Source organism: Leopardus geoffroyi, chromosome B1 (genome assembly GCF_018350155.1).
Source record: "Leopardus geoffroyi isolate Oge1 chromosome B1, O.geoffroyi_Oge1_pat1.0, whole genome shotgun sequence".
Taxonomy (NCBI): Eukaryota; Metazoa; Chordata; class Mammalia; order Carnivora; family Felidae; genus Leopardus; species Leopardus geoffroyi.
In genome coordinates, this window is record NC_059327.1 from 111,061,283 (window position 1) to 111,171,626 (window position 110,344).

Sequence of the window (110,344 nt, forward strand, 5' to 3'; positions counted from 1 at the left end):
ATAAACTGCTTTCATATTGAGGAAATGGAAAGGGAGTAACAGACTAAGTCATAGGGAAGTAGGAGGAGTGAATAAACATAAAAAATTTGAGAACAGTGATTTATGAAATAGCAGATACATCAAAATGGTAGCTATTTGAAAATACCAATTAATTGGCTTTCAGAAAAATACAATGGAAAAAAAGAAGAGAGAATCATTTCAGAATGGGAAAAGTGGTATAAACACCATTATGATTAAGATTTTAGAAGTATAAGAGACTATCATGTACAAATCCATCTAAAAAATGTGAATATTTGGGGTGCCTGGGTGGCTCAGTCGAGTAAACATCCGACTTCAGCTCAGGTCATGATCTCACAGTTCATGAGTTTGAGCCCCACACAGGGCTCTGTGCTGATCGCTTAGAGCCTGGAGCCCGCTTCAGATTCTGCCACTGTCTCTCTGCCCCTCCCCTGTTTATGCTCACTCATGCTCTCTCTCTCGAATACAAAATAAAAATTTTTTAAAAATGTGAATATTTGTTTATAGCGTATATTTTCTAGGACAATTTTGATACACCATTAAAAGTGAAGAAAAAGTGAAGACACTTCTGGGTGGCTTTGTCAGTTAAGTATCTGACTTCGGCTCAGGTCATGATCTCAGGTCTCAGTTCAAGCCTCATATTGGGCTCTGTGCTGACAGTTTGGAGCCTGGAGCCCACTTTGAATTCTGTGTCTCCCTCTCTCTGCCCCTCCCCAACTCGCGTGCGTGCACTCTCTCTCTCTCTCAAAAATAAACATCAATTTTTTTTTTTAAGTGAAGAAAAATCTAAGATATAATTAATACTAAGAATGGGTAAAAAAAATATCTATTATTTAAGAAAAGTGCCAGTTTCAGATGATGTCATAGTCAATTGTGATTAATTCTTTTAGAAATATGTATATTATTTCTAGGAAATTTATATTATTACAGAGGGTAGAAAAATATGAAAGACATTCTCAGTTCATTTTATAAGACTGACATAACACTATAACTAATACCTGACCAAGACAATGAAGAAAAAATAACTAGAGTAGACATAGTTTTTTCCCACCGATATCTCCAAAATATAAATTGACAAGTATAAAATTAATAAGAAGTGGATTCAGGCTATTAGTGGAAAGAAAATTTTACTGAGGTAATAGACAAACAGCAAGGAACCAAATAATATTTTAATGGTATGATTCTCTCCAAAATCATCTACACCTTTAATAAACTTAATTAAAAAATACCAACAGGATAAATTTAGACCTGGTAAATATTTAACAACCACTTCTCTGGGAGGGAAAAAAAAAGTACTGGTTTGTAGCATTTGCCAACTTCTGTGGTGTAAATATTCCTACCATGGGTGATTTCAAGCTATCACTGTGGGATCACCAAAAATAGCGCTGGGAAGAGATGCGCAGTATCACACCATTATGTAATGTGTCCATGATGCAAATGTAGTAGACATAGGAAATCTCAACACCATAGATAGTCAAATGCTACAAAATGAGTAAGAAATAAGATCTGTGTTTGTCTTTAAGTAACTTATTAGCTTTAAGTTATATATTTAATTTTTAGTGATGGTTGTGTTTGACAAATGGCTCACAAAATTCCTGAAAATTTAATAATTGGTTCTCATAAGGCCCAGTAGGACACAACTCCAGGAGACTACTGAGAGAGTCATGAAGAGTTTCTAATAGAAGAGGGAAAAAAATCTAGAAAAAAGTAGAGCTTGAAGAAGATTACCAGGATGGCAGAGAGTTTTTGCTTCTTTTCAAGTTTTATAAATTCCATTCCAAATATTTTAAATGATCCCAATCCTATCTTAGCTGTCATTATTTCACTAGCAATACAGCTGGCATAAGGAAACACAGGTGGCTGCTTTTTCCTCATAAAATTATATTCACTATTGTCAAGAAGGCAGAAAATAACAGAAGTTGGCAAGGATGTGGAGTTTGTATACTGTGTTAGTGGAAATATAAAATGTATAGCCACTTTGGAAAAACAGTGACAGTTCCTTAGAAAGTTAATCAGCTATTTACCATAAAAACCCCAAAATTCCACTCCTAGGTATTTATCCAAAAGACATGAAAACACATGTCCACCCAAAGACTTGCCCACAAATTCACAGCAGCATCATTCATAATAGCCCCAAAGTAGAAACAACCCAATGTCCATCAGCTGGTGAATGGATAAAGAAAATGTAATATCTATTAAATGAAATATTTGGCAATAACAAGGAACTTGCTACAACATGGATGAATCTCAAAAAGATGCTAGGTGAAAGAAGCCAGACACAAAAGACCAAGTATTTTGTGATTTAATTTCTTAGAAATTTTAAGCAAAGGCAAATCCAAAGAGATAGAAAGTAGATTTAATAGGGTGGGAATGAGGGTTGGGATGAGAAGAATAGTTAAATGTAAATGAGCATAAGGGACAGTATTTGGGTGATTAAAATGTGCTAACACTGGATTCTGATATTTGCACAACTTGGTAAATTTATTTTTAAAAATTCAATTGTACACTTAAAATTAGTATGTTTTATTAGTATATAAATTATATCTCAATAAAGATGTAATAAATTTAGCTAAATTTCATTCATTTATTTTTGGTTATCCCTATTTACAAAGGATACTCACTCAGGGAGAATAAGTAACTTGCTTGCAGTTAAAGCTTTTTATTTTTTTACACATTCAAATTTATACCTCTAAATGTAGTTTCTGTCTGCCTGTCCTTCCCTGACTCAATATTGAAAGACATCTATCTGAATCTCATCTTACTCTCTGTGTCAGTGAATCTACTTTAATTAATCTACTTTCATCTACTCTAATTCCTTTACTATCCTTACTGTATGTGGCTGTTCATTTGATTATTTTTCTGCTGGGGAAACTATACCTAAAAGGAACACGTGAAAGCCTAGACTTTTGATTCATTCACCTATTTATTCAGTCTTTCATTTAGATAGTAAGCAAATATTTATTGAGCACCTACTATGTGTCAGACACTATTCTAGGCATTAGGGATACAGCAGTAAACAAAATAAGCCTTAATAGTTTTGAAAGACAGACTCAAGTCAAGGGTCTAGATTTGTTGGTTGGTTGTTTTTGTTTTTATTTATTTTTCCAAAATGCAAAGGCACATGAAAAATTCATAGCAAAGGACTATAAACAATAAACATTTTCCTCACCCATTCAGGTTAGATAAAAATCCTAAAAGCTCATGCGATGAATCAAAGATGTTGGACTTACCCTCTGTGAAAACCTTGCACTTATCTTCCTCTGAAGAAGTCCAAGAAAACCCGAAATTGTTAGAGAAGAACCTTTGTTACTGGAATCTGCTGGGACTTAATTAGTTCATGCTTCCCCTTATCCAGATGAAATAGCATAATAAGATTGAAATTACATTAAGTCATTGAAAAATACAAAAATTATATTTTTACCTCTTGATTATGTGGGTTTAATATATTATATCCATTATGCAGGTCTCCCAAAGTTGAAATTCTGAGACTCATCTCATACTGATATTAGTCCCTGTCCTGCCTCAAATAGAAACCCAATGAGTTCATTTGTTTCTATTCAAGATGGCACCAGTTTCCACTCCTGTTAAAAGCATTCAAGGGGCGCCTGGGTGGCGCAGTCGGTTAAGCGTCCGACTTCAGCCAGGTCACGATCTCGCAGTCCGTGAGTTGGAGCCCCGCGTTGGGCTCTGGGCTGATGGCTCAGAGCCTGGAGCCTGTTTCGGATTCTGTGTCTCCCTCTCTCTCTGCCCCTCCCCCGTTCATGCTCTGTCTCTCTCTGTCCCAAAAATAAATAAACGTTGAAAAAAAAAAATTAAAAAAAAAAAAAAAAGCATTCAATATGCCAGGAGACCAGGACCCCAAACATCCCAATCACCACAAAGGTATTAGTATCCACCTTTTGAAGAATGAAAAGAAACTTAACCATCTGGCTTATCTTTTCCTTTCAGACAAGACTACATCTCAGTGATTAGAGTGACAACAATAAACCACCAAAAGCAAATGGCCTTTTTTTTTCTGATTCTTTTTTTTTTTTAATTTTTTTTCAACGTTTATTTATTTTTTTGGGGACAGAGAGAGACAGAGCATGAATGGGGGAGGGGCAGAGAGAGAGGGAGACACAGAATCGGAAACAGGCTCCAGGCTCTGAGCCATCAGCCCAGAGCCTGACGCGGGGCTCGAACTCATGGACCGTGAGATCGTGACCTGGCTGAAGTCGAACGCTTAACCGACTGCGCCACCCAGGCGCCCCTTTTTTTCTGATTCTTACTATCACTACTATGAAGCCTTCCCCATCTCCTCCTGGAATGTTACAGGACTGGCAAAAAGAAATGCAAAGATCTTCATCCAGTCTGCTTCCCTGGTTCTATCAGGAACTGTATACAAGCAACAAAGATTTATAAAACAAATTATCCCAAGAATTTTTTTCATCCAACTTATAGCAGAGTAATCAGATTCAAAGGGAGCCTGTAGCACAAGGATCTGGGTAACTTAGAAAAGCCTCAGAATTATCTGGTTTAAAATAAAAGAAATATTCACCCTTATCCTGACTTTCCACTCTGAGATATATATTTCCTGCTAATATTCTAAAATTTCTATATATCCACAACCAAACTGATCACTTTCTTTTTTTTCTTTTAATTTTTTTTTAACGTTTATTTATTTTTGAGACAGAGGGAGACAGAGCATGAACAGGGGAGGGTCGGAGAGAGAGGGAAACACAGAATCCGAAACAGGTTCCAGGCTCTGAGCTGTCAGCACAGAGCCCGATGCGGGGCTCGAACTCATGGACCATGAGATCATGACCTGAGCTGAAGTCTGACGCTTAACCGACTGAGCCACCCAGGCGCCCCTAAACTGATCACTTTCTAAAACTTTATATATTCAAAGCTTATGCTACCTGAATAACTGTTTAAATACTTACTAGTTTTAACAATGGTCTTAACAAGGGGAAACAGTGTTTCCCCTTGGGACTGTGGCATGCAGCTAAAGCAGCGCTTAGAGGGAAATTCGTTCCATATCCTATTGTGGTGTTGGTTATTACACAGATCTATACATGTGTTAAAATTATAAAATAAAGACCAAACAAATGGTCAGTTTTACTGTGTATCAAGTTAAAGAAATAAAATAAATAAAAATAAAGCCAATATATGCTGTTTACCCAGAAAAGGAAAGAAGGAAGGAAGGTAGGAAGGAGGGAAGGAAGGAAGGAAGGAAGGAAGGAAGGAAGGAAGGAAGGAAGGAAGGAAGGAAATAAAAAAGAAAGAAAAGAAAAAGAAGAAGAAAAAAAAGAATCAAGGGGCTTCAATGTCTTACTTCTTACAACTTTAGGGCTGAGGTAATCTAAATATCAGGAGAGTCAGACCAGATCATACCCAGAGAAGAGAGCTTATATATCAAAAGAGTTGTATGACTTTTTTCTAATTTATATAGCAGAAGCCAGGGGAATATGTGTGAAAATGAATTCTAAAATGCTAGACTAAGGAGGAAAAAAGGAACATAACTCCTTTGGGTCAAAATTATTAACATGACTACAATTACCAGAGATTCTGGGTTCTTTGTGCTAGTTCCAGTATGTGGGATTGGTTATTACAATTAGGTCAGAAAGCAGCAAATACATAAGACACCTTGGTAAGACACTTATCTGATTGAAGATAAGAGATGAATTCTATGAAGTTCAGAGATCTATTAATTCACTGGTTTTTCTGGGAGTCTAGAGATCTGTGATATATAAAGGTATCCCCTCCAAGTTAAAGACAATTTGCTTCACCTTGTATCCAGTTCCATAGAGAAAGAGGCATACACATATGGTGGGCTTTTAGTATGAGAGAAGCAAAATAATGTTACGTTGGTGTTGTTCCTTCTTACTTATTGAATAAACCATAAGGCTCTATATTTAAGGAAGCCCCAAAGCAAAAGAATATTCTTCAGCCAGTTCAGTTTAAAGAATAAGCCACGCTTGCTACTTAGATCTTGTGATCCAGGAAATCTAATGTGCACAAAGTGTCTGCAACAAACCATTGAGCCTCTGAAACTCCCTAATAAGAGAATCATAGTATAGCCCCATAACTGAGAGCAAAGCCCTACGTCTTTGACAAAGAGCTGTTGAGAAACAGCTCTTGATTTTTGCTGTTGGGTCCTAACAGAGACTGAATATCTGGCCATAGGAAATGAACTCTTTGTTAGACCCGAGCTGCCTTCCAAATTAAGCGCTATTTGATTGACCTGTTCTCAAATTTGGATGTACAAAGCAGCTCTCCATCCTCAACTTGAAGTTGCATATACAAGATCAGACTTGAGCAAGTTCTAAAGGCACAAGGAAGTTTCATGAGAAAATGGCTCCAACTCTCATGGCACTTAATCCTGCTCAAATGCCACCACTCCTATACCCACTCATATAGCCTCATGGGATTTCCTGTAGGCAGGGAAGAAGAGATTCAAGACTGATTCAATAATCATTGCGCATGTAATATACTGGCACCAGCCATAAATAAGTTGATCCCAGAGCTCTTCTCACTGTTGGCCATGAGGGACAAGTAGGAAGATAAATCTTCAAACTAAGAACTTGGGTAAGTTAATCGAATTGCACAATTGACCTAGAAATAAAGATTCTTATAGTGAAGATTTATACATAGAACCTAAAGGTTTGGCTTGATGAGAAGTTAAAAGGAACAATATTGGATTATAAGAAGGTTTAGGGTAGAGGTGCACTCATGGGGGTCTTAAAATAGGTTGATGGTATGAGAATGCTTGTGCCTCATGTTAAAGTTCATCAGTGGGCTCTCTCTGCAGAGAAGACCCTCCAGAATCAGGTGGGCAAGAAGACCAGGACTGCACATGTCAGCTGTCTTCTTTCCCCAGCATCACCAGGATTACTCAGTAGGTTCAGGAACAGAGTGGGCATAGTGACAGAGGCAGAGGTTATTCATGAGTTCAACCTCACAAGGCAGATCTGGCTACTGCCACTATTGAATGCCTAAGCAGCAGCAGAGACTTCTGCATTCAGTTCAATACGTGAGCCATGTAGATGGCATGACCAGCCTCCTATTGACTGATTATATTGAACCCTTTTCATTATGGACTTGGTAGCAATTTTTCTCAATAAAATGGATATTTGTTCTGGATAGAGATTTGACTTCCCTGCTATGTTTCTATTAGCAATATATTCTGTGGACTTCCTGAAGGCTTAATTCACCAACAGTAATCCACATAACATTGCTTCTGGTCAGGATGTTATAGGTAATTTCCCACAGGACTCACTGGTCTTACCATAACCCAGGAGCAGCTGGCTTTTTATAGCAAAGCAATAGTCTATTGAAGACTCAGTTACAGAGCCAGCTGGAGGATATCTTATGAGGTAGGGGTACTGGTCTAGAGAAAATGGTATATGTTCCAAATCAATAACCAATATATGGTGTTGTTTCACCCAAGGACAGATTACAGGGGCTCAGAAACTATAGGGAAGAAGAGTCTTCCTCCTGTTTACTGAAAGTGTAGTAAGGAACTTACAAATGTAGTCTCGTAACTAGTTGCAAACATGGGGACTGTGGTCAATATTTGTATTTCCTTGCTTGAGCGGCAGGTGTGTATGTTCATATATTAACCCATTCCCCCTCTCTGTCATCTATTATTTTACATAGGGTATGTTGGTGGTGGTTACCTTTAAGTTTAGTCAATGAATAAGATGTATGTAGCTGATGAAAAACTTATTAAATGTCTTCTTCCTCTTATTTAAGTGCCCGTGCAGTAAACTCTTTCTAGAATTAAGTTCCAAGAATAACTCTCCATTTCCAGATGAATTTACAAACCCCACTTTACTGGCTGATGAGAATGTATGATCTAGCATGTTTCCCTTTTGAACTGGTTGTCAGGAAGCTCAGGGCTTCCTATAAGCTCCATTGTAATGATTCTCTCACCTCAGGTTTCCAGGCCATTGCTTTCTTCCTTTCTTCTAAATGGCTTCTGCTTTAACTTTTCCTACCCTGTTTTATGTACACTTTAATAGTGCATGCCACTTTGATTCCTTTTTACATGTACCTAAGTAAATATATAAGTAAATAAATAAACCCTGCCTTTAACAAAGCAGTTCATGACTTCCTTTAACAGCAGCTCGGGCACACAATGGCTTACTCAGTCAACCAGCATTTATTGAGTGTTCACCATGTGTAGACATGACAGTCCTATACTCTCCATCACTAGGCATGGTCCTCATGTCTTTGGCCATCCCTATTATTTCATGTCAGAGTCCCATTGTCAACTCTATGAGTAAAAATTTGGGGTAATGTGTAGCTCCTCTTATTTGAACTGTCTTTCAGAGTCCGTTTCTGATTGTTCCTCATTCCTACCTTCTAGTGTATGGCTTTTACCAGTGGGTATCTTTAAATCTAAATCTACAATTTCTGAACATTCTGATAACTTCTCTACCTACCATATCTTAGAGTAACTGCAACTTTTTAGAAGCTTTTGGAAGACACCTGAAAACCAGAACTGCCCCATCCTGAAAGTTAGGGACTTTCTTCATTTTGAAATGAATGAAGACATGAAGTCAGTGGAATTGGTTAAGGGCAATGCTGTAACCTGGACACAAAAATTGTAATCTCTGAAGAGATGTTCTCTACAGGAAATGGTGAACTAGCACATTAATTTATAAGTCAACCTCTCAAGAATTTGGTTAGTAAAAATAAATGTATTTGGCTGGACACAATCTACTGCTGTTCTCTCTTTTTCTATACTTTTGGAATGAAATTTGTCTAGTATAGGCACAATTCCTTATAGGTGGTTAGCTTATCTTCCTCTTTTTGTTTTTCCTAAATTGATACTTCCTCCTTGCTGCCTTCTCTTGTTATTCCAAAGCACATATATTATTGTTTAATCCACTCAACATTTTCATAAGTAACTACCATGTGCCAGACACAATCTGTTTAAGGATAAACAGATAAATATAGTATAGTTTCTGGACTCCATAAGTACATGGTTGTGGGGAGGCCAATGTTTAGGCAATAATTACAGCCTTGTGATAACTGACAGGGCAGAGGCACCACAAAAGTTTAAGAGATGTTCCTTTACCTGATCCACAAGCTGAGAGGCGCTTTGGGGACAGTGACCCTTTTATAATGCAGCAAAAGGTCATCCATCTATCATGTTGGGTGAATTACTAGGCTTTTTCACAACTGAAAGAACCAACAAAACATCTAAGCCACTGCATGAGCAGACACAGTTTTGGAAAGTCACACGAATTTTACTACAAATTCACATATTATATGTAGTTGTGATCTGGTAAAACTAGTAAATATGCTAAAAATAGTACCTCATGGTAAAATTTTAAGGAAGAAAATGTTTCTCAAGCAGGGCATATAGATCATATAAAGTACCACAGAGCTCCCTTAGGAGTCCTGAATGCCCAGTGTGGAACTCTAGAAATCTCCATCAGCCAGTGAGATGATGTCAATAAAGGATGATAATTGGTCCCTAAAGGATTGCCTTGGGAAGTGTACAGAACAAATACTCAACAGGAGCAATGAGCGAGCAAGGGAGGATATAATTATTTATACAGATCAAAAGATGGGGATACTTTGGACATGTAAGATGGGTTCAGATAATTAAATAGTGTTACATATGGATATTCTGAGAGGGTAACATTTCTGTACGCCTCAAGAGACTTGTAAGAAATCTATTTATATTCCCTACTTGATACTGTTCTCCTGTATCAGTGACTAGCAGCCCATATGAATTCTGAACCAAAACATTTCTTTCAGAAACTAATGCAGGCTTGTCCCTCAACAGCACATATGACTGAGGGTAGACTCACTTCGACAGGCAGATGGACGGCCCCTTTAGAGGAAGACATCCAGTGTGTCAGCAAAGTATTGTCTTGGGTTGGTATAGTGTACAGCCTTTATCAATGTAGCAATCTAACTTAGTCCTTCCTTTAACGAAACAAAAACCATTGCTTTCTTCTCTAGGTAGTCATTGCTTAGTATTCACCCTATCCAAGTTCGCCATCTAGAGGTCATACAGTTTGCAAGTGCATAAGGTCAGAAGACTGCATGTGAGAATTCACACGTGCCTCCTATTTAGGGAATTTCTCCTTCTCCTTCTTCTAAGGAAGTTTATACTTCTGTTGAGTGATACCACAATTCATGGCGGTTTGCTGTATAGCTACCATCTTGCTAGATATTTACTGGTCTCTTCTTTTACATTTCTCGATCACATAGGGATTTATATTGTAAAAGTAACAGTGAAGAAGAGCTGTTAAATATATGTTTTACTACAATATTTCTTCAGTTAAAAAAAAAGTTTTCAATCTCCCTTTTGGTCAACCTAAAAGTAACACATTCTTCATTATTGCTTAAATTACTAAGCACTAACAATCCTAATCATCCCTACCATTTACTGAGCACTTAGCATGGTACCACTGGCCAGGAAACTTAAGACATCTAAGGTTATGAGTTTAAGCAGCTTAGCCCAAGACACAGAGCTAATCAGTAAGTTGGTGAATTGGTTTTGGAGATCTGTCTTACTGCCTGTGTTCTTGCCAAACCTGCCATATTGCCTCCAGGTATTTTGTTTTTCTGTTTTTCAAACCTAGAATGTTTACCTCTGGCTTTTTCAACCACCTCCCTCCTTCTATAGTGGAGTTTATATGTGCCCTGTCTCCCTGCTACCTTAGTGAGCAGGAAAGACTAACCTTTCTCCTCCACATGCTGCGTGATAATCAAGAATACAACCAGAAACTGCACAGAAGATTCCTGCATCACCAAGTTTAGTTCAACTGCATTTCAGAAGTTGAGGTGAAGCCATGACTTACTCCCCCTCGTCCTGGAGCTTAGGTTGGCAAGTGTCTCTTGATCTATCCTGTGGACCCTAAATAAAGTCACGTTCAGTCAACAATGCATAAGACCTGGCCCTCTCTACAAAAGGATCCTCAAGTTGGAGTTTCTGGAGTTTTTCTTCAGAGGTTGCTTTTTTTTTTTTTTTTAAGTGTATTTATTTATTTTTTTAGTAGTCTCTACACCCACTGTGGGACTCGAACCCACAACTCCAAGATCAGAAGCCATGTGCTCCTCTAACTGAGCCAGCCAGGTGTCCTGAGATGTTGCTTTAATTTTTTATTTTGTTAATGTTTATTTATTTGTGAGAGAGAGTGAGTGAGGGAGTGGGGGGGTAGCAGAGAGAGAGGGAGAGAAAGAAAATCCCAAGCAGGTTCCCTGCTATCACCCCAGGAACTGCGAGACTATGAACTGAGCTGGAGTCGATGCTTAACCGATTGAGACACCCAGGTGCCCCAAGAGGTAACTTTTTAAGAAGACCATCAAACTTTATTTTTGGAGGTAATTCCTTTATTTTCAGTTGAATTTGTGTTTCTACTCTGTTCCCTGTCCCAACAATGTGAGGTTCACATCAAGCAAAGTGGAGGCATGCCTACTTCTGGAATTCAGTGATTTCTGCACAAGTCATCAAGATTTCTGGCTTGCGTGAGGAACTGTACCTCCCTGGGGACACAGAGACGTTAAGTTCTAATGATTGGAACCCTTATATTAAGAGATTCTTAGGTTTAATGTAGCTGTAAGGAACATAATACACCCAAACTAGCTTTAGCATAAAGGGAGATTTATTGGATGGACACAAGGATCTCTCCTGGACATAGGACAGGAAATGCAGATAGTCCTCATGAGGGATTAGAGTCAGGAACCGAAAGCTGTTGGAAGCAAATGTAATCTCTCTCTCTCTCTCCCTTTAAGAGTCTGTTTTATTTATTCCACCAAGACTTACTGATAGCCTACTATGTATCAGGTACCATGCTAGATGGTAAGAGTACAGAGGTAAACAGAACATACAAGGTCTGCTTTATTCTTCTCTGTAGACCATCCTTATCTGATCCATTTATCATGGCTTTGCATGACCTCCTGATTCAAATCCTCAGCAGAAACTAATTCAGTCTCAGCATCCTTAGTTCAAAGACAAAGTCTTAGCACGACAAATGGCTTGTTACCTCTGGCATCAGCTATCTACCCCTGGTCCTTTCAGGCACAGCAACAATGACGCTGATGGCTGGGGGAAGGGGACCTGTTGCGTGGGACAATCTCAGCAATCAGGGAAGAATAGAGCAAATGGTATGAAAATGGGATGTTGGTAAAGAGGATAAGACCAATGAAGGAAATGATGATCATCTCTATTGTAAAGATTTTCCAAGACAAAAGGATGATGAAGCTTTCTATAAACTTGAGGAAAGAAAAGGAAAGAGCCTCAGGAAAGCTGAGAACTTGCCTTGGGGTAGGGAAGGGTTCCAACTATATGACATATCTGGGGATACCAGTTTGAGTCTGAGTGAAGCACAGGTTACTCAAAAGCCCTCTAACCCTGCTTCCTTAGAGGAACCTGGGTAACATTCCTTGGGAGAGGAGAGAGGAACTCTAGATCTTAAAAACAAAACCTTCCTGTAGTAGCGATTTAAAAATTCAAAGTATATAAGGTTGCTAGAAACACTGTGAATCCTGGAGGCAATCAATCTCCAATTGTGAGAGCAGCAGATGGAGAACAGCGACACTGCAACAGTAGTTTGAAAAGACTGGAAAGCATACAGGAAAAAAAGGAAAGTAGAGAGGCTAAACATTGAGATATGCAATCACAAAATTTTGTGACTGTAGCCTGAGTATTTTAGTCACTTGGACTAATGTGGTCTTGAGAAACAAGAGTTAAAATCATCAGTGTAAAAGTAAACTTCCCTCACAAATCTGCACTTCCAACCTACAGGTCTCAAGTACCTCATTGTTACACTCTGACAAGATATTTCAGGTTAATTCCTTTCCTTGAAGAGAATCTTGACCCACTAGATCGCCTTTTTGTTTTATTGATGGTTTTCTAAGGCAACCTAGTGAATGGGAAAAGATAGCTGGAAATAATATATTTGATAAGGGGCTAATATTCAAAATATATAAAGAACTTATACAACTGAACACCAAAACAAACAATGAACAATTTGATTAAAAAATGGGCAGAGATCCTAAATAGACATTTTCCAAAGAAGACCTCCAGATGGTCAACAGACACATGAAAAGATACTCAACGTCACTAATCATCAGGGAAATGCAAATCAAAACCACAATGAGATATCACCTCCTACCAGTCAGAATAGATAGTATTAAAAAGACAAGAAATAACAAGTATTGGTGAGGATGTGGAGTAAAGGGAACCCTCATGCACTGTTGGTGGGATTGTAAATTGGTGCAGTGTGGAGGTTTTTCAAAAAAATTAATAATAGAAACACCATGCAATCCAATAATTCACTACTGGATATTTACCCAAAGAAAATGAAACTACTAATTCATAAAGATATATGCACCCCCATGTTTATTGGCAGCAATATTTACAATAGTCAAGATACAGAAGCAATCCAAGTGTCCAACAATAGATAAATGGATAAAGAAGTTGTGGTATGGAGCATATGATGGAATATCACTGAACTATAAAAAAAAAAGGGATCTTGCCATGTGCAACAACATAGATGAACCTAGAAGGTATTAGGCTAAGTGAAATAAGTCTGATAAAAAAAGAAAAATACCCTATGATTTCACTTATATGTGGAATCTAAAACATAACAAAACAAAACAAAATAAATGAAAAAACAAACAAAAAAACAAACTCTTAAATACAGAGAAAAAAACTGGTGGTGGCCAGAGGGGCAGTAGGGTGGGGGGTTGGGTGAAATACATAAAAGGGATGAAGAAGTACAAACTTCTAGTTACAAAATAAACAAGTCATGGAGATGAAAAGTACAGAGTAGGGAATATAATCAGTAATGTTGTAATAACTTTGTATGGTGACAGATGGTGACTACACTTATTGTGGTGATCATTGAGTAATGTATAGAATTGTAGAATCACTATATTGTACACCTGAAACTAATACAGTGTTTTATGTTAATCATACTTTAATTTTAAAGCAAGAGAGAATCTTTTAGAGGGTAAGGTATTTCATTTGTTTGCAACTTTTGAAGCAAGTATTTAATTCTGATCAAATTCATTAGCATAATATATGTTGATTTGTAGTTCAAGTCACCATTTTAAGGAAGTAAAACTCATGTGTGGTAGAAGTTCCCAAATGAGCATAATGTCTAAACTTTCAATGAAATTTAGTGGGTGACAAAACACTGCAGATGGAAAGAACTATAGTTACTGTGATACTAATTCAGCAAGCTACGGGCATTGCCTTAGGTTGTTTGGACTTAATCAGTGATTATGTTGTATATGAGTCCTTCTCACTTTCCATGAGGTAAAGTTTTTGGAAATTTTATTTGTTATAAGGCTAAGTGGTCTACAAAGTCTTAGTTCTCATAACCCTTTTGACTTTTTCTTCTGAAAAAGATCTGAAATCTGGAACTGTTCCCACAGGGACTCACTCTATTTACCTTTTTAAATTCCTCAGTGGTTCCCCTTCTTCTCATTAATTAATTAATTTGATTCAACAAGTATTTATTGAGTCTCTCTGTTGCACCAGGATAATCATCAATCATTACTCTCACAGAATGTTTTTGGGAAAGGCAATCCACCATGGGCTGTGGGCATGCATCTCTGCAAGCTCTTGCTGAGCGTGTCAAGAATGTCAACCCAATTTCCCTTGCTTGGCCTATTTATCAGGTTTGTATTTGCAGCAACCTTGAGAAATGAGGTCATAGGACAATTTTGTTATAAAAGCAGTGGCTTCCTCAAGATCAATGTTCCTTGACTGCAACACAAAGCCACCTGCATCCACCTTGACTGGTCAGTATCACTCCTTTGGGACTTAGAGGACATAAGAAACAGATGTCTACATGATGCTCATGCTTGCTGTGCTCTTGAACAATAAAGCCCCCTGTCTTTGACCCAAGAGGCTCATCTCATGTCTTTTGCCAGCATCCATGAAACAGTAGCAGGCCAACTTACTAACTTTATTTTTATTATTTAAATGTTTATTTAGTTTTGAGAGACAGAGACAGAGCATCAGCAGGGGAGAGGCAGAGAGAGGGGGACACAGAATCTGAAGCAGGCTCCGGGCTCTAAGCTGTCAGCGCAGAGCGCAACGCGAGGCTCGAACTCGAGAACTGTGAGATCATGACATGAGCACAAGTTGGATGTTCAACTGACTGAGCCACCCAGTCGTTCCCAACTTAGTAACTTTAAGGAAAGTAAAATAAAATCCCAGTCCCTGAAATTTAAATCTTAATTTCCAAGAATTAAATTACCCCTAAAAAAAGGCCCTTACCGAGTGAAATTTTATGTAATCCTCTAAAAATCTGCCTCAACTGAAATAGGAAAAATGTCAACTATATTTGATGTAAATTTGATTTTTTAGATCCTATGTTCTCCTAGATTTGTAGCCTGCATATTATAAATTCCATTTTCTTCTCAATTCTTAAAAATTAAGGTTTGTGGGGTGCCTGGGTGGCTCAAGAGGTTAAGCATTGACTCTTGGTTTGGGCTCAGGTCATGATCTCGGTTTGTGAGTTCAAGCCCTGCATCAAGCTCTGTGCTGACAGTGAGAGTCTGTTTACGATTCTCTCTCCCCCTTTCTCTGTCCTTCCCCCATTCATTTTCTCTGTCCCTCTCTCAAAATAAATAAATAAACTTTTAAAAAATGAGGGTACTTTTCTTCCAACAATGCAAATTAACCATAATTTCTAGGTTTTCTGCTATGTGTCAGGTTCTGCAGGGGATCTAAAGACGAATAAGACATAGTCCCAGCATTTTTAGGCCTCAGGGTTTAATAGAGATGACAAACACAAATCTGTATCTCAAACACAAGACTGAGGGGGATCAGATATAGTTGAATTCCAAGCAAAGAATGGGTGAAGAGTGGGGAAGGGGAGATTTAGTTAAATAATTGCTTGTTAAGAAGGACAAATATAAGCTAAACACTGAAGGATGGGTAGGACTCCAACAACTGGAGAAAATGGAGAGGCAGGGACTGGGGAACAAGGAAAGTGGTACAAAGAGATGCATTTCAGACAGATGGGGTGGGATGGAGACACAGCAAGAGCAAATGCAGATCATGATTAGAATTAGCAGGAAATCCAGGGTGTGTGGAACACTGAGAGATGATGAGTTCAGACCAGTTCTGTTTGAAGTGCCCATGGAATCTGGTAGATAAATGAAGCTCTCTACAAAAGGTGGGAAATGTGAGTCGGATTCAGGAGAGATATTAGGGCTGGAGAGGAATTTGGGGATCATCCACATCGGGGGCAATAATAGAAGCCACTGTATTAGATTAAAGGAGGCAAAGGTAAAATATGAAGAAGACCGGACTTCTACAAAATGCCTCTACTCGGGAGCCAAACAGTAAAATTATGGCCTCCAGTGAAACAGCCAGAACTGTGAGAACCAAGAACAGCAGAGACATGATACTGAGCAACAAGTTCCACAGGAAACCCCAGAGTAACTGCTGGGAAGAGGCAACTAGATTAGGTGATTGTAAAGTTCTGGTTGATCTTGTAAATAGACATCATAATCAGAAGAGGGCAGATCAGAAGTAGATGCATGAGTGCTAATCAAGGAAGTGAAAGGGATAAATATAGACTACTATTTTGAGAAGCACTGCTGTTAAGGGAAGGAGAAAGATGGATTGCAGTCTCAGGGGAAATGAATATTTCATAAAAATCATTAGATTTGAACACGTGTGTAGGCTAAGGAGCTATTAGAAGGCAAAGGAAAAATAAAGAAAGCAAAGAAAAAAAATGAAAGAGAAAGAATATGAATGAGAAAAATCACAAAAGAGGTTTAAGAAGTCAGAAGCAGTAGGCTTAATCCAAGGTAGACTACCATTTCTCTGAGGCATAAGGGAAGGAGAAAAAAATGGCTAATGACCGACAGAAAATCTGAGAGTTCACCATAGATAACCCAGTATCCTAAGTCAAACAGATGGAAATCTGGGAGGTAGGGTGGCAGCAGTGAGTTCAGCTTGAAAAGGGGGGATCCTGGATTGAAACAGGGGCTGTAGAGAATTGGAAAGACAATTAAGTAAGGATAAATAAAAGATTCAGTGGGGCCCAGCTACAGTTCATCAATAATGGATGCCATCAGTCAGCTGAGGGGCTACCCCACCTCTACTCTAGACAGCTGAGTCAATCCACATCTGGAAAGTGTATACAGCAGAGGGCAAAGGAACATATCAAAAGTCTAAAGTGCCTGTGAACCAAGGGGTCCAGACTCAGAGAGGCTAGAGGACCTAGAAGTGGGCTCATAGCCTGGGCAAACTGAGAATCTGGGATGTTGGAGATGCTGAGACGAATGAACAAAAAAGAGGAGGTAGGGGATTATATTTACACAAGTGTTTTTCAGGTTTGGGACCTGGGGTTTTGAGTGGATCAAGTGAGGACAGATTCTCAGTTGAAGCCGCAGCCAGTCTGATGACTGACATGGTTGTTTAATCAAGTTCAGGCAGTCAGAGAAGTCTTGGGGTATTTTACTACACTTCAAATTGGTGGTGTTTTATTGTTGTATATCAACTACCCAAATACTCTTGTGCATTGTTATTTTTACTATTATGTAGATTTTCCTTTATCCATTTTATTTATTGTTAAAAGAAATACATAATGTAAATAGGTATTAAGTACTTCAAATAAGTTGTTCTTAAGTCCTATTTTCAGTTTTATCTAATTTCCAATTTGGGGAATGAACCTAAACTAATTTACTTGTAGCCCTGTGGTAGACTGCTTTCCATTCTTTTCTCAATTGTAACTATGAATTAATTTTAGTGGTTTTGTTAATGTCTATCTTCCCCACTATAATATATGCTCCAATAGGACAGGGTATGCATCTGTTCTGTTCTTCTCTATAGCCGGGAATGTTTAGCACATAGGATAATTCCTAGCATATATGATGTACTCAAAAAATATTTGTTTTCATGAATTGTTTATAAAAGGAGATATCTACTGAATCTGGACATCCTCTCTCAGTTGCTTAATCCTACACTTTGCTTACCATATATTTGATAAATTGGAAGTATTTCTTTTTATTTCAGGAATATCAGTAATATTCAAAGAAAATAGGATTCCTTTTGTTGTCTCTATAAGCTATTAAATTCTCTGCCTACGCTCTTTAACAAGAAACAATATGTTTATTCTTAATTCATCCTCTAACTGTTTTCCTTTCAGACTGATGTAAAATGTTGAGACTACTTAGTGTTACTTTTTGCATTATAAGGACATCACCAGATGTTCTGAAAATTCTGTGACAATGTTTATGTCATAGTCTCTGGCTCAGAAAATGAGTCAGTTAATGAGTTGTCAGTCCCAACAAATGTTTGTGTCATTTACATGATGATCTTAACTGCCTTTCTGCAATTTTAAGGGTCTGTTCACGCTTTCTAGTGCCTCACTGCCGCCCTCTTCTGGTTACATATAACAGCACAGGCATAAAAGATACCACTTCTTAAACTAGATGTGTATCTTTACTTAATGAAAACAAATGTGGCTCTACAGAACAAAAAAGAGCCAAATAAATTACAAGACTTAGAAATGACCTAATAAAATGGAAAACTTTTATGAAACATTAAAATAGTGATGCATATTATTTATCTACCAATAACCTTTTTTGAGCCCCATTTCAGAAAAAAAATACATTACTCTTTTTGAATTTTATTATAGAAAAACATCACTAGTCCATTGTCTCAAAACCTATGATGCTCCAATATAACAGCAATAAAAATTTCACTTGTACTATCTATGTAGAAAGAGTTTGCTAACAGAATTAATAGTGTACATAGTATTGTAGGCCATGTGCAAACTGGGAGAAAAAAAATCTATTCAACTATTAAGGGTATTTTAGCATGGCTAAATATATGAAATAAACACTGATAATTCAAAGAGAATTCATTACCTACTTATGAAGTGCTGAATGAGTCCTTCACTTGCAAATAATGCAGTGGTTCTGAACATATACATGACCTGAAGCCTTTGTTTACACTGTTCTCTTGACTCCTACCTTATTCACACTACACATCCTATATTGGATGAATTCTGTCACCTTCTCCTTGCAAATATGGTCTCTGCTCTCACAATCTCTTCTGTTATTGTCTTTCCCAGGTCCCCTCCATCTCTAGTTGGGACCATTAGCCTCCAAACTGGTTTTCCTGCCACCTGTCTCTTTCCATATCCCCATAACTCTATACTTCACACATTGCCAGGTAGCCTCTTAAAAGCAGAATTAACCTTGTTACTCCCCTCCTTAAAAATGTCTGCTGGGGGCCATCTGGGTGGCTCAGTCGGTTGAGCATCTGACTCTTGCTTTCAGCTGGAGTCATGATCCCAGGGTCCTGGGATTGAATCCCGCATCAGGCTCTGTGCCGAGTATGGAGCCTGCTTGAGATTTTCTCTCTGTGTTCCTCCCCTGCTTATGCTCTTTCTCTCTCTAAAACAAACAAAAAAAAAAATTAAAAAAAAATGTCTTCTGTCTTGCTGTTGCCTATAGGATGAAGTCGTCCAAGCACCTGAACTTGGAATCCAGTGTGTGGTACCCAGCATACCTGCAATGCAGCACAGCTTCTGTCACTGTGCACTTGCCCTTAGTACCCTGTAATAGTGTCCCCCGGCACTCGGTTTTCTCCTCTGTGGCAGAGCTTGGCACAAGGCCCTATCATATATCAGTTACTTAACTGTCTCCCAAGAGACTGACTCCTGAGAGTGGGCAGAGCCTCACTCATTCTCTTTCAAATCTCCAGTGCACAGCTGGTACCAGCCGTGTGACTAGCACACAATAGAAGCTCAGTGCGGATTTGTGAAATAGAAGCTCAGTGTGGGTTTGTGAACGGATGAATGATAGAACGCTGCTCTTTCCATTTTTATCTAATGAAATTCTCACTTTCCAAGTTTTAAATTATAGTGCCATTTCTCTAAAGCCTTTTTTTTACTCTTTTCTGGCAGAATTCATAGCTATACGAGTTTTTGTTCACATTACACTTAGCTATATGTACTCCTGTCTCTTGTGCTATGTCATTAGTGCCAAAAGGCAACTTGGGAGAGTGAAAAGGGCATGAGCTTTGGAAGCAGACAACCCTGAACTGTATCCCAGCCCTGCTATCCACTCTCCGTGTCACCTTAGACACGTTTCTGAAATGAATGTTTTTTCCCCTCATCTGTAAATGGGTCTGACACCACTTCTCCATACGACGAATACAAACACTAAAAAACAAAGTGAAAACTCATGACACATACTACACTTTCACTAAATTTTAGTATTTGTTCCCTTTCCCTGAGGGTGAAGATCATATCTAATTTATATCTAGGTTCCCAGTGTATTATAAACTATAGAGACTCAGTAATGTTTGCTGAGGAAATAAATGAACTCCAGAGTTGTAGTTGGTCAAAAATAATATAAGAATTACAATCTTGAATCATATGTTTCTCATTTTTATGATTATAATATCTAAAGTATATTCTAGTCACATAGTTTGAGGCATAAATATTTTCTAGTCTTTCAGTTATACTTCCATTTGTTCGTTTTCCTTTATGTAGTCATTGTGAAATATGTTTATGAAGTGTTTAAATAAAAAGACCTAATGTTTATTTTTAACAAGATAAATATAATGCTAAGGAGGAAAAAACAGAATATACCAGTGTTCACAGTGTGACAGCTACTATGTTTTTAAAAAGATGAAGATGAATGATGTTTTTTCCAGAAATAGAAAAAAAATCCATCCTAAAATTCATTTATAATCTCAAAAAACCCAAATAGCCAAAGCAATCTTGAAAAAGAAGAACAAAGTTGGAGGTCTTGTACTTTCTGATTCTAAAACTTGCTACAAAGCTACTCTAATCAAAACAGTGTGATACTGGCATAAAGACAGACATACAAACCAATGAAATAGAATAGAGAGCCCAGAAATAACCCTTCACATCAAGTGATTTTTGATAAGGGTGCCATGACCATTCGATGGGGAAAGGACAATCTTTTCAATAAATGGTGTTGGGAAAACTGGATGTCCATGTGCAAAAGAATAAAGTTGGACTTTTACCTTATACCAAAGCCAAAAACTAACTTAAAAGTGTAAAGCCTAAAATAAAATAAAATAAAGCCTAAAACTATAAATCTTAGAAGATAACAGGAGAAAATCTTTATGATACTGAATTTTGCAGTGATTTCTTGGGTATGATATCAAAAGCACAGATAACAAACAAAAAACCCCAAATAAATTGGACTACATAAAATTTAAAAACTTCTGCTCATCAAAGGTCATATTAAACAGAGTGCAAAAGGAAGCCCTGGAATGGGAAAAATATTTGCAAATCATACAGCTGATAAGGAATTAATATCCAGAATATGTAAAGCACTCCTACAACTCAAGGGTAAAAATACAAATGACCTAATTTAAAAAAATAGCAAAGGACTTGAATGGACACTTCTCCAAAGAAGATATACAAATGGTCAATAAGCACATGAAAAGATGCTCAGCATCACTAATAATTAGGGAATGCAAACAAAAATCACAATGAGATACCACTTCACACCCATTAAGATGGCTACTAAGAAAAAAAAAAGGAAAAAAGAATAGAGTACTGGCCAGGATGTGGATAAATTATAATCTTAGCACACTGTTAGTGGGAATATAAAATGGTACAGCTGTTATGGAAGAAGATATTATGGTATTTCCTCAGAAATTAAAAATAGAATTATCATATGATGCAGCAATTCCACTTCTGAATACATATCCAAAATAATGGTAAGCATGGACTTGAGTTATTTGTATACCATGTTCAACGTTTATTTATTTTTGGGACAGAGAGAGACAGAGTATGAACGGGGGAGGGGCAGAGAGAGAGGGAGACACAGAATCGGAAACAGGCTCCAGGCTCTGAGCCATCAGCCCAGAGCCCAACGCGGGGCTCGAACTCACGGACCGCGAGATCGTGACCTGGCTGAAGTCGGACGCTTAACCGACTGCGCCACCCAGGCGCCCCTGTATACCATGTTCAAAACAGCACTATTTACAGTAGCCAAAAGGTAGAAGCAACTTATGTGCCCATCAACAGACAGATAAACAAATGTGGTATACACATACATTTCCTTAAAAAAGGAAATTTTGACAAATGCTATAACACAGGTAAATTTTGAGGACATTATATAACATGAAATAAGCATCACAAAAAGACAAAATTGCATGATTCTACTTACTGCCTGAGGTGCCTCGAGTAGTCAAATGCATACAGACAGAAAGTAGAATGGTGGTTGCCAAGGGGCTGGGTGGGGTGGGGGGAGTGGAGTGGGGTGTGAGAAGCTATTGTTTGATGGTGAAAACAGAGTTTCAGTTTTGCAAGATGAAAAGCATTCTGTGGATAGATGGGAGTGATGGTAGCCCAAGAATGTGAATGTAAATTAATACCACTATACTCTACACTTAAAATGATTATGATGGCACATTTTATGTGTATTTTACCACAATTATTAAGAATGACTACAAAAATAGCAGGAAATACACCAAAATATTTAGCATCTTTGGCTCTCAGTAATACTCTTTGACTATTTTCCCCTTCTTTTTATGATTTCTACAATGACTATGTATAGTTCTATAATTAGGAGAAAATAATTAATTCAAACTTCATGTGAAAACTTACCCAAAATTGGTGTTCGTAGATTTTGATCCAGTTCTAATTTAGAACTTTCTAGGTTAAAAAAATATTAAACACAGAGGACTTTATTATAATAAGAGAATGGATAGAATAAGGAATGATCTATATTTATTTCCTGCATTATGTCATAGGCATTGTTGCATGATTTCTACTTGAAACATCCCAGGTAAGAGAACAGAGGAAACTCACCGTCCTGAGTCCCAAATGAGAGTAGAGAAGTTACAATTGGTCATCACCATCCATCATGTTAGAAACACATGGAGGGGCACCTGGGTGCCTCAGTCGGTTAAGTGTCTGACTTCAGCTTAGGTCATGATCTCATGGTTCATGAGTTCGAGCCTCGCGACGGGCTCTCTGCTCTCAACGCAGAGCCTGCTTCAGATCCTCTGTTCCCTTCTCTCTCTCTGCCCTTTCTCCACTTTCACTCTCTGTTTCTCTCTCAAAGATAAATAAACCTTAACAATAAATGAATAGGGGCACCTGGGTGGCTCAGTTGGTTGAGCAACCGACCTCGGTTCAAGTCATGATCTCAAAGTTCATGAATTCAAGCCCCACATCAGCCTGGCTGCTGTCAGCCCAGAGCCCGCTTTGGTCCTCTATCCCTTCTCCCACTAGCACCCTCTCAAAAATAAATAAACATTAAAAAATAAAAAGTAAAATAAAATAAATAAACATTAAAAAAAGAAACACATAAAGGAAAAATGTCAATCACAGAAGACCAGATCCTGTCCAAGGTGGTTAACAGGGGACAAACATCTCTCTCCATCCTCTTAAACAGAGGTAGGGGTTTCAAATCTCTCTTTAGACTTTTTAGAAACTTTACTCTCAGAGGTCTAAATTATCAGGGTTGGTACTCTCTGACAGTTTCATTATGAGAAAATAAAGAGACTTTGCTGAAAAAACCTTTCTGAATGATCTCTTGTCTCAGTGACTTTAAAAGAAGTCTATTTATTACTTTTGGGGATTGCCAGAGGGAGGAAGTCCTCCTGGTTATTTATGTAAATATTTTGCTGAAAGAATTTACAATAATAGTTACTATTTTTTCATACACTAGAAATAGCAATACATGACATTTCATAGTGCTTTACATTTTCTTCCTTTTTTTAACATTTATTTATTTTTGAGAGACAGAGACAGAGCATGAGCGGGGTAGGGAGGGGCAAAGAGAGAGGGAGACACAGAATCTGAAGCAGGTTCCAGGCTCTGAGCTGTCAGCACAGAGCCCGATGCGGGGTTTGAACTCACGAACTGTGAGATCATGACCTGAGCCAAAGTCAGATACTTAACCAAATGAGCCACCCAGGTGCCCCCATAGTGCTTTACATTTTCAACCACCTTGAAAAATCTTTCAGGGGGCAGCTTATGCCCTTAAGTCCCTGAACCACTGGCTCTAAATGAGCAGCCTCCTGGCCACTTTTAGACCTTGCTTTTGCCTTCCTTGTTTAATCTGCATATGCCTTCCCCAATCTCGGAATCTTACATCATGACCCACTGCCTGTCACTGTTAATGTCAACAGCCTGCTCCTAGGGCATTTTAGCTCCCACATCATTGTTACTCCAATGACCCCCATTCTTGGAGATTTCAATAATTATTTAGCGATCAGGGACTCTTGGTTTCTTGAATCCTTTCTTCCAAAGATCTTGCCCTTCACCCAACCTCGGGCATTCACTTTTAAGGCAACTCTTTCATACTTTCAAATTGGATCTCACTTTCTATCCACTACCATCCATCTTGTCCCCTTTTATTCTCCCAAATCCAACAATCCCAAAATCTCACTGGGACCTAGAATCCATTGATCCTACCACCCCCCTTGAGGCCCTTTCTCCTCCCTCTACCCAATTTAATTTCCATGGTCAATCATGATCATCACCACATGCATACACCTTTGACTCCCTTGTTTTTAACATGTGCATGTCAAAATCACAACTCTAGTTAAACCCAAACTTTACACAGCTGAATGATGCTGGGGGAAAAAATATCCCTGCCCCCTGATTCCACTTTAAATTTCTGCCTCTGAAACTCAGTGATGCCATTAATGCTGCCAGGCAATCGCATTGTGATTCTCAGGTCCATCCACCTTTCACTCTGTCAGGGGCCGATTTCACACTTTGTCTCCTTTCCTCCTCTACCCTCATTCTCAGCAATCAGAAGAGGACTTTCACCTCTAACAGTGGCTGCAACCCATATTCTGCCCTCCCATTTGCTTTCAGAGATGAGTCACCCATTCTCTTATCTGGAAGCAATTACTCCATTCAAACAATAATTGCACCCTTCTCCTTACTCAAACTCAGTGCTGAATTTTTTTCTTCTCTGAGTTTTTGCTCTCCATTGGTTGATTCCTATCCATTTACAAACATGCCATTATTTCTCCCATCTTAGAAGAAAAATCTCTTGACTTCACTTTCATCAATAGCTATTGCCCTTTGCAGCACAATTCCTTGAAAGAATTGCTCCTACTTAAGCTTTCAATCTGTCTCTTCTCATTTTCTCTTAAATGCACTTCAATCAGACTCCTGCTCCATCACACCACTGAAACTGCCATTGTCAAAGTCACTGGTGAACTCCACCTTGCTACATCCAAAGACCAATTCTCATTCCTCTTCTTTTTAACCTACTAAAATATGTGATAGATAGCATGTGACACACACCTTCCCTTCTCCATTGCCTTCCAGGTTACCACATGCTCTTGGTTTTCCTCCTACCTCACTGATCTCTCCTTCTCAGCCTTTTTGGCTGGTTCATCCTCCTCTCCTAGACCCCTTAATGTTGAAATGTGCAAAGCCTCAGTCTCTGGCCTTCTTCCTTTCTCCATCTAAATCCACTCCTTGGCTTGGGGCGCCTGGGTGGCTTAGGAGGTTAAACGTCCGACTCTTAGTTTTGGCTCAGGTCATGATCTCACAGCTGTGAGAGTGTGGAACCTGCTTAAGATTCTCTCTCTCCCTCTCTCTGGGTCCCATCCCTTCTTGCATGTTCTCTCTCTCTCAACAATCAATCAATCCACTCCTTGGTGATCTCATTCAGTTCATAGTTTTAAATATCATGTATTGGCTGACAATCACCAACTTTGTATCTCCAGTCCAAACTTCTGCCTTGAAATTTTCCGATGGATATTTTCAACTGTTCATTGGGTATCTGACTTGTATATCCAGTCAGCGTCATATTCTCAACATGTCCACTTTGAACTCCAAATCTGCCTCAGCTAATGACTCAGCTAATGACCTGTCCAGGAAAGTGAAATGAAAGGCCAGCTCTTAGATGAGCTGTGCATTCAGAAGAGGCTGAATGGGAGCAGATAGGGGTATTTGAAGGGAAAACTTGCCCAGAGGAAACCCCCTGGTTCCCTCGTGTCACTTAGACTTTCACTTTGTGCATATGCAGTTGTGGTCTAAAAAGCTTTTCCTTGACAACTGTGATTTGGGGAATAACTGTGTTGAGATATTGTGAGACTTCTAAGATCTATGTTGCATAATAAGTAGTGCTTTTCTTTTCTTTCACTATAACTTTTTCAAACACGGTGGTTTCTGGCTTATGAGTGAGAGGTATTACTAGCCTACTGGGTGTTTTCCAGTATGTTCTATCAAGAAGTATTTAAGTCATGCAAAACTTTTAAAAAAATTTTTTTAACATTTATTTATTAAAAAATTTTTTAATGTTTTTATTTATTTTTGAAAGAGCAAGAGAGAGAAACAGAGCAGAGTGGAGGAGGGGTAGAGAGAGGGGGAGGCATGGAATCTGAAGCAGGTTCCAGCCTCTGAACTGTCAGCGCAGAGCTCAACATGGGGCTTGAACTCATGAACTGTGAGTTCATGACCTGAGCTGAAGTCGGATGCGTAACCAACTGAGCCACCCATATGTGCCCATAACATTTATTTATTTTTGAGAGAGAGAGACAGAGTATGAGCAGGCGGGTGGCAGAGAGAGAGAGGGAGACACAGAATACTAAGCAGCTCTAGGCTCTGAGCCGCTTAGAGCTCAGCACAGAGCCCAGTGCGGGGCTTGTACCCACGAACCACGAAATCATGACCTGTGATGAAGTCGGACGCTTAACTGACTGAGCCACCCAGGCGCCCTGAGTCATGAAAATCTTGAAGATTGTATCATAGTGATTTCTGATGTATTTTTAAATAATTTAAATTTTTGAAACATTTTATTTTATAATGAGAGCAAAATGGTGATTTTATGTAAAATTTTGGAGAAAAAATACAGCAAAAAAGAAAATAAGAACTACCTATGGTCCCACTAAGAAATAAGCACTATAAACCTTTTGATATCATTGTTTCTGTGTACAGTTATAATGTTTATATATATATGTATGTACATATATATATTTCTATATGCACATATATACTTATAATGAAGCTTTTGAAAGTGTAAGTTTCAAAATTTAACTAAGTATTCTTGGACTATAATTGAGCAGTCTGATTTTTGTCTCTCAACTGAGGTGCCTAGGTGTAGTCAGCAGTAGTTTAACAAAACACTGTGACACTATATATATATTTTAGTGGCACTTCCTTTCCCTCATGACTTATGGTTAACTTAGGGATGCTTTCTGCATTTATTGTCTTCTGTTTTTCTTTCAGCCTTGCTTTGGAACTAGACATTCTCACCACTCTGCCTGCCCCTCCACATCCCAGCTAACACAAATGACAAATCCCAGTAGCCAACCCTCATCAGTGAGTGTTAATCTTTATCAAAACTTCTCCTAGGATGGGGCACCTGGGTGGCTCAGTCAGTTGAGTGTCAAGCTCTTGATTTTGGTTCAAGTCATGATCTCATAGTTCACGGGATCAAGCCCCGCATTAGACTCTGCACTGACAGTGAGGAACCTGCTTGGGATCCTCTGTCTCTCTCCACCTCCCCCCTAAAAAAAGATAAACTTAAAAAAAATAAAGTCTTTTCCAACTCTATAATCCTGTAATACTATTCTACCTTCTCAAAATTCGGCAGCAAATAACTGAAGATAGTGCCCACCTGATGTGCTACCATAGGATCTACATAGACTCCACAGGACTTAAAAACAGCTAGCATTTGTTTTTTTCAAATATTGTTTTAAGGGCCCTAATGTACTAACACATTTGATTCTCATAAAAACTGTAAGAGATAATTAACATAATTATCTTTATGTTAGGGTGGAGAAAATTGAGGCCCATAGTGACTAGGTAACTTGCTCATGGTCACACAGCAAAGGGACAAAGCTGACTCTAACAGGGGCAGTCGATTGACCAGATCAAAAGCATCCTGTACCATAGGATAGCACTTAGACTTGATAAAAGCCTAGAAGAATTTTTTTTTCTTTTTGAATAGACAGTAAAATCTTTTTTTAAAAATAACCTAATAGCACAAAAGCAAAAACTTGGCCATGCTATGGACAAGCTGCTTTAAAATGTGAACCGGTTCTCTCTCTCTCTCTCTCCCTCTCTCTGCCCTTTCTCTGCTCTCTCTCAAAATAAATAAATAAATAAACATTTTTTTTCTTAAAGGGGGTGCCTGGGTGGCTCAGTTGGTTAAGTGTCTGACTCTTGCTTTCGTCACAGGTCATGATCTGAAGGTTCATGGGTTGGAGACCTGTGTCAGGCTCTGTGCTGACAGCGTAGAACCTGCTTGGGGTTCTCTCTCTTTCCCTCTCTTTCTGCCCCTTCTTTGCTCTGTCTCTCATAATAAACATTTAAAAATATGAGCCTTTTAATACAGAATATATGGTATTCCTTCTGGGAATCTTTAAATATATTTAAATGGAGCAAAGATTCAAGATTTTTAAAAAACAATGCCAAGTCAGAAGGAGCATTTGCCAGGGTCCAAGACCTCTCAAATGTCACAACCTTCTACAGTCTCTAGTTGAGAAGATATCATTATATATGTGTGAAAAAGTAGATGTAATTATTCAAATGTTGAATTGATGGATTTTTTTTTTATTAAATTCTGGGGAAAAATTATGCCCTTTGTGAGCTAGGGAGCTTTAAGTAGTGGTAAATCTCACTTAAACAAAAGAAATAGGGCAGAAAAGTAGGGACTCATGAAATTTTATTTATTTAGGAAATCCATATTAGATACATACAATGTCTCATGCATTGGGTTAGGTACTGGGAATTCAGAGATAGAAGATACAGTCTTAGTTTTCAAAAGTGGTTATTGCAAAAAAGTTCTGGGAAAGAAGAATACTCTGGGTTCTAGGAAATGTCTAGTCCAACAGGACAACGTGGCCACCTGCTTTGGTAGAGAGCAGTAAAGTCAGTCAAATCTTCCCAGAGGAATATGCTTGAGGTGTACCTTTCAGAAAGTAAGCCACCAAAGAAAGGAATGGTCTTTCAGGCAGAGCAAGCAGTAGTTGGGATAAAGAATGGAGGAGCATATTGGCAATGAATGGGTACCAAGGTATCACTGGAACTTAGATTCATCTAGGGTGTTGATTGGTAAGGGCTGAAAGATGGGGCTGGAGAATGATGCAGATCACGGATCATTAGGGCTATTAAAATACATGCTAGGAAAATGGGAAGTCTCTGAACAACATGACCCAAAATAACTGTTAAAATGTTGCCGGCAGGCAGACTAGAGGCTGAGGAGATGAGGATATGGTGTGAGATGTTGAGGGCTTGAACCAAAAATAGACATACAGCTAGTTTCCAAAGATATTTAAGAAATGGAATCAATGTTACTTCAAAACTGATTAGATGCTGTTGATAAATAAGGGGTCTAGGAGAGCCCCAAGTGTTTCGCTTGAGCAAGTCCATGGCTTTTAGTGCCAGATATCAGTATAAAAAATACTGATGGAGGTGAGAAATGATGAGTCCAGGGTTGAAAATTTTAGATGTGAGATGCCTGTGGAATGCAGAATAAAGATATTTAGTAGCAGATTTACATTTGGATGTAAGAGTCCAGAACTCTGGAAGAGGAACCTTCGGTATATGAGTGTAAACCGATATAAACGTAGCAATGGGCATCACCCAATGTGAAAATACAGCAGGAGCGAAAGGAGGCAGAGAGCAGAGAACGGGAATATAAAAGGGGAGTGCAGCCAGAGAACTAGAAGAGTCAGAAATGCATGGTGATATGGAAACCAAAAAAGAAAATTTGGAGAAGTCAATAGTGTCAAAATTGCAAAGAAATGCAGAGAGAAAGATGAAGTCTAGAAAGCATCTTTTGGATTTGAATAAAGTAATAAGAGGTCATTTTATTAAGTGGAAATATAGTCAAAGAATATGCCCCCAAGAAATCCGCTAGGAGAGCTACAAAGATGAAGTGCTTTGCCTCATCTACATTACGAGGTTGGAGCCTGCAGCCCAGAATTAACGGGATAAGGGTGTTTCTGTCTGCTTCTCAGCTGCCTGGCAAGCTGTGCCTTAAGAAGCTCTTCCTAGTCCCTGGTGTCTGCCTACCAGTCTCTCTTGCCCACTGGAGAGGAGGGGAGGTACAGGGTAGGAGGGAATCGGGGCTCAAAAGGCTTCAAATATTTCTTATTAAATAACCTGCAACATTAGGAAATGAGCATCAGACCTGACCGATTAATATCTCACAATAGATGCTATTCACTTACATGTTACTATCTCTCACAATAACTTGGGCATGATTTAGGGAAGCAAATTTCTGGGTAGGAATATAGTTATCTTGGAGAATGATACCTGCAGCATCCAGACTTTAATCAGAGATTAAGTTATTGTGAAGAAGTCGTCAAGCAAAAGGACATGTGATGAGGATCTAAGCACTTTTCTTACAGAAAAGAAAAACAATTATGAATGGATGAGGCTTTTGTTGAAAATTGTGCATATTTTTTAGTGCTTATAATGCACTAATGGGGAATGCATCACAGTAACTATATATTCTAGGGTTAAGATTCTAAGCAAAGCTTCCTGAGCAAGCTGATGACACAATATATTTTGAGGTACAACAGGAGTATATGCAATAATATGGAAAAAATAGATGTAATTACAGTATGTACAGATATAAATTTATGAATCCAGGTTATAGGAATCCAAAAGAATGAGAAACAAATCAAGAAACTAACAGCATACATATCATGTGAAGTTCCCATTCCTCTTTCCTGCCTTTTTTCCTCTCTTCAAAATAAAAGTTGACTTCAGTAAAAGCCATGGCTGACATTGAAGGCAACCAATGTAAGAAAAATCAACTAGTAGTAACTATTTCAACTGGTATTTCCCCCTCTGTTCTTTGATTCTGTCATGCCCGTTCACTCTAGCACTGAGACTCAATCCTCCCTTTTTTCAAATAGCAAGTTATTTGTATGTCAAACAAAGAAAAGGTAAGATTTATCTCCCAAAGACTGAACAATTATATTTACTATACAGCAGCGTAGTTTATTTAACATATTTAACATATTGATTTGACAGAGTTTTGTCAAAAAGCCCCATGCATTGGGCTCTGTGCTGACAGCATGGAGCCTGCTTGTGATTCTGTCTTCCTCTCCCTCTCTCTGCCTCTCTCCCTGCTCTCTCTCTCTGTCTCTCTCTGAAATAAATAAACTTAAAAAAAAGTAATATAAATATGTTATATAATAATATAAAAAGCCAATCTAAAAATATATTATATATACAAAAGTAGAGAAAGGAAAAGGAATAATTAATCTACCACTGTAAGACAATAACCACTTTCAGAATATTTGTGAATTTATATCTATATCATTTTATGTACGTGTTACATAATTGTAAGTATGATTGTTAATCAGCCTTGAATCCATTTTTCACTCAGCATTTTCTGTGCTGGTACTATTCTTCATCTTGTTTTACAGATATACGGTAGTCCCCCCCGCCCACCATCCTTGTGGGATACATTCCAAGACTATGAATGCCTGAAACCATATTGAACCCCATATATATCACCTTTTTTCCCATGCATACATACATACATAAAGTTTAATTTATAAATTAGGCACAGGAAGAGATTAACAACAATAATAAAATAAAACAGTTATAATAATATACTGTATAAAAACATATGTGAATGTGGTCTCTCTCTCTGAAAATATCTTATTGTAGAAGCATATTGTGAAGGTATTTCAGGTTCAGTTTCCAGACCGCTGCAATAGAGCAAATATTGCAATAAAGCGAGTCAAATGAACTTTTTAGTTTCCCAGTGCATATAGAAGTTATGTTTATACTATACTTTAGTCTACTAAGTGTGCAATAGCATTATGCCTAAAAACATGTACACACCAAAATGAAAAAAATACTTTATTGCTAGAAAATGCTAACCATCATCTGAGCTTTCGGTAAATTAGTGATTTGTAATCACTAATCACAGATCACCATGACAATATCACAATAATGACAAGGTTTGAAACTTTCAAGAGAATTACCAAAACATGACACACCAAAATGAAAAAAAAAACTTTATTGCTAGAAAATGCTAACCATCATCTGAGCTTTCGGTAAGTTGTAATCACTAATCACAGATCACCATGACAATATCACAATAATGACAAGGTTTGAAACTTTCAAGAGAATTACCAAAACATGACAGAGAAAATTGTGAACAAATGCTGTTGGAAAAACAGCGCTGACAGACTTGCTTGAACCAGGGTTGCCACAAACCTTCAGTTTGTAAAAAACTCAGTATCTGAAAAGCGCAATAAACCAAAGCATAATAAAATGAGATATGCCTATATACTACTCACTGTTCTTCTTGTGATGATGTGAGACAATAAAACGTCTATGTGATGAGATGAAGTGAGGTGAATGACTCAGGCGTGTGAGGAAGCGTCATAAAGAAGATCATCTGCTTCTGGCAGTGGTTGACTGTAAGTAACTAAAACTGTGGAAAGCAAAACCATGGATAAGGGAGGGACTGTTATACCATAATTTGTTTAATCTTTCCCCTTTTTTAGAATGCTTGTAATTCCTTGTATCATAAATACCTTTATGATAAACATCTTGTGTGGATTTTCTCCATATTTAGAATTACATCCTCCCTAGAATGGATTCCCTGAAAGAAACGAACAATATGACCATTTTTAATGGCCATTGACACACTACATGATATAGTGATGGTCCTTGACCTAGATGATGTTTATGTCCCCTCCCCCTCTCTCACCCTTTAGTGCACAGCACCCCTCCCTGCCCTTCTAAGATATCAGTGTCTTGGTGAAACAGGCACAACAGAAGTATAATGCTGACTCTGGGATGATTCATCCTCTCTATGATTCTGATTTCAAAAAATATGGGCTAATTTCTGCATCCCTTCAATGTTATGACAATTCATGAAGACTGTAGGTCTGATAAACGTTTGATAAGGCATTTTTTATCCAATATTTTGTACATCTATAATTAAATTTTGACAGATTGTATTACTAATTGAGCAGTGTAACCAAGGACCAGTGAGGCTCACATTTCTGCAGCGGTTCAGAAAATATTCACTTAGCAAACACATTAGTTCAATATTTCCAAAACTTTAGCCATTTACATGCCACCTTCACAATTGTTACCTTGTTTACTCATTTCCTTAAAATCAGTAGTGAACAGTTTACTTTCATTTTACTTAACATCTTTCTGAGCAATAATATCTATGAAGTCATAAATTTTATGAGCTAGTTATATTTTTAATTCACATTAAAATAAGCATCTAACTCAAATTTTCAAAGACACATGCTACCTAAAATCAGTAGTTTGTATATCATACTTTGAGAAAATTGTATTAACATATAACTGATGTTAAAGCTATGATCATCTCTTTCCTTTCTTTAGACATAGAAGAATAATAGCCCCAGACAATATTCTTATTTTTAAATTTGTCTATCTCACAGAACTCTATAAACAGAGCAAATCACAACATCCTGCAAAAAGATGTCACTGTCAATAACAAGAAACAAAGACTTCTCCATATAGAGAGGCAACAAATAAAAATAACAAAAATATAGAATGAATTTACACCAAAGGTTTGAATGCACATTCCTATTAAAGTTCTTCAAACCATAGATGCTTAACATTTCAGGAAAACAGGGGAGGCTGGGTGGTTCAGTCTGTTAAGCGGCCTACTTCGGCTCAGGTCACCATCTCGCGGTTCATGAGTTCGAGTCTTGCATCAGGCTCTGTGCTGTCAGTTCAGAGCCTACTTTAGATCGTCTGTCCCCCTCTCTGTACCTCCCCCATGTGTGCACACATATGCTCTCTCACTCTCTCTCTCTCAAAAATAAGTAAACATTAAAAAAATTCAGGAAAGCATTTCCAAAGAGCATTTTATGCTAAAAAGCCATCATCATCTGAAATAGATTAAGGGACAGTAACAGTAGTATGTGTATTGTGTTCAGGGAAAGGGGTTACTGAAATTCTTTTGCAATGGGAGGAACCATGGAGTTTCAGAAATATTTTGAAATGAATACATTTATTCTTAAGGAAAATTCTGGGTTCTAAACTCAAACTTAGATCACATAGGACCTAAGGGGAGACTGTTACAGCTTAGTATGTCAAGTGTGCTCATTACAAGTATTATTTTATGTGAGATTTTATAACATTCATCATGATTTACATATGGCTTTTAAAAATATATATATAAATATATGTAAACTTTAAAAATACACATAGATATTATATATACACATATATGTATATATATTTTATATTATATATGTGTATAAATTTGTGTATATATAAAAAATGTGTATATATAAATATATAAATATAATGTATATATATGCATATATACATTATATATTATATAATATATTACATAATATATAATATAATATTAATATAATATATAATATTATATAATATGTATATATTATATAATATATATATGTATATATGTGTATATATTTTAAAGTTTAAAGTAATTATTGGCTCCTTATTTGACAGGAATCTGTTCACAGCCCCTTCCCTTGCCAAGTTTACAGACAAAACTCACTAGTATTTATACCTGGCACTCTTTGTTTTTCCAGATCATGGTACCTTGCATTCTCAGCAAATAGACCCCAACTACAAAACATATTCTTCTCTAGCCTGACCACAACTCACATCCCAGGTGAGCCCTGGACAGAGAAACCTGTCACCTCCTGCTCTAACATGCCAACAATACATTCTGTCCTGCTTGATGTTCTACTCTTTGTGCAAGTCTTTGCCACCTGCATCACAGGTCACCTTAACATCACTCATGCCCATGGAGGATACTATAAAATTCTGGTGTCTTGTTGGAAAAGAACTTGGAGAATTGATTCAGCTCAGATTCAAAAGATATTTATTTATTTTTTTTTTTTATTAAAAAAAATTTTTTTTTTCAACGTTTATTTATTTTTGGGACAGAGAGAGACAGAGCATGAACGGGGAAGGGGCAGAGAGAGAGGGAGACACAGAATCAGAAACAGGCTCCAGGCTCTGAGCCATCAGCCCAGAGCCTGACGCGGGGCTCGAACTCACGGACCGCGAGATCGTGACCTGGCTGAAGTCGGACGCTTAACCGACTGCGCCACCCAGGCGCCCCACAAAAGATATTTAAAGTGGAGAGTAAATTATTGCCAGCATAATTTTAAGTATTTTATTTCTTTTGAGGTTGTAGGTTGACAGAGTTCAGAAGGAGGAGGTGGAAAAAGAGAAGTAAATTATTTTAGTCAGTTGGTATAAAGGCTTGACTTAGCATTTGTTCAGGTCTGGTATGTCTCTTAGGTGGTAAGTTAATCTATACACACCCCTATCCAAAACTGTGCTCAATGTACAGACTTGTAATCTGCTGACTTGTAATCTGCCGACGCACCATCTAGACAGGGGCGCATGGCTCTGTGGTGCGATCACACTAATGCACCATGTCGTTCAATTGTATTTGAGGTCACGGAGGAAAGAGGAAAAACAAAAGAATGTGGAGACTATGCTGAAGCATCATGTATAGGCTTGAACAGCAACAGTGATTATGTGTAAGGAATTTAAAATGTTCTTAACAAGGAGGTATCAGCCAACCAAAAGCAGATATTGTTTCTCATAAGAGTACTAGCTACACTTACTAAAAAGAAAAGAAAAGGCAGAAGGAGATAGCAAATATTAGAGATGTCAGTATCTTGTGACATAAATACCCTCCTTTCTGACCCTGCCTCTGTACTCTCACCCACCTGGAAGTCCCAAACTATTCTTTTTTTTTTTTTTTTTTTTTTTTTTATGTTTATTTATTTATTTGAGAGAGAGAGAGAGAGCACACCGGCACATGAGTGTGAAAGTGGGGGAAGGGAAGAGACAGAGGAAGATAGAATCCCAAACAGGCTCCACACCGTCAGCACAGAGCCCAGTTTGCAGCCTGAACCCACAAACCTGTGAGATCATAACCTGAGCCCAAGTCAGATGCTTAACCACCTGAGCCACACAGGTGCCCCAGTCCCAAACTATTCTAAAGGTCGTAATTTGTGGCTTTCCAAAGTAGTTTATAGCCCTAATTTCAAACAATAAAATTTGTTGATGAAAGGACTCTTTTGAATAAAATACGAAGGAATTTAATTTTTTAAAAATTATTTTTTAATATTTATTTATTTTTGAGAGAGAGAGAGAGAGAGAGAGAGAATGGGGTAGGGTCAGAGAGAGAGACAGAGGATCCAAAGCGGGGCTTAAACCCATGGACCATAAGATCATGACCTGAGCCAGGGCGCCTGGGTGGCTCAGTCGGTTAAGCGGCCAACTTCAGCTCAGGTCACGATCTCGCGGTCTCTGAGTTCGAGCCCCGGGTCGGGCTCTGGGCTGATGGCTCAGAGCCTGGAGCCTGCTTCCGATTCTGTGTCTCCCTCTCTCTCTGCCCCTCCCCTGTTCATGTTCTGTCTCTCTCTGTCTCAAAAATAAATAAAACGTTAAAAAAAAAAAATTAAAAAAAAAAAAAAAAAAGATCATGACCTGAGCGAAGATCAAGAGTTGACCGCTTAACCGACTGATTCACTCAAGTGCCCCAGAATTTAATTTTTCTAGATGCTTTCTGTCTACATAATGCTTCACCACACCCGGAATTCCTGTCAGTTGTTCCCATATTAAAAGAGTAATTCTCCACTCTTATCTATTTTCCTGGCAAAATCACTGAGGCCATCCTACAAGTGATGGTTTCTGTTATGATTAATGTACTCCAGGCAAAAGTCCTAGGGTAAATTTTTCACATAAGTAATCCCATTTCTTTAATGGTTTAATCAAACATGTCCATTCAGTGACAAACCCAGATGTTCAGTAGCAAGCTGCCTGACATATGGACTTTGTTATTAAAACCTGCTAAAACAAAACAAAACAAAACAAAACAAAAAAAACAGGTTCCTTTTCTCCTTTCCCTTGTAATCTAAATTTACTGTTCCCTCCCCTTCCCAACCCTTATCCCCTTTGTGTAGCACTTTTAGAATTGCAAATATTCTTAGAGCTCTCAAGTTATTTAAATGCAGACAATACCAGGAAGTAGAAACAAGGTCAGAGTCTAAAATAATACCTCCTTATATATTATGCCATCTTTTGTACCCACATCTACTGTGTTTTGTCATTTAAAAGCTTATACTCACCTTTGTCTCGAAGATAAACACTTTTAAGGCCAGCAAATCTCTGAAAAAGGTTAATTTTAGCACAATTTCCCTGAAATACACTGTTTATCATAAAGAGCCTTGGTTTCAGGAAGTAGAAATTTGAAGGAAAACAAAGTCTGTCACTGCCTCAGAATCTGATTGTGTAATTCACCTCTGGGACTTTCAGCAGTTTTGCACCAGAAGCCACACCCCTTTAGGAATTGCTTTGGTGAAAGGTATTCTGGGAATTGTATTACTACAGGGAAGTTACTTCTTTTAAACAACGTGCAAGGAAACCTCTTATGTGGACCAAGTCAAAATAGAGAGTCAGTCCTCTGAGAGCCAAGGAAAGAGAATGTCAGTAAGAAACAACATGACGTTGTTTTTCATCTATTGTAAACAGACAAACTCATGTTAGGGCTCCGATTTCAAGGCGGGAGTAGTCAACAGTACTAAACGATGCAGAGAAATGATGAAAGATAAGGTTAGAAAAGTGTCCACTGACTTGGCAAATAGGTCAAAGATAGCTTTAAAATTTTTTGAAATTGATTTTAAAAATTAACGAAGAAACACAAATGAAATGTAAAAATAAAATATTAAAGGAGAGGGAAGGTTTCTGGGTTTTCTTTTTTACTAAAAATTACACCAGTGAGGAGTACTAGATGACACAGTTTAGATTCAACAAGGGCAAGATGAAGTTACCTGGTTTGGAGGTTATGTGACCAGTAGAAATAATGCACCCCGCCCCCCCAAAACTGGCCCTTCTTTTCCTGCTTACATAGTCTATAGCTCTCATATTGGGTTATTAGGATCAGGATTACTGGGGACTTTCATAATCCACAGGGATCCTCTAACAAAAAAACCTATATTATTGTTCTATTGTTGCATAAAAAATTACCACAAATTTAGCAGTTTAAAAGAACACCCATTAAATTATCTGTTCTATAGACCAAATGTAAAATATTTGTAAATGAAGATGCATTTTAAATGTATATAAATGGTGGGGTGCCTGGGCTTAGTTGATTGAGTGTCTGACTCTTGATTTTGGCTCAGATCACAATCCCAGGGTCATGGGATGGAGCCCTGTGTCAGGCTCTTTGTGGAGCCTGCTTAAGATTCTCTCTCTCTCTCTCTCTGTCTCTCTCTCTGTCTCTCTCCCTCTGCCCCTCTCCTGGGCTCACATACTCACTCTCTTTCTTGAAATGAAATGAAATGAAATGAAATGAAATGAAATGAAATGAAATGAAATGAACAAATGTCTAGGGGCACCTGGGTCAGTTAAGTGCCTGACTTCAGCTCAGGTTATGATCTCACAGTCTGTGGGTTTAAGCCCCATGTTGGGCTCTGTGCTGACAGCTCAGAGCCTGGAGTCTGCTTTGGATTCTGTGTCTCCTTCTCTCTCTGCCCCTCCCCTGCTTGTAGTCTGTCTCTCTCTCTCTCTCAAAAATAAATAAACATTAAAAAAAAACAATAAACATTAAAAACTGTCTATAAATCGTATCATACTTAGAACATGGATGTTATATAAGACTTAAGAATTGAGTGGGAAAAATAATAAAGGCTCTATGATATACAGAAACAAAAAACCCAGCACCCATTTATTATTTCTATGTTTCTGTCATAGAAGACAGACTTCTGTCAGTCAGAAGTCTGGGCACATTATCATTGAGAATGCTGCAGATCTAATCTGAAGCTTGGGGTCTCCTTCAAGGCTCAGATTGTTGGTAGAATTCTAGTTGTAGGACTGAGGTCCCATTTTCTTGCTAGCTGTTGGCTGGGGACCACTCTGACCTCCTAGATACCACCTGTAGTTCCTTGCCATGTGGTCTCCATAGGCAGCTCCTGGCTTGGATATTTGCTTCCAGGCCAACAGGGGTATGTGTCTCTGTGCTCCTTAAAAGTGATCCATCCCTTTTAAGGATTCATGTGATTAGGTCCAGCCCAGCTAGATAATTTTCCTTTGGATTAACTTGAAGACAACTGATTAGAAACCTAGTCATAGGGGTGACAGCCCATCATATTCATAGGTTCTGCCCACACTCAAGGGGAGGGGGTTATATAAATTGCGTACGCCAGTGAGTGGGAATCTTGGGGCCCATCTTAGAATTCTGCTTTACCACAGACCTACCCACAACTGCCTCCAGGGAGGGGCAGAGCAGATGGCCCTAACCAGGCCCACTCCTCCCCTTCCTCCACTCTCAGGTGCCCTGCCTTTGTGGGCTCTAATTTTTACCTCACCACCTGACCACTCTCTTGGGAGCCTGAATTCTATTGCAGTCCTCCACCTTATGAGAAATATTGAGGCATTAGAGCATTGAATCTGTCTCTCGGGAGACTTCTCTTACTTGGCCCTTCTTGAAAAAGCTGGGGTTTTTTTTTTTGGTGTGTAACCACAATGCATGCAAATGAGACAAAATCCAAACAGTATGAAAAAGTGCACAATAAAAAATCTCTCTCCATGTGGACCTTCTGCCTTCTCGCTCCCAATTTCTTTTTCTCAGGTTAATCAGTATTATCAGTTCTATTTCTCGGATTTCTTTGCAGAAAGTTCATGCATTTACAGACAGGGTTTGTTTTTTTTTTTCCCCACAAAGGGCAACATTTTTGTTTAGCACTTGGTTTTTCCATTAGTAATGCGTCTGGCAGATCTCTCCACATATATCTAAGTGGCTCATTTTAATTGTAGTCACTTGACTCCAAGAATAGGGAGGAGGAAGAGAAGTCCACGCTAGCTTTCCTTTGTTCCAGTCCCAACACTTTGGGTTTCTGCTTGTCTTCCATTCAGAGAATAATGAAAAAAGAGTTGAGTGAGGTATCTCAGGTAATTCGGAGTATTTTCAAAGGTTGGTAGAAAGCATCAGCCATGAGGTGGGGCACTCCTGAACTGAGTTACAACTGAGTTACCCCAAATCTGAGCATCTGAGTTTGGGAGTGGAGAGTTAGATGAGGGTGTATCCAAGGGGTTTAGAGTGCACTGGACAGAAGGTGGGTATCATATAACCCAATTCCCAGCAAGCAACACAAACGAGCAACGCTTTTCTTTTTTCTATAAGGGGTGATTGTATTACCATAAGTTAGCTTCCTCTAGTTTTAAATGAAATACAATAGGCTCAGGTACATCTGCTTAATTAGGGGGTAGGGAAAGTATCTAAAACCTATTTTTAATATTCTATTCATGGAAAAATAGATTGTGGGCATTTTATGTTATTTTCACATTAAATGATTCATCAGTGATAATTCAAACAGTAAATCCCTCTTTTTTAAATATCAATAACATACCTGTCTACTGTTTTCTTCCGTTATGCCTTGATAAACAATTCCAGCCGGACTTTTGGGGTATCCATTTCTCTGAAGGGTTTCTCTCTCTTTTTTTTTTTTTGTTTATGTATTCTTGAGAGAGAGACAGAGCATGAGCAGGGGAGGGGCAGTGAGGGAGGGAGACACAGAATCTGAAGCAGGCTCCGGGCTCCAAGCTGTCAGCACAGAGCCCAACGCGGGGCTTGAACCCACAAACTGTGCGATCATGACCTAAGCCGAAGTCAGGCACCCAACCAACTGAGCCACCCAGGCGCCCCCGAATGGTTCCTCTTAATCTCTTCCTCAACTGGTAGCCTAGGAATACTTAAAGGGAACAGAAAAACGAAATAATATTCAGCATCATAAATTTTAGCAGTTGTTGCATTTTCTTTACTAGTGTTATTAATAACATCTACTACACTAGTCCTTTGCAGCTTACACAGAATTTTCAAATCTTGCTTAACTTTAAAGAGTGAATATCAGAAACTCTGACAAAATATTTTACTGTGTATGTTTATTGGTATAGTCAGATTGCACATCTTACCGTCCACATGGTCTAATGTTCTTCACCTGAAAGAAGATACTCTGGCTATCTCCACTTCAGAGAAGAAATAATAAATGTTGATGATTAACCAACAAAATTGCAGCCTTACAGGAATCTGCCACATTTGTAGTTGTACTTTTCCTTCCCTGTGTTATGGTTCCTGATTATACGTAAGTAACTCGGAGACGTCAAAACTTAACCCCTCTCACAGAACTTTTATCAGATGGGGAAGCTCCAAGTATCAGCGTCATTTTATTGCCAGTGAAACTGACCTGCGAAGGAACAACTCTCCTGCAAGCCCAGGACAGAATCCAGAGGAGCGTCTTCCATCTGACACCTACCCGAGTTGGTGGGTAGATTCCCAAGCTCCGAAGTAAGTGGGCCAGTTTGACCTCCTCAGTCACTGCAAGCTTGGTCTTCCCTCCTTTCTTCTCAGTCTTTTACTCCTTATATAGAGTTTCACTCCTACCCCGCTCTAGACACCTGTTGTCTTCAGGTTCTCTCCACTTGTTTCCCTTCCAAACCTTTTTCCCTGACGCAGGAAAAAACTATTATCTTACTCATCCAAGGCTATAAAGGACTCGTGGGAGGTTAAGTGTTTTTCCTTGCATCATGTACCAGCTTTTAGTCGTGGAACCCCAGAGCCTGGATGTTGAGTGAGGGATCCCTTTTGGTGGATCCCCGGGTGGGAGAGGAAGCTCCTGGACTGGTCCCGTGTAAGGTCAGGGCATCACAGGTAGCCGCAGGTTGATTATGGGCTCTGTGGCAGGTTCAAATCCTGTCTCTGCTCTTGCTCAACGTGACACTTAACCACTGGCAGGGGCGCAGTTTATCCGTCTGTAAGGGGGTCCTAGTCTCCCGACTGTGAGGATTAAATGAGATAATACAAGCCGTTCACCTGTCTTGTTTAGTAAATTAGTGCAACTCTCCTCCTATCCCTACCCCGTCCGAGGCCAACTCTTGGAGAGAGTGGCCCTTTAATGGGGAAGTGATTCTTTTCCCTTTTCAAAATCTAGCTCACTTAGCCACATCCTCTTTGGAGGGGCCAACGCGTTTCGGGAGGTGCGGTCCGCACCAGTGGACGGAGCCTCAAGCCGGTCCTGGGAACTCCGAAAAGGGGTGAGGGGGCTGGCCTTCTGGTCTGGATGTAGCGTCAGCAGCCGCAGTCGTCCGGCGGAGACAGGAGGAGGCGGGCGCGGGCGGGGCCAAGGCTGGGAACCGGCTCCTGCTGTCGAGACTCCGTAAAGGCTTCTGGGAGGTGGGTAGCGGGCGCACTTCGCGGGGAGCTGGAGCAGAGGAGGCGCGCGCGGGAGGATCCGGGGCCGTCCGCGTGTGCGCCCCTCCTCCCCCCGGCTCGGCCCCCCCCCCTCCCTCCCCGAGCAGCTGCGGCGCGGCGGGCTGGCGCCCTCTCCCAGTGTGGTTACGGGCAGTGGGCGGTGGGCGGTGACCGTCCCCCAACTCGAACCTCCGCGGGGTGGCCTCCGTTAGTCTTCGGCGGAGCCGGGAAAGCGAAGCCGCTCTGGGACGGTTTCCGACCTTCGGGCCCCAAGGTACTTGGCGGGCTGTAGCCTGGGGGTGAGGTGGGGACTGTGTCTGGTCTGTTTATCGCCCCAAGAGGGAGGCTTTGTCAAGGAGTCTTTCGGGGTGCCCTGTCGAAAGTCACACCCGCTGCTCCCAGCTCAGCGTACGGGCACGCTCAATTAATTATATACGGCATGGTCCCAGCTTTATGACACAGGGATGTTTGTAAATGCGAGGAGGAATACTGAAAAGGAAATACTGGAGATGGGATTTTTTTTTTTTTTAAATACACTTTTCTGTGCTTTGCAAGGTCCCCTTCCCCCCCATCAGAAAACAAAAAAGAATTTATCAAGTGTAGCTCATAGAGAAATTATGCGTGAACCCCTCCCCTCTCGTTGGCGGAGACCTTTCTGCAGGGTCCCGGGCTCCCCGGGGCTCTGAGTTCTCTGCTGAGGGTTCTTCGGGACCTGCCTTACTTGCTTCAGTGGTTCATTAGGAAAACAGAGTAATCGGCTGTTTTCTGGGACTTTCCCTAGCTTTCAGGTTGAAAGGAGGAATTTCCCCAATCCTCCGGAAGCCAGAACCGACGCTGTAACTCGTAGCGGCTGTCCACAGCCACCAAATTTGGAGGTGGAGTCTGCAAATTTGATTGGGTACAGATTAGTGAGGCTGAGTGGGAGAAAGAAGACAAGGTCTCTGAAAAGAAAGTGTTTTTCCTTAAGGTTTTTCTCTTGCTCTTTTTGCTATTCACGACTTCTTTTGCAAAACCTATTACTTTAGTAGAAATTGATTCTGCTCAACACTGTTGTTCACAGATGTCATCAAAGCCACACTGCGGGGGTGATGACCCGTGAGGGAGGTTTGGCGGCAGGATTACTGTGCCTTTTGCTGTGTTTCAAGTTTCTCTTCCCTCCTTATTAATAAGCTCAGTGTTGGGTGTTGGTCAGGGAGAAAGCCTTTGATCAAAGGCTACTTGCAACAGGCAGAAACATACTTTGTCTTGAGATTATTAATAATCCTATTGAGCTGAGGAGGGATGAAAGTAAAAATTTTAGAAGGATACCTTCCTTAACACATTGCCCAGAACAAACTCCATTGTTCCAGTAAATCTTACTCTAAAAAACAAACTCTTAAAGCATGAGAATCCTCTTGGCATGCATGACCACCCAGGGGCACCAAGCTTTCTGTTAAACTGTTTGGACACCTGGCTCCTCCTTTAAGCAAAAATATCTGTGTATCTTTTTGTTCTTAACAGTTGAGGTCCAAACAGCCTTTTGCAAGGTTGAGGGTCATATGTCTCTTTACTGGCTTTGCCCAGCTTTTGGAGGGGTAGTTGGTGTGGTGTGGTGGGGTGTGTGTGTGTGTGTGAAAGAGAGAGAGAGAGAGAGAGAGAGAGAGAGAGAGAGAGAGAGAGAGAGAGAGAGAGAAGGGTAGAGGGGGTGGGAGTGTGAGCAGGGATGGAGAGCATGTTTTTTGCACATAACACCTCTCCACATATCTGCCCTATTTCCTCTGAGAGGAGCAGAAGCCAACCTCAGTGTAACCTTTCTCTTGCCAGCTCTGAGTCCCCGTAAGTGTGTACTTCCTGGTGCCTAGGAAAGGAGAGGTTTACTTTTCTTCTGACAATGGAGCACCCATGCCTTCTGTATTATGCTTTCTGTGATAAAGTTCTTGATGGCAGGGCTCACTTTCATTTCTATTTATTTATTTATTGTAGTTCATTTGTGAATACAGATATTACTGTGTTTCAGACATCATCACAGTGTTTTACAAACTTTTTTTTTTTTTAAGTAAGTTCTACACCCAACTTGGGGCTTGAACTCATGATCCTGAGATCAGGAATCAATACTCTACCAACTGAACTAGCCAGGCAAACTCTTTTTTTTTTTTTTTTTTTTTTTTTTTTTTACAACTTTTTGATGTCAGATATCACAATTTACCACTGAATACTTAGGTAATCTCCACCTCCATTTAATTCCACAAAAATTTGATGGTTTGTAAATTTGTAAAGAAAATATTTGTTAAATGTTTGGTTAGATATTAAGTGCACATGGTATACAATTTCAAAGGCATAGAGTGTGCAATGAAGTCTTTTTTCCATCCCCAACCCATTTCCCTCTCCAAAGGTAACCACTGTTATACTATATAAGCTCATTGTTCTTCTGTCTTTGCTAATTTATCTCAAGCAGATTTCAATGGCTAGCAGTGTAACTGGCATGTGAAGGGCATAAACTGTAAGTAGTAACCCTATTAACTGTCAGGGTTTGTAGTCAGTCACTTCTTACCTTCATTAGATAGGGAATGCATGTCAGCCCAGGTGATGTTAGAATTCAAGAACAAATGACTTAAAGAAGGCTTGATTTCGTGCTCATATTCTGTGTCCTTTTTGGCTCTATCTTTGGCCTTTGCCTCTGGAATGGAGGCTGAGCTGCTTTTGGGGACTGCTGATGTGGCAGAGGCAAAGAAGACTGGTGGAACCCCACAGTGCCTTTTAAAGCTTCTGCTTGGAAGTAAGCTTCTATGTTACTTCCATTCGTGTTTCATTACATGGCTGTCAGTGGAGTGGGAAGTCTCATCTTTCTAAAGGAGCAGAACCAGTAGGGATTGGCCTGATAGGGAGGAGCAACAAGTATTTGACATTAGACAGTCTATCTCAGTGTTTGTTGAAGGGTCACAATTGTGATCCCTGAGAATTGATCTACACCAAGACGCTTGTAGCCACTGATTTGATAAACCAGAACGCCAATATTTTTTCCCTTGCAGTGAATAATAGATCTACCCTGAGTACTAGGAATAAGAGCTTGTATGAGGCAAACTTTTCTTGGTGGCAAATTTGCTCAAAAGAATGAATTCTAAGTTCACAGGTTATATAAAGAACACAAAACAGGGGCACCTGGGTGGCTCAGTCAGTTGAGCATCTGACTCTTGATTTCAGCTCAGGTCATGATCTCAGGGTCATGGGATCAAGCCCTGCATCAGGCTCCACACTGAGAGTGGAGCCTGCCTAAGATTTTCGCTCTCTCTGCCCCTCTCTCCAACTTGTTCATGCATACTCTCTAAAATAAACACACACACACACACACACACACACACACACACACCCCAAAATTTGGGTGTAATTTGGGTGTTACCAAAAGATTATATCAATGGTTTTGAATCCAGTTCTCCTTTTGGAACTGTTATTGTCCAAAGTCCGAGAATGAACTAGAATGAGGGCAATGTATCCTAGACAAGACTGAGATCATGGACAGATTCTTGCTTTTCCTTTTATCTTTTTTGCTTGTTAACAGCTAATTGTTTTCTTGTCAACAACTAATTGCATCATCTAATGATTTGTTATAATTATTCTTTTTAATGCTGTCTGCTTCTTGAATAATGAGAATTTATTATCATAATTAAAGTATCTTCAAATCACAGTGTAGGATCTGTTAACCAATTCTGCCCATTGTTGGCTAATTGTCGCTTCATTGGTTTCATAGTAATTTTTACCATCTTTGACCCATGATTTTGAGGGTTCAGGTCACTTTTTCTGCTTATAGCTAGGCATCTCTTGTCTGCTTGGCTAATACAATATGATGTGATAATGTCCAAAAACAATCTATTACAAAAAGTAAATTTAAAATTAAAGAGGGGTGCCTGGGTGGCTCAGTTGGTTAGGTGACTGACTTTGGCTCAGGTCATGATCTCGCAGTTTGTGAGTTCGAGCCCCACGTCAGGCTCTATGCTGACAGCTCGGAGCCTGGAGCCTGCTTTGGATTCTTTGTCTCCCCCTCTCTCTGCCCCTCCCCTGTTTATGCTCTGTGTCTCTCTGTCTTTCAATAATAAATAAATGTTAAAAAAAATAAAAAAAATAATAAAATAAAGATATATTTCCAAATCAATAAAAAAGAAATTTTGCTTAGCTATATCATTTGTTGAAAAATGGAATAAATTGAGAGTTTTGATTTGTAGCATCATAACTTTGCAAAATAGGAGGAAAGATTGTATTTTAAAAGTAAATAGCAGCAACAGCAAGCATAGAAAGAAAAGGAAAGCATTTTTTAAAAATCAGCATAATTCTGATACCAACATTTAATATAGATGGCAAACAAAACTACAGACCAACTTCACTCAAGCTTATTGATTCCCAAACCCTAAACAGTTTTTAAGGAATGCAGGGAGTGCTCAGGATCATTCTCTCGGTATTTTTTTTTTTTTTTTTTTTTAATTTTGAGAGAGAGAGAGAGAGAACGCGCGTGAGCGGGCGCTGGGGAGGGGCAGAGAGAGAGGGAGACACAGAATCCAAAGCAGGCTCCAGGCTCTAAGCTGTCAGCACAGAGCCCGACACAGGGCTTGAACTCACAGACCACGAGATCATGACCTGAGCTGAATTCGGATGCTTAACCAACTGAGCCACCCAGGCACCCCTCTATTGGTATAATTTATCACCACATTAGTTTAAAGGAATTCTGTGTAGCTGTTCAAATGTAAGATATATTTACATGTGTGGATATAGAAACAAATCACCCATTTGTATTATTAATTTAAGAATGCAAGGTTTAGAACTAGATACAGTATGTTCCTATTTGTGTAAGAAAATGTTTTCTCTTATGTGTAGAAACATAGGTGTTTGTGTCTGAGCATACACATAGTTAAGCTGCTTGTGTAAAGAAAATTTCTGTAAGGATAAGAGCAACTTTTACAGTGCTTGGCTCTAGAAAAGGAAACAAAGGACTAAGGTGGAGGGAAGATACTCTTTTTAAAATATTCTTTTTTACTGTGTCAATTTTTAATCATGTGCATGCAATCCTTTTAAAATAAATTAGCTTTAAAATGGCAGTTCTGTGTGAGAATAATCTCTCAAAGATTTTGGCAATTAGTTCTCCTATTCTGTTATACTACTTTATTGTACTGATTATTAAAGGTACATATAAGGCAAATGTAGGTGGAGGGCACAGTGGGGCCAAGAGCTCTCGAGGGACACTCTTAACTCTTAATGGCAGTTATATTGTGGTTAATGTCAGTTTGTCCAGTCATTAGGAACCATTGATAGAAATAAATAATTCCAGGAGGAGTACAGACTATGATATTTAGAACTAACTTGTGGAGATTTTTTTTAAAGTATGTAATGTCTAATTTTAAATTATAAAATAAAATAAACTTTTAAAGGATTCACTGTTTTTTTAATGTTTATTTATTTTTGAGAGAGAGAGAGAGAGAGAGAGAGAGAAAGCATGAGCGGGGGAGGGGCAGAGAGAGAGGGAGACACAGAATCTGAAGCCGACTCCAGGCTCTGAGCTATCAGCACAGAGCCTGACACGAGGCTTGAACTCACAAATTGTGACATCGTGACCTGAGCCAAAGTCAGAGGCTTAACTCACTGAGCCACCCAGGTGCCCCTGAGTATAGTTGACTTACATTACATTAGTTTCAGGTGTACAACATGGTGATTCAGCTTCTCTGTACTTAATGCTTACCACATAGCTACCATCTGTCACAATACAATACTATTACAGTATCATTGACTATATTCTCTATGCTGTGCCTTTTATCCCTGTGACTTACTCATTTTGTAACTGGAAGCCTATATCTCCCTCTCCCCTTCATTCATTTTGCCCATCCCCCTACTTTCTTTCCTCTGGAAACCATCAGTTTGTTCTCTGTATTTGCAGGTCTTATTCTACTTTTTGTTTGTTCATTCATTGGTTTTTAGATTCACATATGAGTGTAATCATATGGCATTTGTCTTTCTCAGTCTGACTTATTTAATTTAGTATAATACCTTTTGGGTTCATTCTAGTTGTCACAGATGGCATGATCTCATCCATTTTTATGGCTGCATAATATTCTTCTTTGTGTGTGTGTGTGTGTGTGTGTGTGTGTGTGTGTGTGTATACCACATCTTCTTTACCCATTCATCTATTGATAGATACTTAGATTGCTTCCATATCTTTGCTAAGCATTTATTATATTTAACCCTTTTCCTACTAGAAATCTAAGTGACGATGTTAAGGGATAAATGTTGGAATTATTTGTTCATAACTTTTAAATTTCTTTAATCAGGTTTTACAATTCATAATACATCTAATTATAATTTTGTTAATAAACTGTAGGTTTTCTTTATGTGTATATTCTCCGAAGGCATTTAAAGCAAAGGGATTATTTATTCCCGATTTTAATGTACAGCTGTCATATTTTCTCTGAGCCCGTCATTCTATTTAAATGAGAAAGGAACTGAAGTTTCTTTTTGCTCCTGCCAAATCACTTTATTATCAGCAGGCATTCCTTGTTATTGTCTAGACTGTATGTATGGTCTTGTTGTCAAACTAGAAATGAAAAATAGAGATAGAAAAAGTAATACACCAGATCTCATGGGGCTTGGTGAAAATTTTCACATTTGTGCTAGATAATTGAAAGTATTCTATGTATTCATCTTTTTTTTTTTTTTTGGTTTATTTATTTATTTTGAGAGAGAGAGAGAGAGATAGTGCACAGAAGGGGCAGAGAGAGAGGAAGAGAGAGAGAGAATCCCAAGCAGTTTCTGAACCATCAGTGTGGAGCCTGATGTGGGCTTGAACTCACGTGCCTTGAGATAGAGACCTGAGCCAAAGTCAGACGCTTAACTGACTAAGCCACCCAGGTGCCCCTGTATTGTCTTCTTAATTTAAAGTCTAAATAAATGACCTATCAGAAGATTTTCATCAAAATATTAGAATTAAAGATATCAATGCCTGAAGTATAGGAGTGAACTAACATGCTGTTTTGATTGTTGCAGGCAGGTCAGATTCTGAGACACATCATGTCTAATTTTGAAGATGCTGACACGGAAGAGACAATAACTTGTCTCCAGATAACTGTTTACCATCCTGTCCAGCTGCAAAGTGGAATATTCCAATCCATAAGGTTTTATAACCGAGAAAAACTTCCCTCCAGTGAAGTGGTGAAATTTGGCCGCAATTCCAATATCTGTCATTATACCTTTCAGGACAAACAAGTTTCCCGAGTTCAGTTTTCTCTGCAGCTGTTTAAAAAGTTTGATAGTTCAGTTCTCTCTTTTGAAATAAAAAATATGAGTAAGAAGACCACTCTGCTTGTGGACAACAAGGAGCTGTGCTACTTAAATAAAATAGACCTGCCTGACAAGTGCATGGTCAGATTTGGTGACTATCAACTCCTGATAGAGAAGGAAGATGGAGAGTCATTAGAATTTTTTGAGACTCAATTTATTTTGTCTCCCACATCACTCTTGCAAGAAAACAACTGGCCACTACAGAAGCCCATACCTGAGGATGGCTGTTACTCATCCTTTTCTACCCAAGACACTTTTCCTACAGAAATGGATGAAAATGAATTGTGAACACAGAGGGCTAAGAGGAGAATCGTGAAGGATGAAGAAATCTGTAGACATTTTATAGATATTTCACAGTTTATTAGTATATTACTGTTATCTGTTATCAAATTTGGGATCTCTTATCATTTTGAAGTCTGTAAATTGTATTAGTCATTGATTTAGTCGTCTGTTGCATTCCTAGATGTATGAAGAATTCTTAAGTGTATTTAAGTGTACCTCTGTGAGCATTAATGTACAAAAAGCATCCTTGGTGATGAAGGAATAGTGTTCTCAAAATAGTTATATTATTTTCTTTTTATGCTTGATTGTAGCCCTATGTTTTGCAAGGAACCACCTCTTTGGTCATATTATTTCACAAGCGGCTCTTTGTTTTCAATGTCAAGGCCATGGTTGAGTTGCTCCTGGTGGTGTAGCCTGTTGGTACTTGCAGTGCTAGAGTACTGCAACACAGCATGATGTGTTTTGGAGCAGTGTCTATGCGTCATTGTGGTTTTATTATAGGAAGCCTTATTTGAGCAATAATACCTTTTCTATGATTTCCTTTTTGTAGAATTGTGGTGTTTATTTCCAAAAGTAGTTCTCTGTATCTATATTCAGTATCTAAAACCAATATTTTAGACATTTTAATAAACCATTGCTATGTTTAGAATTTTTTTGTTTTCTTATCAAATATTACATTGATTTTTATGCACTACACACTTAAAAAAATTTTTTTTTAATTTTTTTTTTAACGTTTATTTATTTTTGAGACAGAGAGAGACAGAGCATGAACGGGGGAGGGGCAGAGAGAGAGGGAGACACAGAATCAGAAGCAGGCTCCAGGCTCTGAGCCATCAGCCCAGAGCCCGACACATGGCTCGAACTCACAGACCGCGAGATCGTGACCCGGGCTGAAGTCGGACGCTTAAGTGACTGAGCCACCCAGGCGCCCCCCCAAAAATTTTTTTTAACATTTATTCATTATTGAGAGAGAGAGACTGAGCATGAGCCGGGGAGGGGCAGAGACAGAGGGAGACACAGAATCTGAAGCAGGCTCCAGGCTCTGAGCTGTCAGCACAGAGCCCGAAGTGGGGCTCGAACTCACAAACCGTGAGTTAAGCACGGTTAAGCATCTGATCTTAATTTCAAGGTCAAGATTATCACGGTCACGAGGTTGAGCCCCGTGTTGGGCTCTGCACTGAGTGTGGAGCCTGTTTAAGATTCTCTCACCCTTTGCCCCTCCTCCATTCTCTCTTTTTCTCTCTCTCTCCAAAAAACAAGGTCTAAGTTTAATTCTAAACATTTTTTTGAAATGTTTGAAATTTTTTTGAAATTCTTTCTGAAGACAGAACTGTTCTTAGACTGCTTGCTGTAAGGGAGGAGTGCTGTAGGCCTCAGGCAAAGGAGGCTGTGGCTGGGGATTAAGTCACCACCATCTGCCCCTCAGTGCCTATTGGCTCCAATTCTCGTCTTCCTCACTTCACATGGTGGCACACGGCCACTAGTAGTTCCTGTGACACCACATTCTTTGGTTTCCTGTATTCTTGTGTTTGCTTCTGATGGCTGTTTTTCTATCCCTGTTCTCTAAATATCAATAGTTGGGCTTCTCTGCCTATATGCTTCCCCAGGGTGATCTTACCTAGTGTAATGACTTCAAATATCATTTACCTACTAATGACTCCTAAACTTGTACCTTGACCTCTTCTTCTCTGAGCTGCAGACATATATCCCATCACCTTCTTGAGACCTTCATTCAGATTTCTCATAAACATCTCAAATTTAATTTTGCAAACAGAACTCTTAATTTCCTTCACCTTCCTAAATCTGTTCCTTTCACTGCATTCATTAAGTTAGAAACCAACACAGATAGCAAAAGGGAGATCAGCATGGAGTCAGTGTCCCACATCCCTGGTCCCTATGGATGGCCGTAGGACACTGGACCCCAGAGGCTAAATGACACATAAATGGAGGGTAGCTCTGTTGTTGAAAAAGCTGTCTCTAATGAACTCCAGCCAAACAGTTTTATTAGCCTACATCTGTAGTGAATGGGGGTGAGGTAGAAATCCCATGCTTCACTAGAACCAAGGAGTTGGGTGAGAAATTGCCTCATCGCGGCCTTCTGCAAGACAGGGAAGCAGATGATAAATGGCTTTGTCACAGCTCCTCTAAGACTGCCTATCTTGCCATGTTCCAGGAAGGATCATAGGGCTTTGTCAAGACAGGCTGGACTGGGGTTGAGTGTTGCTAGGTAGATATGCAGTGAGTAAGGTCACCAGGTCACCGTGCTGGATATCCTACAGTTATCTTGGATTCCACTCCTTTTTGGCCCCCATATCTAACCCATTAGAAAATCTTGTTAATTCTTCCTCTAAAGTTTATCAGCTCTGCATTGGTATCATCATTATCAACCCAAGTCACACCATGTCCCATTGCAAGTATCACGCGTACACTCTTGCCCTCTTATAACCCATTCTCTACACGGCAGCTAGAGGAATTTTTCAAAAATGCAACTCTGATCACTCTACACTCTAGTTTACAAAAAGTCAGTGGCTTTATACATCAAATAAAATGAATTCTTAACCATAGTCTATAAGGCCTTACATGATCTGGCCCTAAATACCCCTCAGATATCATCTCCTATTACTCTACCTCACAATGCTTCAGTCCCAGTGGTCTTTTCATTCTCAGAACATACCATTCTCCTTCACCTCAGGAACTTTATATTTGCTGTTCCTTTTGCTTATAACCTGTGTCACCAGGCTTTTTACATGGGCTGGTTCCTGCTCAGCAATTAGGTCTCAGCTCAAATGTCCTCTCCTCAGAGAAGGCTCGCTTGACCTACCAAAAGTAATCTGCTCGTCTCCAGCTATCCTGCATCCTCTCGTCTTGTATGTTTCCTAATTGTGATCTGTGGTTTTCTGGTTTAGATGTTTACTTGTTACTGTCTTGTCTCTTTCATCAGAACATAGGCAAAAGAGCTTGGACATTTTATGTCTTTTTACCACGATATCCCTAATACCGTATCAGACACAGATTCTCTAATATCTGCTGAATAAATAAATGCTATTTCTAGTGTTTTTTATAAATATATAAAAGAAGATAATTTATATCCTCTTCTTAGCAGTTAAAACAAACATTTTAAAATTTAGTTCCACCCTGCTTTCCTAATTCACTCCTTTTTGTCTTCACAGCAGATTTAGTAAAATAATTATGCCCTAGGAGTCAGAATTATTGCATTTTTATAGAGTAAAACTAGTAATAATCAAATAATTTATTATTTTTAAATGTAAAAATGTGTTTATTCACAATCCTTGAGAAGTTACCATTCCTTCAAAAAATTTTTTATGAACAAAATGCCAAGAAAAATTACAATAGTAGCTTATGCCAAACCAAAAATATACATCTGATGTATACAAACTTTAAAAAGCGTAACACAGGCAATGTGAATATAGATTACTTTTAAAATATTTCCAGTGACAAAGCTACAACTTAAATTATGTTCAGACAATCATAAATAACAGCATTACCTAATATATTTACATATTTAAAGTATCATTTATTTCTATGAGATTAAAAAAGATGAAACTATAGATGTCATTGCCTAGCAGTTCAAATATTGAAAGGGCCACATGATTTTGTTTTAAGTACAGCAAGAACTTTAAGTTACTATTTATATCTGGACCTTCCTATATTTTTGAGAACATGCACTGTCATTGCTGCAAGGAAAAAAAAAAAAAACACACCAAGGAAAAATCAGAAAACAGTCTGCTTACTAAAATCATACTCAATCCTCAGCAAAATTAAGACAAGCAATTAGGGAGTGCTTATATCCTTGGCCTTTCAAGTTGATACATAAACTTTGGGGAAAAGAAGAGCTCAATGCATAAAACAAAATGCATTTTTATATGCTGATATGCTTAGTTCCATCCCATTAAAGCACCTTGTATTACAAAGCAAAGGAAAGCTTAATAAAATCAATGGATCCTTTCACACCAGAAAGGATTTTACTTTGAAATACCCGTATTGCCTTTTTAGGTTTTCCTTTCTTAATAAATCATGCACAGAGAATATGTCCTGTGTAAAATCTTTCTAAGACCATTCATTGGAAATATAGAATTTTTAAAAAATGACACTTAGAAATTTAATATATCAATTAACTTAAAGTCAATATTCATTTATACTGGCAGCATGTAAAAGGAAGAGAAAAACCTAAATATATATTTTTTCTTCAATATTATTTTTGATTACCAGCTTCAAGTGTCCAAACTCTGAGAGTTTATTGTAACATATTATCCTTTGTTCAGACTGAATCAACATTATTATACTAGGATATGCAGTAAGTGTAGAAAGAAACGGATACTTCAGCATTTCCTTAGGGTCATCTACTCAATTGTGCTTACTATTAGATAATAAAATTTAAGTTAAGTCATAGGAGTAAATAATGCCGGAAATGGGAACACTATTATATATCTGATCTGGCAGTCCCTCCTCATGCTCCCTTCACATCTGCTGAGAATTAACACAAAATGCCCTAATATTTTCACAGAGACCTACTGAAATAGGTTTGAGAAGCATTCAAAGTAAAATTAATGAAACTATTTTCAAAAGTGAAAATCTACAAATAGTAAACAGGAATGCTATAAAGATGAGTTAAAATAAATCTAATAACATGACAGAACCATTAAATTGTTTTTGAAAAGCAGAAGGCAGATGATGAAATTGCACTTAATTCTGAAGCAACTCAGATATAGCCTATCATTTCTATTCCTTTCTAATAAGCATTTACAACATGGTTTCTTATCTCCCTCTTACAAAACGGCTCAGCACAACCATCTATACATTCTAGTTGGTTTTTAAAATTTGGTCACAACTGATAAACCGGGTCACACGATTTTACCCTATCGTTTCTGTTGATCTGCATCAGATTGCTTTATGCCAGAATCAGACAGTTCTAATACAGGATTTACAAATCCAGAATACTCAGAATTGCCATTGCCGTCCATTTCGGCACTAACAAAATCATTCTCCCACTCCAGCCCGTTGGAATCCTCAGAGGCTGAGGTAGGGTTACTTCCAGTCTTCTTGCTGCTGTACTTAAGTGCTGCTCGGAGAATGTCTTCCTCTGTTTTGGAACGCTCTCTCATCGGAAGCATGCGATTCATTCCTATTATTTGGAGAGTTGTTACAAATCTCAGTGAAAACTTAAGAAGCTGTGTCAAAAGACTTACCAGTTAGTAATACAGTTTTTATTTAACAATCAGACTTGGTTTGTTAATTAACTTCAAGAGTCAGTCCTATGGAGGCCTTGTTAAGGAAAGGTTTCTAGTTGGCTCTCTCTCCTACCTGGTCTAGTTTAGTAACTAACTGTGTTAATGACTAGAATAATAACCTCAAAAGTCATATTATCTACAAATCTGATTAGCATACAGTGTGGATGACAGACTCTGGAATTGAAAGACCTCACAGGCTGTAAATCAAACTTAAAAAGATGCTACAATAAAAATAAATTTAAAGTCTGCTGCTTGGGACCCAGATACAAAATAACAGAAGTACAGGACTGTGGAAAGTGTTTAGCTGAGAAGACGACTTAATTAAGTAAGTTAAAGCAATCTTTGGTAAAGTTATTCAAGTCCCTTGTATCTTTGTTTGTTTCTTGATAAAAGAAATGGCTTCACTAGAGGACTAAGGTCCATTGCATCTCAAAACTCTATAAAGTACTTAATGCTTACTATTCTTCTAAAGTCCTACATTCTATAATTGGTTCTTCCTTTTTGTGGATTACCTAGTTCCTAAAATGAAAATGAAAATGAAAACTTGAGCCTTATTCAGTGAAATAGCCTTTAAAAACCTCCCATGTTTTAGCTACAATTTTGAGTACTTACTATGTGCTATACTCTGTAGTGGGCATTTTATATACATTTTATTTCATCCTCACAACATTCATATGTTCATTTGTTCAAATATTTATGGACTGCTCATTGTGTGCCTCATTTCATTTCATTTCATTTCATTTCATTTCATTTATTTATTTATTTTGTGCCATGCATTTTAGACACTGTGTATACAATGGTGAATAGTCATCCTTTAAAGTAGGTTTATTATTCCCTTTTTATGATGAACAAACTGAAGCTCTAAAGAGATTAAGAAATCTCCTGAAAGTACTAGAGCTAGGAAAACATACCAGCTAAAATTCAAACTCATGTCCATGTTACTTACAGCTTTTGAACTACACAAAAAAACCCCTACCATTTATAATGAACGAAAAGATAATAAAATTTTGGCTTTACGTAGACCACAAGGGGGCAGTAATTCTTCTTATTAAGTACTATAGGTTCATTAACATTTATTTTCTAAAGCGCAAGAAACACTAAGAATTAAGTAACTTTCTAAACCATTTATCAACAGATGATAATCACTAATATAGTAAGAGACTGAGAAATTTTTATACTGATTTTTCATGGTCTTGCACTCATTTCAGTTTAAAGTAAAATACCAAGTAGATTTCTATAAATTAACACAGATTAAAATTTTCAGGTATAATTGTGAATATAAAATACCTTCTTCATCTTCCCACTCTAGATCTAGGGAAGTGCTGTCATCATTTCCACTGGTTGATTTAGTTTTGGTCATTAAATCACAACTGCTTTCTGTATTTGGTGTCAAAACTGTGGCATCTGATGAGAGTCCTAGAATACACGTTAAATATAATGTGGTCATTTATATTCTTTTATCACAACCATTTATTTTGTAATATTACCTTTCTCCAAGTATTATTACTTTTAACATCATAAGAAACAATTATTGAAATCATCACATTGGTTAAGTTTCTATTGGGAACAATATAAGGCTTTTCCCCTTTCTTTCTTTTTATTTTTTTACCATGTAGAGTGATAAACATGCAAATTTAAATGAATTATATAGGGGCGCCTGGGTGGCTCAGTCGGTTAAGCGGCCGACTTCAGCTCAGGTCATGATCTCGCAGTCCGTGAGTTCGAGCCCTGCGTCGGGCTCTGTGCTGACAGCTCAGAGCCTGGAGCCTGTTTCAGATTCTGTGTCTCCCTCTCTCTGACCCTCCCCCATTCATGCTCTGTCTCTCTCTGTCTCAAAAATAAATAAACATAGGGGCGCCTGGGTGGCTTGGTCGGTTAAGCATCCGACTTTGGCTCAGGTCATGATCTCACGGGCCGTGAGTTCGAGCCCCGCGTCGGGCTCTGTGCTGACAGCTCAGAGCCTGGAGCCTGCTTCAGATTCTGTGTCTCCCTCTCTCTCTGCCCCTCCCCTGTTCATGCTCTGTCTCTGTCTCAAAAATAAATAAACGTTTAAAAAAAAATAAAAAATAAATAAATAAACGTTAAAATAAATAAATAAATGAATTATATAAACTTTTCCAATACAATAAACTCTAGGTAATATTTTTAATAGCCAATTTATAAAGAGGGACAAAAAATAAATTAACAAATAAAAATGAAAATCAGTCCATGTTTTCAAGAGGAACTGCTTTTGGGGTTCCAACTTTTGAAACTTAGAGAAAAACATTTTAATCTTAATCTTCTTAATGTTTAAAACATTTAGTCTTTAATTAATTTGTAATAACTAAAATGAGTATACTTTTGTAACTACTTCTTCCCATCTTCCCTTCTTCTGGGAGATGGAGAGGTAGGACCAGAGTAGAAATAGAAAAACATGTGCTTGACTCTCCATCCAGATCTACAGTAATACCCTGAGATTTTTCTTTGCTCCAATTCCCTTTTGAAAAGGAAAGATACAAATGTATAATACAGAACTAGTTAATTGATATATCTGGGAAATACAATTTTATTTTTATTTTTTATTTATTTATTTATTTTTAAAAATTTTTTTTAAATTTTTTTTTTTTTTTTCAACGTTTATTTTTGGGACAGAGAGAGACAGAGCATGAACGGGGGAGGGGCAGAGAGAGAGAGGGAGACACAGAATCGGAAACAGGCTCCAGGCTCTGAGCCATCAGCCCAGAGCCTGACGCGGGGCTCGAAGTCACGGACCGCGAGATCGTGACCTGGCTGAAGTCGGACGCTCAACCGACTGCGCCACCCAGGCGCCCCTGGGAAATACAATTTTAAAGGGCAGGAAGTTCTTCTATAGAATGAGAGTCAGGATCTCCATTTATCTGTTTGTTGTGGCATTAAGTAAAATGAAAATGTATGCATATATTTTAAAAGACTTACTACTACTTCGAAAAACTTCATACTGTGACTTTACATTTCTTAAACAAGATTCAAAGTCATCTTCTGGTCCTGAACTGTAATAAAAGTAAAAGAATTTTTTAATATATTCATAGTAGATGCAACAAAATGCATGCTTATGCTAATGATGGCATTTTAGTTTGAAGGTCTATCCCACACAAATTTATAATTACTATACAATTAGAATTACCTAATGAAAATAGGTCCTAATTTTCTTAATGCTAGCAATAAATTGAAAATAATAAGATTTTGGTTAATCTTGAAGTCAAAGTTTAGTCATAAGCCCATTTTTATAATTTATAATAATGAAGCACGAACAAGGTTCTTTGAATGAGTGGAAAATACAACTTTGGAATGTGTGTTCTAAAAAACAATCATACATAAACTTTGTTATAAGAAAAAGAGGGGTGCTAAGGAAAACACAAACTAGCAAGGCATAAGCAATTTATCCAAAGGCATTTGGTCTGTTACTGCATTATTTTCTATATGGAAGATATGACCACTCTTAAAAACACAATGAAGTTAATTTAAATAAATGAGCACTTTCCAACGTAAAGAAAACAAATGTTCTCAGTCTTTTTACAAAGTAGTGTCTCTATTTTTTAGGGAACACATAAACATAGTATGTATACAAACATCCAGAGCTGAACCGTGTTCTCTTTGGAAATAACATTTTCTACTACAAAGGGAAGTATTATGTTTCACTGTTTACCTTTGATATTCTCCATTGTTCGAAGGATGGTATCGCTGCACAACTCTCTGCCTTTCTTGCTTTGGAAACATAATGCAATACAAAATCACTCTGTTGTAAAGTTACATTTAAAAAAAAATCTTTCATGTAACACCAAAAGGTAATTTTTTCCTAGTTCCTAAAAAAAAAAACAAACTTAAAAAGTTATTCCATTGAAGTTTTTTTTTTTTTTAAATGTATCACTGTTCATTTCTATATCCTCTTATTTATGGATAGAATCTCTATCCTTGTATAATCCTTGAGGGCTCAGAATATTTACAGTGTTATTAAAAATAACTTTTAAAACAGGTATATATTGGTGTACTCAACATTCTTATTATACCCAAGAACTTATAATAACTGGAAGGATGAGGGGTAAGAAAAAAATAGTTAAAACAGTGGATGAAGTTCTATTTTGGCTGAAATAAATAGCAATAAAACAAAAGATCTAGAAGACCTGGCTGAGCTGACCCAGAAATAATAAAAACAAAGGATTTAGAAAACCTGTCAAGAGTTAGGGCTTTGATAAACTTAAAAAAAAAAAAAAAAAAAAGTCGTGCTTGGGCGGCTCAGTTAACCATCTGACTCCTGATTTTGGCTCAGGTCATGATGTCAGGGTTTGTGACATCGAGCTCTGCATTGGACTTTGCACTGACAGTGCGGAGCCTGCTTGGGATTTTCTCTCTCTCTCTCTCTCTCTCTCTCTCTCTCAAAAATAGATAAACTTTGGAGGAAAAAAAGAGTTAGGGTTCTGACGCTTATTAGCTGTGTATCCCTGGCATGTTCTCTACTTTCTGTTTATCTGTAAATTACAGATGGCTATAATACTGCCCTAACACACTCATAATGCTATTGTGAAAATCGAGTGGATTTGCATATATCTGTGTATGTTTGTGTGCCAGTGTATGTTGTACAGACTATTATGTGTTTCTGGAAAACTGAGAGAACCCAAATAGATGCTGCATATGGAATGCTTTTGTCTTTAAAAGGTGAGCAGTAGAGATTTTATTATAGTAAGAAGAGTCATCTAAAGTATAGCCAGAAAAATATTTTTATTTCCTAGTAGGTGAGTTAATTTTTAACCTTTTTCACAAGTTAGAATATATTGAAAAATAAGAACAAAGTCAAAAAAACCCCATTCTCCCACATAATCTAATTAATCTGCTGAAAAAATTTCATAAAAATGGGAGGGGAGCGGGAAGAGAAAGAGAGACAAAGAAAGAGAGAAAGGGCACTGGTCACATATAAATTCATGGCAATATGACACATGATTTTTCAGTTTCTCTGTTACAATAATTCTTATGTGACATGATCTTTGTACTACTTCAGTTAATATTACAGCACAGAGTTCACACAGGCAAAATATGGAGGAAGATGCTAAGTAGGATAACTGACCAAGCACTGCTGTGCTTTCAACTGTGGCTCTACCATTTATTAACCGCAGGATCTCAAGCAAGTTACTTAACATCTCTGTCCCCTGGTTTCCTCATCTATAAAATGAGGACTGAAAATGCTACCTATCTCCTAGGATTGTTGTCAGTATTAAACAAGGTAAAACATGTAAACTAATTAAAACACTTCCTGACACTTAGCCAGGGCTCCATAAATGCCTGTTATTAATAGTGGTCTGGCAATTACAGTAATGCCATATTAGCATACAGCATGGTGAGATATAATAAATCTGTTGCCTTCTCTGATAATATGCCAAAGATTTCTCAAGACTCAAACTCCCAGTCTCCTAAAGACACAAGAGTAAAGATGAGAAATATACAATATCTGAAGATGAGGCAAACTGCCTAGCTTACCAGATTCAAAGAAGTAGAAGAAATTCTAGCAGTTCAATGAATTGGTCTAAAAAATACTCACAAAAGTAAACTAAAAAGTGCTGTAGAAATTATTTGATGCTATTCCTAGTTGTTAAAGACGAACTAATTTGCCTTTAAAATTCCTAAGAATGGGGGCGCCTGGGTGGCTCAGTCAGTTAAGCATCCAACTGTTGATTTCAGCTCAGGTCAAGATCTCACGGTTTGTGGGATGAAGCCCTGCATGGGGCTTCTGTGCTGACAGTGCAGAGCCTGCTTGGGATTCTGTCTCTCTCTCTCTCTCTCTGCCCCTCCCCTGCTTGTGCGCTCTCTCTCTCAAAATAAGTAAACTAGAAAATGAAAAATGAAAATTCTTTAGAATATATGCATAAATACATTTGCTGTTAAACAAGAAGCCCTTGATTCTGGGGGGTGGAAGAAGTCTCAACTGAGATTTGTCAGAGAAAATCAGGAGATGAGCAGCCCTGACATATGTTGGGGTCTTTTCCCCTCACCTCCAAGAGCTTTCGCTGCTTTGCTGCCCTGGCTGCTTCACGCTGTGCAGCGTATAAAGCTTCTTCTTCTAGTCTTAACTTCTCTTCTTGTAAGGCTAACTGTACATGAACAAAACAATAAGGATTAACAAAAACCAGAACCTGTCTGACTGCTCTAAAAATAAAATGTTTGTTTGTAAAATTAAAAATAAATTATTAAAAAAATAAATGACCTCTATAAAGCATAACAGAATTGAAATTTTTGTGATTTCTCATTTCAATTTCTCCTCTTACAAAATAATTCAAATGATATCAAAGATATTATAGAACTCTTTAGAAGCTGAATTATGAAGTAGTAGCATTTAATTTGCAGAAATACAAAATTGTTTCTTTAGAATATATAGTGATCTTCATGCTCAACAATTGTTCCAATGCCTATCACTCTGACTAGTTTAATGGTTTTGGCTCTCCTGAGTCCAAGGTCTTTAAACTAAGGCCAATCATACCACCATCTATCAAAGTGAAGTAAGCTTTCACAAAGTTCATGTCTCATTGATGCACATGTGTCCTGAATTTTATTACCACCAAGCTATTCAGCAATTAGTTTCACATTTAAATTCTTGCTATTCCTAATAGCATCCAAACTGCTTTAGTGATAATTCATTGCATGTCAAACCAAATTTAAAAATCAAATTTCAACGATTTTTTCTTTAGCCTAATATTAACATCTATTTGCATAGCTTAAATTAATGCTGTTGAAATCAGTAATTGGTACTAAACAAACTGTTCTTAAATGTATAACAGAATATGACTAATTCCACTTACTGATTAGCAAAACTATAATTATAGGCCATTTCCATCAACACATTAAAATAAATATAACATTTAGGATTATAGTTTATGGTTCACTTACTAAGAATAAATAAATCCAAGACAAACAAAAAGACTTAAAAAATACTTATTGTGAAACAGAGTAGTTTTTAAAAGTTGGTTTTAAACACAAAAATACATGTATCTTGCCAGAGTCTCTACTTGTGAATTAAGATGTTATTTTTTAGAAGAATGTATTATCTTCATTTTTGGCAGCATATGATTTCTGATCAATTAAATCAAAATAAAAGAAACTATAATAGACTGGAACATTATTCTTTTACTTTTTGTTCTTCTCTTACTTTTAAATAATTTTCATCTGTATAATATCTAAATATAGGTTCAGTGACTGTTCATATGCCCTATATTAATGACAACTTTCTCCATACTATAAACTGAAGCTTTATGAGAACACATACTCAAGCAACATAAAAGACTATTTACCTCTTTTTGAATTTTCATATCAAGATCTTTCTGTTTTTCAGCAATAGAATCATAATGCCTCTCTCTTAGGTTAACAATTTCTTCCTCAGTAAGAGGTCTACAGAGAAAAATGAGGGAGAAAAAGAAAGAAAAGAAAAAATACTTCTGACGAGTTCAAGTCCAAATAAAAAACTCACAAACCAGAGAAATACTAAAATTTTACTGTCCAAAACGTATTAAAGCAATTTGATGCTATAATTTCAATTGTTAAGAGTAAAAAGGCATACATTCTAACACTTGCTATAATTTGGTATATATGTTGAATAGGATGATATATTCTCAGATTATTTTTTAGCACTACAACCACTTTTAAGATATGTGGACTCCATTTACCTTCACTTTGGCTCTGCTTCAGCCATCTGACCATATCCCAAAATAGTCACCATAAAGCATAAAGCTATGCTTTGATAGCCCTCTTACCATTCATTCTAGGACTGTTAACTCTCATACCCAATACCCTCCCGATTTATCCTGGCCAATCAGTCAGTCTGGTCACCATAGGCCCTTGATCCTTCCCTTTTCTCCTCGTCAACCTATGCTGATTACCTGGCCATACTTCACATACAACCAATGTGGACACCATGGCAAATTTGAAGTACTTTCTTACCAACATACACACCTTCTTGCATTCCTATCATAATACCATATTCACTCAGCTTACTTTCTGACCTTGGATCACTTCTATGATTAGCCCTTTCTCCTGAGAGCTGCTAAAGAAAATCTACCACCTATCTGGTTCTCAGTCCCTAGCAATAACCCTTTTCTTAGACATGATCAACTACCTCTCACATCTTAAGCTATACTTCAAATCTTCAAGTGCTCCTTAAGTTCCGCATTTAAACTCTTTTCTCTCAGAAGTTAACTTCATCCCACTCTGAGATATGAGGATATCAACCAGCAATTCCTTCAACTTCTTGCCACCTCACCTCTTACTTAAGTCTATCCTCTCTATTCTTCCCTCAATCCTCTGAAGAGCTGGCATTCCTTAACTTGTTCAAGGTCATCTGCTATACTTCTACTCTTGATTCATTCGACATGGATGCCACCCTCCCTCCCCCACTCCAGGGCATTCCCTGGGACATTGCCTATTAATTAGCACCTCTCTTTCAGCTTCACCCTACTTTTTATCTGTCTTTACCTTTCTTCCATGTGAAGGGAAGGAAGAAAAAAAAAGAAGAAGGAAAAATCTTCATTTTACCTATATTGATTTCTAGTTACTGTTCCCTCTCCTTCCCATTTCAGCCAAAATTCATGAAACTAAATGTACACTGATAGCACATCTAGCACTTAATTTGTATCAGGTTCTCTTCAATGTGCTTTATGTATATTAATTAATTTCAATCCTCACATCAACATTAGCAGGTAGAGACAGAGATGATACACACGAGGGAAATGAGATAAAGACAGATTATGTCCACCATGTTCTTTTAATTGTTTTTGCCCACTGAGTCTTGGTTGTCTTCAGAATCCTCTTCTAGTGTTTGCCTATTCAGTTCTCAGACCGTTGCTCTCTCTCCACACACTCCAACCAACCCACTTCCTCCTGGTCCCAATCTCGGGTTGGTGATCTTGATAATGATCACGGTTTTAACCATCAGTATAAGGTAATGTCTCCTACTTCTGTTCCTCTAGCCCTAACTTCTGCCTGGGGCTTTTTTTTTTTTAAGTTTTCTTTTTGAGGTCTCACATAAAATACAAATTTCAAGTGTTATTTCACTTAAGAGTTTTGACAACTGTATACACTCATATAACTTCAACACAAAGGAAGATACAAACATATCCATCCCTCCACAAAATTCTCTTGTAACTCTTTCCTGTCAACCCCCTTTGTTCGTGCAATTTCTTCTGTCTGGAATGCTCTCCTCCTCTGGATAGTCATCACTAGCCAACACTCCCAGGATTGACCTAAGTGTCATCTTAAAGAAGTCTACCACAACACACCTCTTCTCACACATTTTAGGCAAAGGGTCTCTCCTGCATTTTCCCTGCGTGTTTTATAACTGCTAATTAATCTCTTTCCCCATCTTATGTTGAAATTAGTCATCTACACAAACTACCTCTTAGACCAGGATATTCTTTCTTCTAATGGAGAGAATCATGTTTGATTTTTTAATCCCAGTGCCTGGTATAGTGCCACATGATAGTTGCCTAATGTTTGCTAAACTAAAAAAGATAAAGAACATTCATTCAAAATATGAAACAGTATATGAAAATATTCTCTTGATATTAAGAACTCTTGAGTTAAAGATAGATGGTTCTTTTTCAAGTAGCTCAGGAAGAATCTAAAGAGGCTTTTTAAACAAATTGAAGTATCAACGTTCTAGTTAACCTTATTAATAAAACAAACTTTAGAATGTCATGAGGAAGAAAAAGGGCGATCACATTTTAAAAATTCAAGGAAATGTAATTATTAATATTAAATAGTTTATTAAAAACTACAATATACACGACTTAGGTTCAATAGGAGAGCACTAGGTAATCATGTACATTCAATTCCTTAATGTTCAAATCAACAGTTTGAGACATTATTATTTGTCTCAATCTTACAGAAAGAGAAAACTAAGGTCCTAAAACGTAAACTGTTCAATCCCTCAAAGCAAGCAAATGACAGAGCCTCGCTTCTTAGGGAGCTTCTTATGATTCACACAGACATTATATTAAAAAAAAAAAAAAAAAAAAGCTTTACTTACCTATGACTGCTTCCTGGACTTTCCCCCTGTACAAAAATTAAACAATTAAAGAAATTTCACTAGATGAATTCTATGTGAGGCAATTCAACAAATTTTTTATTTAATCAAAATATTTTCTGCTTATCTATTTTTATCATGTAAACAAATTTTATTATTAAGAGTGTTTTAAACAAAAAGCTTTAAAATTTTACTATTTCTCAAAAGCAAAATTAAATATTTAGCTTAATTTATATTAACTAATTATTGGACATTTCTTAACTTTTTTTTTTTTTAATGTTTATTTATTTTTGAGACAGGGAGAGACAGCATGAACGGGGGAGGGTCAGAGAGAGAGGGAGACACAGAATCCGAAACAGGCTCCAGGCTCTGAGCTGTCAGCACAGAGCCCGATGTGGGGCTCGAACTCATGAACCGCGAGATCATGACCCGAGCCGAAGTCGGACACCCAACGACTGAGCCACCCAGGCGCCCCTCTTAACTTTTTCTAACAAATATATATTCTATACCAAATGAACTTCTGGGGTCAGGATGGTACTAGACAATATACTTTCTATGCCTTCTTCATTCACAGTTGATCTTCATTCTTTGTAGATTCCATATTTGCAAATTTACCTATAAGGCTAAAATGTATTTTAACAAAAAAAAACTAATAACCCCTGCACTTTTGTCATCATGAACAGACTTTCACAGAGCAGCAAAAAACTTCGAGTTGCTCGATATGCACCTTCCCAGTTGAGGTAGAACATAGCGATGCTCTGCCTTCTTGTTTCAGTTCTCCTACTGTCCTCTTTACAGTCTACTGAGTGCCATGTTTTTTGCCTGTTTGTGTATTGTTGGTGATTTCACTGTATGGTGCTGAAGTGCTGTCTAATATTCCTAGTCACATGAAGACTGTGGCAAGCCTTATGGAAAAAATGTGTGTGTTGGATAGGCTTCTGTTCAGACATGACTTACAATGCTGTTGGCCATGAGTTCAATGTTAATGAATCAGTAATATATATTAAAATAAGGTGTAAAACAGAAATCTAAAACAAGGTAATTTACTGATTGGGTGATGAAAATGTTGTGGCTAGAAGCTTACAGGAATCTAACTCTCCATTTTTCCTAAGAGTAATTTCCAGTTGGTATTCAATAATTCAGCATTTACGGCAACTTTATAGGACATAACTACCGCAAATGATGAGAATGAATTGTTTTTGTTTTTTTTCTTCACTCGGTTATGAAATTACCTATAGTTTTTTTTTTTCCTCCAAAGTAAACCAGAACTACTTACAAAACTGATTTGAATTTATGCATCTTTCTTACACACTTAAGCTATTCACATGTGATAGTTAACATATATGGGCAAATAACAACAGGAAACAGGTGCTGATAAGAAACAGCACCACAAAACAGGGTGATGTTCAACTAAACCAAACACAAAACATGACACAGAAGGGGAGAAGACCAGTTAGGAAAAACAAAAGCAAACAAAAAACTCAACCAAACAAAAAGCATCTTAGGAAAACACATGGAACCACATTCTTTTGAAAAGCAGTATGATGCAATAAAGGTTGAAAGGACTCTTACATTTAGCACTTCTAGAGTTTAGAAACTTTAAAAATATTATGTAAAGTGTTTGCTTACACTTATCTTTTTTTTTAAATTTTTTTTTTTTCAACGTTTATTTTTTTATTTTTGGGACAGAGAGAGACAGAGCATGAACGGGGGAGGGGCAGAGAGAGAGAGGGAGACACAGAATCGGAAACAGGCTCCAGGCCCCGAGCCATCAGCCCAGAGCCCGATGCGGGGCTCGAACTCACGGACCGCGAGATCGTGACCTGGCTGAAGTCGGACGCTTAACCGACTGCGCCACCCAGGCGCCCCTGCTTACACTTATCTTAAAAAATAACATGGAATTAAAATGACTTGAAATGGGAAAGAGACTGGGTTCTATGAAACATAAATGTATTTGGGAGAAATTTTACTGGGAAACGAAGGGTACGCTAGTTTCCCAAATGTGTTCTATCAGAGGATAATAAATATGTATTATTATCTGAAAAAAGGAATCATACCCAAATTAATTTGGGAAATGCTGAGTTGAATAGGTTTAAATAATTTTCTTAACAGTTCTCCTAACAGTTCTCAGAACCTTTACCATGTTAATTTACATTCTGAAACTAGTATTCCATACACACTGGGAAATGTTGGGCTAAAGGATAATTTAAATTTAGTTTGATACATTTTCCTTTTTCCTTAGCAACAAAAAGTGATAAAAGGTCAGAGCTCTCAGTGTTCTTATAGTAGAACTCATTTTAGAGTTGTATAAAGTTTGCCCAAGGGAGGTTTAGTAACTTGCACAAACTCATATAATTAGTTTAGTGAAACTGAAGTTTAGCTCACGATCTAAAGCTCTTCTAACTATAACCAGTGCATAAGAAATATACACCACAGTTCATTAATTCTACACTGAACTTTTTTCATATTTTTACACTTCTGTACTTCGAATGCATCTTAAATTTAAGTTTTAGATGAGATGAAATGCAAAAAGTCAACAAAAAGAATAACTGATAAAAAAGACAATGGCTAAAGTCAGAAAGTGATTATAGAATGGGCATGCATAAATTCTACCCTCAGAAATCTATGAAAACTATGGTTAAAGAATGGATCTACCTTGGGTTGTTGAAGAATTTTACCTACCTAATGGCAAGAGGTTAGAAATATCCTTTTTAAAGTTCCTTGAGTTCTATAGCATGCTTTAAAATATGATATATATTTATATATATAAAATACATGAAACCAACATATAAAACTATATGTAATATACCATATATATAGTATTATATATGTTACACATGAGAAAATTCTGAATGATATGCTAATATAAATTGGTAAAAGGACATAATTAGGGACTAAGAAGTAAAAATAAAAACCAAAAAATAATAATCCTGAAAGACAATAAAATAAACATTTTTTAAATAAAACCTAGGATTAATGCGATGATTCATGAGAACAAATATGGGTTTTGCACTACTGTGGAAATACTTACTTCATCACTTTCTACTAGATTCTCAAACTGAAAGAACAAGAAAGCAAGTGTTAGGGGGGATATTTTTCTAAGGTACATACCTCATAAAAAATTGTCACTTTTTCACTTCAAAAATAATATACCTTTATACTTTTAAGATATTTGAGTCATGTATCCCTTTATACACTAGTTCATTTGATATATTCAACAGTCCTATAAGATAGCCAAGATAAGTATATACTGTTATTTATGATTTATATGAAAAAGAAAAAGGAGAATCATAGCAATTTTCTTCATAAATCAGAAACCTTTTAAAACTTATAAACTATTTCACCTGAATTATTTCATATGGGGGTTTTAAACCCATACTACCAGAATTTTCCACTTGAATTCAAAAAAAATTTAATGTCATAAGAAGGAGAATTTACTCAAGAAACAGGGACTTAAAAGATACCCAAATAAGAATTTATCTTATAATGTTTATATTTATTCATCTATTCATTAACTGTTTACTGAAAATCTACCAAATGGTATTTACTGCTCTCAAATATAGTGTCTGTCTTTCTACAGACAGGAAAGTAAACAATTTGCTGATGATGTGATGAACAGTATTATATCCAATGACTAAATGAAAGTCATTACTACTAAACTGTATTACTAAAATATTTGTATTTAAAATATAAATAATTTGATAACCACCAAAAGAAAAAAGTTTTATTGTTAACATTATTTATTATTAAATATTAACATGATTAAAATCAAGAAAACAATGCATTTAAAAGGTGTAGAATGACAAGAATTTAAAGAAGTGACTTGGGGCACCTGGATGGCTCAGTCGGTTAAGTGTCCGACTTCGGCTTAGGTCATGATCTCGCGGTTTGTGAGTTTGAGACCCACTCTGTGCTAACAGCTCAGAGCCTGGAGCCCGCTTTGGATTCTGTGTCTTCTCCTCTCTCTGCCCCTTCCATGCTCATGCTCTGTTTCTCTCTGTCTCTCAATAATAAACGTTCAAAAAAAAATTTTTTTTTCAAAAAAATTTTTTTTAAAGAAGTGACTTAAAATTGTTTAAAATTATTATCTTGAACTTTTTTTTGGTTTGTTTTTTGGTTTGTGATTTTTTTAAAAAAACTAATTTCTGGTTTACTTGCTTCCTTATTTAATATAGAAGGCAGTGACGTACAGTGTTCAACCTTTGAAGCCAGGCAGTTTTGGACTGGATTTAGGTTCTGCCATTTATGGGCTGTAACAAAGCCCAACTTCTTCACCTGTCTAATCCTCTCATTCTCATCCATAAAATGGGATGACGGCCACCCATTCAGCAGAACTACATTAAGAATTATGTGTGATGACATTTATAAACTATGGTGGAGTAGGTGGGACATAGCAGGGACTGAATAGATTCTATTATTATATTTTACACACGAAGAATAAGAAACTCAGTGATTCATCCTGTGGAGTTGCTTAAAGTCAGCTTTCTGCTTTGATCCTGCTGTACTTCTTTACTGGGGCAGGCCAACCATCTATGTCTAGAATCACTGCCTACTGAGCCATTGTAACTGCGCAAGAGTACCCTCTCTTTGAATTGTGCACTGTGAAAAAAAAGACAAAAAACAAAACACCACTTCTTAGTAGAAATAGCAATTCTGTTAGAAGAACAGGACCGTAATCTTCTGCAAACTTCGCCCTATTCACCCCTCCCCTCCCCACCCCAATTCTTTTCCTTTTCATTGGCATCAATAATATGGAAATATAACAAGTCCATACTAAATCTAGGGCCCTTAATGAAAAGAAAAATGTCCCTTCTGCCTTCCTGAAGGGACTTTTATCCAATCAGATTCAAGACTTACTTACCTCTATAGTTAAGTGCTCACCTCTTGAGCATGTTCTAAAATACTTGGATCTGAGAAGAAAAGCAGAAAAACTTTAAAAATCACAATTAATACTAAAACTGAGCCAATGTAGTGACATAAACACACTTCTATAAAAACATTTCCCAGATTTTCTTATGAGTTTAAAAGTGTTCAACCAACATTTATCTACCGACACCACTATTTACTCAACCTGTAATAACAAATTAATTTATTGTATTTACTACATAGAATACAATTAAATTTTAACACTCATCTCATTATTGTTATTGTATCAAGGAAAGTATGTTAAAATATTGATGTGTTAAACAATGTATAAGAGTATGTCTCCAATTTTCGAAAACATATGCAAAACAACATAAATCTGGAAAGATATATGCCAATATGCTAAGAGTGGTTGTCTCTGGATTATGGAATCCATGTTTATACAAAGTTAGGCACTTTTTATTCTTTCCATGCCCATATAAATTTTAATCATTCTCTTCTGCTCCTATTAGTGAAATTTACAGGTTATCAAACAAGAAACTCCTTTGTTATATCTGCTCCAAGAACATGTCCACACTCTATTAACTATGTTTCTGTCCTCTATTATAGTATGAAAGTTGGTATAGGGCAGAGACACCCAAACTTCTTTACTACTGGAAATGCCAGGAGATTATAAGACTTTCACTTATAATGTGGTTCGTGTTATAGCTGCTTAAATTAATGGAGGAGAGGACTTCATGCCCCCACAGAGACCAAAAGTCACACTGAGGGTTTTTAATGGATCCTTGGACAGAAAGGATCCTTTAAAAGATGAGAAGAATCCTGGGGTTAGGATAGGTCAGAATGCTTTGTGAGTATTATGTGTTTATGTATGTGTGAAAGGGAGACAGGTTTAGTGAAAGGGAATGAATGCTATATTATCATGATAAAATTTTTACTATTATAAAGAATAAAAAACAGTGAAATCATAGGTCCCATTTCTCTTAGTACAATCTTTATTTGCTAACAGATGCAAAGCACTTTTATTGCCCATTAAGAGATAATTAATAAAAAACAGAGGACTTGGAATTGTCATTTTACAGATCTAATAATTTATGGAACACACCCAGAACAAACAAAATACCCTTAATTCTCTAAGCATGTAGTGTCCCCATTCTTCTATTTTCCCCATTTCTCAAACAAAAACAGAAATGAGTTGAGCCTTTGAATAGCGCTGTGTTCTGGTATTAGGATACATACTTCAAGTACTGTATGCTCTCTCCCTGCAACCATCACTCTCTTCCCTGAATGAAGAATCTATCTCTGATTAATCTACTTCTCCTTCCAGGCTTACTGCGATGGTGTAACTGAATAATAAAGTTCAGTAATACTAAGTATCTCATTATAGACTATCAATGTGACTTCACTGCTGAAGCAAAACCTAAAGCTAAGTGGTATACTGTCCAAACCAAGGGAAGTAATTGTACTATGCTTGTATTAGATAGCAAAACACTGTGTTTTATTCCAATTATATACAGATACACCCCTAACTTTAAGAGAAGCCCAAGGTGCTGACTGTTGTAAATGTCTCACTTTTCTGTGCTTTCTGTCCACATTTAACTTTAGTGAGGATGTGCTTTTGCATGACTCTAACTCCCTGATTTTCTGACCAAACTAGACCATAGTCAAACCCCAGACTCATGTGATTGGTTCAGGGTCATATGGAAACTGAGCAGAGAGATATAATATCTTCCTGAGAGCTCTAGGGAGATGCTAGGAGTTATGCTTCTGAAAATCTTCAAAGAGGAATGAAACCAATCAAAAGAATGTTCTGACAGTGTTGAAGTCATCCCTAAGGATCAGGGGCATCCCTGCTCTGCCCATGGTTTTGCTAGTACTTGATAAATCTAGTATCCTTATAAGAAATTCTACCTTTTGCCTAAGATAGTTTGATCTGGATTTCTGTCCCCACAAAGTCCTGACTAATAAATAAACATAAGTCTATATGATAGAATGGCAAAAGAGCAAGTTAATAGAAAAAAAAAAAAAACCCTAAAACCAAAATAAAACACAACAATTAAGATGAAAGGTATAAAGAAAAGCAAAGCAAGTGAAAAAACATTTAAGTTTTCTTTTTAAAAACAGATTAGATTGAGACCTACAATCTAATCTGTTTTTAAAAAGAAAACTTAGATTAAAGGTCTCAATCTAATCTGTTTTTAAAAAGAAAACTTAGATTAAAGGTCTCAATCTAATCTGTTTTTAAAAAGAAAACTTAAATGTTTTTATTCACAAAAGGCATATATTGATTCCTACTATCATAAATGCCAAGATTATACTAATAGGTTAAATACTCAATTTGGCAAACTCAGGGGCAACATTTTTTATTAGAAGAGTTTTATCCAAAAAGAAGTCGAGAAATATTGTAATATACATTTTAAAGTAATTAGAAAGCCGACTGCTTGAAAGTAGCATCTCAGATTTGAGAGAGCTCTCCATTACTTAAGTGGTACATGAAAGAAATTTAAATTAAAATCTTTACATATTATTGGATGCCTAAAAGTTTAATACATCTGGAATATAACTTTTTCAGGGTTTCCTGTAATAAAGTGCCCTGATTTTCTACCTTGAAGTGTTATTTTATTTATTTAAAATATTTTAATGTTTATTCATTTTGGAGAGAGAGAGAGAGAGAGAGAGAGAGAGAGAGACAGAGTGCAAGCGGGGAAGGGATAGAGAGAGAGGGAGACATGGAATCTGAAGCAGGCTCCAGGCTCTGAGCTGTCAGCACAGAACCTGTCCCAGGGCTTGAACCCACAAACTGTGAGATCATCACCCGAGCCAAAGTCAGATGCTTAACCGACTGAGCCGCCCAGGCGCCCCTTGAAGTGTTGTGTTAGAATAAGGAGTGAGGTTCTTCACAATCCTCTACTACCTACTTCTAGGTAAAGATGATAATACAAGTGAGGGGGTCTGGGTGGCTCAGCCGGTTAAGCCTCCGACTTCAGCTCAGGTCTTGCTGTTCATGCGTTCAAGCCCGGCGTTGGGCTCTGTGCTGACAGCTCGGAGCCTGGAGCCTGCTTCAGATTCTGTGTCTCCCTCCCTATCTGCCCCTCCCCTGCTCATGCTCTAAGTCTCTCTCCCGAACTAATTAAATAAACATTAAAAAAAAAAAAGATGATAATACAAGTGAAAGGTAAGTAGAACAACTGCAGAGAAGAAAATCATACCTGTTTTATTAAATGTGACCTCAAGTGTTTATATTTTTATTTCATAAATATTTATTGAGTATGTAACTAAGTGCTTGGCATGGTTCCAAAGTGCTGGCAATACAACTGTCAGTAAAACTGATAAAGACCCTACCACCTTGCAGCTAACATGAATGACAATAAGCAAATGGTGGGAAATGCTAGGAAAAAGTAAATACTTCAGAGTAAGCAAAGATAGTGACCAGGAGAGGGAGGTTATTTTATGTAGGGTGGTCAGGGTAGGACTTTCGGTTAAAGCAAAATTGGAACAAAGATCCCCCAAGAAAGCCAGCTAGATAACTGGAGGAAAAGAATTCTAAGCAGAAGAAAGACAAATACAAACAAGCTCTGAGGCAAATTGTTCTTTGCATATTCTACGTAAGTGGGGGACCTGAATGAATGGCTGGAGTGGGGAGAAAAAGATATGAGGTCTGAGAAACAGCCAGGGTCAGACCACAGGCCTTTGTAGGCCATGGGAAGGGTTCTGGAGTTGATTCTCAATAGTTAAGAATTTACAAAAAAAGATTTCTTTGGCATCCCCCCCACACTTTTTTTTTTTTGTTTGTTTAGCTTTTATCATGACAATTTTCAAATATGCACAAAAGTAGGGAGGAGAACATATACACCTCCTTGTACCCATTACCCTACTTAAAAAAGTTACCATTTTCCCAAGCAGGCTGTGTATTGTCAGTGCGGGAGCCCGGCCTGGGTTCAGGCTCATGAGCTGTGAGATCATGACCTGAGCAGAAATCAAGAGTTGGACACTAACCAACTGAGTCATCCAGGCGCACCCCAACTTGCAACCCCCCTACTTCCTCTGTAGTCCTCTTTTAGTCTGTAACAGCCCTCCTTGCTGTACCATCACCTCTTCCCATGCCACTGATGTGTTGGAGAAATTGCGTCACTTGTCCTGTAGAATTTCTCAATTTCTAGGTTTGGCTGATTGTTCTTCTCTTGGTGCTGCTTGCTTCCTCTATCCTCTGTATTTCCTGTGTACTGATAATTTGATTTAAATTGAGTGCAATTTTTTAAGGCAAGAACTCTTCAAATATGGCACTTGCTGTTGAACTAAATTATGAGGAACTTTATTTTTGTCTGCCTCACTTTTACTGATGCTAAGATGATCTGTAGGTTCAGGTATTGTCAGCCTAATTCATTATAAAGTTTCAAACCAACCTAGAAAAGGGGTGACTGGTGTTTTTAGATGCCTTACGCTTAACATCCATACATAGTTAAGAGTCTGGATGAGAATTCTCTATTCAAATTCCAAGTCTAGCACATTAAGATAAATGCCAGTCCCCAAACCCCTTATACTTTTTCTATAATTAACCCTGGGCCTACTTCTCAATTCCAGATCACTAAGAACACCATTCTTTTCTTCCTGGCTTCAAACCCAGGAAATTAATCTTTGTTTTCTTTTCCTATCCTAAGGAAGGTTTGCTGTGAACAAAGATACAATGCCAGTGATTTTTCCTCCCATATAGATGCTTCATGCTATTACTAATACATACACAAGCCTATTGTGTTTAAGGAGTTTACTACCAATCACTGTGGAGAAATAGAAGTATAGCTTATTCTTGGGGAAAAAAGGAAGAATGAGCTATTTCTCAAAAAGTTGGAAATACAGAAAACAAAAATTAAAACTATAAAAGCAACACACAATGTATCTGTTACCTTGACAAGCTAAATTACCTTAAAGAAAAAGAATAGCTCCTGGGTAAAGGAAAGAGAAGTAGTTAATATCTAAAAGAAGAATGTGTTAAAGTGGAGGAAATGGAAGGGCAGAAAACAGGGAAGTAAATGTTGGCAGAGTTCATCCAAAGCCCATCTGCAGAACAGTCCCTGGTTCAAGGAACTGAGCTATCTGGACCCAGTGGTAGGTAGTGCTCCATGGTGATGGGTTATTTGAATTGTATAACTTTTTCTGAATTTATGCTAAGAACCTCCACCCTATTATTTACTCATAGTGAAAGAATGTGCTTAACTGAAGCTACAAGTACTATACATTTTCTGGACAGTTATATTTTACATTTTTAATTACCAAATACGCCTTCCGTTTTTCTATATTTGACCCAATAAAGCTGAGGGCAAGAGCCTGGGACAAAGGGAAATCACTGATGTGACTGTTCAAACAAAATTACTAGGTGTTAGGGGCTCCTGGATGGCTCAGTCAGCTAAGTGTCTGGCTGTTGGTTTTAGCTCAGGTCGTGATCTCACAGTGAGCTGGAGCCCCACCTTGGGCTCTGCACTGACGGTGCAGAGCCTGCTTGGAATTCTCTCTCTCTCCCTCTCTCTCTCCTCTCTGCCCCTCCCACGTCTCTCTCGCTCAAAATAAACTTAAAAAAAAAATTACTATGTGTTAATGGAAAAACAAAACTAGCCACAGAAAAATCACAGGACTTGTCATCTTCAGGTCTCCCAAGTCCTGTGCAGGAATATTTCATTACAGTACATAGGTCCTAGTTGAGAATATTTTCTTCAAGAATGAAGTTCTAGTTGTACATAAGAGGCACCATTAAAAAAGAACAGTGGAAAATGAGATACAAAGAAATAGGATCAGTCTAAAACCAGAAATTTGATACCAACCAATTAAATTACATTCCAACAACCTTAGATGAAAGTTAAATCTTAGAAAGAAAAATAAGAAACAAAATGATTGAAAGTAGCAATGTCTATTGCAAAGGCCTGGCTCTTTTTTTTTAAGTTTATTTTTATGTATTTTTGAGAAAGAGACAGAGAGCAAGTGGGGGAGGGGCACAGAGAGGAGACAGAATCCCAAGCAGGCTCCACACTGATGGTGCAGAGCCTGATGTGAGGCTTGAACTCATGAACTATGATATCGTGACCTGAGCCAAAATCAAGAGTTGGATGCTTAACCAACTGAGCCACCCAAACGTCCCACAAAGGCCTGGCTCTTGATTACTATCACTTGGCTTAAAGAAATAACGTTTTGCTTTCTTCAATTTAAAAAAAAAAATATTGACTTGAAAATTCCTAGTATGCATAATGTTACAAAAAAACAAAGTATAACAAGCTATTACTGTAATGGAGAGCAAAGAGAGACATTTATTGTCTATAATGGGCCAGGTATTATTATGCATGTATGGACTTTGTTGTTTTTTTATGAACTTAGTTTTTATATGTATTTTTATATACATTTCCTTTCCACAATAATCCTATGAAGTACTGTAATCTTAGAGACAGGCACTGTTCAACACGATAGCCACTAGCCTATGTGTGGTTGTCAAGCACTTAACATGTGGCTAGTCTGAAGTGAGAACTCAGTCTGAATATTTCAAATAGACACTGGATTTTGAAGACTGAATACCAAAGAACAACAACAAAATAAAATGATCTAACTCCAATAACTAAGCTCTTTCAAAATATATTTATGATCAAACATAGATAAATATCTTTTAGATCTTCCTCAATTCCTCTTCCTTCCAAGTTAAACTGATTACAGTTCTGCAGTTGAAACCACTGATGTGCATATTCCAATACTCTGTGTATGGCTTAGAATCTAAAAGTATGCTGATTTTATATGTAATGCTGCTTTGCAATATAGGCTTTTAGTACACTTTTAGAAGAAACAAATGTTTGTATTATTCATAAAGCATTTGTTTTATTATTCATAAAAAGTTCACTAAATATTAGGGGTTATTTAAAATTAAAAGACATTTAAATCCGACATTTAAAATGAAAAGAAAATGTGGTCACTTTCATTAACTTCTTAAGAATCTAAAAATAAAGAAGAGCCATCCTACTTTTATAGACCTATTGTTAGTATATAAGTGGGTCATGTACAAAGTTCCCTAAATTTCACTAAAATTTTTTTAAGTAAATCAGAACAATTTAAGATTTTTCATTATGCAAACATAACTGCTTAAAAATAAAAACAGGAAGCTAAAAACCATATTCTCTGCTTTCATATTTATAACATTTGACTAAAGTTTTGAATCTCAAATTCATTTCATTGATAATGATAACAAAACTCTAAGAGAAAACTCCCAAGCTCGTAAGACCAGAAATTCTCAAAGTAGTGAATGTTGGAGGTTATCAGAGAAACCAACATGCAAAAATGGCAACAGTAAATCTAGGAAGGCATCCATTCCCCACCCTAGGGCAACAATCAATTAATAAGTTATTATTACTGACAGGAAACTGATGTATACCTCTGGTAACTGAAATAAGAAAGAGAAAAAAGTATGTGTCTATGATCTAGACGCAATACATAAAAACATCTCTAATAATACATATTTAATGCTAACAGCTCTGTTTTAGTAAATCTGTCATTCTCTACTTTGGCATGTAACAATCGCCTTGTTAAAAAGTGGAGATTATTGGGGCACCTGGGTGGCTCAGTCTGTTGAGCATCCGACTTCGGCTCAGGTCATGACCTCACAGTCCGTGAGTTCGTGCCCCGCGTCAGGCTCTGTGCTGACAGCTCAGAGCCTGGAGCCTGTTTCAGATTCTGTGTCTCCCTCTCTCTCTGACCCTCCCCTGTTCATGCTCTGTCTCTCTCTGTCTCAAAAAAATAAATAAACGTTAAAAAAAAATAAAAAAAAAAGTGGAGATTACTGAGCTCTGTCTCTGATTTACAGAGCTGGATATTATATTCTGTTCTACTCATCTATTTGTCTAGCCTTATACCAGTATAGCAGGGTTTTGATTATTAGAACATATAAGGCAAGTCAGCTTCCTCAAAATTTGTAAGCCAGATTTGGTTTCTTGTGCTTTCATAAAAATTATTGGAATCAGCTCGTGAAGTTCAGTGCAACTGGTGGACCTGCATTCAATTCATATCTTTCTATTCATAAACATGGCACTATCCTTCATTTATTTCAGGCTTTTGTTTTTAAATGTTTTGTTCTTACACATCTATTATTGATTTATTTCTAATTTCTTATACTTTTCATTGCTAACATGGAAAGTAATTTTTAAAAAATGTGTATTTGTTTATTTTGAGAGAGAGAGAGAGAGAGAGAGAGAGAGAGGATGAGTGGGGGAGAGGCAGAAAGAGAGGGAGAGAGAGAGAATCCCAAGCAGACTCTGCACTGTCAGCAAAGAGCCTGACATGAGGCTTGATCTCATGAACCGTGAGATCATGGCCTAAGCTGAAACCAAGAGTCAGACACTTAACCAACTGAGTCATCCAGGTGCTCCAGAAAGTAATTTTTAAAACACACATTATCTGTTTGTTTCTGGAATACAGGAATACAATAAAGTCTTAGTATAAACATTAGACAGCATTTCACATTAATACATTGGGAAAAATATCTGACAATACCAAATGTTAGGAAGTGGAACAATGAAAATCTACTGTTGGTACAAGTATAACCTGGTAAAATTGCTTTGAAAAGTCTGACATTCTGTAATAAATCTGAAGATGTGCATGAGCTATATCACCCATTCCATTCCTAGGTATATGTAACTAAAGAATCTCTTATACACATGTACAAAGAGTTATTTGTAAGAATGTTGACTGAAGTAGTTTGTAATACCAAAAAAACCTCAAAATAATCTAAATGCTCACCAACAGGAGAATGGATAAATTAATTATAGCTTACTGATACAATGACACACCACTACACAGGAGCCTGAATGAATGAACCAGAGCCACATGTACGAAAATGGATATTTTGAATAAATATTCCAGGTAAGAACAATACCCTAAAGCAAAGAATTAATCAATCAATGTTTACTGTATTCAGAGTGACAACAGGGGAATAAAAACATCACTCTTTCTTTCAAGTGGGAGGAGTAAACTTAGACCCATATAAGAAGTTGCTCCTGCAAGTTCCAGGAACCATGTGATTACTAGAGAAATGAGTGGAGATAAATGCATAGAGAATAAGTGCGTGCATGAATAATGTTTGCAATTAAAGTTGGATCTAGGTAAGAAATGATGACAGATTGTACTAAAGTGGAGTCAGTGAGTGAAATGAATAGGTTAGAGGTATTTAGAAAATAAAACTGGAAAATGAGATGATGGGGAGGAGAGTCAGAGAATCCCAATGGGGTTGTAATAGCAAAGAAACAGGAGTCAAGAATGAAGTGTATAAGGGGAGAAAAATAAATGTGGCCAATTCAAGTCCTAAGACTTAAATGCCAGAGGTGACAAGGATAAAAAACTAAGTGATGTGAGAAGCTGAAAGAAACCTATAGGATTACACCAGTATCACATAATACAAAGCTGAGCTGTAAAGAAAATGGTTAAAGTCATATCATGTGTGCACTTAACTTTCACGAATTCAGCCATATGCCCTGGAGGGAAAGGCGAGATTAGAAATAATGTAGGCAACAATTCCACTATTCTATTCAAGAGCATATATATTCAAGTGTATTATGGTGAAAGCTGAGCTGCTGAAACAGAGTCTCCAAAAACAATGAGTTAAAGAAAATAGAAGTCTATTTTCCCTTTGTTAACAGTCTAGAGCTCCCCAAAGTCATCCAAGGACATTCATTTATACATAAGCCTTATGTCCCTATGTCTCTAAACAAAGTAAAGTTTCTGTATGTCCATTCTACTACTGCTGAAGATGTGAAAGTGGACTCAAACATATAAATGATATTAAAGAAGTAGAAAAAATAGGCTATCGTACTCTAAATGAACGTGAAGTAAAAATTTTTGGAAGAGTTTAAAAGTAATGTTACACAAGTGAAAATTCTTGCATATATATATTCTTGCATATTTATCAATTTTATCAAGGCAGATATCAAGATAATTTTTTATTAAGGATAAAATCGGTCTCATCAAGAATAGGCTGAAAATGCAGTTTTTTATGCTTCTGCATGTTATTTTGCATAGCAGATACCCTTTTCACCAAAGTGACTTAAGTAAAAGATAACTGAAAATTTTTCATAAATCCTACATTTGTACTGTTCCTTTTCTTCATATCCTGATGTCTAACATCTGTTAAAATAAAATAGGAGTCTTTCCCTAGATCTTCTGTTTGACATTATAAATAATGAAGAACCATGGTAAATTGTTACAAAGTCTATTAAAAATTAAAAGCTTCCCAAGACTTTTTTTTAATGAACAAAAGACTGGAAAGGTTACAAATCAGATGCCCCACAAAAGCTGTTACAATCAAGATGATAGACACATCATTTTTCAATTATTATCAAGTATTTCAATGGAAGTTTAATAATTCAAATCTCAAAGCATGATCCATCAGTAGATTTTCCAGGTTGGGATAGCATCGACATAGATGATAATAATAAATAATAATAACACTTATTGTTTAATAAGCCCCTCCTGAATGAAGGCAAATTTAGGAAAAATGAATGTGTACAAAATTTATTTCTCAAAGAGAAAGACAACTCTTTCTGCTAAACATGGGTTAAAAAGAGTCATTGCCTTAAAAAATTTTTCATTCCAATATAGTTAACATACAGTGTTATATTAGTTTCGGGTGTACCATATAATGATTCAACAGTTCCATACATCACCTAGTGCTCATCAGGACAACTACACTCCTGAATCCCCATCACCTATTTCACCCATCCCCCTCAACCACCTCCCCTCTTGTAACCACAAGCTCGTTCTCTGTAGTGGAGTCTAGATGCTTCTTGCTTTATCTTTTCTTTTTTTTTCCTGTGCTCATTTGTTTCCTAAATTCCACATATGAGTGAAATCCTATTTGTCTTTCTGACTGACTTGTTGCACTTCACATTACACTCTCTAACTCCATACATGTTTTTGCAAATAGAAATATTTCATTCCTTCATATAGTTGAATAATATTGCATTGTGTATATACACCGCATCTTCTTTACCCATTCATCTATCAATGGAGAGTGGGTTGCTTCCACGATTTGGCTATTGTAAATGAAAATAGGGATGCATGTATCCCTTTGAATTAGTGTTTTTGTATTTTTTGAGTAGATACCTAGTAGTGTGATTACTGGATTGTAGGGCAGTTCTATTTTTTAACTTTTTGAGGAACTTCCAAACTGCTTTCCATAGTGGCTGCACCAGTTTGCATTCCCACCAGCAGTGCACAAGTGTTCCTTTTCTCTGTATTCTCACCAACACCTGTTGTTTCTTGTGTTGTTGATTTTAGCCATTCTAACAGGTGTGAGGTGATATCTCATTGTAGTTTTGATTTGCATTTCCCTCATGATGAGTGATGATGAGCATCATTTCATGTTGTCTGTTGGCCATCTGGATGTTTTCTTTGGCAAAATGCCTATTCATGTCTTCTGCCCATTTTTAACTGGATTATATTTTTCGGTGTTGAGTCTTATAAGTTCCTCATTTATTTTGGATATAGCCCTTTTTTGGATATATCAGTTGTAAATATCTTCTCCCATTTTGTAGGCTGCCATTTAGTTTTGATGATTGTTTCCTTTGTTGTGCAGAAGCCTTTTATTTTTATGTAGTCCCAATTGTTTATTTTTGTTTTTATTTTCCTTGCTTTTGGAGACATACCTAGAAAGAAGTTGCAATGGCAGATGCTGGAGAAATTACTGCCTGTGATCTCTACTAGGATTTTTGACTTCAGGTTTCATTTAGGTCTTTAATCCATTTTGAATTTATCTTTTGTGTATGGTGCAAGAAAGTGGTCCAGTTTTCCCAACACCATTTGTTGAAAAGATTGTCTTTTTCCCTTCAGATATTCTTTCCTGCTTTGTTGAAGATTAATTAACCATATACTTGTGGGTTCATATCTGGGTTTTCTATTCTGTTCCAGTGATCTATGTGTCTATTTTTGTGTTAGTACCATACTGTTTTGATTACTACAGCTTTGTAACCTGAAGCCTGGAATTGTGATACAGTTTTGCTTTTCTTTTTCAAGATTGTTTTGGCTATTTGGGGTCTTTTGTGGTTCCATACAAATTTTAGGATGGTTTCTTCTAGTTCTATGAAAAATGCTGTTGGTATTTTGATAGGAATTGCATGAAATGTGCACATTGCTTTTGACATTTTAACAATAGACATTTCAACAATATTTGTTAACAATATTTGTTCTTCTAATCCATAAACATGAAATGTCTTTCCATTTTTTAAAGTCTTCTTGAATTTCTTTCATAAATGTTTTGTAGTTTTCAGAGTGTAGGTCTTTCACCTCTTTGGTTAAGTTTATTCCTAGGTATTTTATTATTTTTGGTGCAATTGCAAATGGGATTGTTTCTTTAATTTCTCTTTCTACTGCTTCATTAGTATATAGAAATGCAATCAATTTCTGTATATTGATTTCATATCCTAACACTTTACGGAATTCATTTATTAGTCCTAGTATTTTTTTTTTTTTTTTTGGTGGAGTCTTTTAGAGTTTTCTATATACAGTGTCATGTCATCTGCAAATAGTGAAAGTTTTACTTTTTCCTTACTAATTTGGATGCCTTTTATTTCTTTTTGTTTTCTGATTGCTGTGGCTAGGACTTCCAGTACTATGTTGAACAAAAATGGTGAGAGCGGACATCCTTGTTTTGTTCTCGGTATTAGGGGGAAAAGCTCTCAGTTTTTCCCCATGGAGTATGATGTTCACTGTGGGTTTTTCATATAAGGCCTTTATGAGGTATATTCCTTCTAAATCTACTTTGATAAGGGTTTTTATCATGAATATGTTGTACTTTGTCAAATGCATTTCTGCTTCTATTGAAAAGACCATACAGTTTTTATCCTTTCTCTTATTGATGTGATATATCACATTGATTTGTGAATGCTGAACCACCCTTGTAACCCATGAATAAATCCCACTTAATCATGGTGAATCATTTTTTAAAATTTATTGTTGAATTCAGTTTTCTAGCATTTTTTAAAGGGCTTTGTGTCTATGTTCATCAAGGAAATTGGCCTGTAGTTCTCTTTTTTTTAGTGGTGTCTTTATCTGGTTTTACTATCAGGTTAATGCTGTCCTCATAGAATGAATCTGGAAGTTTTCCTTCCTCTTCTATATTTTGAACTAGTTGGGAGAACAGGGATTAACTCTTCTTTAAATGTTTGGTAGGGGGTGCCCAGGTGGCTCAGTGGGTTAAGCATTTGACTCTTGATTTTGGTTCAGGTTTATGAGATCCAGCCCTGAGTTGGGCTCTGCACTGAGAGTGTGAAAACTGCTTGGGATTCTCTGCCTCTCTCTCTATCAAAAATAAACATTAAAAAAAAAGGTAGAATTCCCGTGTGAAGCCATCTCGTCCTGGGCTTTTGTTTGTTGGGAGGTTTTTTGTTTTTAATCACTGATTAATTTCTTTACTGGTAATCAGTCTGTTCAAATTTTCTATTTCTTCCCGCTTCAGTTTTGATAGGTTATAGGTTTCTAGAAATTTATCTATTTCTTCTAATTGTCCAATTTGTTGGCATATAATTTTTCACAATAGTCTCTTACAATAGTATTTCTGTGGTGTTTGTTAGGTGTTATATCCTCTCTCATTTGTGATTTTGAGTCCTTTCTCTTTTTTTCTTCATGAGTCTTGCTAGAGGTCTATCAATTTTGTTGATTCTTTTCAAATAGCTCCTGGTTTCACTGATCTGTTCTATTGTTTTGTTTAGTGTCCATATCATTTATTTCCTCTCGAATCTTTATTTCTTTCCTTGTGCTGGCTTTGTGTATTGTGTATTGTTCTTTTTCTAATTCCTTTAAGTGTAAGGTTGAGATTTTTCTTGCTTCTTGAGGTGAGCCTCTATTGCTATAACTTTCCTTCTTAGAACCACTTTTGTTGGGGTGCCTGGATGGCTCAGTGAATTGATCGTCCAACTCTGGATTTTGGCTCAGGTCATGATCCCAGGATTGTGGGATCAAGACCCATGTTGGTTCCACATTGAGTGTGGAGCTTGCTTGGAATTCTCTCTCTCCCCTGCACAAGCTCTCTCTTAAAAATAAAAATAAAAATAAAAATAAAAATAAAAATAAAAATAAAAATAAAAATAAAAATAAAATAAAATAAAATGAAATAAACCGCTTTGGTGCATCCCAGAGATTTTGGACTGTTGTGTTTTCATTTTCATTTGTTTCCAGGTAACTTTTTATTTCTTTGATTTCTTGCTTCACTCATTCACTGTTTAGTAGCACGTTATTTCACCTGTATGCATTTGTGGTCTTTCCAGATTTTTTTCTTGTGGTTGATTTCTAGCTTCATAGCATTGTGGTAAAAAAAGATGCATTACATGAGGGTCACTGCCCTTTAAGAGGGGCCTGAGGAAACTAATAACTAGAAGGAGCATTATTGGTCTTTTGGTTCTTTCTCATTCATCCTCTGCAATCTGTATACAGCATGTGAAATTGCTAACCACCTTCTTCTTCAGTAACTGTTGCTACTTATGTATCTATGATATTGAATTTTCTAATTATAATTGAACTTCCCTGGGTTACTGAATGATAGACATAGCTTTGTAGTCAAAACACAAAAGTGAATAAAAACTTACCCATGTACCCAAGAGGCTTAGGGTCTAACAGGATAGATGCACAGGTAAATTAACAACTGCCATGCTTTGAGAGGGATATGTTCAGATGAGGGGCATCAAAAATCAGCTGGAGGAGGGATCGGCCAGGCCCCAAGTAGTGAAAAAGAGCGTTTCAGAGAGTAGCAGTTACCAAAGGCAAGGGGGAATGAAAGGGCAAGATATATTTAAGAAACATACACATTAATTCTGTCAACAGGTATTTAATGCCTGCATGACTTCTATCCAAGGCATAGAACTTGGAGCTAAACAGTCAATGGTGAGCAAAAACAGACATGGACTCCTTCCTTTACACTGAAAGCAGAAAACACGTATTAACCAAATAACCACACTATATCAGGTATAATAAAAACCTGAAGAAGTGCTCAGAAGAAAAGGATGATGATTCCATGATGGTGTGAAGACTTATCCACTGGGGGTAGGAAGTGGTTTGGGAAGACTTCTTTGGGGAGAATCCTCGAGCTGGCGTCTAAAAGATGACTGAGTAGGAGCTACCTAAGTAAAAAGGGAAGAAATGGATGCAACGAAGTGTATGACACAGATGAGTACCACCTCCCCCCAAAAGCCTTGAAGTAATAATGCAAAGCCTTGAAATCTACATTAAAGATTTCAATGTTTATCCTAAAAGTATGATAAGCCACTGAAGAATTTTAAGTGGTGTTTATTCACAGATTTGCGTTTATTGTTACTTTGACTCCAAAATATAGGAGCTACTGAAAAGGATCAGGAATAGATGTGGGTAGACCTGCTGGCAGTCTACCCACTCAGTTAACAAATATTTACTGGGTGCCTAATATGGGGCAAGCACTGTTTGTATACTGGATGTATAGGAATAAACAAATCAAAGTCCCTGAGTTCATGAAATTTATACTCTGTTAAAGGGGAACGAATACTAGACAGACAGAGTTTACAAAGTCATGAAGTGGTAAGTGCTATGAAGGAATAAAGTAGTGTCAGAAAATGATGAATTAGGAAGAGTGTTGTTTTACCACATGGTACTGAAAATCTAGGCAAGAAATGATGAAAGCTTGGACTACGGTGGCAATGGTGAAAGAAATAGGTGGGTTGAAAAACTAGGAGGTACAAAAAAATCTGGTTTGGGGGACGGACTAAGAAATGTGAGATGATGGGGGAATAGTGTCATAGATGCTCCTAGGTTAGTGACTTTAAGGAAGGTACAGTAGAAGAATCTAATTCAATTTTTAAGGACTCCAACATTTAATGACAAAGGTGAAGAAAATGAACATTCAGGGGCACCTGGGTGGCTCAGTTAAGCGTCCACCTTTTGATTTCGGCTCAGGTCACAATCTCACAGTGGTGGCATTGAGCCCCACATTGGGCTCCACACTGAGTATGGATCCTGCTTAAGATTCTCTCTCTCTCTCTCTCTCTCTCTCTCTCTCTCTGCCCTTGTCCCCCACTAGGACTCTCTCTCTCTCTCTCTCTCGCTCAAAATACAGAAACATAGGAATAAACAAGAAAATGAACATTCATAGGATATAGGGAAGATAGATCAATTTAAATCCACTACCCAGGGAGGTAGATAGAAAATATGGTATGAAATTACAGGAGTTAAAGGAGGAGCAAACAGCATCAAATGCAGCTAAAAGGTGAAGTACAGCAAAGATTACTAATACCCACTGGATTATGATGGCTGTTTTCATGTTATGGGGCAGAAGGAGGCAACAAAGGCAGCAGTGGCAGGGAAAGTGAACATTTAGCTTGCCTTGAAGACTGAGTGAGAAATGAGGAAATTGAGATACCAAGACTGGATAATTCTTTAGGTTGTTAAAGGGAAAGAACAGGAAATAGGGTAGTAGCTAGCCGGAGATGTAGGAGTCTAAGTAAGGTTTAGTGTTTCTTTCTCTTTGTTTTTCAGATTAATGAGACATAGGCTCAAAAAAGTATCAGCGAGAGGGTCGAGGTACAAATATCCAGAAGATAGAATGGTCTGTTCTAAGGCAGGGAGGCTGTATTAGTTGGAAAGATATAAGGGCAATTCAGAAGGTATCATCTACAGAACATGACAACCCATATCTGTAGGGTGATTGAAAGGGAGGAGTTCAATATGATTCTTAGATTCATGGCTTTAAGTGACGACACAGTGTTTACCACTCACGAGGTAGGGCACAAGGTAAAAGAAATGATTGGGGCTTTAAAAAATAAAAAATAGAAAATTGAGGAAAGGGCTGTGAGAAGGGAAGAAAGATGAGCTCAGGTAATTACGTATTTCAGAGCTAATACTGAGATGACTGGGCTCATTAGTATGCAGGTAATAGGTAAAGCCATGTGTTTTCATGCCATCACCAAGGAAAAGTACATTAAAGAAGGAAAACATATTAAAAAAGAAGAGAGTAAGGTTCAGAGCCCTGGGGAGTCTTTAAGGTAAAATACAGAATATTCAGGAAATTCATATCCATTTAAGTCTACTGCTGTTCTCCTTCCTAACTCCTGAAATTTCAAAAGAAATGTCCTATACTTGTATATTTTTCTGACAAACATGCAGAAAACCAAACTGAATCTCTCAATGACACTATTGATTACTATTTTAGCAACATGTATTATGATAAAATATTCTCATTAGTGTTCTCTATGGTCTTTTTTTTTTTTTTAATTAATCAATGTAAAACTGGTAGGATATGTGTTCAACTCTGTGAACAAGTGACATTTTTGCCAAAGTTAGACAATTACCTAAAAGAAAAAGGATAAGAGAAAACATTGTTTTCTATATCTTAAAAGTACATAAGTAATACTCCCTAGTTATTTATTCAACAAACATGGGACACTGAGAGTAGACAGAGATAAAGCATATCCTTGACCTTGAGGAGCTCTCAACCCATATCACCTTTTATGCTAGAAGTCAGACAACTATGGTCAATGGGCCAAATCTGGCCCAGTGCTGTTTCTGAAAAATGACGTTTTATTAGAATACAGTCACATGCAATTTGTTTACATATTATCTATGTTTTTGTGCTAAAACAGCAATGCTGAGTAGTGGCAAAAAAGCTGCACCTATGGCCTGCAAAGCCTAAAATATTATTATCTGGACCTTTACAGAAAAAGCTCACCTTATAAAGCAGATTGAAGCCTAGAGAAAATATTATTTCCTCAGGGAGGTAACATTGTCTCAGGGGGCTGGGCAGGTTTCATAAAGATAGCAATACTTGGGGCACCTGGGTGGCTCAGTCGGTTAAGCGTCGGACTTTGACTCAGGTCACGATCTCGCGGTCCGTGAGTTCGAGCCCCATGTCGGGCTCTGGGCTGATGGCCCGGAGCCTGGAGCCTGCTTCCAATTCTGTGTCTCCCTCTCTCTCTGCCCCTCCCCCGTTCATGCTCTGTCTCTCTCTCTGTCTCAAAAATAAATAAACGTTAAAAAAAAAAATTAAAAAAAAAAAGACAGCAATACTTAAGAATAAGTAAAAGCTCACCAAGAACAGGAAAAGAAGAAATATCACACACAAAGGCAAGGATGAGAGAACACTGTAATTTATAACAGGAATGCATATAGTCCATCTAGTATCTAGGAATTTGGGGATGTGGCAAGTGAAAGAATGGCAGAGAATACTTTCATTGGTTTTCCCTGCCTATGCTGCCAAGGTCATGCATGCAGGAAGTAAAATCTACAATTTTAATGCACATTTTAAGAAAAATATAACTGGAAAACACAATTAGGCTGGTAAAATAGATTAAAATTATCTTGTTGGGAGTTTAAATTTGATACTACTCTCAATGGAAGGTTATCATTTTTCAAAAAAAGTTAAGATATTAAGGCTTATGAATGAGTTGTTTTTTGAAATTAGATTTATTGTTTTCCTTTTTATATTATTCTCACTGATTTGTATTCTGACATTATCTTCTGAGTGAGAGAACAAATACTGAGATTACACTCTTTACGCAAATGCAGAGACTACATATAATCTTGAGCAGACGTTATGTTGCACATTTGAGCTGTTGCCATGCATCTCATCATCTCTCAGAGAAGGGGAAAAAGGCTGAGCAATTTAGCTGTAGGAAATAGGACACACAGGAAGTGGTTAAGTAAGGGCCTAGTATGATCCAGTATGAATTTTAGAAAGCCTAACTCCAATGACAAAAAGGGAAGATGGATTGAAGTATGACGGATACATACAACAGGGAGAACCATCAAGAAGCCAGTGACCTGGCGATAAAAAAGACAAAGTTTAAGGCAAAGTACCAACAAAGGAAATGGATTCAATATGTATAAAGAAGAGACTGACTTAGCTGATGAGACAGAGGTAGAAGACTGTGAAGTTTAGTCTGTGGCTTGGAAAACTGTGAATGCAGCTGTTAAAGGAATTAATTCATAAAGCAGTGAAAGAAGAAACCTTGGGGGAAAGAAATTATACTATTTTAGACATTTCCTGCAATATTAGATATTTTAGATAGGTTGATTTGAGGAGACTTCACATATCCAAGTGTATCTGTTCACTTAGCAACTGAAAATACAGTGCTGAACCTTTGAAAAGAGGTCTGTTCAGAAGACATGAGATTTGGAAGTGTTGGTGGTTGGGAAATCATAGGAATGGATGAAATTTCTTCAGGGGTGGGTTTATGTGTAAAGAGAACTAAATAAAGCATGGAAAACAAGGAGAAAAATCCCATACTTAATAGGCAGAGTAAAGAACAGCCAGCAGAGAAGCAGGAAAATAAAAGTGATGTTGCAGAGGTCAAGTGCATAGTTTCAAGAACAGTTTATCATACAGAATAAAGAGTCAAGTTGTTAAGATATATGCATACATTACCTACAAAATAAAAAGCCGTGAGCTATTAGTGATTAAGAGTAAAGGCTCTGAATTCATAGGGACCTGGGCTCAATCCCAGTTTAGCTATCTTGAGTAAGATAAAATTGCCACACTTCAGTTCTCAATCTGTAATGTATGTAATAGTACTTACCTTTGTCACAAGAATGTGGTAAGGAATAAATGAGATAATGTAAAGTTATTAGAACAGAGCCTTCACACATAGGAAGTAATCAGATGTTGGCAGCTATTACTAAAATATTTTTTACCAGGAAATAAAACAGCTGATCATTGTAAACTATTGCCTGAATTGAGGCAACTTTGTTGCTGAAGCCAAAAGGCCAACAAATATTAAATATAAAGGATACAAAACATGATCATACCTTTATATAAAACCACAGCACATTTTGGAGCACATGGGTGGCTCAGTGGGTTAAATGTCTAACTGTTGATTTCAGCTCAGGTCATAATCTCATGGTTTGATTCATGAGTCTGAGCCCTGCATCAGACTCTATGGTGAGAGTGCAGAGCCTGCCTGGGATTCTCTCTCTCTGCCTCTCTGCCCCTCCCCTGCTTGTGCATGCACTCTCTCTCATGCTCTCTCAAAATAAATACACTTTAAAAAATAGTTAAAAAAAAAACCTATTGTACATCTTAACTGGAACCACTGTGCAGAAATATATGGCAAGATAAAAATGATAATTAAAATATAACACAACAAAACATAACTGGATCTTCAGTTTGAGAAAGAAACTAACACTAAAAGTACATACAAAAAAGATTTCCAGTACTGCCCAAGAATTGACCAGCAGGTGGAGCCCTCTGGAATGTGTTGGTGGGCAAAACTTCCTATAGTGAAAAAGGGTGACTCATTAAGACGTCTAAATTTTATTCCTTAAAGATATTTTACTCCCTCTGCTTTAATCACCAAATAATTTTATTAGTAGCAATATTTATGACATATCTTAACGCTGATATTAATATTTTGACTAGTTGACAGATATCTTAGAATATAAAATACTAGAATTCCCTAATATTTTATAAACAAAATCAGTGGTATTCTGGTTTTGAAACTGGGTAATGAATACTGAATGATCTGACTTTGAGATACCCTTGGGGAATCTATGAGGCTAAGGCCCTAGGTCATAAAGCATCCTTGTGATGTCCAGCTTAAAACAGTCTAAGAAAGCCCAGTTTTTTCCTACCTATGACAACTACAGTGACAAATATAAATTAAATCAAGTTTTTGCGATCACTCTCTAAATTTTTCATCTTCAGATGAACTATTAGTTAATTATCTAAACCTATACCAAAAAGAAAATCAGAATTACCAGGGGATTAAAAAAAAGCAACTAAAACGAGAGGCAAAGTGCAACTTTATTCTGTAAATAACAATTAGCTACATCCACTTGTCTCTGCATGCTTACTAGAAGCTTCTAAAACAACGTGAAAATTAATTTAAAACAATAAGTTATCAGTATATTCAAATAAGGGAACTGTCTTGTCCAAATCTACGTTTATGGATTGATAGAAAAAGTATTGATATCACCATTATATGGTTTTAGATGACAGTGTCCACACCCACAGAAGTTCATTCCTTCAATAGGACTTGCTTGTTCAAGGAGTTTTGCCCATAACAGAGGAAAACAGATCAAACCATTATGTTTTTATGGCATATCAACCAACAATTAACACACTGATTTCACTGATTTCCCCCAGCCCCTTCCCTATGCTGCCAAGCTTAGGTGCTTGGGGAGTAAAATCTACAATTTTAATGCTACACTCTAAGGAAAACATAATTAGTTTGTAAAATCATAATGAAAGATCAAAACAAAAACTCCAGACACCACAGTGTAGTCCAAAATCAAATACAAATGATTTCTGCTTACCCAATTAGATCATAAGACCCTATTTCTACAATTAGACTTTAACACACCACAACACAAATACAAACAGAATATTAACAAAGCCAGAGATTTTGTGGCTTCCAGTCCTTACTCAAACCTAGTTAAGCATATTTAACTATATTGGTGCACTTGCACACAAAAATAAGGAGTAAATTACAGGATTATGTCTGACATGATAAAGACAGCTGTCATGTTCCCCTTTGACAGTAATAGCCCTTAAGTCAGGGAAACCAAGATACTAAACTAGGCACAAAATCTTTAAATCCTAACCTTTCCATTCAGACTACTTAGTGCACAACCTTGGCTACTATGTATGAGTGAGGTGATGCAATGAACACAAAGAATATGCACCTGACGAACCAATGAGTGAATCATATATAAATAAGATCTCCATCACCAAAAGATCCAAATTATAAATCACGTGGCTTCCCGTTCGTGTATTCAGAACACCCTATTACCGAATAATGTTGGTTCAATGAGACAGAGACTGAAAATTTAGCAATCTGTTCCATAAAGTGCAAAAAGTCTTATTCCTTACATAAAGCGCCTTGGTTCATATTTTCTATTCTAAGTTTGAATTTCTGGGAAACATTTAACAACAACAAAGCCAACTTCAAAGGAGTTTGTTCTAATTTTTTTCCAACACCGTAAGAAATAAAAACACAAAAATGGAATAATGAAATTCTAGTATTCTATGGATGGTGTGAGTAGAAAAACCTATGCATATGCCAGTTTTAATCAAGAGACGTGAGGTTCAGAAGGGCTGTGATTTCCTCAGTATTACAGAGTTTATAGGTAGCAATCAGGGTCTAGCATTCCTCTGGAAATAACCGAAAGAATTAATACGGAAAAGCCACACACTGCTCCTCTTGTTATCAGTACCAAGAATCCGAATGCCTATTGGGAACCCAGCAATTCGGCAAGTCTTTGTACATGTCAAAGAGTTACTCAATGTCTGGAACCTTATTTTACTACATACAGCATTCAAATGACTTCTACTAACAATCCCTCTGAGATATCAACTTTCTGGAGCCAGATTCTCAGCGGCTCTGTCACAGCCAAAGGGAGGATCAAATACACAGCTATTACCCTTGGCATCAGCCCAAACTCAACGTAGGGTGTGTCCGGGTTGTTGTGAAGCCTGTTCTACTGCCCATTCGTAGAGAGTACCCCATGCTTCCCAGAGAAGACGCCTACCACGACTCCTTCCCCGCGTGACATCGCGCCCGGAGGGAGTCTTGCTGGAGGCGGCAAGAGCGACACCAGCCCCCTTCTCTAGCTTTTTCCCTGGGGGACACCTCTCGACCAGGGCCTCCACTACGACAGCCCGCTGGACGCCGGGCTGAGGGGCTCCCGGCCTACTTCAAGACATAGGGGGAGGGAGGAAACGGAGACAGTGAAGGGGGTTCCCAGCAAGGGGCAGAATGGGAGGAGCCAGCGGGAGCTCGGCCCTTCCCCCAGCGGGCTTACCCTCCACCGCCTCCTACACGTTGCAGCCGCCCCGCTTCCTTGCGGAGGAGCCCGAAACACTGCGTCCAGCAGCAGTTCCCCATCGCATGCCGCCCAGGCGCCGCCGCTCCTCCTCCTCCCGCTCAAAGCCCACACTCAGGCCCGGCAGCCGCATCCGCGCGGCACGAGCCGAATGAGGCTTCGGGGACCAAGGGCGGGCCGGCCGGCGCGCAACGGCGTGAGAGACTGGGACAGGCGCTCGGAACAAAGGCAGCGGTTACTCCAGCAGCCACCGAGTCGCTGCCGCTCGAGGGAAGAGTGCCGGGCTGCGCGATCTGGACTCCCTCGCTGTCCGCATGGCCCCTCGCTCGCCTCAGGACCTCAGCCTAGCACAAGTGACCGCCTCCAGCCGCTGAAGGAAGCCAGTCCCCGCGAGTCGCGCACCCAGACCCCGCCCTCCCGAGCACCCAGGCCAGCGCCTCGCCGCCGACGCTGCCACACCCCCGCCCTCTCCCGGGCCCCAATAGGGTGCCCTCCCTCTGCGGCCCCGCCTCCTCCGGCCACCGGTTCTTACGTCACTTCCACAAGCTCCCGCGTCCGCAGCTTCTGCCTTGGAGCTAGTTCAATTCCTGGGTGTGGATGTTTGTTTTGTTGGACCTTGACCTAACTAGAAGTCTCCTTTTCTCCTTGCGTTTCCCGCGTCTGGGTCCCGAGCGTCTCCGCGCGTCGCAACCGTCAAGGCTCAGCCTTTGAACTTTGTACCAAAGCCTTGTGAGCGGCTTACCTAGAGCCCAAGGCCAGAAGTCATCGGGTATGAGAAGGGGCACTTCTCTGTGTGTTGTGTGCTTAGGTTTAGTTAATACTGCACCATAAGTGGCAAATAGAGTCAGGGGACTGAGTGAAATAGTTTTGAATGCACCAGGAATTTTTTTCTTTTCTGGTCTCTAGTTTGCGTTTCTATCTCCGTACTGTCAATATTGTAGAGAAACTTTTTAATGGTGCCCTACCGGCCTCTTTTTGTTTTGTTTAAAATCAGAATTTCAGATCGTTTCGGAGAGGTGGTAGTGGTCCAGAGGAAATCAGTTCGAGGGCTATGGTTTTTCAGGGACATCAATCCACGCCTTGCCAATCCTAGCGTGCTGCTGGGTTCTGTAGTAGATGCGAAGAGATAGCTACTCTGACGCGACTTGGTCTACATTCTCAAGTGTTCCTGTACAACTTGGTTTTTGATTTGGGCCTTAAAATCGCATCTGAGGCGTGGATTAGTAAACTCCCAGTCCATTGCATAAAGTGCTTTTTTAAAACTATGTCTATTTTTAGCCTGTTGTAATTTAATCTAGGAAAATTGTTACGTTTTGGAAAATTGTTACTAATGAAAAAATCGTTTCTGAGCTATTCGTTTTCTTGTTTCCTGAAATCTAGACCGACCTAGGTTTCAGTTTTAGAACTGCCTCTTAAATAATTTTGACCTTATTTGGGTCTTGGTCGTTTTTTGTAACCAAGTGCATAAAGGATATGTTTGGCCTATTAGTTTGCAATCAGTGAATATTGGTGGAATGACTGAATGACTTATTGAACAGCAACCATACTTTCTATCCCTCTTTCAGTCCCCACAATCAAGCAAATTTATTAGTGAAATAATCTTTAAAATTCAACTATAAATGTTTAAAGAAAGCTATGGACTACTACTCAGCAACAAAAAGGAACATACTATTGACACACACATACTAAGTGAATCTGCAGAAGATTATTCTGAATTGAAATGCCAGTATCAAAAGCTTACATATTGTATAATTCTAGAAATGACAAAATTAAAGAAACAGAGAACAGATTGCATGGTTGCCAGGGATCAGGGAGTAGAGAATGGATTCTTGTGGTGATGGAAAACCTGTATCTTGGTTGTGTCAATGTGAGTATCCTGTTTGTGATATTGTGCTATAGTTTTGCAGGATATTACCATTGAGGAAAACTGGGTAAAGGATACATGTAGTGATTTCTCTATATTATTTTTTTACAACTGCATGTGACACCACAATTAATGCAACTATAGACATTTTATAAACCTCTATTAAAAGTAGATCTGGACTCAGTTAAGTATATGAACGATCCTCAGAGTCAGTGCAAATGATTACAACATTAAAAAATGGGCTTCACTAATCTGAAAAAATACAAATTAAAACACAAAGGAAAGTCACTGTTCACTTGGCAGGTTGACAAAAATTTCCTAATAAAAATGTTCAGTTTTTGAAAGGGTACAGTGAAGTAGTATTGTCCTGAATGGGGGACAGTGAAATTCGTTCTGAAAAATCATTTGGAAATATTTGTCAAGAGCCAGAAAGAAAGTAAATGCTCAATAATTGAAGGATGGTTAAATTTGCTGGTATGGTCTTATTCCATAACCATGTGAAATACTTTTTGAAAAAGCTTTAATAGCATGGCAAAATGCTGCTGATGTATGAAAAAAATCAGAATAGAAAACTATATATATAGTGTGTTCCAAATCATATTTAAAACAAAACACATATGTTTTCAAATACATATATACATTCTTTCTTACATATATTCCTAGGGGAAAATAAAAATTGGTAAATAACAATGTTAGCAAGATTGTGGATTTGGGAGATTTTTTTCCTTGTATTTTTTTCAGTTTTTTTAAATGATAATTTGAAACATCTGTAATTGGAGAAAAAAATTTTTTTTAATCTGGCCTATCAGCAGGAAGGATGAATTAATAGCCAATTTGGTTAAGTTTGATAACCAATGCAGACATTTAGAAAGTGATGAGGATTTTAATGTAGGTGGATTCCAATAAAATGAGTTGAGCACAAGTCTTGTTGTGTTTCTGCCATGGCACAATATTGCATCTCCAAACCTGCATTTGAGAATGGTTCTGGAATCAATAAAGACAATAGTCAAGTATATTCTGGTAGGATTTTTATGCTTAATTATCACAGCTAGAGAAATCATTTAAATGGCAGTTTGCCCAGCAGACTAGTCAATGTACCAGTAAGAGACACACAAATTATCTACAGTGATGGCCACTTAATATCAGCTTGCTAGAGACGCCATCTACGCACCTTCCCGCTAGCAGGACTTTTCTCCTTTCTCATCCCTTGCAAAGTTCCTTTCTCTCTAGTGGTTTATTCTGAAGTCAAAGGAAGAAGTTTTTCTCATGGAAACTGCAGTCGATCAGGATACAATCTGTACCTCTAGTTGTCGTCTGGATTGTGAAGTTTCAAATATGAATCTTTGCTCAGAATTCCTCTATTGGCTATTAATTGCTTTTTGCTTTTTTGAGATCAGCTGCTACAATCATGTTTCTCTGGGGGTTAGGGGAGCATTCTGTGCTCTCTGTTACCATAGTGGTCCAAACATGGACGTAAATCCATTCTTTCAATTCACTGGAACAGAGTTTAGATTACCAAAATTTACACAGGATACCAGATAAGATGGCTATAAAATGTAGATAATGAGACACTTAAGTTTACCTCATGGGTTTGTTGTCAGTATAAATTATTTAAGCGTTTAAAAAAATATTTATTTTGAGAGAGAGAGAGCACAAGTGGTAGGGGGGCAGGCAGAGAGGGAGAGGGAAACAGAGAATCCCAGGCAGGCTCCATGCTGCCAGCACATACCTAACACGGAGCTTGATCTCGAGAACTGTGAGATCATGACCTGAGCCGAAATCAAGAATCAGACACGTAAGTGACTGAGCCACCCAGGTGCCCCTAAGTGATTAAGCATTTAATCGAGTGCTTAGTAGAATATTAAAAGCAAGTGCTTAGTATAATGTTAAGAGCTTAGTATAATATGATTACACTATACTTTTTGCAATGTACATTATATGCCATACTATAACTATAATACCCTAAATATAATATAAATATTAGCTGTTATTGTTACACAGATTGAAGGAGATTTTCTTCAACAAGTTTTTCCTTTGTATCTATATCCCTGCCATCTTGTGAAAAACACTAGGGTTTTCAAAATTCTGCCTCTTAGACCTGCACTTAAATGTACTCCACACCATTGCTTGAAGTAAGGCTCCAGGATATCATGGCCTACATAGAGGAACGTGTTTCCCATCTCCTAGGCCTTTCTGTCCCATGATCTGCATCTTTTCAGGATGACTGAAAATAAGGCCATTCACTGGCTTATGGGGAGAACTTACTCCCTACCAATTAGGAGTATTTGCCTTAGGAACATAAATAGAACGGTCTCATAATACAATAATCTGGTATCATTATGGGTCCTAAAGTCCTATATATTCGATTTTAAATAATAATATGTGAAAGAATAGTCCAGTCCAGGTTTAACTTGATCCAGCATTGCCTAGTTCTTTTGTACACTATTTCTGTACATTATGAAGTGAAAATGTAGGTGTACTAAATCTGGTTACAGCTCCTTTGTGCTCAATAATGGCTCAACAAAGAGCATATTTCCATAATGATAAGTAACACTTTGTAGGCACATCACAGCTTAATTTCATACTTAAAAAAACAAACATTCCTATAAAAAAACAGTTCAAGTGAACCAACTCTGCCTATAATACAAACAACCTTTGCATTGTTATACAGAGTGAATTAGCTCCTTAAAAATCACTGCTCTCAAATGTTTTTATTTCTGTAATGATCTTTTACTTTACATTTGTATAACTAAATTGAACATTTAAGTGATTTTCCAAGAATGAAGGTGTGCAAAGGTACACACCTTGAAGTGTAGATAAAGGGAAGTGAAGTGAAGATAAAAGGGAAAGTCAAGGGGAAATTACTTAACTTATGGCTCAATCACCAGTGTCCCATTCCTTCTGACTTTTGGATGTGTGATGAGCTTCATTAGTTGGTCAGTGTCACTGACTACAGTATACACCAAGTAATTTGCTTCCTTTTTTGCTCACCCTACATTTACATTTCACAAAGAGAGGAACTAATAAGAACGGTTATATAATTAATATGGAGTGTTTCCAATTGGCAGAATTTGTTTCAGATCTCTCTTGCCTAGTCAGAAACTGAGCTAGTAACTTGAACAGGGAACATGAGAAATTATTAAACAGATAAATGGTGGTTCATGCTAGAAGGAAACCAAGTTCTAACAGATGTAGGTACTGCTGGGAGTAGCCATCACCCCTGGGACTGAGGGAAAATGGAACAGAAGAGGAATTTAGCCATTTAGAGGACAGCCCTACAAAGTGCACATTCAGACCTCGGAGAAGACTGTGGATGCCATAGACACCTGCCCTGCTCCTCTGGTAATGGAGAAGCTAGATGGAAGGTGTCTGCCTGTGAGTGAACCCACCTCTATGGATGGGGGCGGGGGGGTACTTACCACTGGAGTAGGAGGGCTGTGCCACTGTGGTAACCACTGCCAGGACTCCTTCCTGCTGATCCACTTGCCATTACATAGAGAACAAAATAGCAAAAAAAGAATTGAGTTGCCTTTTTGAGTCTTGCACTGTCTCCTCAGCACCCTTATTGGAAGATCTCAACATAGAACCTGCCAGCAAAAGAGAAAGGTATTCTGCTGAGTCCAGTTCTACCATCAGAAAGTAGGGCTAGGAAGGGTAGGAGATAAAAAGCAAGTTTGTTAATATTAATGAAAGCTGGGTTGGAAAAAAAATGGCTCTTTTTCTATTAAGAAATTGGGATTTACAGTAACCTCAGTCTTGGAACCCCAGGCTAAGAAATTAACATAAACAGTAGTTTTGAGGCATTGATACTCTTGATATTTCTTGCAAAGCAAAAACATTCACTAGGGGAAGGAGAAAGACATACATGCTTTCCATCTAAGTTTCACAGGATTTCCATAGATATAAAACCACATTGCAAATGAGCTTGCAATCACAAATTACAAATGAACTACTATGGCACAAAGCAGACACATGGAATAGCAGAGAAAAACAAAACCATGAATTTAATACACTAAATATAAAAAGCAATCATGCTATAAGCATGTTAAAAATTTTATTTTAATGTTTATTCATTTTTGAGAGAAAGAAGTGCAAGCAGGGGAGGGGCCGAGAGAGAGGGAGACACAGCATCTGAAGCAGGCTCCAGGCTCTGAGCTGTCAGCACAGAGTCCGAAGCGGGGCTCAAACCCACAAACTGTCAGATCATGACCTGAGCCCAAGTCGACGCTTAACTGACTGAGTCACCTAGGCACCCCTAGCATGTTTAAAATAGTTAATGTCATAAAAAAGAAAACAAGGAAATATGAAAGGATAGTTGATTAAAACAACTAATTGAAATGAAAAATAAAGACATTGAAATTAAACATGAATGAAGAGATTTCTGCTTCTAGTTAAAATATAGCACACGAAAGGCATGTGGTAACAAAGACTTCAACAAAATTAAACTCATTTTTTTATGAAGTCAGCAAGGAACAATAAATAGAAGAAAGCCTAGATGAACTAATTTTCAGAGAAATGGGATGTTCATACATGAACAAAAAGCTTCAGCAGCTTCCTACTTGGGAGTAGATACCTGGGCTAAATATGGACAGTTGAAGAATTGGTCCAGCAAAGATGGTAATGAGGAGAAACCAACCAAGGTTTAGGCAGCAGTGTGGGTTTGTGAGAGATACCAGAATCTGGAAGAAATCTGACGCATCTGATGACATTCTCCCATCAAGTGGTAGTGTCCATGATCCCTCTTGAATTTCATCAAGTTTGCAACAATAGTGGAAATAATATGTGAGTTTTGAGACTAAGTCATAAAAGTGGTACAGTTCTGTCTGGTCCTTTTAGGACCCATGATTTTGCAGCTGTGAGTGCAGTGTATGGAGTCCATATATGACATGGTGTGTGGAGATGGTCTGGGTCATCCCAAGTGATACCAACGGTTGATATCAACCAATAGGCCTGTGATTGGAAACACCTCAAGATAATTCTTGAGGTTACTTCCAGCCAGATCCACATAATAAAATATTTTTTGTTTCAAATATTGTGGGGCACCTGGGTGGCTCAGTTTGTTAAGTGTCTGCCTCTTGACTTTAGCTCAGGTCATAATCTCATGGTTGTGGAATTAAGCCCCATGTTGGGCTCTGTGCTGAGCATGGTGCCTGCTTGGTCTCTTTCCCTCTCTCTGCCCCTCCCCACCCCAAACAAACATTCAAATATTACTGTTTTGTTTCAACTCAAATATCTTCATTTCAAATGTTTAAACTGTTAAATTTGGGGTAATGTGTGATGAAGCAATAGATAACCAGAATAAGCTCCAGATCTGAAAATAAATTACTTTTGCAGCCCTCTCTCCACATGCCACTTACACCCAAATATTGCCAAGAAAGCAGCAATGGAAGAAAGACTAGAAAACTGTGACAAACTGTGTATTTCTCTGCATCCTTGCAGTGCTTGGACTCTGGGTCCTATTAAAATTGAATCTGAAGATGAGCCAAAATTTTCTGAAAGTAACCTAACTCCCTTCCAGCTCAAATACTTTTTAAAAAAATCAAAGGCTGATTATCGGTGAGTTAAAACTTTATATACAGTATATACATGGCTTGCCTGTGTTCAACATGACTCTTGGAAGAATCTGAATAATCACTCTCACCCTAGCTGAGGAAAAGCCTTGTACTCTGGGAATAATCAAAATGGAACAAAAATTATACATTAGTTTTCACTGTTGTTTTACACACATTTAATATAAATTAATTTTTTTAAAACAGACATGAAAATAAGCAGAAAAATGGGAGCCATAATCAAGGAAAGGACAGTTAATAATAAAAGACCTGGAGAAGACCCATTTATTAGACCTTGTTGAGAACATGAAACAACTACTATAAACATGTGAAAACATATACAAGAAAATATGGACATAATTGGTATAGATACATGGCATTTCAGGAGATAAATAGAAACATCAAGAAGAAGCAAATACATTTTGGAACTTAAAATTGTATTGAAAAATACAATATCAGAAATTTCAAAAATGTATCAATTGGGCTTAACAGCAGGTTTGATAGAAGAAAGGATTACCACATTTGAAAACAGTTCAGTTGAAATTAATCCAGAGAGAAAAAGGATTGAGAAAAAATACCAGTGTCATCTTCTTATGAAATAATATCAAGTGGTCCAACATATTTGTGCTTGAGTTCCAAAAGTGGTAGAAAGAATTGGGTAGAAAAAGTATTTGGAGAACAAATAATGGCAAAAATTATTTACATTTGACAAGAAATTCAAACATGGATCCAAAAATTTCAACAAATCCTAAAAAGGATAAATAAGAATTTACACCTAGGCATATCATACCCATATTGTGGAAAATTAAAGATAAAGAGAAAAATCTCTAAAAAAAAAAAAAAAATCCGAGGTAAAAACAATATAGGGGAACAATAACTCCATCTGACCCCTCAGGACAAATGCAAGCCACAGTGGAATGATATTTTTAAAGAGAAAGAAAAAGGAAAAGAAGAGGAAGGATGAAAAGAAAGGAAGAAAAGGGAAGGAAGAAAGAAGGGAGGGAGGGAGTAAGGAAACAACTGTCAACCTAGAATTCTACATTTAGGGCGAATAATTTTCAGAAATGAAAAATGAAATGAAAGCAAAATAGGGACACCTGGGTGGCTCAGTTGGTTAAGCGTCTGACATCAGCTCCGGTCATGATCTCGAGGTCTGTGAGTTTGAGCCCCACATCGGGCTTAGTTCTGACAGCTCAAAGCCTGGAGCCTGCTTTGGATTCTGTGTATCCCTCTCTCTGCCCCTCCCTTCTCATGCCTCTGTCTCTCTCTTTATCTCAAAAGTAAATAGACATTAAAAAAAAATTAAAAAAAATAAAAAGAAATGAAAGCAAAATAAAGACATTTTCTGATAAACACTGACAGAATTCATTACAACAGATTTTTACTACAAAAAAGTCCAATGGAAGCTCATCAGGTGCATGAAAATGAAACCAAATGGATATTCAGATTTACAAAGAATAAAGAGCACTAGAAATGTAGATAAATGTACTTTTTTGTTGTTTTGTTTTTAAAAGGACAGCTAGGGCACCTGGGTGCCTCAATCTGTTAAAGCGTCCAGCTCGTGGCTTTGGCTCAGCTCATGATCTCATGGTTCATGGGATTGATCTCCACATTGAGCTCTATGCTGGCAGCGTGGAGCCTGCTTGGGATCCTCTCTCTTCTCTCTCTCAAAATAAATAAACTTAAAAAAAATAACAAACATTAAAAAAATAAAAGGACAGTTGACCTTATAAAGCAAAAATTAAAAATAACAATGTGTTTTAGGAGTTGTAGCTGAGAAGTGAAATAAAGGTAACACAAAGGAAAGGAGAAGTTAGTGGAAATACACAGTTGTAACATTCTTCTATTAATAGAGAAGTGTTTTAATATAATTTCAAGGTAGTCTGTTGTTAATGAAGAATGCATACAAAAATACCTAAAGCAGGATTTCTTAACCTCAGCATATTGGGCCAGATCATCTTTTTCATGGAGGCCTGGCTTGTGCATTGTAAGATGTTTAACAGCATCCTTAGCCTCTACTCACTAGATGCCATTTGCACTCACCTTTCCCAATGTGACAACCAAAAATTTATTCTGACACTGTCAAATGTCCCCCTGGGAGTCAATATTTTCCCCTGTTGAGAACCACTGCCCTAGAGCAATCACTAGAAGACACAATAAATAGGGCACACACACACACACACACACACACACACACACACACACCCCAAATACATACAGCTATACAGTTAAAGAAGAGGTAAAAGGGAATATTAAAAGCAAGGAAATAGACAACTCAATCCAAGAGTGCAGTAAGAGAGAAAAGGAAGAAAGAACTGATGGGACAAATGAAAAACAAATTACAAGATGGTAGACTTAAACCAACCAGATAAATAATTACTTTAAATGGGCTAAACACAACAATTAAAAGTTAGGGATTGTTTTCTCAGACTATTAATTAAAAAAAGAAAAAAAAGTCTTCACCATATGTCATTCCCAAGTGATGCACTTTTAATATGAAAACAGATTAAAAGTAGGGATGAGGGGCATCTGGGTGACTCAGTAGGCTAAGCATCCAACTTTGGCTCAGGTCATGATCACACGGGTAGTGAGTTCAAGCCCGGCATCCAGCTCTGTGCTGACAGCTCAGAGCCTGGAGCCTGTTTCAGATTCTGTGCCTCCCTCTATCTCTCTGCCCCTTCCCCACTCACACTCTGTCTCTATCTTTCTCAAAAATAAGTAAACATCAAAAAACTATATTAAAACAAAAGTAAGGATGAAAAGGAGCACCTAGGTGACTCAGTTGAGCATCTGACTCTTGATTTCAGCTCAGGTCATGATCAAGCTTTATGTGAGTGTGGAGCCTGCTTGAGATATTCTCATTCTCTCTCTCTCCCCATCTCTCCCTCTGCCTCTCTCCCCCATTAGCCCTTTCTCAATAAAATAAAAATAAAAATAAAATAAAATAAGGATGAGAAATGATATAACCATGCAAATACTAACCATAGAGCTTGTGTGATTATATTAATATCCAACAAATTAGACTTCAGTATAAGGAGCATTACTAGGGATAAGAAGGTGTTGGGAGGAAAAAATTTTCTTCTACCTGCTAGGTTCTGTGACTGGTCTAACAATTAAAATGACATAAAACAGGTTAACAAGAGAAAAACAAATTTAATAACATATGTATGGGAGCCCTTAAAAGATATTAAATTCAAAAGGCAGCCAGGAAATTGAGGTTTCTGTAACATCTTGAGTTAAGGAAAGATGTCGAGGTCTGGGGCTACAAAGGGAAGGAAGACCATTCATAGGAAAGTGAGAGTAGGAGATGTTTGGGAAACAAATCTTGCTCTGTTATGCACATAAATTTCTTATGTAAAAAATTATCTCTGGTAATAGATCTCTTTCTGGTACAGGCCCCCTTTCCAATATAAGTTTCCTTTATAATTGCAGAATTTCCCTACAAATGGGGACATTTTTACTTCTTTTTTATAGATAAGGCGCTGGTAAAGAGCTTTTCGTGAGGCCACTGGGACTTGATTGCCTTTAGTTCAACATGATCTCCATGTCACAGTAGCATAATTTGGGGAGACTTTTTCTGAGCCTCTTCAGAGGGATGTTTCATTATGATAAGAAGGCAAATTAATTAAGAAGGCATAACAGTCCTAATATATATATATATATATATATATATATATGTGTGTGTGTGTATTATATATATAATTACAATTATATATAATTATATATATTTATATATAATTATATATAATACACACATATATATTATATATTATTTATATAAATAATATATATTATATATTATTTATATAAATAATATATATTTTATATATTATTTATATATAATATATTACTATATATATTATATTTATAATATATATAAATAATTATATATACATATAATTGACTCTGAGAATCCAGCTGCCATAGAGAGACCATGTGGAAGAGAGCTAAAATGTTCTGGCTGACAACGTCAGCTAAACTTCCAGCTGGCAGTCAGGACAAACTTCCAGCTATGTGAGTGACATTATTTAAGGCCCTCTGGTTGTCCAGCATCTTAACTGATACAAAGCAGAAGAACCATCCTATTGCCTCACAGTATATTGAGAAATAACAAATTGTTTGAAGACGCTAGGTTTTGGTGTGGTTTTAGATAGGAATAGATAACAGAAATACTACCCACATCTGAAAAATCAAGAACTAGCAGTAAAACCATATTATTTAGTGATGAGGAAGTCATAACTAAAGGAATCGGTAAAAAAAATTAAAGTGGTTGCCTCTTTGATACTTTAAACTATTTGCATATATGAACTTGATACAAATGAGTATTTTTTAAGACAAAAAAGAGAACTTATGAACTAGTAAAAAATTTCTGAGAAAGTGACCCAAGATGTAGTATAAAGATGAAAATATGAGAGGTTAACAAATATGGAATGAGCAAGTATAATAGGAGTTCCAGAAGGAAAAGCAAGAGAGAATAATTTTGGAAGTATTGAAAGAAATAATACCTGAAGTAGTAGCAATACTTGATGAGATATGAATCTTCAGATCTGGAAAATGTAATTCCTCAAGAGAATAAAAAAAAATTATATCTAGACACATCATATCAAAACTGAAAAACATCAACCCAAGTCATAAAGACTTTAAAAAAGAACCCAAGAGAAGAAACATATTACATTTATGGTAATGATGACCCTCAACAGACTACTCAACAGCAGTAATAAAATCCAGAAGACCATGGAATAATATAGTCCAAGTGTTGAGAGAAAATAAACCAATACCCAGCTAAAATATTGTGAGAGCAAAGTAAAGGTATCTGCTATATCTACTATCTAAAAAGTCACACAACTATGGCATTTACTATTGTTAAGATACTGGAATGTTTTCATACTGGTTGGTAAATAGCTGTTGTCCCTTAGGACTTTGACTCAGAAGCCATGGAGAAACAGAAATCAGTTAATAGCCGGTAATGAAGGCCACCTTTGGCCCTGGCCAGGTGCTACAAGTTTTTCCAGCATAGAAGACATTTTATAACAGACATGAGGCCATGCAGAATAAGCAGACTTAAATGGGTGTTTTGGAGCTAGAGGGTGCCCTTTTTATTACCATATTGATTTTCAGTTTTATTTAATTGTACTGCTTTGTTAAAACCTGTTTTAGACCCTCCCTCACAGGTGACATTTTTTTTTATAATAAAACTTCTCATTCTCAATGAGTTAGATTAGATTACCAGATGAGAAAGCTGAAGTTAAAAGAATTAGGTGTCATCCAAGTTCACAAAGCCAACATATGACAAGATTATGACTTGGGCCCAAATAGGATTTCTTTTTTTTTTTTTTTTGCTCTTCAAATTTTTATTTAAATTCCAGTTAGCTAACATACAGTGTAATATTAGTTTCATGTGCAGAATTTAGTGATTCATCACATACAACACCTAGTGCTCATCACAAGTGACCCCCTTAATACCTATCACCTATTTACCCACCCTCCCCCCCATCTCCCCTCCGGTAACCCTCAGTTTCTTCTCTATAATTAAGAGTCTGTTTCCTGGTTTGCCTCTCTTTTATTCCCCCCATATTCATTTGTTTTGTTTCTTAAATTCCACATATGAGTGAAATCATATGGTATTTGTCTTTCTTTGACTTACTTATTTCGCTTAGCATAGTATTCTCAGGCTCCATCCACATAGTTGCAAATGTTAAGATTTTACTCTTTTATGACTGAGTAATATTCCATTACACACACACACACACACACACACACACACACACACCATACCACTTCTTCTTTATCCATTCATCAGTCAATGGATATTTGGGCTCTTTCTATTATCGGGGTGCATGTATCCCTTGAAATCAGTATTTTTGTATCCTTTCAGTAAATACCTAATAGTGCAGTTGCTGGATCATAAGGTAGTTTTAGTTTTAACTTTCTGAGGAACCTCCATGCTGTTTTCCAGAGTGGCTGCACTAGTTTACATTCCTACCAACAGGGTAAGAGAGTTCCCCTTTCGTCATCCTCGTCAACACCTGTTTTTTCCTGTGTTGTTAATTTTAGTCATTCTGACTGGTGTGAGATGATTTCTCATTGTAGTTTTGATTTGTATTTCTCTGATAATGAGTGATGTTGAGCATCTTTTCATGTGTCTGTTAGCCATCTGTATGCTTTCTTTGGAAAAATGTCTATTCGTGTCTTCTCATTTTTTAACTGGATGATTTGTTTTGGGTGTTCAGTTTTATAAGTTCTTTATATATTTTAGATACTAGCCTTTATCAGATGTGTCATTTTCAAATATCTTCTCCCAATCCATAGGATGCCTTTTAGTTTTCTTGATTGCTTCCTTCAGTGTGCAGAAGCTTTTTATTTTGATAAAGTCCCAATATTCCATGCTCGTGGATTGGAAGAACAAATATTGTTGAAATGTCTATATTACCCAAAGCAATCTACACATTTAATGCAATCCCTATCAAAATACCACAAGCATTTTTTACAGAGATAGAACAAACAATCCTAAAATTTATATAGAACCACAAAAGACCCCAAACAGGCAAAACAATCTTGATAAAGCAAAGCAAAGCTGGAGGCATCATAATTTCCGACTTCAAGTTATATTATGAAGCAATAGTGATCAAGACAGTGTGTTACTGCACAAAAACAGACACAAATATCAATGGAACAGGATAGAAAATCCAGAAATGAGCCCACAACTATATGGCCAATTAATCTTTGACAAAGTAGGAAAGAATATCCAGTGGGAAAAAGTCAGTCTCATCAACAAATGGTTTTGGGAAAACTGGACAGCAACATGTGAAAGAATGAAATTGGGAGAGGGTCTCTTATATTGCTTCCTCTTACATTACACACAGAGATAAATTCAAAGTGGATGAAAAATCTAAATCTGAGACAGAAAACCATCAACGTCCTCGAGGAGAACACAGGCAGTAATCTCTTTGACATCAGCCATAGCAACTTCTTATTAGATATGTCTCCTGAGACAAGGGAAATAAAAGCAAAAATAAACTATTGGGACCTCACCAAATAGGATTTCAAAGACATTTTTTTCTTTATGTAAAGTTCTATGAGGGTAACATCAAGTTGGACATAGGAACTAAAGAACAAGTCTAAAATAGCACTTTTTGTGACCTTAGGAGGTTGTTTGGTTTGTTTGGTTTTTCATGATTCTTAGGCTTTGGATTTGTTATTTTTAGTTCAGAGTACTTAGTGAGTTCTAAAATTGTGTTGAGGCTTTAGGCCAAGGCTAGATTTCTATATACACATACAGTGTCTGTCACATAGCCTGCACTTTCTATGAACAAATATTACTCCATAGTGGACTTCTTTCCAGTCTGTGAGCTCTTGATGGTTAGATCTATGCTGCTAGGGCTGGTTCCAACCTAATGGCTCAGTGATTACAGGGAGCATCAGCTCATGTTTGCCAGTTTATATAATGTATTTTCCTTAGCTGAATAAATTCTCACTGTTGTGGATATTTAGCTGTATATAATATAGAATATTTTATTTACTGTTTGTAATGACATAATGGACATGAAAAGTACTATTCTAAAACAAGACATGACATGGAAATATACATTTATCCATGGATCTACAAAACAATTTTATTATTCTAAAGGGACTAATAGATAAGGAAATAAATTGAGTTAATCTTCAATGATGTTGTATTTGAAATTTACACAATGTAAATAGGAAAGTGGGGACTTGTTCGGATTTTCGTTAGTAGAGAGGAAAATATTTTCAAATGCAGATTTTAAACTATCACTGACTGTCTAAGGAAGACTGAATTTTTCCATGATTCTTCTTTCAGAGCTTGAGAACCATGTTGAGTACCTGTTAGCTATTGGAACAAAAGATGGTGTTTATTCCAAAGTCAAATTGTTTGGTTTACTTCTGCTTTCTTTTTCAGATTAAAAGACTTTTAGAACTATTTAGACTAGAAATTAACAGCCAATCACCTCATTTCATGGCAAGGAAACCACAACCCAAGAAGCTAGGAAGTAGAATTAAAACTAAATTCAGAAACCCAAATTAAGAGAGTTAACCTGGATTTCCCTAAATATTTCAGTTGCTAACTCCTATTGAAAATTATTTTGAAATTTTGGATTGTCTAATTCTTTCCAAGTCCACTGTTAATTTCTCAATCCAAGCTTTTAATACCCCTAGGTATCTACAGTGTTTTATTTTATTTTATTTTATTTTATTTTATTTTATTTTATTTTGTTTTATTTTTGAGAGAGAGAGAGAGCATGCATGAGCATGTGGGCAAGCAGGGGGTGGGAGAGGGAAAGAGGAAGAGAGAGAAAATCCCAAACAGGCTCCATGCTCAGCACAGAGCCCCACCCAGAGCTCTATCCCACAACCCTGGGATCATGGCCTGAGCCAAAATCAAGAGTTGGTTGCTCAACCGACTGAGCCACCTAGATGCCTCAATATCTACACTGTTTTTAATTGGACTTTGTGCTTCTAGTTTCTTTTTACTCCAATTCATCTTGTTTTTGTTTTTGAATTTATTTATTCTCTACTAAGTACCCTAAGTAGTCTTTAACAATTTTTTAAATGATCATGAAATATTTTCTTTTTATAATATAATATTATCTTAGATCAGGAAACACACTCTGGGAGAGAGATTTATGCTAGGGAGTTTACTGGGACATGTTCTTGGAGTCAACACCTGTAAGGGAAGGGAAGAAAGTAAGTTTACGGACAGGGTCTCTTATGTTGCTTCCATATCTTGGCTATTGTAAATAATGGTGCAGTAAACATATAGGTGCATATATCTTTTCAAATTAATGTTTTTTTTCTATTGGTAAATACACTGTCGTGGAATTACTGAATCATCTGGTATTTTTATTTTTAATTTTTTGAAGAAGACCCATGCTTTTCTCCACAATGCTTGCACCAATTTACATTCCCACCAATAGTGCACAAAAGTTCCCTTTTCTCCACATTCTTGCCAACACTTCTTATTTCTTGTCGTATTGATTTTAGCCATTCTGACAAGTGTAAGATGATGTCTCATTGTGGTTTTAACTTACATTTTCCTGATGATGAGTGATGTTAAGCATCTTTTCATGTGTCTGTTGGCCATCTGGATGTCTTCTTTGGAACAATGTCTAATTAGGTCCTCTAGCATTTTTAAAATCAAGTTGTTTGTTTTTTGTGTGTATGTTGAGTTGAATAAGTTCTTTACATATTTTGGATATTAACCCCCTATCAGATCATTTGCAAATATTTTCTATTCAGTAGGTTGCCTTTTTTTGTTTTTAATTGATGGTTTCTTTTACTGTATGAAAGCTTTTTATTTTTTTAAGGCTTTATTTTTAACTAATCTCTACACCCATTGTGGGGCTTGAACTCACAACCCTGAGGTCAAGAGTCTCATGCGTTACTTACTGAGCCAGCCAGGTGTCCCAATCCCAATAGTTTATATTTGCTTTTGTTTCCCTTGCCTTAGGAGACATATCTAGAAAAACGTTGCTATGGCTGATATCAGAGAAATCACTGCCTGTGTTCTTTTCTAGGGTTTTTATGGTTTCAGGTCTCACATTTAGTTCTTTAATCCATTTTGAATTCATTTTTGTCTATGGTATTAGAAAGTGGTCCACTTTCATTCTTTTACATGTAGTTGTCCTGTTTTGCCAGCACCATTTATTGAAAAGACTGTCTTTTCCCTGTTACATATTCTTGCTTCCTTTGTCATAGATTACTTGACAATATAATTTTGGGTTTATTTCTGGGTTTTCTATTCTGTTACATTGATTTATGTGTCTATTTTTATGCCAGTATTATACTGTTTTTGGTACTACTACAGCTTTGAATGGATAGGGAAGATATGGTGTATACAATGGAATATTAAGCAGTCATAAAAAGGATGAGATCATGCCATTTGTGATAATGTGGATAGACCTAGAAGGTAGATGCTAAATGAAATAAATCAGACTGAGAAAGACAAATACCATATGATTTCACTTATATGTGGAATCTAAAAAAAAATTAATAAACAAACAAAAGCAGAATCACACCTGTAAACATAGAGAACAAACTAATTGTTACCGTGGTGGGGGGATGATGGGTGAAGGGGAGTGAGAGGTACAGGTTTCCAGTTATGAAATGAATAAACCACAGGAATAAAAGGTACAGCATGAGGGGTGTAGTCAATGATATAATAGCATTGTATGGTGACATACGGTAGCTACTCTTACGGTGCACATAACATAATGTTTAAACTTGTTGAATCACTATGTTT

At 37.4% G+C, this 110,344-nt stretch overlaps 3 protein-coding genes and 1 long non-coding RNA gene across 9 annotated transcripts; 2 read left to right on the forward strand and 2 right to left on the reverse strand.

Annotated features, from left to right (window-relative positions):
- Window positions 1-8,976: 8,976 nt before the first annotated feature.
- LOC123593752 lies at window positions 8,977-37,252 on the reverse strand. The gene is made up of 3 exons (XR_006710485.1): window positions 37,064-37,252; window positions 32,240-32,376; window positions 8,977-9,186 (listed from the first exon to the last, which is right to left on the reverse strand). It is a non-coding gene; the product is annotated as an uncharacterized LOC123593752 (long non-coding RNA).
- Window positions 37,253-41,149: 3,897 nt separating this feature from the next.
- On the forward strand, window positions 41,150-50,404 carry TIFA (TRAF interacting protein with forkhead associated domain). Of its 5 annotated transcripts, none has more exons than XM_045470156.1 (2): window positions 41,150-41,277; window positions 49,180-50,404. In XM_045470156.1, exon 2 carries the CDS (start codon window positions 49,204-49,206, stop codon window positions 49,759-49,761), a length of 558 nt encoding a protein of 185 aa, XP_045326112.1. In that variant the 5' UTR covers window positions 41,150-41,277; window positions 49,180-49,203; the 3' UTR covers window positions 49,762-50,404. The 5 variants fall into 5 exon arrangements, with proteins under 5 accessions (XP_045326112.1, XP_045326145.1, XP_045326134.1 ...); XM_045470189.1 differs by lacking the exon at window positions 41,150-41,277 and adding an exon at window positions 41,946-42,023; XM_045470178.1 differs by lacking the exon at window positions 41,150-41,277 and adding an exon at window positions 42,060-42,162.
- Window positions 50,405-52,987: 2,583 nt separating this feature from the next.
- Window positions 52,988-92,753, reverse strand: AP1AR (adaptor related protein complex 1 associated regulatory protein). 2 transcript variants are annotated; one of them, XM_045470214.1, is made up of 10 exons: window positions 92,653-92,753; window positions 69,884-69,932; window positions 68,054-68,080; window positions 65,026-65,051; window positions 62,297-62,393; window positions 61,004-61,102; window positions 58,669-58,727; window positions 57,939-58,012; window positions 56,292-56,420; window positions 52,988-54,898 (listed from the first exon to the last, which is right to left on the reverse strand). In XM_045470214.1, the coding sequence occupies exons 1-10, from the start codon at window positions 92,733-92,735 to the stop codon at window positions 54,633-54,635; spliced, it is 909 nt and encodes a 302-aa protein (XP_045326170.1). In that variant the 5' UTR covers window positions 92,736-92,753; the 3' UTR covers window positions 52,988-54,632. The 2 variants fall into 2 exon arrangements, with proteins under 2 accessions (XP_045326170.1, XP_045326181.1); XM_045470225.1 differs by lacking the exon at window positions 61,004-61,102.
- On the forward strand, window positions 88,630-108,347 carry LOC123596418 (serine/arginine-rich splicing factor 6-like). The gene is made up of 3 exons (XM_045474934.1): window positions 88,630-88,701; window positions 92,492-93,442; window positions 108,332-108,347. The coding sequence occupies exons 1-2, from the start codon at window positions 88,630-88,632 to the stop codon at window positions 93,296-93,298; spliced, it is 879 nt and encodes a 292-aa protein (XP_045330890.1). The 3' UTR covers window positions 93,299-93,442; window positions 108,332-108,347.
- Window positions 108,348-110,344: the final 1,997 nt, after the last annotated feature.

Coding starts and splice junctions, on each gene's coding strand:
- AP1AR (XM_045470214.1), bottom strand. CDS start 92,735: ATGGGGAACTGCTGCTGGACGCAGTGTTTCGGGCTCCTCCGCAAGGAA. Junction 62,394..65,025: donor AGTCCAGGAAGCAGTCATAG/GTAAGTAAAGCT, acceptor TTTTCTCTGTAG/ACCTCTTACTGAGGAAGAAA. Junction 58,013..58,668: donor AACAATGGAGAATATCAAAG/GTAAACAGTGAA, acceptor CTTTTATTACAG/TTCAGGACCAGAAGATGACT.
- LOC123596418 (XM_045474934.1), top strand. CDS start 88,630: ATGACGGATACATACAACAGGGAGAACCATCAAGAAGCCAGTGACCTG. Junction 88,702..92,491: donor TAAAAAAGACAAAGTTTAAG/GCAAAGTACCAA, acceptor CCTCTCGACCAG/GGCCTCCACTACGACAGCCC.
- TIFA (XM_045470156.1), top strand. CDS start 49,204: ATGTCTAATTTTGAAGATGCTGACACGGAAGAGACAATAACTTGTCTC.